Here is a 144,179-nt window from a genome sequence, read left to right as displayed (position 1 = left end):
ATGCAAGTTAGGAATTACAAGATGTATCTACTTTAGGAGGTGAACTACTTCAGAAGAATCAGGAGTCACTCTTGACTCACAGCAGATGTCATCGTTTTGGGACAACTCTTTTAGTGCCATTCATGTCACATTCTTTGTGTCAATTGTAATAAACAGAAGTGTTTTGTGTAATAAAGAAAAGATTTGTGCAGGGCTTTAAATGTTATGATTTGAAGATTGGTGTTGTACTCAGGCAGATGCTGCCTTCATTAACTTTGGGCATGAAGGTAACTTAGAAGCTGTCATGTGGAATAATTTGTCTCCAGGGAAGGAGGAAGATTACAGGTGAAACAAGACTGTAGGCAATCTGTAGTTCGCTCTGTGGGGGTGGAATTAAAAGAAATGATATTTTATATTTTAGTTATATTATTATTTTGTTTATTATTTTTATTTAGTTTTTTTATATTATTTGGTCCCTTATATGGTTGTTTATTGTCCACCTTATTTTAATTTCCCCACTTACACATCTGACTTTACTTTACAGGAGAATTCCAAATTCGAGGGAACTTCTTAATTATTTATAATTCCCCTCGGACAGGCTGAGTGTTCAAGAATGACAAACAACACACACATTAATATATAACATAACAGTTTATTTACACTTATATACACAATATAAAAATTATCACCCTCAAGCACATATTATTATTTCCCAAATTTGTCTATGTGTTTAAACAATTATATATGGCAATTAAATACAGTGGTTTTACTCTAAACAAGGTTATCCACTTCAATACAACTCAGTCAATATCATTACATAAACTTATTTTAGTTTCTTCCTTCTCCACACTTGAACAATAATTACTTAAGAGGTTTAGTTCACACTCTTTCTCTTATGTAAATCTTATTCTTACCTTATAAATTGATTTAGGAAAATTCACTCTTAATTTCTAATTTAATTATTGCCCCATATTGTCTTGGGGAATATAACTTCTTAACCTTCTCTAATCAAGACAGATAGTACATTTGACATCAATTTCTGGACTAATGCTGGTCCCAAGGGTTAGCTACATTCATAAGACTAATTCTTTCTCTGTATTTCTCTACCCTTCCCTTCCAAAATATATCATACCTATATGTTAAACAATAACTAATAACAAATATCAAATTTCTCTCCTTTCCCTTTCTACATATGTCTAATTATACATTAATCAAAACCCAAAACTATCATCTGACTTATCTCTATATTTATGTATATATTTATATCTTTGTATATCCTTCCCTTAACATCTTTCTAAACATTATACTAATCTGATATTAGAGTTCCAACAGTCCTTTATTTGTGAATGAGAATACTATATATATATCTAGTCACTTACTTAATTTTACGAATCAGATTTCTCCATTTTGGGGCCTTCAGCTCCTTGTCTGGGAATGGCATCATCGTTTACCAACTGCATTCATCTCAGAACTTCAAGTTTCTCCACGGGCTGTAGTCTACGTCTGGACAGGGCATCATTGTGTCTTTTAGGAAATTTATGGGCTCGTCTTTGATACTGCTACTTAACCTTCAGTTCAGCTATTCTGGCGGACTAAGAATTACAACTTTATCTTCTCAGCTCACTTATCTGCGCCTTGCCTTTATCACTGCCTTCAGATGATGGACTAGGGTTATTTCTCTCCATACACTTCACTTATTTGCATGCTGGCCACTTTCACTACCTTCCGATTATGGACTAGGCTTATCTTCTCCTTTACCAAGGCTCCTACTTCCAGCTTCACAAGGCTGCTTCTTTCGGTTTACCAAGGTTCCTCCTTTCACTTATTTTCACTCTGGCCACTTTCACTTCCTTCCGATGACGGACTAAGCTATTTCTTTCTACTATATTTCTTCTATGACCAACTACTCGACTGTTCTCTTTTATCATGAAACTCATCTAACCCTTCTTAACCTACTGACTGTACTTAAACTTATCTTACTACTCCATCTTAACTTTGTCAGAATATTCTCAACTGGCTGGCAGGACAGGACAGGACAGGATAGGATAGGATTTATCTAGCCCTACACAACTTATTACTCATTTCCCACTAACATTGTCAAAATTCAACTGTCTTTCCTAACTCATTTCCACATACCCCCACATACTCAACCCGGGGTTCTCACTGTTCCTAACTCATCTTCATAACCGCCCACATAAAGCTCAACTGAGGGAACTGTGTGTCTTTCCCCCTGCTCACTCACTTTTTTTCATCTCAATCACGTACCGCCTCCTTATGTCGGGTCTGCCTATTTTCTCAGAGTAGCCAATCTTCTCATTTTGTTCAACTTTCATTATTTCCTATTCGTCCTTTAAAATTTCCCAAGCTGTATATTCAGAGCTCATTTTAATAAATTTCCAAATTTTTCCAGGCAATCCGCTGCTTTGAAGTTCGCCGTCACCTTCGCCACCCCTCGTTAAACTTCGCCGATTTATTTTACATTACTCTAACAACTTTGCCATCGCCGACAGTCAGACGCAAATAGATTGCTAGCCGGAGTAATTTGACCATATTTACTACCTGGCTACCTGGCCGACAAAGGGATGTCCCACAATGTTCAGACTACAGCCCTTTTGTTCCTCAGAGCCATAGATATTCGCACCTGGTTACCATTAGTGCTGTCACCATTCCCGTTGTTATTGTTTATTCTTTGCCACGGTGGGAACTGAAATGTATCCCTAATTGCTAATAGCTTACCGCTCCCTTCTCTAATTCAACCTTGTCTAATTTTTAATCCTTGTGAGTGACCTAGAATAATATTTGTGACTGTTGTTGTTGTTGTTATTTGGTTTTTAGGAGCATTAGCAACTAAGGCCATATTGCTCCGGGATATGCGGTGGTCATTCCCTGAATGACCTTTCCGCATCCTCCGTATTTGGTGGTGACGGGCTCGAACCCCGGTCTAATCAAGAAGCGTGTGCTACGCACTGCTGCTCCTTCCCACCTGGCTACGGAGGCGCCTATTTGTGACTGAAAATGTTTACTGTCCTATTTTGCTATTTCCTAACCTTTATTTTAAATAAAGCTCACTCATTTCTAAAATATTAACATGTAAGATTTTACATCTTACAGCTCAAGATATATATATATATATTTATATATTCTGGGATTTAGTTATATTTATTTCTGGAAAATTGAAGGGTAATAGTAATTTCATTGATGTGTAATGTAAACATGTAATTGGAATAGATAATTTTGATTAATGTGAAGTGTTCTATAGGAGTATAGTATCTATGGAAATGTATTAAGTTTATTTTGAGACATATTAGGAATATTGATTTTGAGATTTTGTATAACTTCTGTATGCTTTTATCATTTATGTATGTAATGACTAAAAGAACTTGTACTAATACTTGTTTCTCTTTTTGTTCCATGGATTGTGCATTATACGAACTGGAAGACAGTGAAAGAGAGATGTATTTGTGTTGAAGAAACATTGATCCAGATAAAAAAAAAACACTGTATCCAAAGGAGTACAAACCCCAAAAGGTATTGAAGAATACCAGAACTGCAGTAAACAAGCCAAATAATAAGTGTGAGAAAAGTGGAAGAAAATTGGACCAATGAAAACAGTGCAAGCAAATGAAAAAAAAAAAAAAAAGACAGTTTATCTTTGTGTCATGATTATGCATTATATGATTAATACTTTTTATATGTGATGGTGATGAGAATAATGATGATTATTTCTGTGCTATTGTAGTATTTTAATAGTATTGTATGGAACATTAATCTCTCTTCTCCTTTAACATTATTATTTGCATTTTTATGATGTTTTAATATTTATAGTTCTGTCGTAATTTTAGTCGTATTAAGGTTATTTGACTGTAAAGGAAGAAATTATTGTAGTATGATACACCTTTCTATTTTCATTGCATGGGAGAAGAAAGGAAGAGGACTTCCCCTCGTCTTTCTTCTACCCGGTGCATTGAGGAGTGTCGTAATGGAGTTTTCATTTATTCCCATTTTAATTGTTTCTAAAACTCCCCCCCCCCCCACCCGTTTTACATATTTCTTATTACAAAGTTAACCTTCTTTTAGTACTTCCCTATTCCTTTGTTAAGCCCACTTACTAAGGATTTCTACACAATCTTTTACTTGTAATATTCAATTATCAACTCCATTATAACGAGACGTAGAAGTACACAAAACTCTCACAAAGTTCTACTGAGCTGTTTCTTAAAATAACCTACATTATTAACAGAGAAGCCTTACGCTACTAGATTGGACATAAGTCACATGCCTTTAGTGATATTCACGCGTATGGGTATCAGCAGTTTTGCCAAATATGGTAATGCACTTGGTACTTAGGGTAGTCACAGGGCCGGACACATATTGAGTAAGATGGTGGGACATTGTGATCATTCCTTTTCCATCACATGCCATCCAGGTGCATGAGAAGAGTACTGGAGAGTCCAATCAGATCTTAGATTTATGTAAACTCTGGAGGATTTTCTCCCTTTAAAAACTGGGTTCTGGGAGACCCAAGGTGAAAGAAAGTAAAAGTGAAAGAGTTCAATAGAGCCGGGAGTGGGATGGAAAGAAGTGTTGGGAGGTGTCATTGAAGCAGTTTTGACCATAGTGCGCGAAAAATGTCATGATAGCATTTCTTTGTGGTATGGTGTCTGTGTCATCGCCAAAAAGAAGGCCACCGCTGCCCAGTTCCTCTGGATGAAGCTGCTCATGAGAGGACAGCAAGAGAGGAGAATGGGGCAAATGAGAATCACTTTTCATAAGAGTGAAAGGACTGTGAGGAAATGATAACTGAACAGAAAATATTCATGTTAATTCTTACCCATAATGAACAATGATTTGTTCCTATATTTCTTCTTAATGTTACGCCTAGTATATCTTGTGTTTCTTAGTATTCTGATAACTTAATAGATATGGCTAATGAATCGATATTTCCAATAACGCGTTTTCTATGAAAAGCAATGACAATGGCTATTTAAATGAAATTACTATGATATGGGCTCAAACGAGTGACCAATATACTAATTATTATGTTAACTTGCTCTCATAAATGTAGCATATTTTATATTAGAATGCTCACGTCTTTAATCTTTTAATCTTCTTGGATGGATGGTGTGATGTATGATTGTTCATTAATTTGTTATATTAAATGTTTTGTTTGAAATAATTGTCTCTCTCTGCTAACTCTCCATTTACACCAGAGAAAAACCAGTTGTAGAATCAAGAAAGGTTTTTGTGGTGTTAGAGATTTTAAGCTAATTAGCATAACTGAAATCTCAGTGGGGTGATTCTCCCCTTTTACTGTAACACAGCACTAATCCAAATCGCGATATTTTATTGGTGGAATGATTCCCCCATTTTAAATTATTCAGGATATACGAGATAATTGTCCTATTTTACCACTAGACGGTTGTACATTTTGTGTAAGTCGAGTATTACATAAGTTGGGAAGTTCCTGTATATAAAATACACATCCCTGATGTTTTTAGCAGTTTAGCATAAATAGTATGCTTGGTGTGTACCTTTAGTCCAATCGTGAGATGTAAAACCAGCAATGCTTAAGTGTATTTAGTTCGTTAGTGAAACAGGGTTATTGTTATCTTATTATAGAGAAATGTTCAGAACTTAAGTGCACTGATAGTGAAAAATATTAGGAGCACCTGAGCTCCCTATCTTCATTTAGCACCACATAGGGGCTCAAGAATACCCTCCATCACTGGGCACGTGACAAAGCGCCAGTAACACAGGGCCGTAGCCACGCTAACACTGGACGTATCCCTTCCCCCAACAGTTGCAACGCTGAATCTCGTGATCACCATGGACATGATTTAGTAGACTTATCTTCTTTCTAGCAGACTTATACCGAATTTGTAATAGAATCTTGAATCTAATTAACTACAACCAATGCAGGTAGGTTTATTAATTCTTGCTGCTCATGTGTCGGAAAATTCATGCAGACAGAATCGTCAAACATTGACCAGTTTATTGTTTTAAGTGAAAATCTAATTAGTTCCGGAATTCGATCCTGTACATTCTGGAATGGCTGTACACTATCAATGTAGAAAAAAATAGCACGGTGATCACTAGAAGTCCAGTCCCAAAATACCCGCAGTCGTACAAATAGTTGCGTAATCCAGCTGTTGTAATAGTTTTAGATATTATATTCTTCCATTGCTCCACTAAACGTTGTTAGCTGATTGGGTTTATTTATCACATATAAATTATGACCAGAAATAAGATCTTCCAACATCAAACTCCTCGTATCAGTTATTGAATTATGCCAAAAGCTAGATTTGGCATTAGCATCAGTTGTTACATTTTTACTTATAATTACATTATGTGGTCGTAATATTACTAAAGCATGCTCCAAGTAGTCTAGAAAATTATTGCAGTCCATGGAAGAAGTACAATACGCATATATATGAGATAAAACCGGATTGACACCGAAGCAATCATTACACAAGTAGCATATGAATTACGTAAACCATGTACTATCACTACATCCAATTCTCTATTAAAGATTACAATACCCGTCTTAGAGTCTTCTAGCACGGACTGTGTTACTCTTGAATATAAGGGATATCCTAATATTCTAGATTTCTGATCAGGTTGAATTATAGCCCAATACGGTTCTTGTATTTATACCACATCCACTTGCTTTTCTTTAGCTATTTGTCTAATCTCATCTGCTACCAATTTTGAATGTTGGCCATTTATTTGCAATATCCTTATTTGAGTATTGTTTACATTACTAATTTGCATAAAATCATCTAACACATACAACTCATCGTGACTTAGATTAACATCAGTATTGTTATCAGCCATTCTAATCATATAATGTCCTAGCCAGTATTAGTTTGAGTGCTCGCAAATACTCAGGACATCTGACATCCATGACCGAACGATTTGAATCTCTTTCTTTCTATGACAGTTAATACAGTAAGGGACCTGGTCTTTATTTGGACATTCTGCTGCAACATGTCATCCTTTATCACGATAACCACATGACGGTGATTTTTACGAACAGAATTTGGTTGTGACCATATCCTAGGCATAAAAAAAAAACATTTTGACACTATCGTAAATGGGGTACGCCGGTGAGAGCTTACTGACAGAAAAAAATCTGTCCAGTGTTGAAATGCATTTATATAATTTAGGGGATAATCTAATTACCCAATGAACTGTTATAAAATTTCTTGATCTAACTGTAAACCTGAAAACTAAATCCCTTTTAACCTGTTCCAAAGAGATATCATACTCCTCAAGGTTATTACTTTGTAATTCTTCTAAAAATCATCTTGACTCAATTCCTTAGGAATATCATAGATTATTGTAGATGGATTCCCCTTCTTTGGAACTTCTGGAGCTATTCCAGCAGACGCAAGGAATTCTGACGCCGAAACAGCTTTTGTAGCTGTCTTAAGAACTCCCTTATGGCGCACTATTCGCAATGATTTAACTTTTATTGCATTAAACTCAGTTTTTAAGGTGTTTGCCACAGTATTCCTCACATCCATACTAGATTCCTAATCACTTTTATCCGTGGCTCTAAGTATCATAACATTTTCCCCGGCACTATAACTCTGCCAGTAGACTGAGATCTACACTTACCAAATCAGCATATGATTTCTTTACTGCTTGCCTTGGCTGATACAAAGTATCATGCTCATAACTAACTTTTGCTACCTCAGGTCTAACAGATATTTGCTTTTTAATCTCATCTGTCCCAGCTGGGAGAAAAGAAAAGGTTTGCACCACTTGCTCTAAAAGCTGAGAACGTTTGATGACCTCATCATTTATAGCCTTATATAGCCTTATAGTCTTTCATTGTCAATCAGCAAGGCTGTTGCAACAGTTTCCAAGTTAGTTCATTTATGCATAATGATATCACCAGCTTTCTTATTAACTTTATTAGTATCCCCAAAAAGAAAACCCATGATATCCGTGGCATTTTTGAAATTCCCTCGTACATTGATGACACATCTAGGACGTCTTCCAATTCATCAGTCATTGTAGCAACTTCATTTTAGGTAGCAACAGTATTATCTTCATTTACAGGACTACTTCCAATAACATCAACCCCAGTTGATGTTACTGCAATAGGTGATATGAGACCACTATGTGGTCCTAATTGACCCTGATTAATTGAACTTGAATAAACAAACTCAGCATATTTCTAACTTCTGTTTGTCTCTAAGGGATTTTAGGTGGAAGTAACGGTGATCCATTATTCTCTCCATGAACTCCAGACGTTATATCCTTAGAGTTCATATTTTTCCTCCATTTTAGAAATTACTTCAAGTTTAAACAGTTATACTAATTCCAGTTCAGGTTAATTTATATTGATCAAAACACAGGTTAGTAGAAATTAAATTTAATCTTGATTTCATGCTAATCCTTCGGGTATCTAACGTCACTGTGATGACATCAAATTTCACCATGCATTTGGTGCAGGAGTGCTTTCATTTAATAAAAAAATAATAATAATAAATAAAATAAAATTATCATATTAGGCCACCCGAATATTATTATTCATCTTCCATGCATTGTGTATTACGTCCGTAAATTGCATGTGTTCTTTGGTCGATTTGCATGTTTTTCGCTGAGCGAAAAAAACCAGAGTTGCCGGAGAAAAACCTAGTTATCTACGCCAAAGACCGACTAACTCAGCCACAGAGTGGAAAAAACCATAAAAGTTCCTCGCGTCAGTGATTGGATTCGAACCCGGGCCTTTTCTAGCTGGTATGGGGAAAACGGTGGCAATACCACTGTGCTACCCTCGCAGACAGGAGTACCTTCATCTATCGTCATCCGGTGCATATGATTGTCTCAATCTACCCCGCCAGTGGTAATCCTGTCATTACTGGTGGCCTCAAATTTCCCACTCGCTGAAAGACCCACTCCTTGTGGTCTATTTCATTCCCCTAGTACAATTAGGGGTTACCCCGTGACCTTAAGAATAATTTGCATTAGTATTAGCATTAGTATTAGTATTAGCATTAACTTAGTAGAGGCATATGATGCAAGAAAGTAAGCTTATATAGCAGCAGCCGAAAAAAAAAAAATCTTCCCATTTCCCCCATCTATTCACTCAAAACGTTTGTCTACTCAGTCGTGAATTTATTTAAGCTGTCACCACAACGACGGATGGAACTTTTTTCAACAATCATCCACCCGCTGGCTAAAGGCAAAGTTCCTCACATATATTCTAAAACTGTCTTTCCTCAATTTCAATTAATCTCCCGTCGGGTGCGAAATCTCACAAGAGGAAGAATCACATCAGCATTGAGCTTGCTCAAAACATTCAAAATCATATACAACTCAATCAGATAGCCTCAGGTGTCTAGTCTCCAGGAACTGAAATTTTCAGAACTTAAGCCTTTCTTAGTAACAGTAACACTTTCTTCCACTCACTAATCTCGTTGCCCTTCTCTGTACTCGTTCTAGAAGCTCTACATCTTTCCTAAAATGAGGCCTCTAGACTTGAATGCAGTTCTCAAGGTGTTGCCTGACTATTTGCTTATACAAGGGGATAATCACCTCCTTATCCCTGCCAGCAAAATTCCTACATATCATTGAAAAGACCCCGTGAGCTACTCTTGTTGTCTGTCTGCACTGCTCAGAAAACTTCATATCTGACTGCTCAATTACCCACAGGTCTTTTTCATTGTCCACCATTCTACCGGACAGTTCCTATGTTACTTGGTTACTGCTAACCATATGCAGTACTTTGCATTTTTCAATGTTAAACTTCAGTTGCCACCTCTAAGCCCATCTGCTCAACTTTTCTAGATACTGTTGCAGTAGGTAGCGTTCATTAACAACCCTACGAACCTTCACATCGTCTGCAAACTTGGACATTAAGCCTGATATACCTTCTTCAATATCATTGATAAATACAGAAAACAACAATGGGCCCAACACAGAGGGTATTCCGCTAATAACATTATCAACGAAGACCAGTGTCCACTGATTACCACTGTCTGTCTTCTTCCACTCACCATCATTTTATCCATTGAAGCAACTTGCCCTTAATGCTATACTGCTCCGACTTGTACAGTCGTCTTCCATGTGCAACAGTATAAAAAGCCTTCTAAGATCCAAGTATATGATATCAAAGTTATTTTGCATCTAGTTCCTTTGCTACCACATCATAGTATCCAATTAAAATTGTCAGACAAAACTCACCCTTAACAAACTCATGTTCTTCCTGTGCTATAACTGCAGTCTTGTCTAGATGATCCTGCAGTGCTTCTTTAACCAATGGCTCCATTATTATCGCTGGAACAGAAGTTAAACTAAGAGAACTGTAATTACTCGTGTCGCCGTTTGATCCCCCCCCCCTTTGCGAATCGGGGATACATATGCACATTTCTAGTCCGTGGGGACCTCCACTGAATCCAAGGATGCCCTCATAATCAGGACTAAGGACCTGCTTACTTCCTTTGCTGTCTCTTTTAATATAATTGAATAGATCCCATTCACCCCAGGTGCCTTTCTCATGTTCAACTTCAACAATTTTATCTCCACTTTGCTTTGCTCTTAGTTATTACAAAATCATTTAACTTCCTGTTAGAGTTTGATCATCTTCTGGCCTCCAGTTTCCTATAGAATTCCTCATGTGTGAATGTAGATGCAAATACTCATTCAGTTTATCAGATACCTCAACAGGATCATCAACAGTTGAACCATCAATATGAAGTGGACCAATCTGATTGATCGCCTTCCCTCTAGAGTTTACCTAAGTAAAGAAGTCTTTTTTTTTAACATCCTTTGGCAAAGATTTCTCTTGGCCTATGTTTGCTTGCCCAATCTCCTTTTTGACTTCATTATAGACTATCTTATTCTACTATAGGCATCTCTGTCTCCTGATAATTTATATGCATCTAATACATTTTTCTTCTCTTCCAATAGTCTACCAATCGATGAAGACAGGGCTTCATCCCATACTAAATACCTATGGGATTAAATGGAACATCGAGTGATGGCCAGACCAACGTGTCCCACATTGTTAGCTAAATTGGTCACTGCTCTAAAGGAGAAATGGAGTACTGTCTTAAACAAAACGTCTTAAACTTTAACTCACCGAAGTTCATAGTTCGTTGATGAAAAGCCTGCTTCGGAGGGTGTGTCATGGCGGCCGAAGGGGGCACCTGCACGATATTGAAGAGAATGGCAGGAACGTCAATATATCTGGATACTTTTGTGGAGTGTATCTGGATACTTTTGTCAAATGTATCTTGATACTTTTGTGGTATCTGGATAATTTTGTGGAGGATATTGAATACATAATTTGATGCATTAAAACCCCATCTATAATATTGTAAATAAATGCTGCCCTGTCAATTTCAAATACTTGTTTAGTATGCAGAAAAGTCGGTAGATGGAGCTACCTATCTTCTGCAACTTCATCCTTTATAAAATGTAATTATGTTAATGAAATTGCGAGTAGCAGTGTGTTTAACGAAATATTATAGACAACTACAAAGCTATGCACAAGCTACTTTATAGTCATAAAAACAAATGGATTAATAAAAACAATTCAGTTCCAAAAAGCAGAAAGTGAATATGAGTATTTAAATTTTTAATCCCAATGACTATGTGGACCCAGAAACTCCTCTCACCAATAGCTAGTGAGTGATGTTTATTTCTAGATCGACTGTCCAACAGGAAATAATATTTTATAATATTTTCTCTATAATGCATCAGATGACCAGTGTTCGCAAATAGTGAACTTTAATCAAGGTCACAGCTAATAGGAATAAATGCCAATTTACTAATCCCTGCACCATAGGGGAGGGGAATGCCACACCAGGCTTATGTTACAAAAGCGTAAATCATCCGCTATAAACGCTTTAATTAATGTGACTCCTTTACAGAAAGGGGTTATCCTTGCTGAATTAGCTCAAAAGTATCTATAGGCGTATGCACTCAACGCACTTCTCCTGATGTACGTTTACGCGGGTGCCGTAAATTCAGCTTGTTTCTCTGTATAAAATATTTTTAGCCCTCCCTGTCGTGACGCGTCTACAGCGGAACAGCACTTCAGGAACACGTGTATCACCTAAAAGGCGATGATTTCCGGTTCCAGTCGTCTGACGTCATGTGATGAATGCAAGTACAATGTATCTATGGTACTGATCTGTTCTGATGAATGTAGAAGGAATCTATGCCGATTGCAGAGGAGTGGCAGATTTAAAACGCCTTTCCTCTATTAGGAGAGCCCGATGGGGGTGTGTGTGCGTTGTAGAAAAGCTACCAGTGGAACCAGATTATGATATTAGGGTCCCCAGTAAATGGTTACATCTACCTATATATTTATTTTGTCTGTAAATTGTGTGTTCTCTGATCGAATTGCCTGTTTGCTGGAGGAAAACTCCCAGTTTCTGGGGGGGAGGGACCTTGCTATCTACGCCTTAGACCGACTAACTCAGACACAGAATGAAAAAGCCCATCAAAGTTCCTCGCGTCATTAACGGGATTCGAATCCGAGCCTTTTCCACTAGGTGTGGGGAGGACAGTGACGATGCCACTGTGCTACCGCGCAGACTGGAACTGGACATACACAAATGCCTCGCTGCTGCGATAGGCAACCCTTGGAAAGTGTGGAGACTTGCGAGGTGGAATTGGGCTCGAACTCCTAAAACGCTGGATTGTCTCAATCTCTAATTATGCACCCTCTAGGACAGTTGCTGTTTCAGAACGGTCTAGAAGTTGGTGGACACCGACACTCAACGAGAGCTTTAAATTTAAACTTTAACAGGTGGAAAAATACGGGCCTAGTGACAGAGAGGTAACATACTCTAGAGCCAGAGCTTCAATCGCCTTAAATCAAAAGCAGTTAAACAGCATATGGACGCTACACTTGCAAAGGAATTCTACCCCATTCTCAGTACAATGAGTTTCCAGACCAGATGGATTCTGAGGTGTGGATGAACTTTATCAAGAGGTTTGACGGAAATGGCTTAGATCATGATGCAGTGCTTCGTATCCGTGATGATAGAGTACAAAGGGACAGGCTCTTTCCACTTGCTATTGTAATCAACAAAATGCCAGCGACGAACGCTCTGGGGGCGTTCAAAAATCCATCAGTTTATGATTATGTGTTTGAGCACGTTCATTATCAATCCACTACTCTCAATATTTAATGTCCTACTGCGGAGAGAATTCTTCCAATCTGTGAGGGACGCCTACACTATAAGGCCGCTGCCAAAGATCAATACTCCCACCACAGCCAAGTACTTAAGACCAATCGCCCAGTCCTCATGCCTCCTCAAACTGCTAGAGAAGAAAATGTTCACAACAATGACTACTCACATTCTACCCCAGAAACCTTACAGATACATTATGCACTGCCTGACAAATCAACGATCAGTAACCTCCAAATGAGAGAGAGAGAGAGAGAGAGAGAGAGAGAGAGAGAGAGAGAGAGAGAGAGAGAGAGAGAGAGAGAATCTTTAATGCGCTTCACGGCCAAAAAGCCAGGGGTTTACATTTTTACAGCCTCCCGAAACTTCCGGGAAAATCGAACAATTAATTTACAAAAACAGGTAATTTTACAAAGGAAAACATATTTTGATACAAAGGAGAGAACTTCTTACGAGAGTTAGGTCTGATTGAGGTGGCTTAACATCGAGATAAGAGCACCAGCTCAATCAGACAGGAACAGTTGCAAGGTACACACGTCATTGCTGATTAGTCCTACTAGTCATCATTTTTTTCTTATAAGTCCGGTCAACAGCGAATTTGTTCAGGTCGGCGTCAAGTGCCTGGGTTTGCTTGAACATCTGATGAGGGAGGAACCTGTCCGAGAGATGGAGTCGCGCTGAATGCGAGTAGAGCTCGGGATTGGCCCTAAGGGCAGCAGGGGGAATCCTCCAGCCACAGGTATCCCAGAATGAAGGTGTTGCGATTATGCCTGTTATCATCTTGACTGTTGCTAGGAGGCGTTGGTCGTCGACTAAGGTGGGAAGCCGTGGAATCCCGAGAGAGTTGGCAAGCTGCGTGGTAAGAATCAGAGCTGGAAGGTTGTGCTGTGCTTCCTGTTGGCCCACTTTAGGAGCCAGAATTCTGTGGCAAAGAGTGGTTTCTTTATTGACGGTGCCGCTGACGCCCAAATTTCAGCAGCATAGAGTAAAGTAATAATAATAATAATAATAATAAAGGTGGAAAGATAATTGTTCTTAAGTACCTCACGGTTGTCTTTTTATCTGTGATATGAAGGAGATGCTGTTTTGCTATCACCGGAGTCTTGAAGCACGTGTGAGGAGCATGTCTATGTGGGCGTTGAATCGAAGTTTGGAGTCGAATACAACGCCCAGATCACGATGGCTGCATACAATTGGGATGAGGGTGATGCCGACAGAAGGCTGGAGAGAAGAAGGAGTTTGCTTCAATGAATACACCGTGAATTTTGACTTAGCAGGATTGATCTTGAGCCCGAACTGGCAGAGGTAAGATGTGACTGCAGTGAGAGTGTTGTTAATTTCCGTTTTTACCAGATCAAGGTCTTGACCAGGGATGATGGGAGTCAGTATCTTGATATCATCTGCATAGCTCAGTAGACATCGAGAATGTGCAACCAGTGGAAAGATAATAGATGAGAACAGAAGGCCAGAAAGGACCTTTCCTTGTGGGACTCCTGCGGTGACGGATCTAGTAAGGGTGCGATCTCCTATATGAAGCTTTTTAACTCTGTTATTCAGAAGAGAGGAGAGAAAGCATAATATGTTCCCTGTGATCTGGAAGTGGCATTCCAGGAGAGTGAGTAATTGGTTTACTTGGACGGCATCAAATGCAGCCTCAATGTCTAAGTAAGTAACAGCTAGTTCGTGCCTTCTCTCGAATGCTGACAAGATAGTATTCGTGGTGGCTAGCAGATTTGTGATCGTTGATCTGTTTGGAAGGGAATAGTGAATTTGGGCTGGATTACTGGGCAAAATCTGCTTGGTGAGGATGGGGAGTAAGGTCTCCTCCAGGAGCTTCAGCAGGCTGGAGGAGTTGGAGATGGGTCGGAAGTGTTTAGGTTTCGATGGCGACTGAACTTTGGCTAAAGGTTTGATGAGATAGTTTTCCCATTGCTGTGGGAAAATCTGATTCGAGAGTAATTGGTTGAAGATAATTAAAAGTTGCTGGATAATGTACGGACTTAGGTATTTGAGCATGAATTGGAGAATTCCATCATCACCAGTAGTTGACGAGGCAGGTAGAGAATTGATGGCGACGATCAGCTGTTGTTTTGTGATCTGAATGGTGTTCAACACTTCTTGCTGGGTGGGCTCTGTTATTAGAGCCAGATCTGAGTTTGGCAAAGGATTACGATTAAATCTTGTGACGAAATCGAGCCACAATTCAGGATCAAGTTGCAAAGGAAAATGAAAGTTCACTTACTTGTATGGAATTTTTCCTTTAGCCAGATCTCGGTTAACGTATAATTTGATTGCCTCAGATTTCAGGCGATTAAATTGAGCCCGTGCCCTTGAATAAACGATGCGATCATTGACATTTTGCGACTGTTTCCATGTGCGATGGAGCTGTTGCTTCAGCTGGAAACTCATTTTGAGTTCTGAATTCCACCAAAGTCTTGTATATGTACTTATTGTGATTTTTTTTTTTTTTAGAGGCAGCATATTTGGTGGCTCGTCCGTAGCCAGGTGGGCAGGAGCAGCAGTGCGTAGCACACGCTTCTGGATTAGACCGGGGTTCGAGTCCGTCACCACCAAATACGGAGGATGCGGAAAGGTCAGGGAATGACCACCGCATATCCAGGAGCAATATGGCCTTAGTTGCTAATGCTCCTAGAAACCAAAACAACAACAACAACAACAGCATATTTGGTAACCGTGTTGATCCAGTTTGTGAGAATGTTCAATTCTCTGCTCTGGGTCACAAGTCTTTAAGGTCACCCAGGGAATGAGCGAGGCGGCTCTGATGCACTTTTCTACATCAAGTAAGTTGGGACTAGTGATATCAACCTTTTTTGTTGTCCTTCTGGCTTCTAATTTGGATGGCTGGCAGATATGCAGTCACATGTATTGGGACATGATCAGAGTCAAATGACGTTTCTGCAATGTAATCAAGGGCGCAAGGGATAGAGGCTAGAACTAGATCTAAGCGGTTATTCCCCCTGGTTGGAGCTTCATTAATAAGTTGCAGATCAGTACATTTCAAGTGTGCCAGAAGATCTTTTTTTCAGATTAGATAGCTGAGAAGGTAAATTGAAATCACCACAAACTAAGTGAGAAGCTGTGAGATGCAGCTGATTGATTGTTGGAAACTTTAAGGATGATTTGCTGGGAAGGCGTTGGAGGTATGTACACCACACAGATGTCAAACGTCACGAAGTTGTATATTAACGTAACGAGATTGCTTCAAATTTAGGGGAGTTACTGGATTTATTATCCAATAGCTTGAAAACGGATTTCTTGTAAAATATTGCGACGCCTCCACCCTTGCGTGCAATCCGAGATGTGAATACGACCCCATAATCAGCTGGGGCAGCTGCTGTTAGGAATTCTTCATCGTCATTGAGTCAGGTTTCGGTGATGGCGAGCAGGTCAAAATATCCGGGGAGCAGAATTTGCTCCATAGTGTCAAGCTTGTTCCTAAGACTACGCACATTCTGATAAAAGATGGTGCAGGCAGGTACTCTAGGTACTTTGATACGAAAGGGTGATCTCTGACATGGCACTACTCGATTCAGCGGGGTGTGTCCAGGACTGATGAGCACAGGGATCGGCATATTGGTGTTCCGTGTCTGTGGTTCTGATTGCGGTAACGAGATCTGGGATTGCTATGAATCAGGGTACCATTGGTGGGAGTCCTTTCCATTACTTCTATATCGCTGCCCTTTATGCCCGAGATATGGCATAACAAGAGCTCCAGCAGGCCAGATTTCAGGATTGAAGAGTGCTTCAAAATCTGCATCAGTTACATCGATCTTAAAGGAGGCGTAGGTGGGATATTTTGTTGATAGCTTGGTGACTTTACCATTCATTTTGATTGCAGCAAGAAGGTTTTCCACATCATATCAACCAACCATATCATCGCTGCATTCGAAGAAAGATCTGAAGTAGTGGTACTGTACATTTGGAAACGGCGTTTGAGAGTGTAAGCATTTCAGTACTCCTAAAATATCTCCAATCCTTCTACAATATTGAAGGCGAACTGCTCAAGTTCCTGACGTCTCTACTGACCAACAGGACAATTACTCTAACTGTGGACAGCCAGACAGATAAAAGAAACGTCAATACAGGAGTACCGCAAGGGAACATTTTATCAGGCCTCCTGTTTACTGCCATCATTGCCCCTCTACTAAACACTAGAACCAACGTGATATCATATGCGGATGATTTAAAGATGTTAACCACAATAAAGCCTTCGGATAACGTTCAAGATATAGAATATGCAATTAACAGTAGCTTTACACAATTAGGAAATTATCTCAAATTCTTTGGTCTAAAAATTAATCCAGATATGTCCCCTTGCGTGGTCTTTTCATTGAAGCCCTATCCGACAGTCAATTCACCCTATGCATGAGGTGGAAACCATCAAAAGTCTGTGTGATCTCTGTGTGATCTTCGACCCAAAGTTATGCTTAAACTTCCATCTTAAACATCTGAGACTTCAAATGAGCTCAAATCGCTGGATGAATAAACAGCACCTTCTGTAAAAAATCCCAGATTTTACAACGAGGTACATCGAGACCGTAATTTTCCAACGCATCCTCTACGGAGCAGAAATTTAGGGTTCTGCGACCAAAACTACGGAGTTTTGTTTACTCAAAAGAGCCACATGGAAGTCTCAGTTATCTCCACAGCAGCGAACTACAGCAATGGCCACGCGTCTCGGTCTGGAACGCTTGTCAAAGAAGATGTAACAGTGACGCCTAACGTTCACTGTGAAAATGCTCACGGGAAAGATCTCCGCCCCAAACATCTGGGACGTCTTCTGCTGGAGAGTTCCTCCTTCTGCGCTGAGAGCAAAGCCACAGCTGAGTTCGACCCATGTGAGACTGCACATATATGAAATATTTCTTTCTACACAAAATGTTGTCGATTATACAGTCGTTGGACGTTGATCTGTAGCGGTTTGCCTGCGACAAGCAATACAGGAGAAAGAACTTAACAAAAGCATATTATCTGGTCCCCACCCAGTAGGTGGGGGAGAATTTTAACTGTAAAAAACTCGATGTGTGTCACTCTATTCTGTGAACTACGAACTCCTGTAATCTACGAGTAGATAAATTGTGGGATCCCATCAAATCCAGCACATGATGTCGGTGGGATACTATTGATGGCCTCGATGGGCTCTCCTTTCGTAATGATGCTATCTTGTTTTTGAGTATGTTATCCTGTCTACTGGGTCTGATGTGGCTTTCCATTTTGCATGACGCCTTTGTTTATCCTGAAATTCGAGGCTGAGCTGTTGGTTCCACCATGCTTTCCTCCAGCGAGAAATTGACAAGGTTTCTGACGCTGCAGGTCGAGCAATGGAATTCAGCCATCAGGTAAGAAAGATGGATGCTGTAAAACAACATTTCTGTGGATCGAGGAGTGAAGGACTAATCACAGTTTTCTTAACCAGTATCTGATGTTGCCTTGGTGACTTGGAAGCAATTGGGAGACAGGGGCTACTGGTAAGTGGTCTGACATGAAGGCTGTTTCAGGCTGGATGTCTAAGGTGAGGGAGTCTGTTGCAAAGATTAGGTCTAACTGGCTCGTGCCTCTAGTGGGGGAAAAGTTCTGGAGGGTCAGTCCTACTGCAGCCAGATTAAAGGACAACAATCTGTGAAGACTCTGTTGGTCTGAGCTAATATTGAAGTCTCCACGGACAAGTAAAGTTGCTTTTTGGTGGCATTGATTAATGATCCAGTTAGAGAGCTCTTGTATAGTGTTCTTAACTGAAGGTGGGTGGATATAGACTGTGTACACGTCAAGTCTCTTGGACACTGTCTTGTCTTGGACACTGTGTCTTGTCTTGGACGGACACTGAATAAGACTCTTGCAGTTTCAAACAGTTCTGTCTTTAAAGTGGCTGAACTAGTCAGTAAGAATTTTTGTCTGTTGAAGGGAATCCCTACACCGCCTCCTGTCCTCCGCTCTCTTGAGGCAAAAATGCCAGAGAAACATGCAGGTTGAGAGAAGGCGAAGTCCTCTTCATTAGGGAAGAGCCAAGTCTCTGTAATGCAAATCACGTCATACCACCTTGATAGGAGAAGAATTTCCATTGTCTGAAGCTTATTTCTCACACTTCTAGCGTTTTGATAGAAATTATTGCACATCATAGGAGTTTTGATATATGTCCTTGTTGGAACTCTGGTGGCCTTAGAATATTGCTTTGATTCGTTCTGGATGTAATCATCACTTTAATTTTCATTTGTTCCCTCAGCAGTTGGTGGCAACCGTTCTTGTCGCTGACTTGCTTCTATGAGGCTGTTTGGACCTTTGGAGAGGTTCGGAACAGTATAACTTGAATGCTTCTCCCTTTTCTTAGTCTTAATGGTGGGTCTGAGTCAGCTCTTCCTTTCCTTCGTCATAGTTTCATATCGTTCAGGAAACTGCATCCCGGTAGAGAGATGTTTCGAAGGATAGAAATGATGCAAGGCTGATTAGTTTGTAGTTAGATTCCGCAGAAGTGATTTTGAATGATGCGTAGTATGGTTGTTTGGTGGTAAGCCTAGTAACTTCTGCATCTATACCTATATCTTCATTCAGATATCATCTCATCTGTTCAACTGTTATCTGTGAGGAAAGCTATGTGACAAATATTGATTTTTTACGTGTCGAGATTTTAAGCGGAATCGCATGAATTTTCGTGGGGTTAGCAGTACCGACCGTGGGTTTAATATGGTAGTTTGGCTTTTCTGGTTTGGTTTCTGTGCTTTTTGTCCGTTTCTGCTTACATTCGAAAAACATCATCTCTTTAGGATATTTTGGCTGGGTTGTTACTTCGATGCGGCGGTCAGATCGATGATTTCGGGATGTTTTTCTTTGGGGAGGGTACTTGTAGATCCGATTTGGTTGTACTTGTAGATCCGGGAATTAGTCGCATCTCCTCATCCCCCAGGGCGTGCGGCCGGATATGTAGCCTTGAGGCGTTCTTCCTAGGTGTCTGAATGGTTGAATGATTGGATTTGAGGACATCTGTATATGTATCACATCGGTTTAACTCTGCATCTTGGACGGATAAGTTTTGTTTCTGAGATGAACGAAGATGGGTAGTTCTGTCCTGCTGTGATTGATGTGATGAGGGATGAGAGGTCAGAAGTTCGGTCAGAGTTTCTGGGGAGAAAGGACATCTATCATTGCGTTGACTATCTTGACTGGTGATTCGTATTATTCCTGAGTGGGGGAGTGGCATCCCTTTCTTTCGAACCTATTAACATATATTAATTTTTGATCTTCACAGCCAGCCATAATTAAGGCCATAATGAAATACACCTAGCAACTTCAAAAGGACAGGGGTACATAATAAATATCATACTAGGGCGAGCTGGAATATTCATTCATCTGTCCAAGTTTATTATGTTCTACAATTGCATGTGTTCTCCGGTGTGGAAAAGACGGTGATAATTCCATTGTGCTATCCGCGCAGACGAGGACAGAGGTCAGGGGGGCAGGCTAAAATCTTAGTTTCAAGATCTTGTGTCACTAAGTGCACAACTGTGGAACTAGTGGAAAACCCCCATTATCATACCCTTAATTTGAAAGAAATTACCATCCTCGAATACTGCAGTGGTACCAGCCATATAAACTTGAAAGCTCGCACGTATAACATCAACCGATGACTTATTTTTTTCCATCAAGGGTAGAGCCACTCTCTAAGGCATTTGTGGCAGTGATACAACATCGACTGATACCATCGCGTCAGCTTCAGGAATACAAGCCACGTTTGAAATTAATAAATTCGTTGCTAGGCCTCACTAAATGTTCATATGAAGTGAAAGGTTTCAGAGGCTACCAAGGTACTTTAGAAGATTGTAAATCGGAAAGCCAATTAGTAAAACAATAGATCTTTGCGCACTCAGGTTGTGGATTTTGGGCAAACTATAAAAGACAGGGAGGAGGCAACTCGAGATATACATGTGGCTATATTGCTCAGTTTTGCATCTTATCTTGATTCAACTATATTTATAAAACTCAGTCGAGCTAATTTCTATGACCTTTAGCGGGTTCCGAAATACTAACTTGTAGACCTACACTGTGCTCCACTTTATTAGGTACACCCCCTGCTGTGCACACAAATGATTTGTCCTACAACGTTACAAGTCACATGACCACAGTTGTGGATATAAATGCAGCAGAACAACCTTTCCAGTATCAGTTAAGCGTACAAACCGTAGCAAGAATGGAGAAAAACGCACTTCGAACGTGGCATGGTAGTAGCAGCAAGACGTACTGGAAAAAGCATCTCTGAAACGGCAGTTTTCCTGAACTTTTCACGCACCACAGTTTCATGGGTGCATCCAGAATGGTGAAACGTACAGAAAACATCCTCTCAGCGACACTCCTGTGGAAGAAAATCGCTTGCTGATGAGAGAGGTCAGAGGAGGATGGCCCGAACTGTGCAAGCAAACAGACGGGTCACAATGTCCCACATCACGTCAGAATACAACCTTGGTGCGCATAACAAAATATCGCAACGGACCACTAGTCGCACTTTATCGCGAATGGGCTACAACAGCCGACGGTCACATCGCGTACCTTTGTTATCAATGAAGAGCAAGAAAGCACGCCTCCTGTGGGCACAGCAACACCAACACTGGAATATCGAAGATTAGAAAACAGTTGGTCGGTCTGACGAGTCGAAGTTCCTGGTGCATCATGTTGATGGAAGTGTCAGAATTTGGCGAAAACAACATGAATTCATCGACCCGTCATGTCTGACGACTACTGTGCAAGGTGGTGGTGGCAGTGTTATGGTATGGGGAATGTTTTATTTGCACACATTGGGTCCATCGATACCCATAGATTCACGTCTGAATGCCACGTATCTAAACATCGTTGCTGACCAAGTGCATCCGTCATGTTGACAATTTATCTTCAGTCAGGTGGTTACTTCCAGCAGGATAATGCGCCGGTGCACAAAGCCCGAATCACTATGGAACGGTTCCAGGAACACGAATATGATTTTTTCTTTGCTGCAGTGGTCCGCTCAGTCTCTGGATCTCAATCCCTATTGAACATCTTTCGGATGAGCTGGAAAGGGCTGTTCGCTGCAGGCTACGCCTCCGTCGAATCTCAAGGGACTGCGTGACACACTCAAGTCCGCATGGTACTCCATTCCTCACAACATTTTCAGCATCGTGTTTAATCCATGCCTAGACGAATTCAGGCTGTTTTGAATGCTAAAGGAGGCTCAACACGCTACTAGGTAGGTGTACCTAATAAAAAGTAGCAGTTCAATGTACATATCCCGCTATAAATTTAATGCTTCTCGCGGTAATAACAGTGATCCAGCACTACAGTGCTTCTACCCGTATCGGCAGGCAAGTTTACCAAACTCCTATCTGCCTTGATTTGCCGTAAGGTAAGACTATCTTGCCTAGAAAGGTTCTATGGCGCACGTCGAGCATTATAAAAAATGACAAACGTTTTTGGATTATTCTTTCTGCCACATTAGAGGGTAAACAACGGAGAGCCGATTCAAGAAGGATAAAGAGATGAGAGGCGAGAAAGAGTGGTATTCAATGGACATTGCTCTCCGTGAACGAACGTTATTAGTGGAGTTCCCAAAGTTTCGGTGCTGGGCCATTGTTGTTTTGTGTATTCATCAATGATATTGATAAAGGGATATCAGGCTCAATGTCTAAGTTTGCAGATGATACAAAGGTTGGCAGGGTTGTTAACGACAGTAAAGACAGTATGCTACTGCAATTGGATCTAGATAAGTTTGGGAAATGGGCTGAGAAGTGGCAACTTAAGTTTAACATTGACAAATGAAAAATGCTGCATATGTGTAGCAATAACCCAAAAGAAACGTACCAACTGTGTGGTACTACACTCAGGAAAGTGGAAAGTGAAAAAGACCTGGGGATAATTGTGCAGTCAGATATGAAGTCCGCTGACAGTGCAGACGGGCTGGCAGGGCAGGTGATGGAGTCTTATCAATGATATATAGGAATTTTGCTAACAGGGACAGGGAGTTGATCATCCCGTTGTACAAAGCAATGGTCAGGCCACACCTTGAGTATTATTATTATTATTATTATTGCTCTTATATTATATCTCCCTGATTGGGGGATTCCATTCCGTGACGGGTACTTTTAACAAGTACACAAAGTGGTTGTAATGTCTGGTGTTACTGTTGGTTGACGAAATCTCTGACTGTCCTACAGGTGTTCAGGATTGCGACTTTCTGGAGTTTCTTGTAGGTGTTCTCTGGGAGACCTATTGCTGCTATGCTGCTATGTAGAGTCTTTGGCACCATACCGGTGGTTGACACGATAATCGGGATGGTCGATACTTTCTCGCAGTTGTGGGTGTTCCCCATAGACAGTTTTACTGCTTCTTCTCGAATCTCCCACTCTTTCATCTCTTGTATGTTCTTCGTTTTCTTCCGTTCTACTTCTATCCAGGGGGCTAGGCTGTTATGTCTTACTTCACTGCTCCAGATATTTCCCCAAAACTCCTCGATCGTCTTCTTCTCGAGTGGTCCGTTTCCTGCTTTCTCATCTTCATCCAGTTTCCTGTAGAAGGCTCATTGGTCGTCATCGAAGATTCGGTTCTTTATTCTCCTCTGCGAACTTTCTTTGTATCTGCGTAGTCTCTTGCTGAGTGCGAGGACATTCTGCTTCATTGTGTTCAAGTATTCTCCTATTCTCTGTATCTGGTCTCATATTTGCTGTGGCCGCTGTCTCCATTGAGGATGCTCTTCACCTTTCCAATCAATTTCTTACTTCTATTACCCTGTTGGTACTGGGTCAACTGACCTATCTTAACTCTTAATTCTTCTATCTTCTTCTGAACCGAAAACAGAAGGAACCGCCAAGCTGGTGGTTCCTTCTCTTTTCGGTTCTTCTGCTGCTGGTCTCTCCTTTCTTTTCCATTAATTGTAGTAGCTGCTATGGCAGCACAGTATACGGTTGTGTGGATCGCCTCCAGCGTTCCACCATTGTTGTCATGGTAATGTGGCATTATTTGCCGATTGAGGTGGTCTGTTACTCTCCACAGGATTTTATTTGGCCTTTGCTTAGGTATCACGTGGGTTCTTGTGGGGTCCATTCCTTCGAATTCTGTTAAGGCCTTCTTCCACTCGTCTTTTATTCTGGATATCATAACTTTGTCTCTTTCCACTTCAGCTACTCTTGGTTGTATTTCTTCCTGCTATTCCTCCTCTTGTTCCACGGAATGCTGTTCCTCCTCTGGTTCCCTATTGACTATATTTTCTATTGACTATAGTTTAGATTGGACTGCAGGAAGTTTTATTTTAGCCAGCGAGTTATAAATTACTGGAATAAGTTGCCTTCGTGGGTGGTAGAGGCCGACAGTTTGGGAAAATTCAAAGGTCATCTGGATAGTACTTTCGGGTAAGGGAAGCGCATAGGATGATAGGTTTAATTTCCTTTTTATTTATTTTTTTATTTTATTTTATTTTATTTTATTTTTATTTATTAATTATTATTATTTAGTTATTTATTTATTTTATTTATTTATTTATTTATTGTTTTTATCATTGTTTTGTTCGGATTTTTTTTTTTTTTTTTGGCTGGTGCAGCATAAGCCATAGGCTTTCTTGTACTATGCGGCCGTTACTAATACTAATACTAATATTCTTTGTGCTTTGTAGTTGATCGCTGAGATCCTGCTTAATTTTTTTCCAAGATAGGAGGAGCTATTAAGTTCTTCGTGACGATGGTCCTTCTTTGGTCTGCTAATCGCTGTTCGGTGACCTGAATATCCAGGTATCGTTCCAACCACTTCGTATTTAGTCGCGACCTGTACATTGTCATATCAGTCTCTAGCCTGGTTATTTCATAGTATGCTCGCATGATGTACGTATTCATTTCAATGCTCCACTTCATGCGTTGGCGTTTTCTTCCTTCCTGAGTGGTCACTAGCGCAGTTGCACAGGAAACACTTCCAGTTGGTGAGGCTGGTTGGTCTTGCCCTTCTCTTGTGGTAGCCTTACGGGGGACAGCGCCACTTGCTACACTGCCTTGCTTGAGAGACTGTCTCCGACTTTCAGAACTGACCCCTGTGACTAAGACCTCAACGCGAATGACTTTATCCTGCGCCACACTCGATGCAGTATGAATAATATTTCTCTGCGACATCATCCATCTAAGGAGATGGATTTGTTTAGCTTTGGCTTATGTCCAGTGGTTTATTTAATTAATTATTTTTAGTTCTTGCGAGTGACACCAGATTGCGCTACTATCTGCCTCAGCCGTCACTCTCACCTTGGAGAAGGTAAGTCAATGCGATGTTTTTTTTTTATTTTATCAACATTATTATTATTATTATTATTATTATTATTATTATTATTAAATCCGTTTATTAAAGTAGCAAGTGTTTGCTTTCACCCTTTATACACAGCCGACCGGCTAGAAGGGTGTACAAAAAAAAGCAAGAATTACAATTATTTACAATGTATGAAGGGAGTACAAAAATGCACGATTAAAATTATTTACGATATTTACACAAGTGCGTATATTTACAATATAGTGTACAAAATTCAATTATTGACAAGATTATAGTTGAAGTAAGCTGTGTGCTTAAAATGACATTCAATGAGGCTCTTCACTCTGTACTGCTCGCTTTCGAAGTATCTCACAGGGTCTATTGCTAATGAATTAAAAAGGTTGGCTGAGTTGTTTGGGAAGAAATTATTCAGACACCACACAAGAAATCATTCAGACACTCAACCCATTCAAGTACTCTTCCTGTTGCTCAGATTAAGAACATGAGGGGGCATAGATTCAAATTGAGGAAAGACAGTTGTAGAATAGATGTGCGGAAAATCGCCTTTACCCAGTGGGTAGTTGATTGGTGGAACAGACTTCCATCTCTTGCTGTGGAAGTTGATAGCCTAAATAAATTTAAGAGTGAGCTGGACAGCCATTTGGAATGAATGGAGGGGTGAAATGGAATTTTTTTTTGCCTGATACTGCATTGCTTTCTTTCTTGCATCGTATGCCTATACTGCTAATGCTAAAGTGCCATGACTGCTGATGTTACTGAAGGTGCCTTCCTTAGGTATGTTTGGAAATTGTAGGTCCTTGGTTAATGCCCTTCTGAAATACAGTCAAATTCTTGGAAATCAAATTAAACGGAATTTCATCCAGGTTTCTGTCCTGAGTAAGTGCTAGCCGGGTCCGTCTTCGTTGCAATCTTTTTTTCCTTGTGGCAGTGGCAAATTCTTGTTTTTTTTTTTTTTTTTTTTTTTTGATGCCACTACCTTTAGAATATACACTGTTTTCTAGTCGGCTTTTCGAAAAATTAAAAAAAAAATCGAGTAGACTGTTTGCACACAACAATTTTATACTAAAATTAATCCAGGTCCTTTCTCCGCACGGAGGGAGGGGGTAACTTTGTGCAGACCTCCAACAACGTTGCTGGCCTGGCAGCGCAGTTGATAGAATCGCCGTTCTCCCCACACCCGGTGAAAAAGACCTAGTTCGAATCCCGTCGATGACGTCAAGAATATTTTTATGGAATTTTTTTCACAACGTGACTTAGTTAGTCGGTTTCAGATAAGGAGAGCATGGTTTTTTGTCCAGCCAAACAGGCATATCGAACACAGAACGCATGCAATAGACGTCTGAATAATGTACGCAAAGTAACATGGGCTAAATTTCTGATGCGTCACAGCATTCTTCCGTTGGCCTCTCCCTCTTCAATTTCTTTATCAACGACTTAACAAAGCAGACAAGAGCGAAGTTAAAATCTTGATTACTCAGACGTCGCCAATGTTTTCAGGTCTGAAAACAAAATTTCAGACGATGGTGCTAATTGCTTCAAAAATTAATAAATTCCCTTACTTTCTGGGCCACCGATAATGACCTCACAGCAAAATAAAGAAAATGTTGTTCCCTTTGATTCGCCTGCGAATTACGATGGACAGATGACTTCGTCTTCGAGTATTTTGTTATTATTATTATTATTATTATTATTATTATTATTATAATTATAATATTAGGGTTACCTGTAATTTAATACATTAACCCGCATTTGTGTCTGTATTTTACAATTTTCCTGTTTTGCTCGACAAAAAAACCCAGTTTATAGGAGGGAAAACCTCGCTATCTACTTGAGACCGACTAACTAAGTCACGGAGTGAAAAAAGCCCACTAAAGTTCCTCGCGTCATCGACGGGATTCGAACCCGGGCTTTTTCCATCCGGGGTGGGGGAGGATGGTGGCGATACAACCGTCTTCGAGTATACGATTGACAACTCAGACGTTGCTGTTATTTTAGAGGTCAGAAATCTCGGGGTTTTATTTTTAAGAAACTATATTTTTGGTCGCCACATCAGCAATATCTTTCTCCAAACAAGTAACAAATGTATTACTGAATTACCTATCAGTATTAGGTAATTCTATCAGTGATAGATGTTTAAGTAATATAATACGTACATTACTGAATCAGCAATTTCTGAATTTGTCTCACCGCTCTACAGTGCCTAAATTATTCACTTGATATGCCAATCAAAACAAGTTCAAAGACATTTCGTCAATGACCTCAACAAAAAGGGATTTATTCAAGATTCAAGGGATTTATTCAAGGGATTCTGTTCTTCTGGCTCGCAGCAGTTTTTTTATGAAAATAATTCATGGTAAATAGCGTTAATATCTCTTTCATAATGATACAATTGCCCTCTTTAGTATCATTGCATTCTGAACCACAATTTTAATGTATTTTTAATCTTATATACTATTAACTGAATGTTATCTTCTTTGCTGCTTTCAGAAAATGGGTTTCCGGTTGTGTACCATCATTGTCATCATTGGCCATTTTAAATTCACAGCAGGATGAAGGCCTCTCCAGCAACTTTCCAGCAACTTCTGTTTTGTGCAATGAATATCCATTTACTACCCACAAACTCGTGAATTTCATCTATCCCTCTCCGTCGTTGTCTTCCAGGTTTTCTTCTAATTTGGGTACCATTCTGTTATTTTCTTAGTCCATCTGTCATCATGTCTTCAAGCTATGTGCCCTGCCCAAGACCATTTTAGTTCTTTAATTTTGATAAGAATGTCTTATACCTGAGTTTGCTTCCTAATCCATGTGTTTCCCTTCGTATATAACAGTCTGATTCCTAATATATTTTTTTCCATTCTTCGCTGTGTAATTTTCAGCTTCTCTTCCATTCTTTTGATGAGTGCCCAAGATTCACTTCCATAAGTCATGGTGAGGAGTATACACTGATTCATTACTTTACGTTTCAGACAAATTTGAATATTGCTTCTCAATCTGTGACTATATTTCCTAAATGCAATCCATCCAAAATTTATACTTCTCTTGACTTATAGCCCTAAATAAGATGAATACACCTTTTGTCCGAGATAAGATGAATCCACCTTTTGTCCGAGATAAGATGAATCCACCTTTTGTCCGAGATAAGATGAATCCACCTTTTCAATTACTGCTCCTTCAATTATTATATCTCTTTCTGTGGCACACTTGTTAATCATTACTTTTGTTTTAGCCATATTTATCTTTAGTCTGAAATCCTTACTAACTCCGCACAACCGATTAAGATTTTCCTCTAATTCTTTGGGATCGTGGCTTATGATCACAAAGTCCTCTGCAAATCGTAAATGGTTTAAGTACTCTCCATTCCCATTGACTCCTTTCTGCGACCAGTCTAATCTTCTGAAAGCTTCCCCAATAAACAACGTTGGAAATATTGTGTCTCCATGCCATGTCCTTTCTCAATTTTAAAATTTCTACTATCTTTGTCTAGTCTAATAAAGGAGGTAGCATTCTCATATATTTTCTTCAAAATCATAATATGTGGGGTATCTATGCCTTGTCTTTCCAGTGCCCGAAACATTGCCTTATGCTGCACGGAGTTAAACGCCTTTTCATAATCCACAAACGCCAGGCATAATGGTGTTTTATATTTATTTATTTGCTTCCTCCGTTAGATGTGATATTACATAAAGGTGGTCCATAGTTTCGAACCCTGTCCTAAAGCCAGCTTGTTCTTTGGCTGATTTTGTGGCCCATAGTTGAGAATCCTGTCCTAAAGTTAGCTTGTTCGTTTGGTTGATTCTTATCAAATATTCTTTCTAATCTCTTAGTAATGACCCTTGTGAACAACTTGTAGATGTGAGACAACAAGCTAATTGCTCTATAATTTCCAATTTCTCTTTTATCTCCTTTCTTATGCAGCAAAACTAAATTTATTATTTCACTCCTTAGGCGTCACGCCTTTTTTACGCATTTTGTGAAGAGTCTTCCAGTTTCTGTGTCATATCTCTTCCTCCCAATTTTAACAACTCTACAGTAACTTCTTTCCCCTGGAATTTTTCATTCTTCATTTTCTTCAACGCATGTTCTACCTCATCAGGAAGGATATCTGGTATGTTGTATGTGTTACTAATTTGCGATCTATCTTCCCCAATGCTGGCATCATTCCCCTGCTCCTTGTATAATTCTCTGTAGTAGTCTTCTGCTATTTGAATTATGCCTTCTCTGCTATTTATAAGTACACCGTAGCTATTCTTCAGTTTCAGTATTATTTGATTTTCTGTATTTCTGCTCATAGCTGCTGATTTAAGTCCTTTGTTTTCCCTTAATGCTTGTTCTACTTTTCTCGTGTTAATTCTTCTTATGTCTCTTTGAGTCTCTTTCTAATGGTTTTGCATAACTCAGTATACTCAGTTTGATCCTTGTCAGTGTTTATCTTGCTCTTCATTTGTCGTCTTCTGTTCATCATGACAAGTGTTTCTTGACTATTTTTTTCTTCATTGGATTTCTTTTTACCTATAGATTTATTGCGCTTTATCACTTTCAGAAAGTTGTATTATTCCTCGTCGATTCTTGGTGTTGAACAGTCTGCAGAAGCTCAAACTTGTTCTTAAGTTGCAGTACATGCTGATTTTTCCCCTCTTCTGTTTTCTCAAAGACCTTTGTATTATTTACTTGAGTCAATTTTTTCCTTTCTTTTCTTACATTCATATCAAGTGTGCATCTTACCATTCTGTCCAGTTGTGTATATGAGTACTTATGCCGTTCGGAAATAAAATAAAATATAAGAAGGCAACTAGGCTATCCTTACCGTTGTAATTTTATTGCAATCTCCCATTTTGGAACAGAACAGTAGCCACTGGAATTATAACTACGGAACAATTAGACTGGACACTATGGATTGAATTTTCCTTTCATTTAACATCATATCGTATAATCAATTTAAATATTGTTGTTGTTTTTATAGGTGCATAAGTGACATAAACCATATTGCGTATTATGTCTGTAAATTGCGTGTTCTGCGGCAGATTTCTTTTTTTTTTTCGGATGAAAAACCGAAGCTTCTGGAAAGAAACAGTATGTTATTATCGCCTGAGACCAACTAATTGAGCAACGTTTTGAAAGAGTCCGATAAAAATTCCTTTCATCAATGAAGGAGATTTGCACTGAGGCTTTTTTCCCACCCGGTGGGGAGGAGGACGGTGATTATACAAAATGTGCTACCAGCGAAACAATCAATTTTAAGAGAAAAGGCGCACAAAGTTAAGTGTATCAGTAACAGCAAATTCAGTTTTAGTGAGATAACACAGCTTATTAGATTGAAGCAATATGTCTTTTACCTGTGTAGTTCTTTATAAAACCCCCTTTATCCGAAAGTCTGGTTTGTCCTTCGGCAAAACTGACCAACCGATTGACGTCGATGGCCACTTTTTTTGCCAATATACTTATATATAGTTCACAGATAAGACACACTAGACTCGTATCCCATGTTTCCACAAATTGTAAACAACCTAGTAATGAAGGAAAACAACCAGTAACTAGTAAAGATGTTGACCGGTCTGATCACGTCTACTTCATTCTAGGATCTCTGTGGCTGGAGGATTCCACCTGTCCAGCTCAGAGCCACCACAACTATTTGCCCTCTTCATTCATGCCTCCACTTATTAGATCGTTTCCTACCATACCAAATGCTCTCAAACCAGGGGCTTTTATGGGCTGATACTGTGAGTAGCGAGTGCAATTTGAGATAGCCAACTGCTTGTTCGGAATTGATTGTTTCTAATTTATTTTTCTTGTTAGCTGCCCTACTTCCCCGTAGTTTGGGGCGAGCGAGCAGGGAGATTCCCTGCTCGGCGAAACGGGAACTTATCATAAATTGGGTTTTGAGGAAATTTTGTTAAAGCATTTCCGTGCCCTTTGGGACAATTACCCCTGTGGCCATGATCCGTTTAACTTGGGTCGCGGAGTTTTTAACGACCAGTCTGGCGTTTTTAATGTTCCATTCTAAATTGAGTTGTCAGGATTGACGGCTCCTTGCTCTTTGAATTAATTGAATTGTATATATTGTAAATAGTTACTAACTGCCATTTTTGACTTTTGGTTTTTAATTTGTAAATATAAATTTTTTATAATGTATAATGTCAAGTTCTAGTAATCTTGACCCTACTTGTGAGCAAATTTGGCTGCAACTTCTGAGGTGACTGAATATGAAAGGGAAGAAATTGCCCTAGGAATCCTCATACTGGCTCATGAGTGGACTGAACTTGAAGTGTTTTCAGGTCGAGCTTTAGCTAGAACACCAGTGAAGGACAGATCGTTGTCACTCCTTGGTCCCTCACAAACAACTGATGATACACTGGCAATTCAAGCATCAGTGCAAAAGAAACAGAAAAGATCCAAAGGTGAGGAGTCTGATACAAGTGTTAAGAAAACTCTTAGTAGGAAAAAGCAAAGAAAAGATGAGGAAGAAACTATTCAATCCGAGTATGACGGTTTTCAACAGATTAAGAAGATTCGAGAAAGACTGAGAACATTTATGTGGGACGCCAATAGCAAGATACCTCCTGCCTCCATAAGGATAATTCTCGATATGTGGGATCAATTAGAAACTAAGGCTCAAGTTTTGTATACAGAAAACATCCTTTTAAAAGATCGATTGAAGCGTAAAGAAGAGTGATCAAAAAAAGGATACCTACTCGAGTATTACTAAGAAAAGTATTCAAAGCGAGGAAAAAATGTCCATAGTTATTATATTGAAGGCAACCAAAAAGAACTTTAAGACTAGTGATGAAGTTAAGGAGGGGATTGAAGGAAATTCGTCCTATTTTAAGTGATAGAAAAGTTAAGAATATCAGATCCATCAGGGATCGCGGAGTTGTTGTGGAGGCGGCGACTGACGACGATCTTAATAAGATCAAGGGTTGCTCGAAGCTAAAGGAGTTTGGCTTAAATTGTACAATGCCTAAGTCAATACATCCCAAGATTATGCTCTTTGATGTTGAAAAAGGTTTTAAACGAGAAGAAATGCCTAAAGAATTAGTAGTAGTAGTAGTAGTAGTAGTAGTAGTAGTAGTAGTGGTACATGATGCAAGAAAGCAAGTGTAGGAGCTTATGCAGCATCAGCCAAAAAAAAAAAAAAAAAAAAAAAAAATCACACCATTCCCTCCAAATGCCTGTCCAGTTCCTCCTTAAATTTATTTAACCTATCAACTTCCACAACGACAGATGGAAGTTTGTTCCAGCAATCAACCACCCGCTGGCTAAAGGCAAATTTCCGCACATCTATTCTACATCTGTCCTTTCTTAATTTGAACTTATGTCCCCGTAGGTTGGTAATCTGAACAAGTGGAAGGATCCCATCAGAATTCAGCGTGCTCAACCCATTCAAGGCCTTATAGACCTCAATCAGATCACCGCGCAGGTGCCTAGTCTCCAGCCACTGGAATTTGCAGAACGTAAGCCTCTCTTGCTAAGAGAATCCCTTCATTCCCCTCACCAATCCTGTTGCTCTTCTCTGTACACGCTCAAGCAAATCTACATCCTTCCTAAAATGAGGCCTCCAGACCTGTACGCAGTACTCAAGGCGTGGCCTGACCATTGCCTTATACAGAGGGACAATCACCTCCTTTTCCCTGCTAGCAAAATTCCTATATATCATTGACAAAACCCCATGACCCGCCCTAGCAGCCTGTCTGCACTGTCAGAAAACTTCATATCTGACTGCACAATTACTCCCAGGTCTTTTTCATTTTCTACCACCTTAAGTGTAGTACCACACAGTTGGTACGTTTCTCTGGGGTTACTTCTACCCATATGCAGTACTTTGCATTTGTCAAGGTTGAACTTCAGTTGCCACTTCTTAGCCCATCTGCCCAAATCATCTAGATCCTGTTGCAGTAGCACACTGCCATTACTGTCATTAACAACCCTGCCAACCTTTGTGTCATCTGCAAACTTCGACATTAAGCCTGATATACCTTCATCAATATCATTGATAAATACACAAAACAACAGTGGACCCAACACCGAACCCTGTGGGACTCCACTAATAACATTAGTCCACGAAGAGCAGCACCCATTGATTACCACTCTCTGTCTTCTCCCACTTAACCATCCTTTTATCCATTGTAGCAACTTACCCTTAATACCATTCTGCTCCAATTTGTACAGTAGTCTTCCATGCGCAACAGTGTCAAAAGCTTTCCTGAAATCCAAGTATATGATATCAAAATTATTTTTTGCATCCAGTTCCTTTGTGACCACATCATAATAGCCAATCAAATTTGTCAGACAAGACTTTCCCTTAACAAACCAATGCTGTGTTTGAATTATTGCTGCAGTCTTGTCTAGATGATCCTGCAATGCATCTTTAACCAGCGACTCCATTATTTTACCCGGAACAGAAGTTAAACTAACTGGTCTGTAATTACTCGTGTCACCCTTCGATCCACCTTTGTGAATTGGGGACACATTTGCACATCTCCAGTCCGTGGGAACCTCCCCTGAGTCCAAGGATGCTCTCATAATTATGGCTAAGGGTTTGCTTAGTTGCTTTGCCGCCTCCTTTAAAATAACTGGATAGATCCCATCCACCCCAGGTGCCTTTCTTATGTTTAACTTCAACAATTTCTCCTCCACTTTGCTCTCAGTTATTACAAAATCATTAAGCACACTGCTACAATTTGATAACCTTCTTCCATTTTCAAATTGTAATAATTCCTCACGTGTGAATGTAGATGCAAAATACTCATTCAGTTTGTTTGCTATCTGAGCAGGATCATCAACAGTCCAACCATCGATGTCAAGTGGACCAATCATATTCATCCCCTTCCTTTTAGAGGTTATATAAGTAAAGAAATCCTTGCTGTTTTTCTTAGCATCTTTTGCCAAAGATTTCTCGTAATCCGCCTTCGCCTGCCGAACCTCCTTTGTGACCTGATTACAGACTAGCTTATATCTTATATGCATCCCATGCATTTTTCTTCTCTGTCACGAGTCTCATTAGTTCATTTGATAACCATTTAGGCCTAAACCTTGAACGATATTTCTTAATCGGTATATAAAGTCTAGTAGCTTCCACGATTAATTCCTTGAATGCTTCCCACTTATAATTTACTGTTTGTAACATCGTCAGTTGATCCCACTGTACAGAATTTAAAAACTGTCTGAGACCACTGTACTCCCCTTTACGGAAGCAAAAACCCTTTCCTTTACCCCTGACGGTAGTTACCTCTTTGAGTAAATCCCACTTCAGCACACTGTGATCACTGCCACCTAGTGGTTCCTTTATCTGCAAATTCTTAATACACGAATGATCACTGCTGATAACCAGATCAAGAGTGTTACTTTCTCTGGTTGCCTCTCGAACATGCTGCTGCAGAAAACAATCATCCAATAAATCCACAAAAGTCTGACTAGTGTGTGAGTGACCAACCCACAAGTTCCAGTCAATATCTGGGAAGTTAAAATCCCCCATTATAAGACATTCTGATTTACTGGCCCACTCTATTTCTCTGTACAATTGTTCATTGTACTCATTCAAGTCATTAGGCCTAATTGTGGATCAAGAACTTTAAAGAACTGGGTGTGAATGAGAAAAAAGGAAGTGAAGGTATTGAAGTCTTGGCAGTAAACAGGACTAGGGACACAAACACTGAGAATTGGATACTCCAATTCTTTCCCAAGATTTGGAAAAGAATAAAGAATTGTAACAGGTTACTAGTAGGCTGGTCTGCTTGTAGATATATGGAAATTTTTAATGCCACTGAGTGCTATAAATGTTTGCTGTTTGGACACATGGCCAAGTACTGCAAATAAGAGGTACAGTGTGGTCACTGTGGAGATGTCGGACACTCCTTTAAAACTTGTTCTGAGAAAAATAATCAGCTTAAATGTTGCAATTGTAAGCGAAATAAGTTGGAAGCGGGCCATGTTGCAGTAAGTAAAGAATGTCCTGAGTATAGGAAGGCGCTTGAGATTTATAAAAGAAAAATTAATTATGGGTAGAAGCATAAAACTTTTACAGCTAAATGCCCAACGCGCAAAAAGTGTAGCCTTGCAAATAAACAGTAGAATGGAGAAAGATGATATTGACATTGTCCTACTCCAAGAGCCGTACTCTGTATGTGGACAACTGAGATGCTATCCACAATGGTATAGGGTGTTGTTGAAAGGGGACTCTCCAAATGCTGCCATCGTTGCAAAAACGAGAGATCTAGTTATAACAAATGTGATGTGAAGTGATTGGTGGCTTTGTTAGGGTCTATCTGATAACTCAATATTGTCTACATGCAGAATCTATTATTCCTGATGTGGAATATTTTAGAAAAAGCTAATGAAATGATTGTTTCTTGTGAGCTGGTCATATCTCTAGATTCTAACTCTAATTCGCCCTTTTGGGGTGGTGAAAGCACTGATGATATAGGTTATGTTCTTGAAGAGTTTATACCTGCTTCTAGAGTGGAGGTAATTAATGCAAAGTGCACCCTCCGACATTCTCAACTGTGAATGGCCAGTCCTATATTGACCTTACTCTTGCAACTGGAGCTGCTAAGAACAAAATTAAAAATTGGAAGGTAGTGGAAGACTATACCACAAGTTACCACAATGCTATATTGTTTTCAATTGAAAATATCAATGAGGTTCGGTGTCTCTATGACACTGAACGTTTTTGTGTTAAAAATGCAACTTGGCCTAGATTCAATGTAATGTATATGAATCTATTTGCAAATGTAAACTGGCAAAACCTAGAAATAGACGAATATGTTTGTGAACTGAGTGACATATTAATTAGATCTTATAACGCGAACATTAAGAAAAGATGTATAAAGAGCAGGCCAGTTTTCTGGTGGTGTGATCAACTAACCGTGCTACGTAAGCAAACTAATAGATTAAGAAGGCAATATCAAAGGCACAGGAGATTTGACGATATTGATTTGTTGAATAGGTGTTTAACTAATTATAGAAATGAAAGAAAAGAATATTGCAGTGCAATAAATGAATGTAAAAGATCTCATTGTGAGATTTATATCAGACAGCATGGATCCAGAAATCCTTGTGGAATTTTTAAAATTATAACTAACAAAAAAGGAATGATGAATATACCTAGTACAATCGGCTTTGAAAATAATCATACCATGAACTGGGATGATTCTGTGAACAGGATATTGGACGATCTTTTTCCAGAAATTGATGAAAGTCATACTACGCCATTATAGGCTCATATGAAGGAACAAAATGAGCAGTGTAATTGTTAAATTGATGAGCAGTATTATTCTGAAATTGATGAGCAGTATAATTCTGAAATTGATGAGCAGGAATTTTCCTTGGATGAAGTCAGGTTGGTGGTGGACCGAGCAAGGGATGGTAAGTCACCGGGTCCAGATAAGATAGAGGTAAGAGTAATGAAACAGGCTTTCATTCTAAGTCCTGAAATATTTCTAAATCTGTATAAGAAATGTTTGATGCAGGGTGCTTTCTCTAGGGGTTGGAAGGGGGCCCATATGTGGTTGATCATAAAAGGTACGGATCAATTGCTCACTGAAACTTGTGCGTATCGACTCATCGCTCTTCTATCAGTTATGGGTAAAGTTTATGTAAGGTTAGTCATAGACCGACTTATGATTAGGTATGAAAATAAATCTGTGTTCCTTAAACCAGTATGAGTTTTAAGAAAGGAAAAAGCGCAGAGGATGCCGCATATAGATTTATACAGGCTGTGGAATTGAGCGATGCGAGATATGTACTAGCAATCTTCGTAGACTTTAAGGGTGCCTTCGATCGACTCTGGTGGGAAAGTGTGCTGGCTAGGTTCAGAACAGCTGAATGTCCTAATGATTAATATCATGTATTTAGAGATTACTTTTCTGACAGAGTGATAAAAGTCAGAACGAAATATTGTGAAGTTATTAGAAATATAAGTCGTGAGTGTCTTCAGAGTTCGGTGGTGGGCCCCTTTGCTTGGAACATTGTCATGGATGAATTCCTGGAAGATAACTTGAAAGGAGTACAGTGTATCGCCGACGGTATTGACCTGGTATTATTGGTGCATGGTAGTTCTCTCTTGCAGCTGGAGAATAGAGCAGAAAATGCTTTAACCTCGCTGCAGGATTGGAGTAACTATAATAGATTAAAAATATCCATTGTGAAGAGGTACAAATGCTGCTGAGTAAGCTTAGTGCGAATCGCCATCCCACTGTACGGCTGTCTGAAGGGACGGTTCGATATGCTAGAGTGGTAAAATACTTAGGGCTATTATTAGAGGAAAGTTTGTTCATTACCGAGCACATTAAATATCTTAAAAATAAAGTAAGATTGTTGTATTCCAAGCTTCGGAGAGTTATAAGGTGTGACTGGAGCGTTGAGGGATGCTCACTGAACTTACTGTATAATTGTGTTTTTGTCCCGATTATAACTTATGCCTCCAGAGCTTGGGTTCATCGAGTAGAGAACTCAATAATGCAAAAGTACCGTATTCAAGCCCAGAGATTTGTACTGTTATGTATCACTCGTGCGTGTCGGGCTGTCTTCTGATGCCTTGCAGATGGTTGCCGGTAGGTTGCCTGCTAAGCATAATATTCAGAAAACAATTCTTGGGATTACCTCTTGCCCAATAAACAACTATGTATATTCTCGAAATGATTTAAAATCAGAAAAGAAGAGAATGATTCTGGGGATGATAAACTTATGGCAAGAGCAGTGGCAAAGGTCTGATAAGGGTAGACAGACGTATCTGTTTTATTTGTTTTTCCCATCTGTTGAGATTGTAAATCTCAAGATTAAACCATGGTTGCAGTTTGGAGTTAAGGCTATGTTCCTTTTGAGAGGTCACGGCTTGGCATATAAGATGTTTAAACTGGGGCTCAGGAATTCTGACCTCTGTTCATGTGGTGGCATAGAGACTTCTGAACACATTATATTACAATGTTCTCAGTATTTAGATTTGAGAAATTGTTTAGACGGTTCTATAAGGGAGGTGATGGAGAGAGATCGCCTATGTGTCCTGTTTGCTAATAAAATAAAAGTTTACCTATTTTAATGAATTTGTTGATGCAGTGTTCCGAAGATGACAAAGAATTTTTGATAGTAGAGGTCCGCCTCCTAGAGGCAGAGACGGAAACCGTACTCATTAAGATATGTTAGAGAAATTCGAGGCATATCATTCCTAAAAACAGGCTAAGTGGCTAATTTTGATTTGGATTGTTTCTTTTAAATTGTGTTGTTTTATTCATTAACAAAATTCAAAAATGAACTCAGATGCCTTTATATTAAGAACCAAGCCACTGATGTGCGCTTGCACCAGGAGTGGTTGGCTCATGGCATTTTGAATGGAATGGAATACCAAATACTCGAAGGTATCCAAGACATCGATGCCGACCTACAGAAATTTGCTGTCAACCGACGATATAGACGTCGGATACTTGACCCCACACACCCCACAGACAGTGAACAGTCAGCTGCATCTGCAAATCACCAAACTGCTTAACTAAAACTGAGATTGACTACCCTTGGAAACGTGGCGCCACCATTCCTTTGACAGGGCGTTGCAACCAATCGCAACCGTCTAGACAGAAATAAAACTGCCCAGTTTCCCTCAGAAAGGAATACTCTTCTTTGGTCCAGACAGTGTGCACAAAGAAAAGTCTTCTTTGGTCCAGACAGTGTGCACAAAGAAAAGTCTTCTTTCTTTACATCCAAAAACAGCATACCCTTCATCACACTTGGAGAACCCTATCAATTAACTAATGAACATAATGGGGAAATGAGTCTGGCACTGCTCTCTCTCTCATGAACTGTGAGAACAATAGTATATATAAATTGTATATGTATCAGTTGTCATTTGGTCATTTAAGTTTAATGTTCTAAATCTCATGGAAAGATTTAGTAATTTCTGTAATATAATTTAGTTCGTAATGTAATTTATTTAATGCCAGTTGTCTCTATTTATACTGGTTCTAAAAATAAAGAGACTGAATTCTTCATTTCATATATACATTTTGAACTATACATTTAAAAGTTTCAACGTAAATGCATTTCTTCATTAGATAATAACGAGTGTGTGCGTGTGTGTTTGTGTGTGTGTGCACGTGCTTGATGTAACAAAAAGAACAAAAGCTCGTTTTAATGTACTGGAACTTTATTAATTAATGCCATAATAATTGTTTTAAAAACTGTATTACAATATTAACCAATACGACTTCTACAGAAAAAAAGTTTATATTATTTATTTATACAATAACTAAATATCAAACAAGAACGTATTCAAGGGAAACTATCAAGAAGTCGCTCATAATTTTTAATTTGGTTGTAGTGCATCTTATTTATAAAAGTTGAACGTAAATATATGAAATTAATATTATGATATTTTAGTATCAGCAATCATCGAAAGTTGTTCAACGCTACTGGCTTCAGAAATAATAAGATCAGTTGTAATATGTTAGGTGCCTGGCTAAGAGTTCACCAGTTCACATGAATTCGATTATTCAGTGATACTGGTAGGTAAAATAGTAGCAGGAAGATAAGCAGTAATTTCGTCAGCAATGAAAGCTTCTGAGCTTCGGTGATAGTTGCTTCAGTGGTATTTTATGCTTCGGTGGTAGTGACGTCAGTGGGATTATAAGGTTCAGTAGATGAAGGTTATATATTGTAATAAGAGGAAAACTAGATGTGAATTTTGTTTTGACAGGCGTTTCATTAGCTGTGGGTTCAGTAATAATGAAAAGTACAGTATTAGTACCAGTTTCAATTGTATATTCGTTGCCAGAGGTTGATTCAGGATTTCACTCTGTATTACCATTCATTCATTCAGTTTTACCTAGATTTCAAGGATGATTCCGTATTAGTGGATGGTACTACCTTTGTTTCCGTGCTTGTTTCAAAACTGGGAATAGTTTGAGTGATTGGTGGTTACGTGGTTCGTTTTGCACCAGGAATAGTTTCAATGGTTGGGAGTTCAGGAACAGTAGTTTCAGGGAATGGTGGTTCTCTGCTTGGTTTTGCACCAGGAGTAGTTTCAGTAGATAGTGGTTCTGTGCTTGGTAGTTTCAGTGGAGAGCAGTTCATAGCACCGTTTCAATGATGGGTTCTCCAACGAGAGTAGTTTCAGCGTTCTACGACTCGGCGGTGGATTCTTCCTCACCGGGAGTGGTTCCAGCGTTCGGCGACTCGGTGGTGGATTCTTCCTCACCGGGAGTGGTTCCAGCGTTCGGCGACTCGGTGGTGGATTCTTCCTCACCGGGAGTGGTTCCAGCGTTCGGCGACTCGGTGGTGGATTCTTCCTCACCGGGAGTGGTTCCAGCGTTCGGCGACTCGGTGGTGGATTCTTCCTCACCGGGAGTGGTTCCAGCGTTCGGCGACTCGGTGGTGGATTCTTCCTCACCGGGAGTGGTTCCAGCGTTCGGCGACTCGGTGGTGGATTCTTCCTCACCGGGAGTGGTTCCAGCGTTCGGCGACTCGGTGGTGGATCCTTCCTCACCGGGAGTAGTTTCAGCGTTCGGCGACTCAGTGGTGGATTCTTCCTCACCGGGAGTAGTTTCAGTGTTCTGCGACTCAGTGGTAGATTCTTCCTCACCGGGAGTAGTTTCAGTGTTCTGCGACTCAGTGGTAGATTCTTCTTCACCGGGAGTAGTTTCAGTGTTCTGCGACTCAGTGGTAGATTCTTCTTCACCGGGAGTAGTTTCAGTGTTCTGCGACTCAGTGGTAGATTCTCCAACAGGAGTAGTGATGGTAATAGTTGTAGGACTCTGAGTTGTTGTCACTGTGGTTATTGGCTGCTCTGTTGTTGTCTAGGAAAGAAACACACTTGACTTAATTGAGATTATATTATACAGTATGACTCTGCAGTCGTACTTAATTGCTGCGATTATCCAACCAATAATAAAACAGTTTAAAAGCCTTCATGTGAATTAAAAGTATCTAAGGAGAGTACCCTAACTGTTTCTCACCAAAATACTAGACAAAATTCAGGACTGGGAATGTCGCAAACTGCGTTGTGAAGCTTGCGCCGCAAGGCTGGCAGACACTCACTCATCATACAAGCGCTTCTATAAATTGGGGCTCACACCGTTTTAGGGAACAAGTGGCTGTCACCATGTGTTTCAAGTGTTGCAGCTTCGGCCACACAACGCACATATGTACACAGGCGGAGAAGACCTCTGGCCACTATGCGACAAAGGATCATAGCTATGATACACGTCCTAATAAAACCAGTGACTCAATCTGTGCAAACTGCCGAAGCATAAAATTACAACACACCCACTCAATCCGTGACAACAAATGCCCTGTATATGTTTAGGCAAATTGCACACAGCAACAAAGAACTGAATATGGGGACAATGCCTAGACACTATAATAATACCAGGCTGAATTTTTTTCAAATTAACTCACAGCGAACTAAAGCAGTAGCTGGCCAAATCAGACAGAAGATTGAAGAAGAAAATAGAGATATTTTCCTGATCCAGGAACCCTATGCCATTGCCAATGAACCGGAGAACACTCAAACTCCTGTATAACGCTATATTCCACCTTGTTATTACATACGGATCCGGGATTTGGTACCATAGAGCAATAATTGTTCGCAATAAATGCAAACTGGAAACAATTCAGCGAAGTATACTGCTTGCCATTACCAGGGCATGTTGCACAGTAAGTTCTCCGGCCCTACAGGTTCTTGCAGGTGTCCTCCCCCTTGACTTGGAGGTTATCCGTCGAGGATTGCACTACTGCCTGTCGCGGGGAATCCCAGCTACCATCTTTGGACATACCATCGACACCCGCACTTACTCAAGCAAGAAAAGAAAAAACTAGCTGCCATGCTACTACAAATCTGGCAGACAAGATGGGAGGAGACGGACAAGGGCCTGATAAATAAGAAATTCATCCCGGATGTCAAACTAGTTTATCCAAAGTCGCCGCCTTGGTTCTCTCCTGGCCTCTACTGTACATATATTATAACTGGACACGGTTCTATAAATCATAAGTTGACTACCTTGGGAATCATCAATAACCCCTACTGTACATGTGGAGAAATTGAAGATTGGGACCATCTTCTTTATAACTGCCCAATGTATAACGATCTTCGAGGAACACTGTACACCAGGCTACAACACATACCTCAAGGACAGGAGCACCTGCTAATTTCTGAAGAACAATATTATAAATCATTAACTGATTACGCACAGAACCTCTTTTCTAGGCGCAGGACTCTACAACCAACTCAAGTCAGGGATAGAAACCTGTAAAGGACTTACTCAAACTTGAAATAAAAAATCTGTACTTGACTGTTTTACTAGCATCGACTTGCTAACCCTGGAACATCCAAAGTAGGATTACCTGCTAACTTTCCATAAGGTTTGGTAGGCTCCAGTGGTCTTGACCACTCCACCACAAAATATAAGTCACACTCAGCACTCTCGCTGAGTGGTTTTTCTACCATTCTGGAGTTATCCCCTCCCCCTTTTCTCCTGGTGGGGCATATGCTCCACCGTCAATTTACGGGATGCCTTTACCTACATCCCCTTACTCTTGCTTTCATCCCCCATCTTCTTCCATACACCCTGTATTGCCGCACTCTACCTTATTTTTTATTTATTTTTATTATTTATTTACTTATTTTATTTATTTTATTTTATTTTATTTTATTATATTATTATTTTTTTATTATTTTATTTATTTATTTTTTTTTATTTATTTTTTTTATTATTTTATTTTATTTTTTTATTTTATTTAATTTTTTTAATTTTATTTATTTATTTTTTTTTTTATTTATTTATTATTTTATTTTATTTTTTTATTTAATTTAATTTTTTTAATTTTATTTATTTATTATTTTTTTTATTATTATTATTATTTTAATTGGTCTCTGTTCAGAAAGCTCAGGCGACCCTGACGGAGACCTGCCAGAGAATAATGGGCAGCCTGGCTACCTCCTAGTGGTGTGTGCGGGCAATGTGGGGTTCCACCAGGAGCCCTGCGGCCAAATGCCAGAACACACAACAGAACCCAACACAAAACTACACATTCAACACACTACACTTTTTCTGGCATTTACAGTGTTCTGTATTTCTTCACAGTGTACATATGGCGCAGATGTGGGAAACCACAGGTGGCGCCCGACCCTAACACTATGCACACTATATGCCAATGGAATACACCGTGAAAGACCCACGCATCCAAATTTAAATTAGCACCAAAATTATTGCCCGCCCCATTAGGCCTCTAGAACTTGTCATTTTAGCGTACAACCCCATGGTAATTTCGGGGAACAAACCCCACAGACTATCTCGTAATAGCGATTTTGCAATTATGCCACCGCGATTATCTTTTTTTTTATTTTTTTTTTATAGGACTCTGCCGCTGAAATCCCAGGAAATTAAGCGGCGGGACAGAGTATAATAAATTTCAAGGTACACCTGGCCAGCCTCCTCGTTGGCATAGTACGGACAACGTCGGGTCCCATCAGTGGCTCGACGGCCAATAGGCCAGAAGAACAATGGGGACAACATACTACACAACACATGATCCACCCACTTTTAAATCTCTGGTCTTGACAGAGTACTGTCCCTCGATACAGCGAACACTCGCGGAGATGGGAGAAATTCCTGGTGCCGTTTGACCCTCAACATACTTTGTACTTTGTACTTTGCCAATGGAATAAGGAGGAGCTATGCCAAGGTTTTTCAATGTGTGGTTGCATGTTTTCAGGCTCCTGTTCAATGAATAGTTTAAAAGATTATGCTCAACATCTTGTCGAGTTTCTGATATCCAGCGAATCAGTTTCTGGTGTGCTTTTTTCCTGAGGCAAGTTATACTCACTAAATGATCAGCTAAACAACTTTATTCTCAATTTAAAAACTGAATACCTATCTTATTTTGTTCAGCCAAGCATTATAGCCAGCGGAATGCTTTCCAGCACAAGGTCACGTTGACCAGCATTTTAGAGATCACCTAAATCAGGTCAACCGGCAGGCGGTCTGTACACGTTATCTCACTGCAGTGGAAATCGGCTACCCGCTGGGGCACTTAAAGAAGGGAAAATCGTGCTAATGCTAAATATAACTGAACACAAACACTCCTCATATAGTAGGAAGTGCTCTTATTGCCTAGCAGTTGAACACTTTAAAAATAAGGAACTTGAGAAACTAAATAGAATTGGCAGTAATTTTTCTAATAAATAAAAAAAATAAATAAAAATAATAAAAATTGCAGAAGCCTTCTACCCCAACTGTAGTGCTACTTTAAACATTTGTGCTTTGCCAATTTCTCCCTCCTTTTAAAAATCATTATGCCTGATCGCGCAAGCCAACAAACTTGTGATTGCTGCGGAAAAAATATTAAAGTCTTTTTGATCTGTAATGGCCCCTGCAAAAGAACCCTGGAGGAGTGCTGTTCTGGAAGATCTACGATTCCAAAGATAAGTTCCACGGCTCGAGCTAAATACTACTGCAGCCAGTGCAAAAGCAGTATTTCAAGTGCTGGAAAAAAACAACGCAGAGAGAGACAGCACAACAACTGACCAAATCTCTCCCACTCCTGAGGACTTATCTGTCGAGGAGCTACAATTCGGCGAAATCTACTGCCCAGAAAAGTGAAAGAGAAGTAGTTGTGAACCCAAGGATTCACAACAATTGACTCGCTCGCACCCGGACGTGACTGAAGAGACCAGCAAAGAGGTGAACAAATATGCAAATAAAGAAACAAACGAAGTGCCAGAACCAGCTGCAAAGCCGAACCCCACTCTACTCCCTCTAACTGGAACCCCAGTTGACCAAATTATGGCTATCAGAGGGACGCTTGAGGAGTATGTGGGAAAATCAAACAAAATTACTGCTGCTATCCGCACTGACCTCATTACCATATTCAGTATGATGGAGACGGTGATTTTAAACCTCTACGTCGAATACGAAAAACTGCAAGCGAAATGGGAGGTTCGCCCTCAGAAAGGGGGAAAACAAATGCAACAACGCCCCCTACCTTCACGGAGGCGTTGCGGAATGGTGCTAAAGTCGCATCCCATAAACCAGATGGACCCCAAACCAAAACTCTAACAAGAAAGACAGAATCACATATAATCCTGATTAAGCAGACAGAAGACGCGCAGCTTAACACAAGTGAGCTGTAAAGAAGACCTTAACAAAAAATCTAAAAGACAAAATGAAGACGATCCAGATCAAAAGTATGCGGAAGACTAGATACCCAGGCGTGGTAATTGAAACCAACTCCAGAGAAGAGGCACAAACAATCTTAAGTAATGAAAATATGACCAAGTACAGTTTAAAGGCAGAGGCTCCCAAGAAAAAAGGACCCTCAATTGTCTTATTTGACATACAGCAAGGTGTAACCCCAGAAGGACTCAAAGAGGAAATTTACCACAAAAACCTAAGTCTGCATCTACCTGAGGACACTATGAAAGAAGACGTTAGCCCAAAATACAGTACTGAATCTAAAACACATCCAAATGTCGATTGGGTAATCTAGCTCTCCACGCGAGCATGGCAAATCTTACAAACACAGAGTCGCATTTTCATAGGCTGGGGAAGCTATAGGTTTAAGGAGCATATTTCAATTACGAAATGTTGCAAGTGCCTTCGCTTTGGCTACACATCACACACATTGCAACCACCGTGATTCGACATGTGGCCACTGTGCCCAAAAAGGGCACAAGTACAGAGACTGCCCAGCAAAAGACCAGCTCCCAGTCTGTGCAAACTGCAAAGCAGTGAAAGCTCCTCATCAACACTCAATCAGGGATGGGAACTGTGTGGTACACCTGAAAGCCAAAAGCCAATACCAAATGAGAATCAACTATGGATAGAGGCGCCTCTACAAACTGCCACCATGAAATAGTTCAACTAAACGCACAAAGAGCGAGGTTGCTAGCTGACCAACTAAAAGTGAAAATAGAAGAAAACCAAATTGATGTGGCCTTATTACAGGAACCGTATGTTCCTATAAAATGGTCTACTTTAAAACCGAAACCCCATGGGCAGCAATAATTATCAGAAACCCAGAAATCAGCACAACAAAGATTACACCACCCTGCACTGCAAACAGTGCCTGTGCACAAATCATAACTCAGTTAGGGTCTTTGTTCCTGTTAACAATATATACTCACCCTCGTGAAGACATCACCCCAGCGATCTCAACCATTCAGACGGCTCTGAGACTCTCGCGTGGGGACGACTATTAATAGCCATGGATGCAAACCGCAGATCTCTGCTCTGGCACAGGCGCACTCCTGACAGATCTGCACAAAGAAATGGTTCAAAACTAGAAGAATTCTTCCTAGCCACTGGCCTCCAAGTAATAAACCGACCAGATCAACTTTCAACTTACAGCGGCCCCCTTTGGGAGAGCACCAGAGATGTTACAGCAGCCACCCCAGACATTTCCAACAAACTAGCCAAATGGACTGGACAAGAAGCCTGGACCACGTCGGACCACAGAGCGATATCATTTTCTCTGGTTCGTTCAGTGGAACGGATCCCTCCCATCCCACGAGTTGTGATTCGGTACAATTCAGAAAAGGCAGACTGGCAACGCTTTCGGACTGAGCTAACAAGAAGACTCCCTGAAGACATTCCACTCACTGAAGCACTCCCTTCAGACGATTGCGTACGGATTATTACCACTGCCATAAGACCTGCATGTGATCTCTCCATCCCACGCCGAAGACCCTACCGGTATGCAGTTCCCTGGTGGAATCTCCAACTACAGGATCTTAGAAGAAGAGTCCACCATGCAAGAAAAATGTTCCAGCAGGCTCGATCAAGGCTACCTCCCCATGAGGTAGATGCGGCCGGGGAGGCTTACCGCATTGTCAGATATGAATACACAAAGCTAATACGTAAAAGTAAATAGGAAACGTGGCAAACCCTGGTATCCACTTCTGGGAATAAGGATCCCTGGGGCATCGTTTTCAAGATCGTAACAAACAAGCTGCCGCGAGGAGAGGTACGCGATACGACACTAAATATGGATGGCTCCTCTACTTACACCTGGAAGGATAGCATTAACAATACTCTAGACACCATTTATCCCATTGAAGCTGCAGCAATGACTAAACAACAAGAATACATAGTACAGGAAAATCACAGCTATCATCCTGCCTCTGTGGAATCCCCCTTCACTAACATTAAGATGGACTTGGCAATAAACAAAATGAAAGTAGGAAAAACACCTAGTGCGGATCTGCTGGAAGTGGATGTGCTTAAAAAATTTGCAGCATACTATTCTGTTATTCTCCTAAGCTTTCTAAATAGGTGCCTGACAGAAGGCACCTTTCCAACATCCTGGAAAACGACAACACTGAAATTTATATTGAAAAATCAAGACAAGCTACCACAAATTCCAAGCTCCTACCGCCCGATTGCCTTCCTCTCTGTAATGGCCAAGTTACAAGAACGCCTGTTCCTATTTCGCTTAACCGCCAGATATGAAGAACAAAAACTTCCAAGTGACAAGCAATTTGGATTCAAAGCAGATAGCAGCACAGAAGATGCCATTAACAGATTAATCACTCAAGCAACTCACACAGCCTTTAAGTACTCCCTTGCAATCATGGTAGACTTCGCTGGGGCCTTTGATCGATTATGCTGGCCCAGTGTTCTTCGGAGGCTGGATAAAAAAAAATGTTTCCAACAACCTATACAACAGTTTAACGTCATATTTAACTGGTAAAAAAGTCCATGTTACCAAACGATTCCAGACAGTGGCTAGGCACATCGATCGAGGCTCTCCACAGGGCTCTGTGCTTGGCCCTTTCCTCTGGTCTATTGTCCTGGATGAGTTCCTGGGCATGGACCTGGGAGGTGTTGAGCCCTTGGCCTTCGCGGATGATCTTGTCCTTTTGGTATGTGCTAACACCAGGACGAACCTGGAGAAAATGGCAAATGGAGCACTGGTAAAACTTTAGAACTGGGTAGCCCTGCACAACCTTACCATTTCGGGAAAGAAAACAAAATCCATACTCCTTAAAGGCAGGCTACAAATCACAAGACCACCTACAATAAAATTAAACTTTACACCCATACCGCTGCACATTGAAGTCAATCTCCTAGGTATCTTCTTAGACTCGGGGCATACCTTCCACCACCACCTAAAGTATCTAGCCAACAAAATTCAAAGGTACAGTGCTATGATAAGGCAGGTCAGCAGGGCAGACTGGGGGCTGAAGCACAAGGCTCTTACTCTCATATACCAAGCGGTATACTGCCAATTGTGTGTTATGGTGCCTCCATCTTGTACCGAAAAGCCGTCCTAGCAAGAAATAAACGTAAGCTGGATTCAATCCAGAGGTTCACTCTCCTTTCAATTTGCAGGGCGTGCCGCACCGTCAGCACTCTTGCTCTGTAGGTATTAACTGAATGTCAGCCACTATACTTAAAAGTGGTTAAAACAGGGCTTTATCATTTCAGGAAGGGAGTTCCAACCCGACTGCTTGACACCAGAAACGGCACCAGACAGGAAAGACAACGGATAACCCATTATCTACAAGAGATATGGCAACATTAGCATTAGTAGAGGCATTTGATGCAAGAAAGCAAGCTTATGCAGCATCAGCCAAAAAAAAAAATAAATAAAAAATAAATAAAAAAATAACCACTTCCACTTCACCCCTCATGTTCGTTCGAAATACCTGTCCAGCTGAGCCTTAAACTTATTTAGGCTATCAACGTCCACGACAAGGGATGGAAGTCTATTCCACCAACCAACCACATGATTGGGACACTACAACAAAAGGGTCCATCACAGAACGATTCCTTCCATCTATAAGTTCAACTCACCCAGAACCTCCACCCTGGTTTTCGCCTGGCCTCCATGTAACCTTTATCATCACCGGCCATTGATCCTTCCAACAAAAACTGACCGCCATGGGAATCGAGAATGATCTACGTTGCCACTGCGGCGAAGAGGAGTCCTGGGGGGCACCTCATGTATGAGTGCCCCAGCTACGACAACATTAGGCTTAAATTCCTCACCACAATACAGAGTAACCCTCGCAATCAAGAATTCACTCTGCTAGTCGAGGAAGATACCTATAAGGGATTAACCACCTACGCCCAGGAAACATTTGCACTTAGGCGAACTAAGATTGCAGAACTCAAAGCCCAAGAACTAAACCAGACCGGCGTGGGATGACTCTCCATCCCCCTCCAGACCAACACAGACATGACCATGCTAACCTGGGTTCGAATCCCGTCGATGACCCGAGGAACTTTAATGGGCTTTTTTCACTCCGTGGCTGAGTTAGTTGGTCTCAGGCGTAGATAGCAAGGTTTTTCTCCCCAGCAACTGGGGTTTTTTCGTCCAGCAAAACAGGCAAATCAACAATAGAACATACGCAATTTACAGACACAAATACGGGTTAATGTATTTAATTACGGGCAACCCTAAAATAATAATAATAATAATAATAATAATAATAATAATAATGACCATGATAACCCGAATAGGGTAGGATTTATTGCAGGCACCATCCAAGGTGCAGAATGCTGGCACTCCTCGGACTGCGGGATTTAAAGTCATTGCAAACCGGAAATGGGTAGGATATACTGCTGGCACCGATCTAGGTGCGGGATTGCTGGTACTGACCACAGTGCGGGATAATTATGTGGAAGCTACTAGCTGTTTACCAAGAAACCCTGCCTATGTACCAACAAATATGAGACCTAAGTGAAACTGACAAATATACTGAATGAAGATAGAGAACCAAAAACAAAGACATTCAACTTGGACGTGAAACTGTCCCACGAGTGACTCTACTACCGGAATTATGACTACACTACGAATGATGCAGCCTCACTGCCATGTAGCTAAATGGCGATCTCTACCAGCTCCCTTGCCTGGTACCTTTTTTCCTATCCCTGGCAGGGGGGGAGGAGATGGTCTTCTTGTTTCCTCCCTCCCCTACCACCCCATATATTTCGCCTGGTGAGGCATGGGCATGCCTTACTGACCATCTGGGGTTGCCTTCCCTATCGACCCCATACTTCTGTCTTTCCCCCCAGTCTTCAATCTCTTCCCCCTACTCTGACTAATACGCCAGCGTAAACCCCACATAACTAATCAAAATTAACGATTTCTAAACTGAAAACTGTACCATATTAACCTCTCCTGGCTTTTTTAAACTTAAGTGTCCCCGTTTTTTTTTTTTTTTTTTTTTTTTTTTTAATGTCCTTGCCTCCGCAATCTCAGGAAATTAGCTGGCAGGACCTGCCAGAGTGCATATAAGCTACTGGGTTCCTAGTCTGCCTCCACGGGGCGTAAGTGGGGCAACGTTGGGCCCCAATTGGGGTTTAGCGGCTAAACGACCAGAAGAACAACGGTACATGACACTAAACGATCCGAGACCCACACACTTTTAAATCTCTGGCATTTGCAGCGTACTGTAACACACCACAATGTAAACTATGCAGAGATGGGGGAAACCCCTGGTGCCACTTGACCCTAAACACACTTACACTTAGTGCGGGATATACAGTCACTAAGCCATTGGAAATTACACAGGGGACAGGCCTAAACTATGGTGGATTTATTCTCCCCTGTCAACCCACCCAAATTCATTCTCCCTCTAATCCTCTCTTCTTCTATGCCCCCCCCCCCCTCTCTCTCTCTCTCTCTTTTTTCATTTGGTCTCCGTCAGGAAGCTCAGGCAACACTGGCGGAGGCCAGCCAGAGTATAATGGGCAGCCTGGCTCACCTCCCAGTGGTGGTGGCGGGCAACGTGGGGTACCCTTAGGGGGCCTTGCGGCTAAGTAGCCAGAGACAGAACAACAGAACACAGCACTACTCTGTCACAAACCAGACACCACAATTTTTCTGGCTTTTACAGAGATTCTGTAATTCTTCACAAGGTACCATGGCGCAGATGTGGGAAACCACCGGTGGCACCTTCCACAAAACACTATGCCTCTACCCCAATGGAATAAAAGGCTATCCTCTATCCTGCAAGGTGGTCCAGGTGGAAGGAGAGATGCCATGGACAGCCATAGTCGTGCGAAACCGCAACCTCACGGTCTCAAAGATTTCCCATCTCTGCTCGGCCTGGGCCGTGTACGCCCACATAGTTACAACGCTAAGGGATTTCTACGCAGTTTCCCTATACTGTCGGCGAGGAGAGAATATCCTGCCAGCTTAAGAGTACCTTCAATACCTTCTCACTGAGCTAGAAGCATTTTTTTCCATTTATTTGTACACACAATTCTTTACATTTTATATACAAGAACTTACAGAGAAGATATATATACAATTTTATATACATTAGCATTATCATTATACCTATATATATACTATATTATATATGAACACGTGTGTGCGTGTGTGTGTAAGCTACTATCAATTCAAAGGACAATGCTTCTGGCACTAAACAATGCCCCTCGTACAGTATCAAACAATGCCCTCCAAATTCTTGGAGGAGAACTGCCTTTAGATTTGTTTATCTTATACCGTGGCATGATTTATAAACATAAGAAAGGACTGCAGGTATCCATTATGGGAATTACAACCGACCCAGTTAGTAACTTAAAGACAGAACGGAAAAGATTATGGAGTGAAATGATTAGTACTTGGCAAAGTAGATGGAATGCGTCTGTGCACGGCGAAGTCACAAAGAAGTATATTGAAAATGTTGAGTTTGCTTCTACTCAACCTTCTGTTTCGTGGTTTGCACCAAGCATGTTTACAACGTACTTATTAACAGGCCATGGATCTCTGCGGGCCAAACTTTTCGACAGAGGTTTGGAGCCGGATCCTTTTTGCACTTGTGTGAGCTAGAAGCAGCAAAAATTCTAATCTGTGCGGACATAAATTGTCGCTCTCCGCCATGGCGCAGCGAAACTTCGGAACGCAGGTGGGAAAGAAATGGCCAGCATCTAGAAGACTTCATAATAAACAGAAACTTGGTCGTTCATAATCGTCCTAATAATCTGCCAACCTTTTCTAGCACCCTCTGGGAAGCCACCGTAGATGTAACTTTATCAACCAGACCCTTTTCAGGCTACATCACCGATTGGACTGTGCGGGAGGAGTGGACCACTTCCGAACATCGTGTCATTACTTTCAACATGAACAGAACAATTACCCGTATCTTGGTCACAGGACAGAGACTCCAACGCTACGCTACAGACAAGGCAAATTGGAACCTATTTAAGGAGATGCTAACCCAAAAAGAGCAACATTTACTGGATAAGAACCCCCCAAGACCAAGACCCTGACTGGCACCAACGGGCAGTAACGGATGCAATCGTGAGTGCAGCTAATGAAGCCATCAGAAAAAGTAATCCCCTTCCAGAAGCTGTCCCCTCGTGGTCCAGAGAACTTCACACACTGAGGCAAGAGGTAAATCGGGAACGACGTTGCTTCCAGAGGGCAAGGAAGACCTGGCCACCTGCAGAAGTTGAATACCTGCGGAAACAATACCGTGAGACCAGGAATGATTACACAGCAATGATCAGTCAACACAAAAAGCAGTCTTGGAAGCACCTCTGAAAAATAGGAAACACTGACTCCTGGAGAGTTGTTTATAAAGTGACTACAAACCAGCTCCCCAGAGGTGAGGTAACACAGTCAATGAGAACCCCACAAGGTCTAATGATCACCATCTGGAGTGACTCAGTAACAACCTCAACACCTTATTCAAACAACTAGACGAACAAAATACTCCTGAATAAATAAACTGACCTCCATCTCAGAGTCAACAAGATAAGAAACAGAAAAACCCCCGGACTTGAACTGATAGAACCGGAAATCGCGAAAAACGTAGCAGAATACACCCCACACACCTCCTTCTATACCTCTATAACCACTGCCTATGATGGGTGTGGTTCCCATCAGACTGGCGGACGGCACTTATTCGCCTAATTCGGAAGAATCCTTCTAAAGCTCAAGAACTTCCTGACTCGTATAGGCCCATCGCCCTACTCTGCTGAGTAGGGTGTTTGAACATTTACTCCATCAAAAAATAGACAACCACTACAGTGCTGCACAGATGCCTGCTCCGAACCAAAATGGCTTCAAGCAAGGAAGATCAACTGTCGATGCATTGGAAAATCTCATGCAGCCAACAACTGTGACAAAAAATACCTCCTAGTTATCTCAGTCGACTTTGCTAGGGCGTTCGACAACCTTTGGTGGCCGAGCGTCCTCTGCCGACTGCGACAAGCGCAACTCCCTAACAAACCGAAGTGTATTAGTCCAGGCACCTTATTGCCAAGCGAAGAGGAAAACCTACCGAGGTTGTCACCAGGGCTCGGTTCTTTGCCCACTGCTCTGCTCTGCACCTTTGTCCTGGATGAGTTCCTGGGTATGGACCTTGGGTAGGTCTGCACTCAGGCATATGCAGTTGATCTCTCACTAATATTGGCTGCTGACTCAAGGGTTCAACTTGAAACCTATGCAAATCGCGCCCTCACCACTCTTAAGGACTAGGTACGATTCCACCACCTCACAATATCACCCACAAAATCTCAATCCACCTTACTAAAAGGCTCCCTAGCGCCAACAAGTCCACCATAGATCAAGATCCATGGCATTACAGTCACACTTGTCACTGAACAAAAGCACTTAAGAATAATAATAGATAAAAACCTATACTTCCTCCCACACCTGAACTATATACAACGAAAGATCAGGACGACAATGGCGGCCAGCATGACCTGCTGAGACTGGTGGTTGAAAGAACGCACGCCGGCTCTCTTTTATAAAGCCGTATTCATTCCCGCAATCACTTATGCCTCTGGGTCGTGGTTTCACAAGGCTTCCACCATAGTCAATAAGAGAAAATTGGAGTCCATTCACAGGCCAATTCTTCTTAACATGACCAGGGCGTGTAACACGGTTAGCACACACGCACTGCAGGTACTGGCAGGGGTGCTACCCCTCGACCTTGAGGTCACACGTGTTGGAATTCTCTACCAACTCAGTAGGAACAAACCCGCTACCTATATCGACCATATAATAGATCCACTAATCAACAGATCCAGCAAGAAAAGAAGACTTCTGACCTACCTACAGCAGGGAAAGGTGGACAACCTCCACCAAAGGAGAAATAACTCGAAAATTTATAACGGACATGGCGCCATCCGCAGCAAACTCGCCATGCTAGGCATCGAAAACAACCCCCTATGTGCATGTGGCTCCCAAGAAACCTGGGACCACTTGATGTTCGACTGCCATCTGTACGAAGATCTCCGAGCCCTTCTCATCACTCAGCTCCAGTACAATCCCAGGAACCAGAAACATTGCCTACTTGATGACGAAGAGAACTGCAAACCATTCACAAAGTTTGCTCAAGACTTGTTCACAAGGCGCAGAACCCTACCGCAACCAAGAAATTTGGCAACCACATAGCATGACCAGAACAACCTCATCACTACGAACCTGCAGTGAACCTCAGCCTGAGCAGCCCTGACTAGACACATTGTGAAAACCAAGACTTTGAATGAAGCTAAGCTGCCACCTTGCCAGTTGGCGATCTGGGTAGGGCACCTAGCCTCACCCACTTTCTTTCCCTATCCTGGTGGGGGAGGGGAGGGGACGATCTGTTGCCTCCTTCCTTCCCTGCCACCACCCACTTCCTCCTGGTGGGGCATGGGCAAGCCCCACTGGAAATCATTGGAGTCGTCTTTTCTTTCGTCTCCATACTTCTGACTTTTGCCCCCAGCCTTAAGTTTCTCTCCTCTACTCTGCCTGTACACTAGCGCACGTCCCACATGTCCAAATTTAAATTTGACAAAATTAAACCGCAATCACCAGGCTTTTCCAATTGAAGCGTTATCTCCCATTTTTTTTTTTTTTTTTTTTAGGCCTTAGCCACTGAAATCTCAGGAAATTAGATGGCAGGGCCTGCCAGAGTAAAAGAAATTACTTATGTACCTGGTCTGCCTCCACGGGGCTTAGTGTGGGCAACGTTGGGACCCACCAGGGTCCCAGCGGCTAAATGGCCAGAAGAACAACGGTACACGACACTACGCACCACAATATCTACACACTTTTAAATTTCTGGCCTTTACAGTGTACTGTGCCACACGACAATGTAAACTACGCGGAGATGGGGGAAATCTCTGGTGCCGTTAGACCTTAAACACCTTATACACTCCAACTGTTCACCTTTCATTAGATTTTATTCAATATGACATCTTCAAAAGAACTCCTACTTATAAGCTCAGTAGCGTTATTTCAATTCTTCGTGATTTTCTTTAAAATTATACATTTTTATATATATCGTTGTAACTGGTTTTATAGATCTTTTCATCACCTCACTTAATACACACTTGTATAGTCACTGCCTAAGAAGGCGATAATTACAAACATTTTTATGAAAACCGCAAGAGTCAGTAAGATGTTGTTTCGTAACATAAAAATGTACGGTTAATCAAACTGGTTTAATCCTTATTCCCGCTCAGAAGTTTTGTCATAAGTTTGTTATCTTTTTTCTCAATAAGTTTCTTGACGTGCTGAATACACTTTTCCTATCTGCTTGTGAATTCAAGTTTCGTGACGAATAGGTCATATACATTTTTTTTCTCTCCTGTCTTTCGTCGTAGAATTTTTACAAGTCTAATTTTAGAACTTTTAAAATTTTCCATAATAGGTAAACCAACCTCCCATGCCACGCCCTAATAGAAGAACTTGACCATTATCCTGAGAATACTGGCCTATCCGTAAATCCGACCAAGTCAGCACAAATGTCTTTCACCGACCAGAAGAAGAAGATGAACAATGATATCTACATCAATGGTATTATGGTCCAAAAGGTCTCTCATCACACTGATCTAGGACTCACCTGGGAGGGATGAAGGCCTGACCTTCCAAGACCACTTCGCCAACACTAAAGCAAAATCTCTGTCAGCAATGTGGGCAATAAGACAGGAACTTACTGGAGTAAACAGCCAAAAACTTACCACTCACACAGTGACAGTATACTGTTTCACGTAGAAAAAGATGGTAAGTTTGTATGACATTTATTTAAAAGAGGATGCATTCCCTGAATTTTTAAAGCAGGCATTGTTAAAAATGTTTCTAAGGATCTCGATAAATCTATTTATGATTTCTCTCTCTCTTGTAGGTCTCTTCGCACACCTTCATGTTTCCTGTCACAAGGAAGATATTTGAAAGATCAGTTTAAAAAAGGCTATAGTAATGAAGATGTACTTGTGAAGGTATTGAATGAAATAAGTAATTCTTGATTACAAAAGCGTTTTTCGCTTTGTTTTTTTTGCGATTTATTTTCAGGAAGCGTTTGGCATATGGTGGCGCAGTATTTTATTTCAAAACCTTTCTGAAAGCGTTTGTTAAGTTCCGTTTAATTATTTCTTCAAAAGCTCTACGATATTAAAGGTCACTTGCGAGGAAATTACTGAGGTTAACTATAATGGCCACAGGGATCGGCCGCTTGACTAATTGCATCCTAAACGACGTTCTTCTTCAACAAACAGATGATTTGATACAGGTGGTATATGCCTATGATTCGGCTGTTTTAGAATTAACTAGTTGGAGATAAAGCACTGAGATTGTTAGGTGTTTATCAAATTGGTGAAAACTACATAAACTGGAAATTTTCCCAGTCAGATATATTTTGATATTCATGAAAATAAATTTTAAGCTGTAATAGATATATTTAATTAAACTATATAAAGAAAGTGGTCATATTTCACGAAAAACATTATTTATCGTTCATTTAAATATTTAAATGACGAAGATAAATGAATATGCTTTAAAATAAGGTGTATTATTATAATTAACTGGCGATTAAGAGATTATGCATTAAATTTAATCAACAACTGTGTGTGTCTCTAATTAATGTGGCTTATGGTGCTCCAGCTATTGAGAAAACAGTGGAGGCAGTAATGATGGTCTGTTATTATTTTATCACTACTAAAACTTCAGTCTCCTCTGAAAACGACGAGCATGTAGTCTCCAAGAGATTTTATACAATAACCAAGGTTATTGCTCCAGTGAAAATCAGAAACTAGTTGCCATTATATGAATTTCTCTTTTGTATAAAATGGCAACATAAATTTGTGGGAAATCTAAACGTGCATGCTGTATATAAAAGAAAACTTGTTCAAAACATTATGATATGTTTGAGTTAAAATATTTAAGTAAATATAAGTAAGCTTCTGCTCCGAAAGCTACTTACTTTAGTCAATGTAAAATATAAATGTAGTACGTTGCTGTTTAGGTGCAACATCTATACGGACAAACCTGTCCGCAAGAACAATGTAATGCATTCTCCATATGAAGGAGTCCTCCGGAGACTTGCATGCCATACATGTAAACTGTCTATACACGACTACCAGATCGTTTGACATAACGAAAAAAAAGAAGCATTCTAGAAGAAAATCCGACCTTCCTGGTGGAAAAAAAAAATGCTACCCTCTACCCCTTCTGGTTAACTGGACGACATTATTAAACAAAAAAACCATTAAAGCTGTCTGAGCCATTGACAGCATTCAAACTTGGGCCTTTTCCATGATAGACGGTTGTAAACTTCTGATAGTACACGACAAAGACGGAAAGTTACTGAACAAAAAAAAAAAGGTAAAGATTCAAGGACAGAGACTTTTGAAACCCCAAATAAGCCTGAAGAAGTAATATTAGCAGCGGTTACTGTTAAACAAAGCACTATTGAATCATGGAAATGCCACAAAACACAGAAAAAATATATAAATTTAAAAACACAACAAGTAAATTCCTATTTGTATTTATTACTGATTTATATTTACTTTTATTAATGATTTTTGTTTATTTTGTATTTATAACCAACCAGCGATACCATAAATGAACATTCCTTGATCAAGTGGTATTTTCTTGCTAGCTTCTGGTGTACACTTCTACGAGTGTACTCAGTGTGATTGATCCTCTTGCATCCCGCTGGGTTCTATCATTTCTGAGGCCAGGTGGCATCGTCGACATGAGTCATTTAACACTCTGGGCTCCTTGGCAGTGTGTTTTCTATAGTTTCTGGTGTTGATTACCTTGTCTTGGATGGCAAGCATGAATCCTTCATTCTCTGGGAAGCATTTGTCTAGGATTTACTGTTATTTATTTATTATTATTTTTAATATCTTAGCACAGTTAAAATCACCAAACCCGCTACTGAATACTGGTGCATATGGTGTAGGGAGCTGAATAGCATTGGATGTACGGAAGAACAGCTGCACGCAAAGGAAATATCGTAGCACAGGATGCATAGTGCGATTTTCCTTGATTATAGTCTATTGTAATTGGATGCTACATGATTTTGCGATTTGATGACTATTTTGTGGTCTGTTGGAAGTAAGGAAAACGATATTTCGCAAAATGTCATTCCCGTTTTGAAGGTTGTTGAATTAACGATTCCTGGAACAATGAAAGTAATGCAGTATATTAATTACAGACAATTCCGCTCTTTGTCAGAAAATGCTTCAGAGTCTGCTGAAGACACATTGCGAAATTAACTTCAATGGTGAGTCCACGCTTCATTAAATATTGTATCAATAAATACCACTGGTTTACCTTCGAAATGTAGTTTAAATTTTGTTGGCAGAAAATAACCAATGTTTTAAAAAGGATTTATTTAGGTTCTCCCATAAAATGTAATTAATTTTTTGTAATCCTCCAATCCGACATGCTGGTGATTGCGACAGTTGGTGATTGATAGTTGCCGAAATATTTTCTATTCAATTGAACTCCGGTGATGCGCCAACCACACTAGACACAATTTCGTGATTTGTAAACCAATTTATAACGATGTTTTTTTTTTGTTTTTGAGGGTCTTCGGGTTAAACATACAATATGAACCTTTTTTTTTTTTGATTAAGGATGACAGGACGTTCTTCATGATATCAAATAACCAGTTGAATTATGGTAGTCTTTGTAGAATAGAACTGCACCTGGGCTAACCCGCGTAAAGCAACCCAACACATTCATTTAGCTTCAACTGACTTGGAGACGGTTTTTGGAACTGAATAAAGAATCTTCCTCACATTCAATTTGTTCATTGTAAAAAGGTTTCGCTTTATTTTTCTGTTAAAGCTAAAATACAACTTTCTTCAAATTACCTATGGCCTCAGTTCTGCGTTCCAATCTTGATTTTCTCCATGTAGAGGGGTCGTTTGAATTTCCCTGATTCCGAAACGGGTACTTGTCTACAAATTGAATTTCATGTGTGCTTTGATAAAAGGTGATCAGCTGTTGATAGTAAGCATATTCAAATTTTCTGCCAACATTCTTGAGCCAACGGAGGACAGTTTGTTGTGCTCAATATACAAGACGGCGATGGTCGTCGAGTTTTCTCAATGCCTGATTACCAAAAATTCACAGTCTTTGACTTTTTTTGGCGATATTTTGTATTGGAACCCTTTATTCAGTGCACAACCAACTATTACCTTGAACTTCAATTTTCCAAATTGTTAAGAAAGTAATGATTTCGACATGAATTTCATAACAAACTGTTTTCTCACCAAAGACACTATTTTTGAATAAAGGAGAACTGGTTATAGGAGAGATGTCTAGAGTTAATGTGATCACAGCCACCCGCAAGTTGACAAAATTTCTAGAGATTTTTCTAAGAATTCTACGGGGGTTATGAGCGTTTCCTCTTCTCTCAACGAACTGCTATGTCAAGAAGTTATTGCTTTTTTTTCGTAACTGCATACGTGAGAACATTGATATTATACATAATTAAGTAAAAATAAACTAACTGATGTAGACAATCTCACCATACTTCCAACGTTATCATCCTTCGTGGTTGGACAATTGGTACAATCACCGTCCTCCCCACACCAGGCGGTAAAGACCTAAGTTCGAGTCCCTTCAATGGTGCAAAGAACTTTTATGGGGCTTTTCACAACGTGGCTGAGTGAGTCGGTCTTAGGAGTGGGTAGAATGACTTTTCCTCCTTAAACTCGGGTTTTTCGTCTAGAAACCCAGAAAAACGATACCCAATTTGCAAACATAATATATATGGCCCACTATGGCCTAGGTTGCTGATCCGCCTTAAATCCAAAAACAACAATCCAACATTATTAAAAATTGTCTTTTAATTTTCTTCCTTTAACTTAGTACTTAAGTATAGAACAATGATTCGATAAATTCGTTTCTTAATACGCACTATCTTACCAAAAGTCATGGCATTTTAATTTACGAGCAAAACGCAAATTATTCAAAGAAATGAATAAGCTGTTGGCCCATCTTTAGTTTAATTAAGCTTCATCGAAAACCTTCCACTAATTTTTGAAGGAAGTTGTGGACATGCGAATATGTAAAGGGCGGCTCCTAGAACGTTAGTTCAACTTCGCCTCGTATTTCTGTAAACAGTACCACTTGAGAAGGGCCAGATGTGGGAATGTACGTTTGTGCGTATTTTGTGTGTTCTGTTCTGTTCTGGCCTTTTGGCTACCCAGAAGCATCAATCACCTGGAGAAATCATTCTGGTACTCGTCCACACCACGGTGGACCAGTTCCAGTAGTGCTCGTACTGTCCCAATTCGAGACACTGACCCACCGGATGTAGTAGTAGTAGTAGTAGTAGTAGTAGTGGCACATGATGCAAGAAAGCAAGTGTAGGAGCTTATGCAGCATCAGCCAAAAAAAAAAAAAAAAAAAATCACACCATTCCCTCCAAATGTAGCCAAAAGGTGGGACAGATCCCTCTGGAGGCCCACTCCAGAGGGGGAGAAAAACTTTTTTTTTTTTTTGTTCAGTTATACATTACACAGGGTGTCTCAAAAATACACGGCATAACTTCAGGAATGAGTTCCTCATATGTAGACAATAAAAATATTTTATATCAACATAGTTTCGGAAATGCTTGGTTCCCGACTTATTAACTGGAATGTCTTATCTCCCGCAGATGATTTCCTTCATCACAAGGTACTGACAGAATCTGGTGGTTTTCCATTCCGACCATGTGCTCAAATCAGGAGCAAGTGGATATACACTTTATGTACAGTTTGGCTGACGGAAATGCTCTCGAGGCTCGTCGTTTGTACCACGAAAGGTTCCCAGAACGAAGATGTCCAGACAGGAAAACATTTGAAGGTATCCATCGCCGCCTTTGTGAACATGGGATTTGGTGATAAGTTAATTGGGCCCCATGTTCTTCCAAACAAACTCACAGGGTAGGCGTACAGAAACTTTCGGGAAAATAACATGCCTGATTTCTTGGACAACATGCCACTGATCGAGCATCGAGTATTACGAGTATCAGAGAAGATCTCTCAAAAAATATTGTGTTCTACAGCCTGGTCAGAAATTTTTGCTTATCCAGAATGCTGAGGATTTTCTGGCATTTCGAACTTTTGCCAGAGAAGTTTTTGAGAAAAGACGGCAGCTGTTATCTACAGTTTCATCTTCAGCAGGAGATCACTACCTCATAATTGTTCTCACGGTTTTGAAATGGGACCTCAATTAAGACTTAATTTTATACTGATTTATACCGTCAGCAAGCAGCCTTCATGCACGATGGCGCTCCCGCACATTTCAGCCACCTAGCCCGCAATTACCTGAATCGAAGGTTTCCTGGTCAGTGGACAGGTAGAGATGGGCCAACTGCCTGGTCTTCTGGCTCACTGATTTAAACCCATTAGATTTCTTCTTGTGGGGCTATTTAAAGTCATTGGTGTATTCGACTCCGGTAGCTGATGTAGAAACTCTCCGCAATCGAATTGTGGCAGGTTGTGAGACAACATGCCAGGGATTTGGCATCGTCTTCGCGAGTCCATAAGACGTCGATGTGAGGCCAGTATTCAGGAAGAAGATGGATATTTTTAACAATTACTATAAGGTGATGTGAACAGTTAAGTGTCATAGACAGACCGTTAAAACTCGGAAACCAAGCATTTCCGGAACTATGTTGATATAAAATATTTTTATTGTCAACATATGAGGAACTCATTCCTGAAGTAATGCCGTGTATTTTTGAGACACCTTGTATACAAAATTAAGTAAAATGAGGTTAAAATCAGTATAAAATTAAATCTTAATTGAGGTCTCATTTCCAAACCATGAGAACAATTATGAGGCAGTGATCCCGATCCCTGCTGAAGATGAAACTGGAGATAACAGCTGCCGTCTTTTCTCAAAAACTACTCTGACAAAAGTTTGAAATGCCCGAAAATTCTCAGCATTCTGGATAAGCAAAGATTCTTGGCCACGCTATAGAACACAATATTTTTTTGAGAGATCTTCTCTGATAATCGTACTACATGAATATAATACGTGATCCCAACTCTGTCTCACTGCAAAGACAAATTTGTAGTAGCCAACTTGAACCTAAGGAGTCGCTGATTTAATGATCCGTGTCCTGTGGTCAAGTAAGACAAGCCACGACTGTAATTTTTTTTTTTTTTTTTTTTATCGTGAAGAAAAGTCACTTCCTGGAAGAAGCATCATGTCACCAATCCCAAACAGGTTGTGTCCCAGCGGATCTACCACTCATTCAACAATTCAAAATTCCAGCTAAGACTTGTAAGGCAGGGGTTGACACTGTACGACATGCTCTAACTATGGATAATAAAATTGTTCTCTGCAAAGAATATAACTTGTTTCTAATTTTAACAATTAACGCTCTGTGAAACCAGGCGCTGGCGCCGTAGGTGGCCATTGGGATAAATACTGCATTATAATACATTTTTAAAGCCCTTCTGGAGAGCCCCCACTTAGCTCTTGAAATTCTTGTAATTCTTGTTCTTGATTTTAACTGTCAAGTTATTAACATGTGTCATAAAATTTAGCTTTCGGTCTATTATTATTCCAAGGATTTTAGTTTCTGTGACAAAAGGAAGACGAACATTGAATTTGATTGAGGAGGACGAGGTAGCATTGTGTTTCTTTTCTGTTTTAAATATTGACACCGTTAAAGTATTCAATATTCGTGAACTCCATAAACAATGAGGACTAGCCATAATTCTGCATTCTTGGACTACCCATAATTCTGCATTCAGGTTTATTCGAAACATGTTCATTTGTGTCGAGGACTGTGGTCGGTGATGGTCGCTGCAATTATCCGATGCTACTGTTTTCAAACAGTAAACATGTTCCTGTTTTACTGTTTGTACGGTTTCCTTTCTAGAAACCGTACAACACTCTCCTGAGACTCCACCAAGTTGTGAAAAAAACCTGTAAAAATCAGGGCATCATTGATGGGATTTGAACTTAGGCGTTTCCCACCAAATGTGGGAGGGCGGTGAATCTGAGGTCTCATTATGTGAACATATTTCAAGCGAAATATAGATTAAGGTTAACCTCTAATCGCCTCTCAAAGGACCATGCCCAAATGACAAACTTTGAACATTTCGTAGTACATACAATCCTACAATCCTGAGAGTAGACTGTCATATGAAGGCCGCGTGAGAACCAATTCATTTGTCCGTGTGTAACACGTTCATAAACAGCCTGCATTTCTAGTCTGTCTGCCTATTTTTCTGGATGAAAAACTCACGTTTCCGGGGAGAAAACGCTTGTTATCCACTCATGCGGCTGACTAACTTAGGAACAGAGATGAAAAAAGATCTGATAAACGTTGCTCGCCTGATTGACGGGATTCGAACTCGACTTTTTCCACCCGGTGAGAAGAAGACGGTGATTAGTATCACTGTGCTTCGTGCACGGACTTCCAGCATTCATGTGGGGTCCGAGACTTTGATAAGATAGCGCAGTTTTGTAAACTATAAAGTGTTGTTTATTTTAAGTTCAATACTGAGACAACATGCTGTTTTTTTATTATTTTTTTTTTTTCACTTAAATTTTCAAGTTTAAAAACCAGTATTTATATTGGTGTTGCGAACCTCTTAATTGTATATCTGCTACCCTCGATTGAATAGTGAAAATAGATTTGCTGACCCTATTTCCAGTAAGTCAGAGGAGAAATTGCTTAAGTAGTAATGAAATGTGTAACAATAGAATCTTCCTACGAACAAATTATACTAATTTATAATTAAGGGTGAAAAAATCGTAATGGGTTTTTTTATTGACTAGCGGAGATCAACTCATGTTTTAAAAAGATTCTACTTACTGTTGGACAAGTCACATAATACTCTCTCCTGTTTACTGGTAGTATGAAGAAGTTTATTGTTATTGTTACTCGATGCCGTCCCTGCAAAACAACAAAATATTAGTGTACACTTTCACAAAAATTCAGGGATATATCAATCATGAATGTAAATTTTTTTTTTTATACAATACGTTGGGGAAAAAATTTGCTTACAGAACAAGTGGATGGTATTTCACGCGTGAGTGTAAGACTGCAATCACACCTCTGCAGTAGAGGGCACCTCGTCAGGTCTGAATTGAACAATCCTTCCACATTTATTCTTGTGGATGTTATTGAACTAAAGATCTCTGGATCTAATATATATAAAAAGGAAATCAATTTAGTGTTTTCGGTATGCGATCGGTATAAAAAAATGTAAATTTCAAAGACCATTATATAAATAAATAAATAAATAAATCTTTATTTGTCCTACCAAATATATATATTTTACACATTTAAGAGTTTTATATTGAAAACATTGAATGTACCAATTTGAATATTCTTAGAAATTGAAAAACACCTATCGTAACTCAACAGATCATTTCTTAATTTATCCCAGCGATCACTTCATTAATACCAATTTTAAATTCTGAAATAATTGTAGTTTAGTCGCGTTCAGAAGATTCTCTTGAGTTATCCTTATAGGAAGAGGTCAGGTGTTATCAGATAAGGGAAGGTTCGCGATCATAGCACATCCCCACAAGAAGAACTTAGCCTGAATGCAATTTTCTCTTAAAAAATGCTCGCTCTTACTATATGAGATGTTGCTCCATCATGTCGGTTGTCACTGAATTATTCACATGAGACGTTCATTCATTCATTTACACACACAATTTTATGTACGTTTTCAAGATTTATACATTATTTATAAACAAGATTTATACACAATTTAAAATATACAGTCTCATAGGGGAACATCTGTATGTGTGTGTGTATTTTCGTTTCCGAGTGGCTCCTAGACTAAAAGCCAATCTCTACCTTGTCTTCTGTTTTGGTAAAGGAACCCTGTATAGCGGGCCGGGAAAAGTGTAAATGTTTGGGTGTGAGATGTTAGTGTGTGTTCTGGTTTGAGTCAGGACACTTTTCCACCAGGGAGCAGCCAATAGCCGGGCAGCTGCTGCCTGGTGTCCAACTCTGGCACTGGAATCCAGGCCAGGGTCTATTATTACCTGTGATGTGCGAAAAGCACTAAATCCCGCACCCATTGGAGACAGGAGCGGATTAAGGTCGGTTGAGGCCCCGGGCGCAGAAGAAAATATTGGGCCCCTTAAAAAAAAGAGAGAGACAGGAAAAATAAAAATACATGTTAACCATTTTTTTTAAATTAGTAAAAAATATTATGTACTATTAATGTTTTATTTCCAATAAAATTTGAATATAATATATGTATAATATAATCAATAATAGCATAATAATAATCACAAAGTTTTGAACTAATAGTTGAACATATTAGTTTAACTATTAGTTGAACTAATATGTTCAACTAATTTGTTGGGGTTTTGCGTGGGCCCTTCAGAAGTCGGGGCCCAGGGCGCGCGCCTGGTGCGCCCGCCGTTAAATCCGCCTCTGACTGGAGGGGATCGCCAACATGGCCGTCTTACCGTGCGGACGTGTTTTAGTCAACTCCGTAATTTTTGATTTTAAATGTGTTTTAAGCGTTATTTAACCCAAGAAAAGTGTGTAAACAAGATTAAAAAGAACAGAGGATCACGCTGGTGAGAAAGTTTTGTCATTTACTTGGGAACAACGTCTGATTATTTATTTGTATCCTTTGTTGCCAGACCGCATGGTCACCATGTGGCTGGGGGCAGGGCTATAGAGAGGCTGCCGATATAATGCGGCGACCACGTCTCAACCTGACACCTTGATTAGGGAGGTGCTATAGCGATTGTAACTTTGGACAGTGACTGGATCCCAACTTTTCAACAAACTGAGTGATTTTATAAAGAAAACTATGGGATATCGTGTATCCATCCCCTGCCATAAACTTTCCATGGTAAGGCGCGAACTATCTTCTCGACCACTCTACTATATTTTGAATGCCACCACTGTGCTCGCCGCCCCTTAGAAATCCCCTAGAGAAGTAGTTCCACTCTTCTAGGGGGTATTTTTGCATTCGGCTGTTGTCTCCCCCTCCAAAGTGAAATGGGGGAGAGACCATATCTTTGAAAACTGTTTGTGCAGCAACAGATAAACCTACGAACTTGTGCTGGGTAACAACTAACATCTTTTTAAAAGAGCTACCAGAATATACTGAAGCATTCCCGATTATCAGAACTCTCCCGATTATTCGGAATACGTAAAAATGGAAGGGAGACACGAAAAAATTAAGGATTCCCGGATGCAGAAACAAAGCGACGAACTGACCATAATAGATCAACCAGACGAGATGGAGGAGGCCCGTTCCGGGGCCACCTTAAGAAAGAGGAAAAACCTAAAGGAAGTAGACCCTAAATTCGAAAGGGAGACCCGCTCGCAGGCCGAAACAAGAGAACAACCTGAACCAACAATGAAAGACAGCAGGAGCCACACATGCACCATACACTGCTGGAGCGCAGTGCAGTACCAGAAACTTACGAGAGAGGTGCACAGAGGATGCATGCAGGGGTCGGTTCTGGGGCCACTCCTGTGGAACATGGTCCTCGATGAGTTCTTGGAAATGGACCTGAGACCCGTGAGAGCGCATGCGTTTGCAGATGACCTTACCTTGACAGTGCAGGCGGACTCCTGGGCTCAACTGGAGGCGTTGGCAAACCGGGCACTACAGCGGCTACAACAATGGGCTTCCAAACACCAATTAAAAATTTCACCAGACAAGACCTCATCAATCCTCCTCAAAGGGAAACTACAATTGCGGGGCCCTCCCACAAATAAAAATTGAAAATGTCACCATAAAATTCGCAAGCGAGCTAAAGTACTTAGGCGTAATCCTGGATAATAACTTGTCTTTCCAGCAGCACCTGAAATACATCCGGAGAAAAATCAGGGGCTACTCTGGGATGGTAGCCTGGATCACAAAGGACTGGGGTCTCAAAAATAGAACCCTGTCAATATACTACAAAACCACTTTCCTACCAGCAATCACCTATGCAGCAGCGGTGTGGTTTCCCAAAGCGGCACTGGTTGTGAACAGAACACTTGAAACGATCCAAAGGACCATATTACTCACAACAACGCGAGCTTGCATCACAGTAACCACCCCAGCACGCACTGCAGGTGCTTGCTGGAGTGCTCTCCATGGATCTGGAGGTTATCCAGGCAGGGTTGCTGTTCCTGCTATCCAGAGGAGTAGCTATCACCCACCAGGTCTACACAACTGATCCGGTGAACAGCCTAAAGAATGAAAAAGTCAAATTACAGACCCACCTCCTAAACCATTGGCAGAGAAGGTGGACTGAGACTACTAAGGGAGAAGTGGTAAAAAACTTCCTACAGGACATCCGCAAGATATATCCAAAACAATTGGTGTGGTACTTCCCAGGGTACTATATGACAACGCTGTTAACAGGACATGGCCCCTACAATGAAAGGTTTTTCGAGCTGGGACTCACCAACGATCCCAGCTGTACATGCGGGAAGAGCGAAAGTTGGAGCCACATAGCTTATGAATGTCCACAATATGAGAACCTCAGAGGGATTCTCATAACAAGAATCAGATACCTTCTGAAGCGATTGGAGTGCCACTTCCTGGACTCAGAGGAAGAATACAGGGCGCTCTCCCTCTTTGCGCAGGATCTATTCGCCAGGAGGAAAATGCTAATTGCAATCTACAGCAATCAGCACAGAGACTGACAAGAAACGCTACCAGATGAAACAGAAAATCGAAATTCGTGGGACACCAGACTCGACCAAATGGAACTCTGACAACTGGAAGAGACGTTAGGAGGGGGATTACTCCATGAGTAACATTGAAAACAGAGAAGAGATAAAAAGCAGCATAACTGCCAACAGACTGACGGCGACCTGAAGAGGGCATCCTAGCCCCTTCACCTTTTATTCCCACATTCTTGGGGAGGGGGAGGAGACGACCTTCGTTCCTTCCCCTCCTCGGCACCCTACACTTCTACTCTGGTGGGGCATGGGCATTCCTCACTGAAAACTGGGGCTCACTATCCCATTGGTCCTATATTTCTGTCTCTCACCCCCAAGTCTTCTGTCTCCCCCACCTCTATCTTTACGCTAACGAAAACCCCGTACAACAAAAATTAACGTGCCAAAAATCCTTTCGGCCCATAATTCGGCATAACAACCTTAGCGATCATACCCCCACGCCAACGCATATATGTATGTAATTGTTCATGTGTATGTATATACTGGAAAAAAAAAATGAGAGAAAGAAGTTGAGGAGATCACTTAATTACATCTTCTGAGAGCCAGGGATTTTAGTTGAAGACACTTCTTGAAAACATTTGTAGCAAAATAATGAAGGCTTTAAAGTTACTGGTACACTCAACAAGAATACTGACGTTTTCTTCTGATAACTCTGGAACAAGACCAACTAAAGTCTGTCTAAATTGTTCATATTCCGGGAAAAATATGAGAACATGTATCCAAGTTTCGAGGTCATTACATAAACAGTATGGATCAGGTTCGAATCCACGTTCAAAGAGCTTAGCCCGTAAAGAACCGTGTCCCGTGAGCAGATAGGAAGTGTACATATTTGATGTAAACTATGAGTTGATAGCTGGGGATGTTAGGTAGTCAGCCTTTTGTATATATTTCCTAGTGATGAGACCAAATTGACTTTCATCCTATCTGCATTGTCAAATTCCAGTTAATTCACTCCAAATTCTAGCCTTTTTTTTTGCTTTATGTTATTTGTGGGGTCGGTTGTTATTCCGTACGCTGTGATCGAAAGTCCCTTTTTGAGATTGTACAATATTCCTCGATAAATGATGTAGAGGTCAAGTAGTATTACTCCTCCCAAAATCTGCAAGGCATTGCTAGAAGTATTTCTTGGAATGCGGTGAATGGTTAATAAGCCGGATCTTTGTTTTTATCTTGACTTTGGAAACATTTTGATGCTAAAAGATAAGAAACTACAGGCAAAAAGATCGTCTTATAATACAATGATAATGTCTTCCTAGTAAGATCGCATTCTTTCCTAGAGATCCTAACCACTGAGGCAGTAAAATTTCAAATTTTGTTCTTCAATTTTGAAACATGCGACTGAAAACTTAATCTATCATCTAATATAACTCCTAAATATTTAGTCTCCGAGACATATGGTATCTGTATGTTATTAAGAAGGATCCTAGGAGGTCTGCTATAGTTGAAGTGATTGCCAAAAGTCATAAAAGTCGTCTTACTTGGTGAAATTTTTTATTTATTTGTATTCACCCATGTTACCAAATCGTCAATAATTCGTTGCATACACTCCTCAAGCACCTTTCTGGATCTCCCCTCGATGGCCACCACTAGGTCATGGCATATGCAATCTTAAGCACACCTTGATGATCTCTCAAAAGCCATTTGTCTAGGACTGCATTCCAGAGAAGAGCCCCAACTCCGATCCTTGAGGGCATCCTCTTGATATAGGGGAACTATATGTCAGGTGCTTTGCAATTACCTTTATCATACTAATTGTGATGATTATACCTACAAGGTCTTAAGATCTTATTTCAGTGACCGCATGATAAAGGTAATTGCAAAGCACCTGACATATAGGCGCCTCCGTAGCCAGGTGGGAAGGAGCAGCAGTGCATAGCACATGCTTCTTGATTAGACCGGGGTTCGAGCCCGTCACTACCAAATACGAAGGATGCGGAAAGGTCAGGGAATGATCACCGCATATCCCGGAGCAATATGGCCTTAGTCGCTAATGCTCCTAAAAAAAAAAAAAAAAAAAAAAAAAATCAACCTTACATATAGTTCCTCTATATCCAGAGGATGCCCTCAAGGATCGGAGTTGGGGGCCTCTTCTCTGGAATGCAGTCCTATACAAATGGCTTTTGAGAGATCATTAAGGTGTGCTTAAGATTGCATATGCCATGACCTTAAGATTGCATATGCCATGACCTTAAGATTGCATATGCCATGACCTTCGAAGTCCACAAACACAGCCAAAACATACTTTCACGTAGAATTTCGAGCATAAGTAGTTAGAGCAGGTATGGCCTCCTCCGTAGATTTCCCTTTTTTGAAGCCAAATTTTAATTGAGAAACAAAGTTGTTTCTCACTTAACATCTTATGGAGTCTCGGGGCTAAAAGTCTTTCAAAGAGTTTTCCAAGATTCGCAAGCAATGAAATTGGTCTGTAAGCACAAGGATCGGATGTTGGTGTCCGTGGCTTGTGAAGAATTTCAGCAAAGCCACTTTCCATTGCCTTGGAAAAATACCCTCAAGGAGACATTTGTTCATAAGGTTTAACAGAATTAATAAAACAAGCCTACGTGCTCTGGATTCATAATGCGAAAATTTATTTTTATTTTGTTACACAGAGCATTAAAAACTACGATAAATAAATTAGCTTTCGGCTGGGTGGCAGCCTTCATCAGATTAAAATACTTTGAATGGCAGTTGGAATAGAGATGCACTGCCAGGATGGTGCGTGAGGCACGTGGTTAATTGTTTGTTGATGTTTGTGACTGTGACGTGGCCAGCGTTTGTCTATGGACAGAATTACTGCTTCTGTGATGGGGTTAAGTTGACAACCACTGTTCCTGTTCAACGAGGTATCCGAGCATTTTATATTTAACGATTCCAACCAGGTGCGCCTTAGGTAATGGTGGGACCTGTCCACAACCACGACATCGCGGTGTGGGTCGATGTCGTGGTGGGTTGTCCAGACATGCTCGGCAATAGCTGAGTGTTCTACATCCGCCAAACGGATCGCCCTTTTATGTTCTGAGAGGCGTTTCTCGAGTCGACGTCCAGTCTCTCCAAAGTTGCAGCTCGTGCAGTCACGGCAAGAGATGCGATAGACCAAACCACTCTGTAGAAGGGTGGGGACAGGTGTTTTTATGTTGGAAAGGAGAGAACGCAGTTTCTTGCCTGGGAGTTGGATGCACTTTATCCCATGCGATCTTAGGATTCTACCGATCTGCTGTGACAGGTTGGGGTAGTATGGGATGAATGCCCTCGTGGATGACTCGTCACTGTTGGCGTTGCTGTTGGTCGTCACGTTGTCGCGTGCTTGTAGATCACACCTGTTAAGGACGTCGATGGGATAGCCACACCTCGTAAGGTCTACTTTGACTCTGGTGATCTCTTTGCGCCTTTCATCTGCAGAGCTGGAGTGTGTCCAGGCGCGAGTTAGCAAGGTTCGGGCGGTTGAGAGGAGGTGGCTCCGTGCGTGTGCTGACTGGAAGTTGGTAAATTGGCCAGCACACATAGGCTTACGATAAACTGTCGTCTTCAAGCATGTGTCTTCGCGCCGGACAAGTGTATCTAGGTATGGTATAGAGTTGTTCGACTCCAGCTCAATCGTGAATTTTATGAAGGGCGACAGTGAGTTGAGGTGGGTTAGGAGTCGCTGACCTGAGTCTCTAGGGATCACTACGAACACATCGTCTACATAGCGTTGCTGTTGGTCGACAACGTGACGACCAACAGCAACGCCAACAGTGACGAGTCATCCACGAGGGCATTCATCCCATACTACCCCAACCTGTCACAGCAGATCGGTAGAATCCTAAGATCGCATGGGATAAAGTGCATCCAACTCCCAGGCAAGAAACTGCGTTCTCTCCTTTCCAACATAAAAACGCCTGTCCCCACCCTTCTACAGAGTGGTTTGGTCTATCGCATCTCTTGCCGTGACTGCACGAGCTGCTACTTTGGAGAGACTGGACGTCGACTCGAGAAACGCCTCTCAGCACATAAAAGGGCGATCCGTTTGGCGGATGTAGAACACGCAACTATTGCCGAGCATGTCTGGACAACCCACCACGACATCGACCCACACCGCGATGTCGTGGTTGTGGACAGGTCCCACCATTACCTAAGGCGCACCTGGTTGGAATCGTTAAATATAAAATGCTCGGATACCTCGTTGAACAGGAACAGTGGTTGTCAACTTAATCCCATCACAGAAGCAGTAATTCTGTCCATAGACAAACGCTGGCCACGTCACCACCATACGTCACAGCCACAAACATCAACAAACAATTAACCACGTTCCTCACGCACCATCCTGGCAGTGCATCTCTATTCCAACTGCCATTCAAAGTATTTTAATCTGATGAAGGCTGCCATCCAGCCGAAAGCTAATTTATTTATCGTAGTTTTTAATACTCTGTGTAACAAAATAAAAATACATTTTCGCATTTAACAGAATTTATGGAAACAGGTTAAAACATTTAACAATAACACCGTTCTCAATAAGGCCAATCCTAGGACATTTTTTACTGTGTAGTTTACTAACAGCACCCACCAGATCTAAGAGGGTAAAGGAGACGATTTCCGTAGGGCCACTATAAATTTCATTACTGTGTCTTATCTTCTGTTGCTCTTGTGTATCAAATTCAGGGGAATCCAAAGGGAAAAGATTGGACACAATAGACCTTATTGTGGAAATCCAGTCACTTGTTTCCTGTCCTTGCTCCTTAACAGAATTATACACGTCTCCTGCAATCATTTTATTTTTGTAATGCGGTAAATTAAACACCACGGTTCTGTGTTCCCTATTTATTTAACTAAGTTTTGCCATCAACTGCTCTTGGAATTGATAATCTCCCTCTGGTTTCTTTTCCTGAAACTGACATAAATTTCCTGGTAAGTCTGCACATCCACAGAGATGTCTGTTTCTCTAAAGGTTCCTCCGCGCTTGAAGGACTTGTGTTCGTAAGTGTGACAGTTCATGTGCCCACCACGGGACAAAAGGCTTCTTGGGCTGTTTTCTTTTGCTGGCGTATTGCATAGCAAGGAAAAGATGAGTCTGGATAAAGTTGACATATTCGAGTGCTGTCATTGAGTTTAAGGCGTTTTGAATATCCCATATAAGGATTGCGTTTAAGTACTCCTTAAATTTGTTCCATTTTGTCAACTTCACAGAAAATTGTCGAAGATCTTTAGGTTGTTCATCAACGCAATTGTGTCTAGATGAGATCCCGAAAATAATAGCCTGGTGGTCACTGTTAATAAGTCCTGGAATTACATCCCAGTCCACAATCAAACCATCCATTTTAGCAGATGTTAAGGTTACGTCGATATTAGATTGTTCTTTGGACGTGGAGAAGGTGGGAGGTTTTTTGGATAAGTTTTGGACTCAAAGATAAAAATATACGATAAAGTCCTCTAAGGCCAAGTCTCTGGGGTCAATAATTCTGCTATGCCAAAAATTGGATTTTGCATTCATATCAGCCGCTATAATTAAGTTTTTAGACGAAACTTTTTAGCATATACTGTCAAGGCGATGAAGCCACAGTTCGAATTCCTCAGATGGTGGACAGTACACCGATGCTAGATAGAAAGCAGTTGATGTCGTATAAATAATCACACAAATTACAGCGTCAGAACAATCTCCTGAAATCGTAGTTACAACTAAATCCTTAATCAAGATAACAATAGCTGCCCTAGGAGGATCATCCAATGAGTGTACTCATCTGACTGACTAAGGAAAACCCATGATCTTATTAACTGCTCCACCAACCTGTCTAGAATAAAATGGTTCTTGCGAGCAGATGATATCAATTTTATGCTCTATTCCTGTAGCTCTGATCTCGTCCATCGCAACTCTAGATCTCTGTCCATTTATTTGCAGGATTTTGATTCCGGCACAGTGAAAAAATTCTACCTGAGAAAAATGGCACAGTGAGAAATTCTACCAGCTGGGTAGTTAAGATTTCCACTGCAATCTGGAGAACAATAAGTCAACAAAATAGTGTTCATAAATTGGGGCAGTCACCACTTCAAGGAGCTTGTCGCTGTCCCGAAATGCTACAAGTCTTATCGTTCTGGGCACACAATACACATGTGTACCCAAGCTCAACCCACATGTGGACACTGTGCTGAGAGAGGCCACGATTTTAACTCGTGCCCTAAAAAAGAAGACCCACCCACTTGCGCAAACTGCAAATCAATGAAAATGCAGGCAGCTCATTCCATCCGGGAAAATAAATGCCCGGTCTACACAAAAGCTAAGAGCGCATGCCAACTAAGGCTCGATTATGGGGAATTACCTTAAATCATTTAATACTATCGCTGTAAAATTTGCACAAATTAATGCCCAGCGAGCTAAAGCAATTTCAGCGCAGTTGAGGAAAAAGCAGATGAGGCGAACCTCGAAAACCTCTTTCTTCAAGAGCCATACTCGCAAAGTAAAGCAGTCAGAGGGTATCCGTTGACTTATAAGATCGTTCAAGTGGACGGAGAGACCCCATGGTCGGCTATTCTGGTCAGGAACCCTGATCTCACTGTCATCAAAATACCACATTATTTGCTTCCCTGGGCAGCCTGTGCCCATAGCATCACCTTCCTAAAAACAACGAACAGCACATTCTCGAAAGAGAAGAAGACTATGTCGCCTTTACGCGCTAAGCACAAGACGTATTGGCACGATGGAAGACCCTACCATGGATATAGTCACAAAAGGGATCATCATCAAAACCAAGAGAAGACAACCATCTATATTTTGGGAATCAATGCAGAGGCCTACCAGCAAACGAGACTTCACCACCACCAAATCTGAGAAGATCCAGTATAGAACAACCACAGCTGCATTCCTATTTATATTGCTACTGACTTAGATACAAATCAGCGGAGAGGACTGGACATCACCGCTGAAATTGACATGAAGACCGGACCTGGATGAGAAGATCAAGAAGATTGTGCTAAAAGGTGATCACGCTTGTGCTCTCTTGCACGGCAACTTTTCTCCCACTCCCATCCCCTACTTCCGCCTACTTTTGCCTGATGGATGTATTCCATTGTACCTGGGGAATGCCTTCTTCTTCAACCCCCATATTTCTACCTGTCCCCCTTTTCTTGACTTTAAAGCCCACCCGCTCTAACTCTCTTTTTTTTTCTTTTTTCTTTACATTGGTCTCTGTCAGGAAGCTTAGGCGACCCTGCAGAGACTAGCCAGAAAATAATGGTCAGCCTGACTACCTTCTAGCAGTGTGTGCGGGCAACGTGAGGTTCCACCAGGGGCCTTGTGGTCAAATGCCAGCACACCTAACAGAACCCAACACAATATTATGTATTCAACACAGAATAATTTTCTGGCATTTACAATAGTTCTGTATTACTTCACAGTGTACATATGGTGCAGATGTGGGAAACCACAGGTGGCGCCTGACCCTAATACTATGCACCCTATGTATTCCTTTGGGGGATTTTACGCAGTTTCCTTTAATTCTCGTCAGGGGGAGGATATTCTCCTGATTATTAGATCAAAGCATCTCGCTAGAATTCCCAAATGCGAAAATCATCGTTGCCGCCGACGTAAACTGCAGGTCACCAACGAGGTTCAGTGAAACTCAAGACAGACGAGGCAAAAACAACGGACAATGACTGGAAGAATACCTTGTAAACAGTTGTTTCTCAAGTCTCAACCAACCAGATAACCTACCGACCTTCTCTAGTACAATGTGGGAAGCCACAATTGATATCGCCCTGGCCACAAGATCCGTTGCACGACACCTTTCATCCTGGACAGGAAGAGAAAGCTGGTTTTTTCTCTAACTTTCTCCACCGTGTAATAACTTTCCAAATGCATCGATCAGTAAGCCGACAACCAATTATAAGGCAAACTCTCCATAGATTTGCAATTGACAAGGCAAACTGGCAGCAATTTAATGATTTACTGATCATGGCCGCCCACTCTCTCAGCACAGTTAGACTAGACCCGGACCAGCACCAAAAGACAATTGTAAGCCTAGTCATTGACACCTCAAATAACTGTATTAAAAGGAAGAAACCGTGTCTTGGAGCTGTACCCTGGTGGTGCCCAGAGCTCCACCAACTGCGACGGGAGGTTTACACCCGACGGAAAAATTTTCAACGCGCAAGACGGACATGGCCGGAAGCGGAATTAGAATATCTCAAGAAGCAGTACCGAATGTCAAGAAATGAATACACAACCCTGATTAAACAAAGGAAGAAGCGCTCCTGGGATCACCTAGTCTCTACAGTTGAAAATTCTGCTCCATGGGCGGTGATCTACAGAGTGTTCACAAACAAACTCCCTAGAGGAGAAGTCATCCCAGCCACCAAGACGCCACAAGGCACATATACAAAGACATGGACCGAATCTATAAATAACATCCTTGACGCCATGTTCCTTCAACACACGCCACCAAACACCTCAGAGCAAATACTATTATATGAGGAAAACAGCACATACACCACAGCCCAAGTGGAAGACCGCTTCACCAAGGAAGAACTGGATACCGCTGCAGCAAAAATTAAAAACAAGAAATCTCCAGGAGAAGATATTCTGGAGCCCGAGATCGTAAAGAAGGCTGTTGAAATCATCCCAAATGAGATCTTAAACCTCTTCAACCATTGCTTTGAAGCAGGCCATTTCCCAGCAGTATGGAGATCTGCAAAATTTAAGGCTTATTCTCAAGAATCAGACAAAACCCCAAGACCTTCCGGAGTCATACCGGCCCGTCACTCTTCTATCCATACTAAACAAACTCGTAAAACGTCTTCTACGCAATAGAATAGAAATTCATTACTCCAAGGCTGGCCTTCACTCTGAAAACTAATACGGCTTTAGGAGGGAATGCTCCACAGAAGACGACTTAGAGAATATCGTCAAAGCAGCTACCACTACCAATCATAAATATTTCCTTGTCATTTCAGTAGATTTTGTCGGGGCATTTGACTCCCTCTGGTGGCCAAGCGTCCTCGGCAGACTCCGGAAGGCAAAACTACCAGCAAATTTGTACAATTGTATAAAACTTATCTCGCAAACAGAACATAAAACCCAGGTTTTTAATGCAGAGGAAGCAACATTTTTGACGTTAGTTTAAGAGAGATAAAAAGTCAGGGTAATAACTATTAAAGATATGTAGCCTGAGTTTGGAAATCTGAGTCTCGTCGAAGATAAGAACAGGAGCAGAAGAAACCTCGTTTTGTGAAATATAACATAACTGAGTTTTAGAAGGATTTAAATCAACTAAGTTGAGATCAGCATTTAGGAGATTAGTAACAGCCAGTGCTCCATACTGCTCAGTCACAAGAACAGTCTATAGAAGATGCCCACAAGGCTCAGTACTTGGCCCACTTCTCTGGAACGTGGTGCTCGACAGTTTTCTAAACCGCGACCCCGGTGATGTGAGGTCACAGGCCTATGCTGATGACCTGATCCTGGCGGCAGACTCAAGAGCTCAACTGGAGATCTCTGCAAACAGTGCTATAAATATCCTACAAGACTGGGCCACCCAAAACCACTTAAAGATATCCCCAACAAAAACCTGCTCTATCCTTAAAGGTTCTCTTTAAGAGAACTTAAAGGTTCTCTCAATATCAGAAGGCCTCCCCAGATAAAGATTCACGAAACAACAATTAAGCTTTCCACCGAACTTAAATATCTTGGTATTCTGCTAGATTAAAATCTGTCATTCACACTCCATCCTTACTTACCTCCGAAGCAAAATCAAAAGATACTCCAGACTAATAGCTATAGTCACTCGCTGCGACTTGGGTTAAGAAGAAGACCTTAGTCCTCTTCTATTAGGCAGTCTTCTTACCAGCAATAACATACGCATCAGGAGTCTGGTTCCACAAGGCGGTAACAGCAGTAAACAAAAGGAAGCTAGAGACCATTCAACGTTCAGTCCTACTGACAATCTCGAGAGCCTGCTGAATGTAAACACCCTACGCCCTCCAGGTGCTATTGGGCGCTCTGCCCCTGGAGCTAGAGATCGTCCGTTGTGAGTTGCTTTATCAGCTATCCAAAGGCAGAGAAATCACCTGCCTAGACTACACAACTCACCCGGCGAACGATCGTAAACTTGACGAAAGAACGCAAACTTACGATCTTTTTACGATTGTAAAAAGATCGTAAACGCCTTTTCATCCACCTACAGCAGGTCTGGCAAATCCGCTGGATAACTTAGACAAAATGGAAAGTCACCCGACCATTCATACCAGATAATCAGTTAGTGATTCCCAATGTCCAAAGTGGTTTTCACCGGGCCTGTTGACACCTTATCTACTCACGGGACAGGGCGCTGTTGTTGTTGTTATTTGGTTTTTAGGAGCATTAGCAACTAAGGCCTTATTGCTCGGGGACATGCGGTGGTCATTCCCTGACCTTTTCGCATCCTCCGTATTTTGCGTATTTAGTATTAGTAACGGCCGCATGGTGCAAGAAAGCCTATGGCTTATGCTGCACCAGCCAAAAAAAAAAAAAAAAAAGATAAAACAAAAAATAAATAAATAAATAAATAAAATAAATAACTAAATAATAATAATTATTTAGTTATATATTTAGTTTAGTTATTTAGTTAAATAAAATAAAATAAAAAATAAATAAAAAGGAAATTAAACCTATCATCCTATGCACTTCCCTTACCCGAAAGTACTATCCAGATGACTTTTGAATTTCCCCAAACTGTCGGCCTCTACCACCCATGAAGGCAGCTTATTCCAGTAATTTATAACTCGTTGGAAAAAAAGCCAATTACACCCGGTATTTCCAGGTGGTCACCCTTCCAAGTATTGACCGGGCCTAACGATGCTTAACTTCAGTGATCAGATGAGAAGCGGTGAATTCAGCCTAGTATGATAGTTGGCTGTCATACTAGGCTGAATTTTGTGGTGACGGGCTCGAATCAAGAAGCATATGCTACGCACTGCTGCTCCTTCTCACCTGGCTACGGAAGCGCCAGGGACAGGGCGCAATAAAAGCAAAACTCTGCAGTTTCGATTTGAATGACACCCTTCTCTGCCACTGTGGACAGCCAGAGACGTGGAAGCACCTCATGCACCACTGCCAACTATGCAAAGACCTCCGCTGCCTCTTAATAATCAGAATACGTTTCTCGCCAATAAACCAAGAACAATATCTCTTTGAGAGCGAGGACAATTATAAAGCCTTAACGCAGTTTGCGCATGATTTTTTACTAGAAAAAGAACATATCCACAACCCTAGCAGGAATGTTCCTACAAACCATCCACTCGTCATCCGGAATAAAGATCCTTAGATGCCTCAACCAAACAAAAACCTAACAGCTACAATCTGAAGAACAACAAATCGTTAACTTCACCTGGATCTGACCACTGGCTTAAACTGGAGCCATTATGTGGACTTGACCATTCACACGGATGGGTCAACATGTCCCAGGAATGGCATAGGAAGATCCGACAAAGACATTGTGCAGTTTGCTGTCGAAACGTCATTAGGCGATGTGAAATGGTTACTCTGTACCCTCCCCCTGCCACCCCTATCTTCACCTGGTGAGGCATGGGCGTGCCCCACCGACTTTTGGGGTTATCTTCACTACTGACCCCATATTTCTGTCTTTCCCCCCCCTGTCTTCAGTCGCCCTTTCCTCTCTAGCCATCCCGCGACTAGCGTTTGACTCTTTTCAAAACTACACAAGCCCCACACCCAAAAAAAAAAAAAAAAAAAAATTTAACTCTACCCCGCATAACTTATATCTCTTTCGGCCTGTCCCAATTTCTAGTGTTTCTCCCCCCTCATTTTTTTTATAGGTTCTAGCCACTGAATCTCAGGAAATTAGGTGGCAGGACCTGCCAGAGTATATAGTAAATCTCTAAAATACTGGTGTACCTGGGCTGCCTCCACGAGGTATAGTGTGGGTAACGGTGGGGCTCATCAGGGATCCAACGGATAAAAGGACAGATGAACAACGGTACAAAACATTACACACCACAATATCCGTACAATTTTAAACCTCTGGCCTCTACAGTGTTCTGTATCACACCACAATGTATACTACGCGGAGATGTGAGAAACCCCTGGTGCCGTTAGAACCTAAACGCACTCTACACTATACCTAAATATCATTTCTGACCAGGTGCCCCCTTTCATGGCAAAGGTCTTCCTCTCTGGCGGTGGCGTCTTTCAGCAGGATAATGTGCCAGGCCACACAGCCCGGATTGTTCTAGACTGGTTCGCGGAACATGAGGAAGACTTCCAGGTATTGCCCTGGCCTCCAAATTCCCAAGGCATCAATCCCATCGAGCATCTGTGGTTTGTGTTGGAACAGCAACTCCGATCTGCGGCGTCTCAACCACGGACCTTACAGGAGTAAAGGATCTGCTGGTTACGTGTTGGTTCCTGATACCAGAATACACGTTTAGAGATCTTGTAGCGTCCATGCCTCGCCGGGTACGAGCCGTTTTGGCTGCACGTGGAGGACCAACATCATATTAGGTAGGTGGTCAAAAAGTTTTAGCCCATCAGTGTATACTGTATTTCCCGCACCACAAATCTTAGGATGTAGCTAACTGGGAAAATTAAAAGCTGCGTTTTGTTGTTCTATATTGTGGTGATAGCAGCACAACCGCATTTGACGATTGCTCTTTCTACAAAAATATTAGGGATGTTCATCAAAAGCAAGCATAGCATCACATACCTAAGAATATGGCATCCCTTTGCAGTTAAAGCCTGTTCCACATTACGAATACCTACCAAAAGCAGAGCATCCAAATTAATGGATAATGGAAACGACAGGGAATACAAAGAGGACTTTTTGTTCCCTACACTGCATGGGGTTAAGGTTGAGAAGATGAAAGAAAATAATTGTTGATTTTAGATTGAATAGCTAAAGACTGTAGGCTATAATTTTCGTAAAATACGTGAGAAGGAGGTAGAAACACAAAACGGAAGTTGAAAGAACAACAGAGAAAGAAGAAAAATTGGTTCTACGAGTTTGAAGTTGGAGAGTAAAAGATTGAAGACTGGTTGCAACACGTGTTCCAACTTGTTTGGAAGAGAGAAAGGAAGAGTCAATTCAGAAGAAGAATGCTCATAGTAGTATATCTATAGAAAAGGCATGCAGCAGAAAAAGAATGTCTATAAGATAGAGTGGAGAGACTTTGTAAGAGGTGGGTCATTAATTAACCTAACTGCCCTTTTGAATGATGTCTAGAAGCCTGAGAGAGGTTGTAGAGGCACTTCTCCAGATGCGCGAACAATATTCAATGCCAGGGCTGATTTTAGATTTATAAAGAATGAGTAGCTATTTAGAATGATAATAACGCCGAGAGCAAAACATAAAACCCAGTATTCTAGATGCGGAGAGATTAGAAGTCAGGGTAATAACTATTAAAGATATGTGGTCGGAGTTTAGAAATCTGAGTCTCATTGAAGATAAGAACAGGAGCAGAAGAAACCTCGTTTTGCGAAATATAAAACATAACTGAATTTTAGAAGGATTTAAATCAACTAAGTTGAGATCAGCATTTAGGGAATTAATAATAGATATTCGAGAAGTTGAAGCTGTTTGTGCAGGGCAAGGTTTCTCAAACTGGAAAGTGGAATGCATTGTGCTATCATCAGCAAAACTATGGATACGATTTCCAGCCAATGGAAGAAGATCATTAATGTACAAGAAGGAGAGAGAGTGTGTGTGTTGGATATTTATATTTTCTCTTTTCTAAAATTTAAGTTTTTCACACAGCAAACAGGCAATACTATAATATATGTAGTTAAACATATACAGTATAATGATGCCTCATGATTTTAAGCAGCCTTCTCGCAGGAACCGGCTAAAAAAGTTGTGGCGTCCTGTCCCAACTTTTCTTTGTCGCACTTGCCCCTTTTATACAAGTATAAACTGAAAAAGGATTTCGGTTCAAAAATAAAATATAGATTTTTTGATTATTTCGTTTAGATTATTTTATTAACATTTTAAAATAAAAAATATATATTTTTTAACTTAACTAGTATCATTAATAATTACATAGTCATTAAATTTTCTGCCTCAAAGATTAACTCTTCGGGCTTCAACTGTTACCCAAATCTAAATATTTGGCAACGGCATGTTTAATTGATAAGTTTGTCAATCTATCCAATCAACCTTGTGTCATCGTGGAACAGTAGATAGGTTTTCAGCACCACGAAAAAATTTTCCCATGACGTATTCAATTTTTTGAGCACACGGACTGCGAGATTTTCAGTAAAATTGACTGCCTTCTAAATGGTTTCGAATATATTTTAATTCTTCAGCTAGAGATCGATAATGTGTATAACTACCACACCACACAGAATTTCTAAATCCATATCGGAATTACCATGACTATGTTACCACCTGTACACGAATTTCTACGTCCATGCTGGAAATGAATGTTATGCTTTTGAACAAGTCAAACCTGTCTTTCACTGAGTGAATTGCTTTGAAAGTTTCTTTGAAACCTGTCTTGCAGTCACTGGAATGACCCGTCTAAAACGTCGAAATAGGGGATTCAACAATTTGCTTTCTCTATCATTCAATTCTTTTTGATGTTCATTATCAAAAACTATTTTTCGGCAGCGAATTCTTGTTAGCTCAAGTTTGGATTCAATTTACAATTCAACTGCCAATTTTTTTTGCATCGTCTAGACTCCAGACGGTATTTGAACTTAGCGTCTGTTCGGCAATATTAAAGGCATTCGCATAATTATGAAAGGTAGGGGAAAACCTTGTGATATATTCAAATTCCCCTCTTAGAGTTATTTGCTTGCGATGTTAATTTGGCACAAAATATCGTACCAAACAATTAGTTAGCAAATGAATTTGTTTTAGTAGTTATTTCCAATAGTCAAAAATTTTGACCTAATTATCTATATCGAATTCTTTTTTTTTTCTTAAACTGTTCACTTGTTTTTTTTTTTTTTTTTTTATTCTTTTTGATTGATACTGGCATTTTTCTTTTCTGTTGCTTTTTTGGCGCACATAGTTACTATCACGTTGGCTCACCCCTTAAGCTGGCCCTGCTTCGCGCAAAATCAATCAACTAGCAATCATAAAAAAAGATGGAAATCTCAGCCAAGCATTTTGAAAATTGTACATGATATTTATTTTTGGTTTTACACTACCCTTATTTATGAGCCTAATTATGCGCTCCCTACCTCTTTTCTCCAGGAAACACTTCGAAATTTCCAACTGCAGAAGCACGGTAGTGAAAATCGATATCTAAGAAGTAGTTTAGACATAATTCTTCTGTCAGTGTAAGCCAATTGTACCCAGTTTTCAAATCCCCATAAGTAACTTAGATAAAAATTTACAACATTTACAAATTCATTATCTTAAGGATGTAAGCTTGAAGACTATAAATTATGAGACAGTGGTTCAAGTTCTAATAATCAAAAATGGAAAACTGCAAATTCATAAATTATATTCTTCGCGTTCATATACTGTTGTTTATGTGGTTCCAGCTTCCTGTGCAACAGTTTTCAGAAACTTTTCCATAATACTAGAACAGTTTCTCAAAACAGAAACCAAAATGCAATGGCTTTACTTCGCACTCGTGAATAATTCTCTTGAACAGTTGATATAATCACGGTCCTCCCCACGACTAGTGGAAGGGATAGAAGTTCGAATTCCATCAAGTGATTCGTGAAATGAAGAATTTTTATGCCATTTTCACAATATGACTGAGTTAATTGGTCTGAAGCAAGAGTAATAAGAGTTTTGCTTCCGGAAACTTCCGGGAGCAAAACCCATTTGCTGGAAGTATAGTTTTACTTCCAGCAATCCGACTAAAGTAAACATGCAAATTAAAGACATTTAAACATGGCGTACTATGTCTTAAGTTGCTGATGCCCCTAAAACTTTACAATTTACTGCCCATTCTGATCAAGAGAGATCATGTTTTATTTTTCAGGTTTTACCGACTGAATAAAACTATTAGTATATATTAGAATTTTACAAAAAAAACAAACTTTTTTGCTACTTACATATGTTAACACAGAAAGAGGCTGTGCTGCCTGGCTGCAAAGTACAAGTACCGGAACTTAAATCGCAGTTATTCACAAAAGCACTCGTAATACCTACAATACAGAAATTCAAATATTAAACTAGAATGATTAGCATGAAAACGTAAGACATTAATATAATTAAAATAACATAATCAATCATTAACCAAATAAAAAGGGGAATTTTTCTGCTCAACACGGAATAACCACTCTTTATCCGCGTTGTCAAACGCAGGTTGGCTTTATTCGTGAATCAATCTGACGAGTATGATCAACATGATGAAGTAATATAATTAGTCTGTGTAAAAGGTTACGTTAAAGAAAAGTGTGCTAGCAGCAGATATCTGTCAAATAAAGAATGTGGGGCCTCGGTAGCCGAGTGGTCAGGATCAGGGGTGAAATAGCACACGAAGAGGATCCAAGCACCTGACTGCTAAATACGGTCGTTCTGTCAAGTCGCACTGGAACAGCGTGGCAGATTATGGTCCATTTCTCTCAACATGAATCGTTGAGGAGGATTCCATTCTGTAGTGGGTTAATAATGGCTGCAGTTTACTTTACCTTAAAGAATGCGGTTCGCTTAACAACTTTAGATTGTCAATCTCCTCCCTTACCCTTAAAAAAGTTACTATTCTTATCGGTATTTGAACCATAATGTCTCTTCGTGGTTATCGAGGAGATTAAGTTTCAGTATTTTCTCATATAACGTCACAGAAACTCAAAACTAAATTAAACTGGATAAAATCCTATACTTACGTGTGGGTGTACATTCATTAACAAGTAACAGCGTCAGGACCGCGGCAATCAAAACAGACTTCATAGCTGACGTGGCAGATGGAGAATTCGGATGGTGTAAACGTGAGGACGTGAATGTGAGATTCCCATTTTTATGGAAAAACTAGCGGTACAATTAACCAATGAAAATTTGACTTGTAGAATTTTAGATAACTTCCTCCTAATTCATAATTACTTCATTTCACACGCCAAACCAGCATGTTATTAGCATAATAATGAGATGATTCAACGTAGTTGGAAGGAAAAGGGAGGACAAGAATATGAGATCAATTTCCCAATCAAGTACATTTGACTGTACATTATGGATAGCTCTGATAAAACGTATTTCCCCTTTCTGTCTCTCCAAATTCCTACCCCCAAAATCTTTATCAAACTTTGAAAAATAATGTAAAAAAAAAAAAAAAACACCTCCCTCTCTGTTTCTTGTTTTGTGTAGTTTTATGTCCTTAAACAAGAGAATTTCAAAACGTAGTTTTCACTCTATCTTTTATGATTACAACTCTGATTATTATCACACTTTCTCCCAATTATATTCTAAAGTAATTCTCTTTAAGTGAATTCCTTATCTTTATATATAGTATGGTCTTAATGTAACTGAATGGAATCACTGACTCTCTCATTCTAAGATTGTTTTCGTTTATTTTCTTATTTTAATCATATTCTGAATTAAATTCGACGTTTTACAAATCTCATCCATCCATTATTTTATTTATTTATTTATTTATTAAATCTGTTTATTGCTCTGCCAAAGAGCCATATTTTCTCTTTAAATTTCGAAACAAACCAAAAAAATATAAGTTGAAAACCACGGCCACCGTGACCCAGTGATAAAACAAATTGAGGGCACATGTGGAGGCGCGTTTTAGTTGGCCATGGTTCGCCGCAGGACTGGTAAATAAGTTAGTGTTCTTTTATTCCCTGTCTTGTGAATTTTTCGGATTTTATTTGATAAATTAGTGCTCTAGCCAGCGTTCTGTCTTTCGAGACTGTCTTTCTCTCTGTTTAGAGCCTTTCTGTATCTGTAATATAACGATAAACTAAGCTGTGAAAAAAAAATCTTAAGAAGAAATATTATTTATTGTCAGGAAACACAGATATGCAATGGCAATTTCGCAAGAATATCGGATAGAAATAATATGTACTGGATACATATATTGTCACTATAGAGATGTCACTACTGCACAAACAGACCCGAATTCATTAGCATATTTTACGTTCAATACGACCCCTGTGATCTGTCGGGCGTGAAGCAGCGGACGAAAATTCATGGAAAAGATTGACAACATCCGCTGTGGAGGAATAATACTTATCATCAGAGAGAATTTGATCATTCTCGCACGTACATCAGCATGCTACAACTAGAGCATTTGTGATAAGATTGCACTCTGCAAAAGGCACCGATGTGTGGCCCAGATGTGTGTCTGACGTACTATCGTGTGTATTCTATGTTTATTATTTATTTATTTGGTTTTTAGGAGCATTAGCAACTAAGGCCATATTGCTCCGGGGATATGCGGTGGTCATTCCCTGACCTTTCCGCATCCTCCGTATTTGGTGGTGACGGGCTCGATGTATTCTATGTGTGTTCTGTTGTTATGTTCAGGCCTCTTGGCTACCCAGAAGCATTAGTCACCTGTACAGATGATTCTGGGTACTCGTCCACACCACGGGAAGGTGAGTCAGTCCCAGCAAAACACGTACTGTCTCAAAAGAGACTCATACCCACCTAGTGTTGCCTGAAGGTGGGACAAATTCCTCTGGGGGGGGGGGCCCATTCCAAAGGGAGGAGATAAAGAAAGAAGAGGGAAAAAAACTACAAAATAAAAAACCACCCGTGGGGCAGTTACGGAAAAAAATAAATAAAAAATAAAAAATAATGAATTAATAAAAAATTATATTAAATAATAATGATAAAAACAATAATAATAAAAAATAAAGAAATAATAATAAGAAGAAAAAATAATGAAATACATTGGCTGCAGTAGAGTGGGAACTCAAGGCAGAGCGCGTGAAAAAAAATACAAAAAAAAATAATAAAATAAAATAAGTAAAGAAATTGGCTGCGCTAGACTGGGAACTCAAGGAAGGAGCGCGTGAAAGACAAATTAAATAAATAAGAAAAATAATAATTTAATAAAAATAAAAATAAAGAAAATAAAATAAAATAAATAAATAAATGAAATGAAATTAAAATAAATGAATAAATAAACTGGCTGCACTAGAGTGGGAACTCTAGACATTACGTGGGGGGAAAAAAGAAAAACAAGAATAATTTCACTGACACGATCTAAGCATATGTTGACATCAGAAGTTTTGAAACAGTAATCCGATCAAGGAAAAGAAGAAAAGAAATCTCGCAGGTCATCCCATTTTGCATTCTTGTAATGCCAAACAATACGAGGTTGGGAATAGCCATGAGATAAAAGCTCCATTGGCGAAGAGACAATCACCAAGTTGTGATCTGTGGTGGCTAAAGGACCACTCACTTCAACCGTGTGCTCACAAACCACCCTTAGAATGAGAGAGAGAGAGAGAGAGAGAGAGAGAGAGAGAGAGAGAGAGAGAGAGAGAGAGAGAGATAATCTTTATTACCCTTCACGGCCATAAAGCCAGGGGCTTACAGTTTCCCAAACTTCCGGGAAAATTGAACAATTATTTACAAAAAGAAGGGTTGTTTGTGGTAAAAAGATCAGATGTGTTGGCTGTATGGTTAGGAGTGTCCGGTATTCTTGTAGGCAAATGAACAATCTGTGCAAGGTCATTAGTAATTGCAAAAGCCTCAGCATCTCGACCAGCTGGGTCGGTTCAACTAGGAAACGGAAACCAGCTGGAGTTACGAACATTAAAATCAGCAAGGAAAATTATCTCACCGTTAGGAAAGTTGGACTGGAGAGAGTCAAGTTGCAAAGAGAGGAAGTCAAAGAGCTCCAAGTGGTTAGTGGAGTTGGGAGAACCTTAGAGATAACAGATGAATTTGTCACAATGAGGTAGAGAGATTTTAAGCGAGAGAAGATCGAAAAGTGGAGATTCTAAATTACAAAGTCTCTGACAGGGAACATCGGAACGATCATATGCACAAGTACCACCTTTGAGGCGAAAGGATTCATACAGCGAATAACTTGGACAACTGAGATTAGCAGTAGTTGAATCAACCGATGACTGAGATTCTGTCAGAAAAAAGTACATGGGGTTTGGTACACTGCAAGTGGAAATGGACATCGTTGAGATTAGAATTGAGACCACGTATATTTGTGGAATGATTTATGAAGTGTTTGGGAGGTTTAGATCTTTTCGCAGATAAGCTTACTCTATTAGTTTCGCAGATAAGCTTACTCTGCTCCCACAACACACTTCAACAAGTTCCTCAGCCTGGAATACTGGCTCCTGCAATGGCTCAACTGGCGGACTGGCAACCAATACACCATTTCTAAGGCTCAGTTCTACATAAATCTGGAAGTCACCCCATGGAAACAACAGATTGTGGCAGCAAACCTTCTAACACTTGCCAGACTAATCACAAGACGGCTCGACGCCCCTGACATTACGGATTTAATAAAAACTCCACGCATTGCCGTAAGGAATCAAATGGACCCAAGGCTCCCACTCACAATCAGTTTGAACAACCTAAAAGGATTGAGACGCATGTTCCCAGGAAACACGGTAGATCTGATGAACAATTTAGCCATCGACCTGGATAGATTCTGCGACCAGCATTCATACAGACCTCAGAAGCTAAAGGACACATATGCAAACATACACTTATGAGACGCCACCAGAAGGAAAATGCCACCACAATACATCCCGTTAAAGAATGGCGAAAAGGAAAATAAAGTGAAGCCATCACTGGTCTTCTCGCTCTCTTAGAATCTACTACTCCAAAGACGCCTGGCTGCAATATTACGTTCAAGATTGAAGAATTGAAGAGATACCACGTGCAACAACCGGTGAAGGACTGCCTCATTTCTTTATATTTTGTATATTTCCCTCATGCTTATGTAATTTATAGCAATTTTGAGAAAATAATATCCTTTAATTTTTTCAGTTATGTAAAATAATAAACACAAAGTTCTGTACCTGTCGGGTTAAGCATACATGGGCCCCATGTAACCACCGGCACATGTCCCTGTCTTAACCTCTGTGTGTAAATATCACCCCCCTAGCTTTTTGCTGTCCAGGGGGTGGCTCTTTGGCAGAGCACTAAACAGATTTAATAAATAAATAAATAAATAGTTAGACAATTCATGGTGTATTCAATACTAAGGAAAACTGGGTGGGACATGCTGTATGAAGTAATGAAATTTTTGGATATGGCGCACACTTGGTAAGAATATACCCAGATCCTTGACATAACGTGACCTCGACAATGGCCCCCGCATACTCACTACTCAGACTCCCTGCAGTCACTATGCAGAGTAGAGGGAGCAAGATTATTCTAGCTGATCCGTAAGCTTTCTAAAGTGTTACCAATAGGTTCGGTCCAGTGTACTAACTAGCGGTCGGCCTGCGAACACCGTTTTAGAGCTGTACCCTCGAAATATTTCGAAGATTGGATCTCGCCACGGTGTTCATCGTAACCTCAAAAGTCATCAATCATACTGTATGATGGAAGATATAGGGAAGGGTTGATCAGGGCGTGGCGTTATCATCCCTAAACACGAACTAGGACCCAATGGCACCTCGGAACAGACGCAAATTGGGAAAGATTATCTGAGTACAGTAGCCTGCACCGGTTACAGTACCGCCTTTCAGTATCTGGAGTTGTGTACGTCCATCGAAGATAACGCCCACCCAGACGAGAACACCTCGACTGCCATATCGATCCCTTTCCGGTGATGTTTGCAGGGTGATACAGTGTGCCAATCTCTCGCCAGATCAGTTGAGGTCCAGAATGGCTGCTGAGACTGAATCTACTGTCATCAGTAAAGAGTACCTTAAATAAAGCCTTTTATGGTTGTAACCTTTAGAATAGAGTTGTTCCTTAAGTTTTGGACACCACTGTATTAGACAGATGTTTGCTACAAGCATAAGAACTTGCGACTCATCCGAGGATGTCGTCCCCACGTGACAGTATTCCTACTGCATACATTCCTTACAGTCCCGGCACGTCGGACTAGATTTCTAAGACCCTACGCGAGTACCGCATAAAATGAGTACAACTTCCTGGTATGAGGCTTACGTTTTCTGGTCTCGGACGTATAAACTCCCATCGCCCCTCTCTTACGTAGTGGAATAGTATACCGCGTAATTTGCATGATCGCGGAACATTTCTGGTCAACCCAACATGTGTTCCGGCACTACCGTTACCACCTTTCGCTAGAATCGGTAAGTATATCATGCTGTCCAAAAGCTTTAAATCGGTGCAAGGGTACAAGGTTACACCCCATCTTTGAATCTACAGTTTTGAAACTAGACAAACGCTGGCAGCAATCTCATACCGTTGTGCACCAAAAGTGAACACCAATCTAGTGAATGAATGTTTTCACAATTTCGCGACCATGTGAGCATCTGAGCACTCACAACTCATTTAGTATTTATTTTATTTTATTCTATAGAATAAAATAAAAATCGTGTGTATTTTCTTAGTATTCTGTATGCTTTTATTTCACTTGCTGAAGAAGGGGTTCGTTTACCCTGAAAGCTACGAATTAGTGTTATCTTACTTAGTATTAAAAATCTAGTTATTTTGTCCATTGGATGTACTGTATTATTCTCTTAAATCATAGAATCAAGTACCACAGCCCATTTTCCTTTATAATGTTTTTATGTTGTACGACTGTCGCACAAATAGAAAACGACAGTATTTTGTGAAATCTCTCTATAGACAAGCAAGCAGTTCGATTAAGATCGCAACAGTCATTTCAAGCAAAGCCATGGTACTTTCTTACACCCAAGACCTTGGACATACCATGTGTCTTTCCAACCAATGCAGAGAAACTGATGGGAATGTATTTCCATTGTGTAAATGGACGTTCTGTTGAAGTGGATGTTCTGACAGCGTCTGTAACACAAGAATCCTCGCTTGTATTCATCATTACTCCTTTATCCCGTTTATTCCATAATTTTGAGGGATCTCTTTTGGCCAGTTCTTCATTATGTTGAACAGGCCTAATTGCAAATGATGTTGGCATATTTGGTGTTGTGGACAAGTGTATATGTAAAGGGCGGCTCCTAGAACATTTATTCAACTCTGTCTCGTATCTCTGTGAGGAACAGTATCACTACAAATGGGCATACTCGGTGTTATTCTTGTTTCTTCTGATACTGATCCTGATACGTTTTGTCATGTAGTGTAGAAATAGCAATCGTCAATGCGGTTGCGCTGTTTTCGCTACACTGCAGAAATAGCAAAGTTCACACTTAATTCTTCCAGTTAGCCATACGTATTATGGGTAAACATAAAATCCTGTATAATAGAAAGTGCGAGTGATACGAAATTTTAACAAATATTACATGTACGTAAAAAAACTATTTATATATCACTGGAAGTGAAAACTATATTTAGCAGAGAATGTAAATTAATATGAACTGAAAATAATAATAATTCTTACAATGGATTTTCCAAAAATCTATCATTTTTATGAGCTCATAATGTATACACTCCATAATGTTTTATGTAATGTATACATAATTAATTCCATAAATAATAATAATAATAATTATTATTATTATTATTATTATTAAAATCAGTTTATTTTCCAAGAAACCTTGGGTCACCCCGGAACGGCTCTGTGCCAGAAGGACTATAATTATGATGTAAAGTATGGACTTAAAGATTACCTCCTACAATTGAGAAAAGTTCTTTCTGAAGCACAGGAAGTTGTGTTTCATATATTTGCATCCTGGAAATCAAGTGCATACGTTTCGCTTCACTTGCCTCGTAAATCTGACATACAGCTTTCCGCTTTTGCGTTTAACCGATACACGCGCAACGTCATTATCAACTAGGGATTTCCAGTAAACGTAGAATATTCCAATACCTATACTTGTTTTAGTACTCTGCGTTTCATAATCCCAATTTGTTACTTTATTTGTGGTGATTTTTATTCGAAAAACTCTCTGACTATCGTACAAGTGTTCAGGATGCGACTTTTTCGATTACTTGTCGGTGTTCTCTGGGAGACCTATTGCTGTTGGGCTGTTATGTAGTCCTTGGCACCATACTGGTGGTTGACACAGTGATCGGGATGGTCGTTATTTGTTGCATAAGTCACATTTCATTGATCTCCTGTCTTAAGTCCGTGCACTTCCTGATTTTTTCCTCGTGGGGGTCCTGGAGGCTGCCAGTGTTGGGCACCGCTATGTCAATCAAATACGTTGCCTTTTCTTTCTCGTCGAAGGCGTCAAAATAGCGTCACTTCCTGTTCTGGGACAAATGTGTATGTTAATATCTGTCCATGAAAATGATGATTATATTCACGGCCTTTCACAACGAGGAGGAAAAACCTGCATTCGAAACCAGTAATCCGCGAAAAGAACGTTTACGTTGTTTTTTTTTTTTTTTTTTTTTTTTTTTGCTGCGCGACCTTTTTTTTTTTTAATAATTTATAACTTTTTTCTTCTTTTTTTTAATCGATTGTTTTTTTAGAGGGGGGGTGGCGCTTCTTATTTTCATGAAGCACATTTTTTTAACGAAATATGGAAAAGCCGTTACACTCGAGGCAGAAATGCCAATTGTTTTGTTGAAGGAGAGAGAGAGAGAGAGAGAGAGAGTCGAGTCCGGACGTGGCGAATTGGGAACTATAAATTTATCGGTTTCGTTTCATTAGGTCAATTATGAATTATCTATTAATTATTAATTAGCAACTCATGTTATTAAATATGAAATATATGTCACACTGATACTAGTTGGAGGCCTCTGCCAATAGAGCGAACTCCACCCTGCAGGACTGGGAACGCACCACCATCTAGTAATCTCCCCTACCAAGACCCAATGAATCCTCCTGAAAGGCATCACGACTTGAAGAGACCATCACAAATCAAGATCCACGATAAAACAATCAAACTCGTAGTACAGCTAAAATACCTCGGCGTATACCTGGATAAAACTTCTCCTTTCAACCTCACCTGCTCTACATACAAAATTAGATGAAAAGTACCACCTCATTAGTCTCAAAAATAAAAAGAAGTGACGGGAGGTTAAAAAGGAGAACCATCTCCCTATTCTACAGAGCAGTATTTGTACTAACCGTCACCTACACTGCTGCCGTTTGGTACAGAAAAGCAACCACTACAGTCAACCACAGGAATATGGACACGATACAGCGTTCCACGCTGCTCACTACCAAACGCGCGTGCCGCACCGTCAGTACGCACGCCTTCCGGGTCCTTGTGGGTGCCCTCGCTCTGGACCTGGAGGTCGTCAGACAGGGCATGCTGGCAAACCTGTCCATTGGAAAGACAACTACTTTCATAGGCTATATCACAGACGTAGCCAACAACCGGCCGACGGAAGAAAGGCAGACCTCTGGAAAAGGGGAATAAAACCGAGGAATTTATACCGGATATAGGCAAATTCTTTCAGAAATCCCCAACCTGGCTGTCCCCGGGGCTGACGATCACCTACCTCTTAACGGGCCACGGTGCAATTAATGAAAAACGCCACACTGGGACTCACTGTCGACCCACACTGTTCATATGGACAACTGGAGGCATGGGATAATCTCGTGCACCACTGCCCGCTCTACGAGGATCTCCGATCTATTCTGAATATAGAATAAAATACATGTACTCAGCTTTTTCAAAATTTGACCAAATTCTCTTTGCAAGACGCTGGACTATCCCACCGAGAAAACAGCAACAACCAACCTAAAACCCAACTGTGTTGGGACTTTAGCATTGAAAAATACTGGACTGGACCATGAATGATAGTGCAGCTACGCTGCCCAACGGCTCTATTGGGGATCTGAACCGGACTCTCCTGCCTGGTTTCCCTTTCAACTCCCCTTCCTTCCCAGGAAGGAGAGTTGAAAGGGGAAGCAGGCAAGAGAGTCCGGGGAAGCCGTCTCCTCCCCCCGAGCGGGCCCTCCTTTCGCCTGGTGAGGCATGGGCCTGCCTCAATTCTACCGCTATCCCTACCGCGATCACTCCACGTACATGTGTTTTTGGCGTAAATACGTCTTTAAATTCAAAACAGTACTAGGAGGTACGGGATGAAAAGTTGAGTGTTACGAAATCATTTGATAAGGTTTGGCTTGATAATTTCTAAAGTATTAAAGTTAGCCAAACCAAACCGATAGCATTCTATAGTTGAAGGGATAAAGATTCGTCAGTGACCTTCAGATAGCACGCCGCGCCACATGTGTGGCAGTGGGGGATTCGCCATTTTCTGTACGATCTGCCGCGCTTTGGAAACTTCCACCCAGCATGACTTCGCTCTTGCTCGTGGTACGACGCTCGTTTTAATGGAAATCAACAGCTCTCGTCGATATCAATCGGTTTAATGCGAAATAATTAAATTTCAATACAGTGAATTTCAATACGGTGAAAAATTTTAGAAATTTCAAAATGTCCGCCTATACTCGCCGGAAAGCGAGCCAGAAATAGGTCGAACACATTCGAAGGGAAAGAGCAGCTCGTCAACTTTACAATAATTCCACAATGTCTGGATCGGAACGAATAAGGAAGTATCGGGAGCGAAAAACAAAAACCGGCGCAGCGCGCGGCTGAGAGCACCGGTACTTCGGAGGCGGCGCACGAACGCATGGATTAAATGACAATTATTAAACTTGTTTTCATTTATTCACACTTCCACCACATATATAATCCGTTGTCGTGACGTATACACGTAAAACCTCTCCGCCGTGTTCCGACACAGCCACACAATTTTTTTTTTCCCTTTGGTCCTAGTTAGGAACTGCCAGGGTGACTATCTTAAACTACTGGTGTACCTGGTATGCTTCTAAGAGGCGAAGTGAGGGCAGCATCTGGCCTCATCAGGGGTCTGGCGGCTAAAGGGCCAGAGGAAAAACGGTACGCAAAACCACACGTATACAATACCCATATACTTTTAAATCTCTGGCATTTACAGTGTTCTGTATCAAAAGACAATATATAGCACGCGGAGATAGTATAAACCCCTGGGGCTGTTTGACCCTAAACACACTTTACACCAATAGGAAAGTTATGATTTGAAAAGCCTAATGTTTATCTGATACCTGTGTAGTCTGCTTGTTAAATAAAACCTGAACAGCTATACAGGTGTAAAGTGTATTTAGTGTCTGATAGCTCCAAGGATTTTTCCCATCTCCGCGTTGCTTTAATTGTTCGGTGCACCAGTTCGCTGGGAGGGCCAGAGATTTAAAAGTGTATCGATTTTTCCATTTTTCCGCTAGACCCCTGCTGGGGCCCAACGTTGCCTACATTTGTTCCCGTGGAGGCAGACCAGGGACTCAGTAGTTTGAAATTTTTACTCTGGCAGGTCCTGCCACATAGTTTCCTGGGATTTCAGTGGCAGGTTTGGCATAGTGTTTGGGCAAGGTGCCACCGGTGGTTTCTCACATGTGCGCCATAATTGCTGTTGTCAAGAAATACAGTGCACTATATTCTTGTGAAGAAATACCTGTACCCTGTGCAGTACAGAACAGAGGGGGAGAAAGACAGAGATCATGGTTACAATTCTACAAAACGGTGTGCATAATATATTATCCGATAAATATAATACGCAATTCCTTGATGCTTTCTTATTCCATTCTAAATTTATCAGACATCTATTGGCAGATGATATCGCTCAGCAAAATACAATTTATTTAAATGGATGCCTCCACTAACTGAAATTTGGAAGAGATTAATGGTTCCATGAGTCATTGTAGTTGTCACAGACATTCTATCAGATATGGTAGACAAGCTGTACTTGCTAACTGGGGGTCTAAAACGCTGATGGAACTGATATTCGGGTGAAACTCAAGCCAAGTGGACCCAATTTCGGCGAAGTCCGGACGGTCTGTGACAGTCAAATCCTCTGCTTGCACCTCTATGATGGTGGGACTGTCAGTAATGCTGGCTATAACCTCCATGCACAAGTACATGGTGGGTGACCACCCAGGTGTGAACCAACGTAAGCAGGGGTAGAGGTGTGGCGCCCAAACCACATGGAGGAACGCCGCTCCTCTATGTTACCAGGCAGTACTAGGTGGTAGATGATCAACCGGTGAAATACCACAACTTTGCTTATTGGAGGCTTGAAGTGGTGGAACCCATGTTTTGTCTCTAGAGCTAAGTTCTGGTCAACACTTCCCTATCTCTTCCATCATGCAGTATGATTGATGACTTTTGAGGGTATGATGAACGTCGTGGCGAGATAAAATATTCCTTACATTTCGAGGGTACAGCTCTAAAACGGTGTTCGCAGGCAGGCCGCTAGTTAGTACATAGGACCGAACCTATTGGTAACTCTCTAGGAGGCTTCCGGATCAGCCAGTGTATAATCCTGTATAATCTTGCTACCTCTACTCTGCCAATAGTGACTGGAGGGAGTCCGAGTAGTGTGTATGCGGGGAGCATTGTCAAGGCCACGTTATGTCAAGGTTCTGGGGATATTCTTACCACGTGTAAGCCATATCCAAAAATTTCATTACTTCATACAGTATGTCCCACCCACTTTTTCTTACTATTGAATATACCATGAATTGTCAAACTAACAGAGCAAGCTTATCTGCGAAAAGATGTAATCCTCCCAAGCACTTCCTAATTCATTTCACAAATATACGTGGTCTCAATTCTAATCTCAACGATGTCCATTTCCACTTGCAGTCTGCCAAACCCCATGTAATTTTTCTGACAGAATCTCAGTTATAGGTTGATTTAACAACTGCTCATCTCAGATGCCCAAATTATTCGGTTTATGATTCCTTTCGCCTCAAAGGTGGTACTTGTGCATATGTCCGTTCTGATATTCCCTGTCAGAGACTTGGCAATTTGGAATCTGCTCCCTTTGATCTTCTCTGGCTCAAAATCTCTCTACCACATTGTGTCAAATTCATCTGTTGTCTCTACCATTCTCCCAACTCCACTAATCACTTGGAGCTCTTTGACTTCCTCTATTTGCAACTTGACTTTCTCCAGTCCAACTTTCCTAACAGTGACGTAATTTTCCTTGGTGATTTTAATGTTCACAACTCCAGCTGGCTTCCGTTTTCTAGTCACACCGAGCCAGCTGGTCGAGATGCCGAGGCAATTACTAATGACCTAGCACAGATTGTTCATTTACCTAGAAGAATACCGGACAATCCTAATCATACAGCAGATACGCTTGATCTTTTTCTCACAAACAACCCTTCTAAGTACACGGTCGAAGTGAGAGATCCTTTAGGCACTTCAGATCACAACTTGTGATTGTCTCTTCTCCAATGGAACATTTATCTCATGGCTATTCCCAACTCGTGGTGTTTGGCATTACAAGAATGCAAAATGGGATGACCTGCGATACTTCTTTTCTTCTTTTCCTTGGTCGGATTACTGTTTAAAAACTTCTGATGTCAATGTTTGCTCAGATCGTGTCAGTGAAATTATTCTTGCAAGAATGGAATCCTTTATACCACACTCCACTTTAAAATCTCGTCCCTTATCTTAACCTTGGTTTTCCAATAAATGTGCTAAGGCTGTTCAAGAGAAGAATGTAGCATATCGCAATTGGCTTGTTTCTAATTCTTCAGTTTCATTTTCTGCCTACACCAAAGTTCGTATCAATTGTAAAGCAGTTATTAATCAGTCGAAACTAGGGTTTGAACAGGCTAAGAGTAGAAAACTTGCTTCTTGCCCTAATGGTAGCCGAGCATTCTGGTCTCTTGCCAAAGCTATTGGTCGCAACTTTTGCCCATCTCTGCTCCCACCTCTGGATGAGATGGTTCTGTTGTCATTTTAGCCAAGTATAAAGCTAACCTTCTACCAGCCCATTTTTCTTCCAGCTCATGTATTAATGAAATGATCTTCGTAAAACACCTCCCACCATTACCAACACGATCCATTCAATGCCTCCTGTGGCCTTCCGTCAAAAGGATATCAGAAGGACTTTGATGAATCTTGATGCTAAGAAAGCTCCAGGCCCTGATGGTATTTCTCCACTTGTTTCTCAAAACTGCGCTCCTGAACTTACTCCTATTCTTTGCCGCCTTTTTTCACTTTCTTATTCCAAAGATGTTTTTCCTTCTGTTTGGAAATTAGCTCATATCCAACCAGTTTCTAACAAGGGCGACAAATCCCTCCCATCCAATTATCGCCCCATTGCAATTACTTTTACTCTTTCTAAAGTAATGGAGAAACCAATTAACCGCCAACTCTTAAACTGCCTAGAAACCTTCCATCTGATCAACGATCGCCAGTATGGATTCCGTCAGTGTGGATCTACTTGTGATATTCTGGCTTATGTTACCCATTTATGGACTAATTCTAAGGAAAGCTTCGGCGAAACACAAGTATTTGCTCTTGACATCTCAAAGGCTTTTGATTGTGTTTGGCATACAGGTCTTCTAAACAAGCTTCCATCTTATGGTTTGCCAACTGTTTTTAGTAATTGGTTAACCAGTTTTCTCTCTGATCGCTCACTGAATGTGATGGTAGATGGCTCTCTGTCTTCTGTCTTCTCCACTAATGCTGGTGTCCCCCAACGTTCAGTTGTTTCCCCCACCTTTTTCCTCTTGTATATTAATGACCTTCTTCCATTGACTGGAAATCCTATCCATAGTTTTGCCGATGATAGCACTGTGGGGGGGATGTAAAATGATTATATTTATATGTATATTATTTATCTATCCTTTGTATATCCTTTATTTAAACAACTCCCCTTTACAATATATATCCCCTTTTTAATAACTCCCCACTTGCGCTTCTGACTATTGCTTCTCAGAAAATTCTAAGTTCAAGGGGAAAGTCTCCTTAATGTGTTTAATTCCCTTTGGATAGGCTTGTACTCAGGACAACAAAAAACACACAAATGTTGTATATAAAAAAATCAGTTTATTAGACATATTTACATGAGCATAATTAAACCAAATAATAATTGAATTCATACATATGACAACATGATTTGGTCTCACCTACATGTGTATATATCATATTCATACCTTAGAAAAAATCATTTACAAGCTAATATCAATCCCATTCTATTCTATAAATACTTAATACTGCATCAATTAAATACCATTAACAAGATATATCAATTCCATTCCATTCCTTTCCACATATACTTAATACTGCCTCAATTAAATACCATCAACAAGAAATATCAATCCCATTCTATTCTAGAAATACGTAATACTGCATCAATTAAATACCATTAATAAAACAATATCAATTCCATTCTATCCCTTTCTACATATGTTTAATACTGCTTCAGTTAAACAAGAAATATCAATTCCATTCCATTCCTCTCTACATATACTTAGTACTGCACCAATTAAATACTATTAACAAGAAATATTAATTCCATTCTATCCCATCCTACATGTATAATACTGCATCAGTTAAACAAGAATTATCAATTCCATTCCCTTTTTCCCTACGTATACTTAATACTGCATCAATTAAATACTATTAACAAGAATTATCAATTCCATTTCCTTCCTCCCTACATATACTAAATACTGCATCAATTAAACAAGAAATATCAATTCCATTCCATTCCCTCCAACATATACTTAATACTGCATCAATTAAACAAGAAATATCAGTTCCATCCATTCCTTTTTAACATATACTTTCTACTGCTTCATTTAAATACCAGTAATAAGAAATATCAATTCCATCCATTCCTTTCTACATATACTTAATCCTGCTTCATTTAAATACCAATAATAACAATTAATGATTAACATCAATTCCATTCTATCCCTTTCTACGTTATCATATATCCAACATTCTAAATATCTTATATCTAATAAATCTCCCTCTTTTTAATGTTCTTCCTTCCTGATTCTTCCCTAAACTATCTTTACAATTAGGTATTTCTAAAGTCCTGCTGACCAATTTACTGGGTTTCTATAGTTCTTGGTGTGTGTGAAGGTACTACTGCAATCTAGCCACTTACTTGTAGAACTCGGCGGGGCGTCATCTTTCATCCTTCCTATCAGATACAGCTTATTGTTTTCTATCTGGGGCGACGTATTACTATTCTTGAAGAATTAGGCACTGGTAGTTGTGCTGCCAGGAGGTTTCGGCTTCATTTTATTCAGCCCGCTTGATGCACTTCTCCTGTTCCGGAATGGCTACTATCATGTCGGTCGGGGTTCCGATTCCATCCGATTCCAGCACTTTGCTTTCCAAGATGTCAGGAATCTTGGTCTTTAACGGCAGATTTAAGTCTACCCTTTCCTTGTGAGAGACTCGTTTTGTCTTCCACATATTTCTTCCCAACTCCTAGACGTCTCAAAGAGTCAACATTGACTATGTTCCACTCAAAAAAGAACTCTGACTTTCTCAATGACTAACCACTCTTACTAGCATCGACCAAAATCTAAACTATGTGTCTGACTAAACCATTCTTACTAGCTCCGACTAAAAAACCTCAACTATGTGCTTCCTAAACCATTTCCCTCACACAGACAAAATCACAACTTTGTGTTTCTAAACCATTTTAACTCACACCGCCAAAATCTCAACTTAGTGTGTTCTGCAACTCGTTCACTGCCTTTTTTTCTTCCCCTTACTGCCGATTTCGCCACGCCCATTTCCCAGTGACTTCTACCAATCTTACATTTACTTTCGGATTCTATTTCATTCCATTTGTTGGAAAATCCCTTATTCCGCCGGCCCAGTAGTACATGATCAATACTCCCCTTTTTTACAACCTGTTGGATCGGTGGCCAACCAGGTGCCGTTTGAAGGTGCCGATTGTCCAAAAACAACTTTACTCTTGACATATAACGCCTTGTCTCCATAGCGTTTTAAAACCACAAAAAGTGACATTAGTGATCACAGCATCTATATTTGGAAACTTGTGTGTGCGTTTAAGAACCGACTTCCGGTCTAGCGACTGAAGTAAATTGCCCCTACTATATTGACCTTGCATAAACATTAACTTGTTTGTTTCGCAAAATCACTTGCTGCTTTTGCCGTAGTATTCTCCGTCTATTCCCTGCTTTAACGGAAGTTAATGCTAGTGGCTCTGTTTTCATTTCTACTACACACTAATTTTATAATTCTTACTGAATAATTCTTGTTACTGAAACTGCGGACATTACCATTTTATCCTACTAACGGCAAGAATACAAAAAGAAAAACTAACTTCCGAAGTCTAAAAAAAATATTTTATTTTTGTAAGATTTTTAAATCTTACAGCACACTGCATTCCACTTTCCATTTTGAGAAACCTTGTCCTGCTCAATCAGCTTCTACTTCTCGAAAATCTGTTACTCCTTAAATGCCAATCTTCAGGTAATTCTCCAGTGGGGCAAAGACAACTTAATTGATTTCAACCCTTCTAAAACTCAGTCTTGTCTTATATCTCGCAAAAAGGATTCTTCTGCTCCTATGCTTATCTTTAGTGACACTCCGATTTCTAGGCAAAATGATATTTCTCTTTCGTGGATTACCCTGACTTCTAATCTCTCTCGGGACAAGTACATTACAAATATTGTTTCCACTACATCTAAAAACTTGGTTTTCTTTTTCGCTCTCGGCGTTACTTTTCTTCCAAACAGCTGCTCACTCTGTATAAATGGCAAATACGCCCTGCCATGGAATATTATTCACACATCTGGGGTGGTGCCCCCAAAACCTCTCTCATGCTTCTTGATTCCATTCAGAAGAGGACAGTTAGGTTAATTAATGATTCATCTCTAACAGAGTCTCTCCAATCGCTTTCTCATAGACGTATTGTTTCTACTGCTTGCCTCTTCTACAGATACTTCCATGGGCACTGTTCTTCTGAATTGGCTTCTGTAATTCCCGCTCTGTCTTTTAAAACAGTCCGAACACGTGCTGCCACCAGCCAACATCCATTTACTGTCCAACTTCAAACCCACAGAACCAACTTTTCATCTTCTTCATTTATTAATTCAACTGCCGTTTTCTGGAACAACCTTCCTCCATACGTATTTCCTGAAAATTACAATCTACAGAAGTTCAAGTTCAATGTCAACAAATATCTTTTTTCGTCTTCTCGACCTCCAACCCAAGCAACTCAATATCTCTCGTGTTTGGTGTTCACATAAAAAAAAAAGAAAGTACACCGTATTGTATTGCTTCACACATATAAGATAAAAATCGTCACTCTCCTATTGGACATAATCAGAAAAAAAATAAGAAACTCTGATAGAGTTTGTTGCCGCAAACGATCAATCAGATAATCTCTATCCTATGTTGTCAAAAGAAGATCAAAAGATTATTTTGATTCTTCAACAGGAGGGGGAGAAAGATAGAGATCGTGTTTACAATTCTACAGAACGGTGTGCATGATATATTATCCGATAAATATAATACGCAATTCCTTGATGCTTTCTTATTCCATTCTGAATTTATCAGACATCTATTCGTAGATGATATCGCTGGGCAAAATACAATTTCTTTAAATGGATGCCTCCACTAATTGAAATTTGGCTGAGAGTAATGGTTCCATGAGTCCTTTTTACGTTACCACTACTTTTGTGAAATTTTTAGCATAATTAATTTTTTTTTCAGTAAAAGAAATGAGTATTTCAGGGGCTAAAAATAACCTATACAAAATTTTTAATTATTATTAAATATTAAATAGGAAATTCTGGTGTAGGAGATGCTGCTTCTGTTATAAAAGGGCGGTACTGCTTCCGAGTTAATTGCAATCAGATTCTTTCTTTCCCTACGCAGCGGGGAGTGAAAGAATCTGATTGCTTGTAATCTATTGCTTGTAATACATGTCAAATATGCTATTTTTTATTGCGCGAGATGTGGTAGTAATGCTCTCGTGGTCGTAATGGAACGACTACACGATAGCGCAAGTATGTATCGAGAGATATAATCTCCCTGCTGCCAAGGTGCGCTACAGAATATAAATCGCATTGACTTTAAATGTAGTAGGAAGTAGTTTCTCCTCATTACAGTACATTATCATGCTGTTCTCTATACTTATAATGGTTTTTATTTAATATTTCTTAAAAACAAGCTTCAAGTGATACGGGTGGTTAACTTTGCTAAAAAAAACATTGACACAAGCTAAAATATAACATGCAGAGTGCATTATTTCAAAAAATATATATATTCAGCTGTTCGTCTACCACAAAATAAAGCAAAACAAAATACAGTACTCTGTTAATCCTAAAAAATCCATGAGTGGAATGCATCATCATTCCAACGTTTTCTCTACCCATCTACATGCAAGTTTACTAGTTTAACATTAAATCTAAAAGCAATTGAAATTAATCATTCACTGCTTTTCAATAGTATTATTGTTATGTTATGCAAAATTCTTAGTTTTGCTGCATAAGGAATGAGATAAATCAGAAATTAAAAATTATACACCAATTAGCTTGTTATCACAAGAAAACTAGAACAAACAATAAGGGAAAAGAAAGGACTTAAATCAGCAACCTTTGGCAGTAACACAGAAAAACAAATGATACTGAAAGTGAAGAATAGCGATGGTGTACTTATAAATAGAAGAGAAGGCATAATTCAAATAGCAGAACACTACAATAGAGAATTATACATGGAGCGAGGGAATGATGCCAGCAATGGGGAAGATGGATGTCAAATTAGTAACACATACAACATACCTGATATCCTTCCTGATGAGGTAGAACATGCGTTGAAGAAAATGAAGAATCAGAAATTCCAGGGGAAAGAAGTTACTGTAGAGTTGTTAAAATTGAGAGGAAGAGATATGACACAGAAACTGGCAAGACTCTTCACAAAATGCACTAGAAAAGGAGGGGTATAATGCAATCATAGTGTGCTGCATAAGAAAGGATATAAATCAGAAATTGGAAATTATAGAGCAATTAGCTTGTTATCCCACATTTACAAGTTATTCACAAGGGCTGTTACTAACAGATTCCACTCCTTTTCTGAATAGTCAAACCATGAATAGTCAAGCTAAGAGAGTAAGCTTATCTGCGAAAAGATCTAAACCACCGAAGCACTTTCTAATTAATTTCACAAATATACGTGGGCTCAATTCTAATCTCAACGATGTCCATTTCCACTTGCAGTCTGCCAAACGCCATGTACTTTTTCTGACAGAATCTCAGTTATCGGTTGATTGAACTACTGCTCATCTCAGATGCTGAAATTATTCGCTGTATGATTCCTTTCGCCTCAAATGTGGTACTTGTGCATATGTCCGTTCTAATATTCCCTGTCAGAGACTTGGAAATTTGGAATCTCCTCTCTTTGATCTTCTCTGGCTTAAAAGCTCTCTACCTTATTGTGTCAAATTCATCTGTTGTCTCTACCGTTCTCCCAACTCCACTAATCACTTGGAGCTCTTTGACTTCCTCTCTTTCAAACCTGACTTTCTCCAGCTAAACTTTCCTAACAGTGAGGTAATTTTTCTTGGTGATTTTAATGTTCACAACTAAAGCTGGATTCCGTTTTCTAGTCACACGGACCTACCGGGTCGAGATGCTGAGGCTTTTGCAATTACTAATAACCTTGCACAGATTGTTCATTTACCTACAAGAATACCGGACAATCCTAATCATACAGCCAATACGCTTGATCTTTTTCTCACAAACAACCCTTTTAAGAACACGGTCGATGTGAGAGGTCCTTTAGGCACTTCAGATCACAACTTGGTGAATGTCTCTTCTCCAATGGAACCTTTATCTCATGGCTATTCCCAACTCGTGGTGTTTTGCATTACAAGAATGCAAAATGGGATGACCTGCGATACTTCTTTTCTTCTTTTCCTTGGTCGGATTACTGTTTCAAAACTTCTGATGACAACTTTTGCTCAGACCGTGTCAGTGAAATTATTCTAGCAGGAATGGAATCCTTTACCCCACACTCCACTTTAAAATCTCGTCCTTTATCTAAACCTTGGTTTTCCAATAAATCTGCTCAGGCTGTTCAAGAGAAGAATGTAGCATATCGTAATTGGCTTGTTTCTAATTCTTGAGTTTCATTTTCTGCGTACAGAAAGCTCGAAAAAATTGTAAATGTTATTAATCAGTCCAAACTAGAGTTTGAACAGGCTAAGAGTAGAAAACTTGCTTCTTGCCCTAATGGTAGCCGAGCATTCTGGTCACTTGCCAAAGCTATTGCCCGCAACTTTTGCCCATCTCTGCTCCCTCCTCTGTCCAAACAAGATGGTTCTGTTGTTACTTCAGTCAAGGATAAAACTGACCTGCTAGCATCCCATTTTTCTTCCAACTCATGTATTAATGATATTGGTAAAACACCTCCCACCATTCCCAACACGCTCCATTCATTGTCCCCTGTGGTCTTCCGTCAAATGAATGTCAGAAGGATTTTGACGAATCTTGATACTAAGAAAGCTCCAGGTCCCGATTGTATTTCTCCATTTGTTCTCAAAACCGTGCTCCTGAACTTACTCCTATTCTTTGCCGCATTTTTTCACTTTCTTATTCCAAAGGTGTTTTTCCTTCCGATTAGAAATTTGCTCATATCCAGCCAGTTCCTAAAAAGGGGTAACAAATCCCTCCCATCGAATTATCGTCCCATTGCAATTACTTTTACTCTTTCTAATGTAATGGAGAAATCAATTAATCGCCAACTCTTAAACTGCCTAGAAACCTTCCGTCTCAACGATCGTCAGTATGGATTCCGTCAGTGTCGATCCACCGGTGATATTCTGGCTTATTTTACCCATTTACGGACTAATTCAATGGAACGGTTCGGTGAAACGCAAGCATTGCTCTTGAAGGCTTTCGAACCTGTTTGGCATAAAGGTCTCAAAGGCTTTCGAACCTGTTTGCATAAAGGTCTTCTAAACAAGCTTCCATCTTATGTTTTTCCAACTGTTTTTAGTAATTGGTTGTCCAGTTTTCGCTTTGATCGCTCACTGAGTGTGGTGGTAGAGGGCTCTCTGTCTTCTAATGGCTCCACTAATGCCGGTGTCTCCCAAGGTTCACTTCTTTCCCCCTGGCATCTTAATGACCTTCTTCCATTGACTGGAAATCATATCCGTTGTTTTGCCGATGATAACACATTGCATTCCACTTTCCATTTTGAGAAACCTTGTCCTGCTCAATCGGCTTCAACTTCTCGAAAATCTGCTACCAATTCCTTAAATGCCGATCTTCAGGTAATTCTCCAGTGGGGTAAAGACAACTTAGTTGATTTCAACCCTTGTAAAACTCAGTCGTGTCTTATATCTCGCAAAAAGGATTCTTCTGCTGCAATGCTTACCTTTAGTGACGCTCCGATTTCTAGGCAAAATGATATATCTCTTTTGGGGACTGCTCTGTCTTCTATTCTCTCTTGTCACAAGCACATTACAAATATTGCTTCTTCTGCATTTAAAAAACTTGGTTTTCTCTTTCGCTCCCGGCGTTACTTTTCTTCCAAACAGCTGCTCACTTTGTATAAATCGCAAATCCGCCCAGCCATGGAATATTGGTCCCATATCTGGGGTGACGCCCCCAAAACCTCTCTCAGGCTTCTTGATTCCGTTCAGAAGAGGGCAGTTAGGTTAATTAATGACTCATCTCTAACATAGTCTCTCTCTCTCTCTACTCTCTGTCTCACAGACGTACTGTTTCTGCTGCATGCCTCTTCTGCAGATGGGCACTGTTTTTCTGAACTGGCTTCTATAATTCCAGCTCTCTCTTTCAAAACAGTCCGAACACGTGCCGCCAGCAGCAAACATCTCTTTACTGTCCAACTTCCAACTCACAGAACCGTTTATTCATTCAACTGCCGTTTTCTGGAACAACCTTCCTTCGTACGTATTTCCTGAAAATTAGTCTACAGAAGTTCAAGTGTAATGTCAACAAATGTCTTCTTTTGTCTTCTCAACCTCCAACCCAAGCGCGGTACAAAGTACTATAAATTCTAATACCTTCCTTGTTTGGGGTTTACATGAAAAAAAAAAAAAAAAAAAAAAAAAAGAGAGAGATTAGAAACAATACTTGATGAGAATCAACCGAAAGAGCAAGCTGGCTTTAGGACAGGATTCCCAACTATGGATCACCTTCACGTAATATCACAGATAATGGAGAAGGCAAATGAATATAAAACACCATTATGGCTGGCATCTGTGGACTATGAAAAGGCATTTGACTCCATACAGCATAAGGCAATGTTTCGGGCACTGGAAAGACAAGGCATAGATACCCCATATATTATGATTTTGAAGAAAATATATGAGAGTGCTACCTCCTTTATGAGACGAGACCAGTGGTTTTCAACCTTTTTTTAATAACGGCACCCCTAATTAACTTATTTTATTTTGCGGCACCCCTACTCAATTTTATAATTGCATTTAATAATATGTATTGTGAAATGTAATTATAAAAATTACATTTCATAATACAAATTATATATACTAATATAATAATTTTATTCTTTATATAGAGGTACTAAATAAACATCAATTATAGATCACCACAAAATAAAAAGATACCGCATACCTTTTAATAATGAAATAAACATATAAATTAAAAAAATTATAATAAGTTTAAGTAACTTAAACTCAAATTACGTGGAACCCCTGGAATGTTATTGCGGCACCGTAAAGTGCCGCGGCACCCCGGTTGAAAACCGCTGGATTAGACAAACACAGTAGAAAATTTAAAATTGAGAAAGGGGTTCGACAAAATGGGACAACATCTCCGAAGTTGTTTACTGCTGTCCTTGAGGAAACTTTCAGAAGATTAGACTGGTTGCAGAAAGGAGTCAGTGTGAATGGAGAGTATCTAAGCCATTTACGATTTTCAGATGGCATTGTGGTCATAAGCCACGATCCCAAAGAATTATAGGAAAATTTTAATCAGTTATGCAGAATTAGTAAGGATTTTGGACTAAAGTTGAATATGGCTGAAACAAAAATAATGATGAACGAGTATGCCACAGAAAGGGACATAATGATTGAAGGAGCAGTAATTGAAAAGCTGGAGTCATATACTTATCTGGGACAAGTCATCAGCTGTAATAATGATAAATAGCTGGAAGACCAGAGACGAATAAATTTTGGATGTATAGCATTCAGGAATTATAGTCACATACTGAGGAGCAATATCCCAATTTGTCTAAAACATAAAATTATGAACCAATGTATACTCCACACCATGACTAATGAAAGTGTAACTTGGGCACTCACCAAAACAATGGAAGAGAAGCTGAGAACTACTCAGCGAAGAATGAAAGAGAAGCTGTGAGCTACACAGCGAAGAATGGAACCAATTATATTGGGAATCAGAGTGTTAGATAAGAAAGGAAACACATGTATTAGGCAGCAAACTCATGTAAAGGACATTCTTATCAAAACTAAAGAACTAAAATGTTCTTGGGCAGGACACATACATCGAAGGCATGATGGCAGATGGACTAAGAGAATAGCAGAATGGTACCCAAGAGGAGTTAGAAGAAAACCTGGAAGACAACGACGAAGATGGACAGATGAAATTCATGAGTTTGTTGGTAGTAAATGGATGGCCTTTGCACAAAACAGAAGGAACTGGAAAGTTGCTGGAAAGGCCTTCATCTTGCAGTGGATTTAAATAGCTGATGTTGATGCACAAATATGTTTTATGTTGGCCGGGTTCCCGGGGTTCCATTTCACTGAGTAAAGCAGCTCCTAGCCAAAAAAAAAAATCTGGCAAATCCGCCATACAAATAGAAATAATATAGTACAGTTTACAATTATTAACAATACAAATTTCACATCCACATTGCAAATCAACTATACTGTGGAATGATCATCCCCTCAGCCACAGCACAACAACCTGGCAACCTGCTCATCTGTTGATCACAAGCATCACATCCTACAGACTGCTCACCACAATGAGCTGAACAAGTAGACTACAACAGAAACCGATGAAGAGACACTTTCATAGATGAGCACATGCATTGAATCCTAATGACTGATCATCACCGGTATTCTCCAAAAGGTAATGTGTCAAAATAAAAAAAACAAAAACTATTATATTAGGCTACCTGAATATTTAAATTCATCTGCCATGCATTCTGTATTATGCCTGCAAATTGCGTGTGTTCTATGGTCGATTTGACTATTTTGCTGGACGAAACCCCTCCCCCGTTTCTGTGGGAAAATCTTGCTATCTACGCCTGAGAACGACTAACTCAGCCACTGAGTGAAAAAAGCCCATTAAAGTTCCTCTCGTCTCTGGCGGGATAAGAACACGGGTCTTTTCCACCCGGTGTGTGGAGGATTGTGATGATACGTCTGTGCCACCCACGCAGACAAAACGTAATGTGTCTTGATCTTGTTTTTTGCCCGCTAGGTGGCGGTGAACAGTGAGTTATTGAATTCAGTGCTCCGTTAAAATATTCAAATATCAAAGTAAACCTAAAAGGATTATATACGAATTACATATTGACAGAGAGCTTATGATGACCGGAATCTGGATATAGAGTCGGCTAAAGGAATCCTGGACAGGTAATATGTTAATATTTAATTTTTAGGCATGTGTGCTTCGGTGTTTTGTTGAAATGAACAGTCAGTCTGTAGTTGACTCAGCAGCGGAATGCAGCAATAGTCGCTTGTAAGACAATACGGTGCTTACAAGGTCAAGGACTACGTCACGTGGCGACAAAGTTAGGGATTAAACCCTCCCCACCCCGACTGAACTTTGCTTCTATTATTCTCATAGGCAATAAGTTGCTTTGCTGTGAGATATTTTAGGAATCTGTGGCCTTTTGTGTGCCTTAAGGGACAGACTTTAGCTGGAAGACATCTAAAGCGGATATAATTAAACTGCATTCAGTTCGTGTGTTTTCCTTAACCCACTTAAACCTACACATGGATGACAAACAACTTCCTAATACTGAGGAGTTTCTTCCGCCAGTATCTACGGCTGAAAGTTCTGGGTTATTAAATCCACAAGTTGCCCTCGAGGGATCGGATGATTCTGAGTCTTCGCAAGATGAAACTTTTCGTCGGAAATCTCTTTCCACTGAGCAGATGGAATTGGATGGCTCATTGCAGGACTCTGCAACGCAAAAAACACTGGCTAAAAATATACAGTCAGAGTTGGATAGTGATATCGCAAAGGGGGAGCCAACGAATTACAAGTTGGATACAGGCTCCGAAGATGAATTGAACTTACAAACAAAGCTAAATGAAATGGACGCACCTATCATTCTGGGTACCATATCGAAACTGCATAATGATTTTTCTGGGTTTCTCTCCCAAGAGGGAAACAAGATTACTAAAACAGCTGGTAACATCCTAAGAGAAAAGTGGCATAATTTGGAAACCGTGACAATGTCAATTTTCATTGAAAACGAAAAACTAAAGGCGCTTAATCAGGAGGTACAAAACAGAACAGATCTCCTTGATAGAATTATAAATACCTGCCCGGCATTCGTGATGAATTCAGATACGGCCAGACAAGAGAAATCAAAGGATCTGATGGGATCCGAGGTTATTGATTCTCAGCTGATAAGGGAGCCACACTTGTCATGTCCAGAACCTAATCATTCTGAGTTACTACCTGCTTCTCCTGTTCCTAGATCATATGCAGACACTGTTCGAATATCGGTACAAAAGACTGGACAACCGAAAGTTAAAACTGATAATGTTATTATTCATCGAGCTTCAGACACCAGTGCAGTGTTGCCATTTTAGCGGTTTTCCCGCTAGATTTAGCGGAATTGCTTCAGGTTTAGCGGATAAAAATATGAAATAGCGGATAGCGGATTTTTTAGCGGGAAGAGTATAAATGTTTAGCATTTTATGTATTTTGGCAATGTAACATTTAAATTAAGAAATATTCATTTAAGAAATATTAAATTAATTGTTCAATTAATTATTTAATTAACAATAAAAATAATTCATAATTGAAATAGTAGGGATAACATATTTCATAGTTTTTTTTTATAAAGCGAAGAATCGGTTTTATATTATTCTGGATTTCCCTGAGGAGAACCCCAACAATTTTACGTAGTTACGCTCACAGTCAAACGACCTGATCATTGGGTCATAGCTTTAAATTGTTGGATCAAATCTAAAAATGTGGGAAAAATTCTAATGACGCCTTTTTTTTGAAACCGCGAAGGAATGGCATTGGATAATTTTTCTTCGTCGTATTTGTTTGGCTTCCAAGAAATGCGATCCGAATTACCGACATCTCTTTCAACGTTTCTAATAACTACAGAGTAATAAGTAATAATTATTTCTAATAACCACAGTGTAATAATATCTTAGTATAGTCAGTCCTCGTATAGCACGATAGTTGTGTTCCTAGAAACCCTCGTGCAATAAAAACAACAGGCCCTATGGGAAAAATTGGGTTAGGTGCCGACCACCCAAGACTGAACACACATTTGTAACCAAAACATTACCAAACACAATAAATAATCGTAAAAAAATACTTACGTATTTTATTACGATTATTACGTATTTTTTTATTACGTAAAGGTCGTAATAAAATATTGCTAATGCTTTTGCTTTTATCGTAAGCAAACTTGTTTTTTGTTTGATTTTCTATCCAAACAGATAACAGCCATTCCATCTCTTCCAATTCTTTGTGTGTTAATGGATTTTAATTACACTGAGTTGTTCCCGCTATGAAAGTTGTTTTTATTTTCTCTGCATTCTTTGTAATTCTCGGCGTTCCCTCATTTAGGTCTGTAGCACGTGCAATATCACACGGTCTTTCATTTCGCTCAAAGCGTTTCACGATTTCATATTTTTTTCTCTATCGATAGAGGCGGACTGGCCATAAGCCTTACCTTACGGGATGGCGGACAAAAACAAAACGAAATATACCCAAAATTTTCGGAAGGAATGGTTAGCTTTTCCGCAATTCAAAGACTGGTTAGTAGAGATTCCAAAACATCCAACTGGAGCAAGATGTAAGTCTGATTTTACTGCTAAAATTTCGGACATTAAAAGTCATTTAAAAACTTTCAAACATATTAAGTCAGTAGAAGAACCATTTTCACCTAATAGATCAGGCAACCAATCTAAATTAAATTTTCCCACCAAGAATTTACAAACAGTGGAAGCTGAAGCAAAGTTAAGTTTGTTTGTTTGTGCTCACTCTTCAATACTGGCAATAGACCACCTTGGTGAATTATGTAAGAATGCATTCCAAGATCAAACAGCCAAAACTCATCGAACAAAATGCAGCGGCATTATCAAATATATCGTACACCCCCACTTTCAGAAAGATTTATTGAAGTCAGTGCTCGATGATTTTTCAAATTATAGTTTGTTACTACATGAATCAAACGATATTAGTGTGACAAAACTATTAGGTATTGCAATTGGGTATTACGATGAGCAATTCGATAAAAGACTTTCTACGTTCTTAGCTCTTGTAGAATTAGATCAATGTAACGCTGAAAATATTTCAAATTCAATTAAAATAACGCTGGAAAAATTTAAACTTTCTTTAAATAATCTTGTGGGCATTGGGACAGATAATGCTAGCGTTATGATTGGAGTTAATAACAGCGTTTATACACATTTGAAGTCCGATGTACCGAACTTGATATTAATTAAATGCGTATGTCATTCTTTGCAATTAGCAGTATCTCATGCAACACGCGAAACATTCCCTAGAAGTCTAGTTCATTCGTGTCAAACAAGGTGGTTATCCATTGAAGTTGCTATAACAAGAATTTTAGAACAGTATATTGAATTAAAAGCCCATTTTGAAATAACTCGTTTGACTGACAAATGTTATACTGCAGAACTTCTTTATTCAATGTTCAAAGATGAAAGTAATTATCTTTTATTTTTAAAACCTATCTTATCTGAAGTACAAAGAGTAAACAAATACTGCTGATCCTACATTATTACTACACGATTTAAACACGCTATTGTCGATGATTGCCAATAAAATGTTTTTACCAAATACACATATTGAAAGGATAGAAGAGGACATTAATAATTATTTAGAACCCAAGCCATATTTAGGTTACCAATTTGAAAGAAAAATAAATGAGTTAATAATGAATAAACTTATCAGATGAAATGGCAATAAGAGAGAGAGGTCGTAATTTCTTGATTGATTTGTATCTACAATTAAACCAACGCCTTCTGGACAACATAAAAGAATTAGAAAAAATATCATTAATCTCAGTTAACAATATATTAAAGCAACAAAAAGAACCACTGATAAATTTATTACAAAATTTAAAATTGTCTGAAGTAAAAATTGAAAAAAATTGAGCAACAGTATATAAACATTACTCTCGTTAAATGGAAAACATCTACAATACAATGAATTTTTGGTAAGAAGTTTCGAAATATCGAGATGCAAGCGGTGAAAATCCGTTTAAAGAAATTAGCCAATTTGCATTGGATATTTTAATTTTGCCATTATCCAATGCAGATGTAGAAAGAATATTCAGCAACTTAAATCTAGTAAAACACAAAACACACAAGCGTTGGCATGGTTAATGCAATCTTATCAGTACGATACGGGCTCAAAAGAGTTGAAAAGTGTTGTAAAAATTATGTTTTACCTGAAGAAGTGCTTCGCAAAATAAGTACACAAGAAGCATATGATGAGGAGGTATTGAATTTCGAAATTAATTTAGATTTTTAGATATTGATTTTATATTAAAAACAGAAAAATAAATAACTATTTGTATATACTATTTGTTTGTTTGTTTTTATTCACTACAAAGTACAAACAAATGAAAATTTAAAAAAATTTGGCGGGTCAAGTGCTAAAAATAGCGGATTTTGAGTATGCGGCTAGCGGGAAATATTATTAAGAGTTGGCAACACTGCACCAGTGGGTGCAAAACAAGTGGCGATGTTAAAAATCTCGTTACTAAGACCCTCAAGTCTGATCTTAAGACTGTTAAAATTAAGTCCCTACGCATGATACGAAATAAAGGAGTTATTGTAGAAACTGCTACCAAGACAGACTTAGAAAATTTATCTGCTTCTGAGTCTCTTACTTCGGCTGGCGTCTCTCTCGGTCGCCCTCGCATGGGAAACCTGTCTTTGCTTCTTTACGACATTCCAAAAGATTTAACTAAAGAAGATATAATCGAAAATCTTCATGTGAAAAACTTGGCTGACTATGGATTTTCCTTAGAGGAATGTAAACAGGAAATTGCTCTCAGATTTACTACACGTGCAAGATCACTTGTGAATTGGGTAATAAGCTTCCCGCCAAGAATGTACAAACACCTTCTGTCCCAAGAAAGGAATTTCTTATCTTGGAGTTCTCACAAATTCCGTCGGTTTACAATTGTAACCAAGTGTTACCTCTGCTTAGGATATGGGCACACTACACAGTTTTGTTCCCACGAATCCCCTTCGTGCGGTCACTGTGCCCGCAGTGGTCATGTTTTCTCTGAATGCCCTCATAAGGAAGAGGCGGCTTGCTGCGTAAACTGCAAGCGACGTAAACGGGAGTACAGCCATTCTGTAAAGGACAGTGAATGTCCTGAATATAAAAGAGCATTAGAAACCGCAAGAATAAGGACCGCTTATGAGTAATTTGACTCATTACTCTGTATATAATGTAGACAACACCACCTCTCTAAACGGTTCTACGCCAGTTTCGTCTGTGAGGGAGAAAGACCGTCTGAGGATTATGCAGATAAATGGGCAGCGATCTCGGGCAGTAGCTGACGAGATTAGGCTTTCTGCCGAGACAAATTGTATCGACATTGTCGCTATACAAGAGCCTTATTTTGCACGCGTCCAGTCTGGACCACAGTCTAAAATCCTGGGTTACTCGTTAAAAATGAGAATAATACAACCCGTTGCCCAGAATCCCAAATCTTGTATATTAATTCTTAATGACTCTTTAGACATCACGGTTCTTCATGGATTTTGCACTCAGTTCTCTACCTGCGTTCTTGTCACACACTCCGTAATGAATTTTTACTTAATTTCTCTCTACTGCCCTCCATCGGAGGACTTTAATCACTCTCTTGCTTACCTAGAGACTGTCATAAATACTTTGGGACCGAACAGCAATATGTTGATCTCATCGGACGTCAACGCAAAATCAAACTTTTGACACAGCTCTTCTACAGATGCACGTGGCCTTCTCTTGGAGGAGTTCATAATTAATCATTGTGTTTCAATTCACAACAAGCCTAATCACCCTCATACTTTCTCAAGTTATGCAGGAGAATCTAATATAGATATAACGATGACAAACTCTCACTTCGATTTGCGGCTTACTGACTGGACCGTGTATACGGACTGGTGCACCAGTGACCATAGAGTCATCTATTATATGCTTTCCCCTGATTCTACCGTTCCATCTTCACACACTTTCTCACAGCCAGAATTAATACGATTTTCCATCAGAAACATTGACTGGAATACTTTTGACTCTTCCATTCTTCTGGACCTTGACGAACAGAAACTTGCTTCTTTTGAAACCTCACCTATTTCTCATCAAGTGAACTATATTCAAAATGCTATAATAAAAGCGTCATATAAGTCTTCTAGGAAAAAGAAGGTTAACCAGAAGACGTGCTCATGGTGGACGCAGGAGTTATCGCAGTTAAGAAGGGAAGTTCATCGAGCCCGTAGGTACTACCAAAGGCATAGAGACTGGCCCCAAGCCGACGTTAATCGTTTTTACCAGCAGTATTCTTCTTTGCGGAAAAGCTACGTGAAGGCCATTGCCTCTCGAAAGCGTGAAACGTGGATGAATTTCGTTCACACCTCTGGAAATGCTAACCCTTGGGGTCTTCTATACAAGATTGTAAGAGGAAAAACCTCTAGTTCTAACATATTTGGCTCAATTGTGGCAGACTCCGTGGAAACACTGAACTGGTATGATTCTACAAATGCAATCTTAGATGCTCTTTTTCCGTTGGATCATCCTACCTCAGACTTACCTATTCACTCTAAAATCCGATCAGACAATGAATTTTATGTGTCCTCAACAACCACCGAACCTTTTACGCTGGATGAACTGCAGGCTGTCTCCCATAAAGTTAATGTTCAGAAGTGCCCAGGACTAGATCTTATAGAAAACATTTTTATCATCAGAGTCTTGAAATTAAAACCTTACGTTCTTCTAAACTTATTCAACAGATGCCTTCAGGAAGAAACTTTTCCGGAAATTTGGAAGGTCGCTCTAGTTAAGTTGATCAGAAAGCCGGATAAGCCTCCTGGAGCGGCTAGATCGTACAGGCCGATCGCTCTGCTGGCTAACTTGGGTAAATTGCTAGAGCGACTAATGGCCATTAGATTGAATACCCTACTGGTAGAACAGGATCTGCTTTCAACAAGTCAATATGGGTTCTGTCCCGGACGTTCCTGCGAGGATGCTCTTGTGGACTTTGTCTCTTCAGTTCAAAACTCGGTACATAAATATACCCTGGCCGTTTTCATCGACTTCGAGGGTGCCTTCGACTCCCTTTGGTGGGAGAGCGTCCTGGAGCGTCTGCGATCGGCTAGGTGCTCCAACCACCTTTACCTTTTAATCCGCAATTATTTTGCCAATAGAACCATAATAGTCAAGGCTAAACATAGCCAAGTATCAAGATCAGTATCTAGAGGGTGCCCACAAGGCTCTATATTGGGTCCTTTTACATGGAACATGGTGCTGCAGCAGTGGCTCTCCCGATCTTTCGGTAACTTCAAAATAATAGCGTATGCAGACGATCTCACTATCTTGGTAAATGGTAACTCTAGGGCCAATCTGGAAAATACCGCAAATTTTGTTCTCCGGGATCTCTACGATTGGACTATGGCCAAGCTTAAAATATTTGACAAGCTTAAAATCAGCTTGTCAAAAACAAAGATGATGATTCTTGGATCAAAGTTGGATATCACTCGTCCTCCGTTGGTCAAGATCAACAACATTCGTCTCCCCATAGTTAAAGAGTACAAGGTTCTAGGAGTGGTAATTGATTCCAGTCTCAATTTTATTCCTCATTTGACAAACTTATCATCTAAAATACGTAGATTTACTGGTGCAGTTTTTAAGGTGTCCCGTGTTGAATGGGGGCTCTCCAGAAAAACTTTAAGGATTTATTACAATGCAGTTTTCCTCCCTCTAATCACGTATGCTGCCGGTGCATGGTTTCACAGGGCACGGCTCAAACACTTCATTACAAAACTCGCCTCATTGCAGAGAACCATTTTGCGGTGTTTAGTTAAGGCATGTAGGACAGTCTCGACGCAAGCTCTGCAAGTACTAGCCGGAACATTACCTTTAGACTTGCAAGTTACTTATAGAGGCTTTTTATACAGACTGAAAAAGCAGATTGAGACCGAATTTCTTGGAATAACCATCAACCTTCAAGAAGATGCTAAAAGAGAAAGAAGGAGACTGTGGAACGAGTTAGTAAACATTTGGCAGTCTCGATGGGATACAGCTCCCGTTGGTGCAACAAAGAGAAAATTTATACCACAAGTTTCATTTCTCCTTGATAAACGTGTTCGATTGTGGTTCTGTATGGACATATTCACGTCGTACCTGTTGACAGGACATGGATCGATGAACCAGAGTCTTCTTAGGTTCAATTTATCACAAACAGACCTCTGTTCGTGTGGATCACCAGAGAGTTGGGATCACATCTTGTTTCATTGCTTCCTGTATGACGATCTCAGACTTCCTCTTCAAGCACTTACTAATTTTCAATCAGGACAGGAGTCGTCTCTGCTTCAAAGCTCGGAGTCATTTCAGATTCTTCAGGCTTTCGCTCAAGGCGTATTTCTTCGAAGGCGTTCAGTGTCGACAGATCTCAACAGGATGCAGCACAACGGTCCTGCTGATACATAGCTGGTTAGATCTCCTTTAATAATACATAAACTCAAATCCTCAAGAAATGAAATTTTCCTCGGCCTGCAGACAAAATTAAGTGCTTTCTTCCTTTTCTTTCTTTTTTTTTTTAAATTTTATTTATTATTTATTTTTATTTTTTAATTTTATTTATTTTATTATTTAGTTACATAAATGTTTTATTTTAATAATTTTGGTTCCAAATCCAGCACCACGGGTGATCCTTTTTTTTTTTTTTCCCCTCTGGAATGGGCCCCTAGAGGATCCTGCCCTACCTTCTGACAACATTAGGTGGGTCAGAGTCTCTCTTGAGACAGTACGTGCTTTACATGGACTGGCCCACCTTCCCGTGGTGTGGACGAGTACCCAGAATCATCTGTCCAGGTGACTGATGCTTCTGGGTAGCCAAGCGGCCAGAACAGAACAACAAAACACACACATAATACACACAAACCGACGTCACGCACATATCTGGCCCATTTGTAGTGCTACTGTTCTTCATAGAGATACGAGGCGGAGTTGAACAAACGTTCTAGGAGCCGCCCTTTACATATACACATGTCCACATGTCCACATGTCTTGATCTTGTGGAGAATCTTGTTATCGTCAAGTTTTTCAACTTATACCCACATTTACTGCTAAATCCCTTGAACAAATGCCTCCTGGAAGGATACTTCCCAAATCAGTGGAAATTGGCATTGCTCAAGTTTCTTCACAAGACAGGGAAAAACACATCCGATCCCCGTGCTTAAAGGTCAATTTCCTTACTTGCTAATCTGGGAAAGTTATTCGAACATTTTCTGGCTCCCAGAGTACTAAAGAAATTTGAGGAAAACCAATTATGCTCAAGCTGTCAGTTTGGCTTCAAAAAAGGGAAGTCCACTGACGATGTCATTCTTACATTGACAAACATTATCCATAATTCATCTTCTAAATATATTTTGGCAATTTTTGTGGACTTTGAGGGCGCTTTTGACTCCCTCTGGTGGGAGAGTGCCCTCAGGTTTTTAAGGCTGGCTAAAAGTGATAATTATGTGTACAGGGTACTGAGATCATACTTTAATGGGAGATACATCATGGTCAAGGCAAAGCAACTTATAAGGCCTTATAAGGCCCAGGTTTGGAGAGGATGCCCCCAGGGGTCGGTGTTGGGGCCTCTCCTCTGAAATGCCGTATTAGGTCAGTGGCTCACGAGAACATACGACGATTCGTATGTTCTTAACGACTTCCTAATTCATTTCACAAATATACGTGGTCTCAATTCTAATCTCAACGATGTCCATTTCCACTTGCAGTCTGCCAAACCCCATGTACTTTTTCTGGCAGAATCTCAGTTATCGGTTGATTCAACTACTGCTCATCTCAGATGCCCAAATTATTCGCTGTATGATTCCTTTGGCCTCAAAGGTGGTACTTGTGCATATGTCCGTTCTGATATTCCCTGTCAGAGACTTGGAAATTTGGAATCTCCTCTCTTTGATCTTCTCTGGCTTAAAATCTCTCTACCTCATTGTGTCAAATTCATCTGTTGTCTCTACCGTTCTCCCAACTCCACCAATCACTTGGAGCTCTTTGACTTCCTCTCTTTCAAACTTGACTTTCTCCAGTCCAACTTTCCTAACAGTGAGGTAATTTTTCATGGCGATTTTAATATTCACAACTCCAGCTGGATTCCGTTTTCTAGTCACACCGACCCACCGGGTCGAAATGCTGAGGCTTTTGCAATTACTAATGACCTTGCACAGATTGCTCATTTACCTACAAGAATACCGGACAATCCTAATCATACAGCCAATACGCTTGATCTTTTTCTCACAAAAAAACCCTTTAAAGAACACGGTCGATGTGAGAGGTCCTTTAGGCACTTCAGATCACAACTTGGTGATTGTCTCTTCTCCAATGGAACCTTTATCTCATGGCTATTCCCAACTCGTGGGGTTTTGCATTACAAGAATGCAAAATGGGATGAACTGCGATACTTCTTTTCTTCTTTTCCTTGATCGGATTACTGTTTCAAAACTTCTGATGACAACTTTTGCTCAGACCGTGTCAGTGAAATTATTCTAGCAGGAATGGAATCCTTTATCCCACACTCCACTTTAAAATCTCGTCCTTTATCTAAATCTTGGTTTTCCAATAAACGTGCTAAGGCTGTTCAAGAGAGGAATGTTGGATATCGTGATTGGCTTGTTTCTAATTCTTCAGTTTCATTTTCTGCCTACACCAAAGCTCGCAACAATTGTAAAGCAGTTATTAATCAGTCCAAACTAGAGTTTGAACAGGCTAAGAGTAGAAAACTTGCTTCTTGCCCTAATGGTAGCCGAGCATTCTGGTCTCTTGCCAAAGCTATTGGCCGCAACTTTTGCCCATCTCTGCTCCCATCTCTGTCCAAACAAAATGGTTCTGTTGTCACTTCAGCCAAGGATAAAGCTGACCTGCTAGCATCCCATTTTTCTTCCAACTCATGTATTAATGATCTAGGTAAAACACCTCCCACCATTCCCAACACGCTCCATTCAATGCCTCCTTTGGACTCCCGTCAAAAGGATATCAGAAGGATTTTGATGAATCTTGATAATAAGAAAGCTCCAGGTCCTGATGCTATTTCTCCACTTGCTTCTCAAAACCTGCGCTCCTGAACTTACTCCTATTCTTTGCCACCTTTTTTCACTTTCTAATTCCAAAGGTGTTTTTCCTTCTGCTTGGAAATTTGCTCATATCCAGCCAGTTCCTAAAAAGGGTGACAAATCCCTCCCATCCAATTATCGTCCCATTGCAATTACTTCTACTCTTTCTAATGTAATGGAGAAATCAATTAACCGCAAACTCTTAAACTACCTAGAAACCATCCGTCTGATCAACGATCGCCAGTATGGATTCCGTCAGTGTCGATCCACTGGTGATATTCTGGCTTATGTTACCCATTTATGGACTAATTCAATGGAAAGGTTCGGTGAAACACAAGTAGTTGGTCTTGACATCTCAAAGGCTTTTGATCGTGTTTAGCATAAAGGTCTTTTAAACAAGCTTCCATCTTATGGTTTGCCAACTGTGTTTAGTAATTGGTTATCCAGTTTTCTCTCTGATCGCTCACTGGGGGTGATGGTAGATGGCTCTCTGTCTTCTAACTTCTCCACTAATGCCGGTGTCCCCCCAAGGTTCAGTTCTTTCCCCACCCTTTTCCTCTTGTATATTAATGACCTTCTTCCATTGACTGGAAATCCTATCCATATCTTTTCCGATGATAGCACATTGCATTACACTTTCCATTTTGAGAAACCTTGTCCTGCTCAATGAGTTTCAACTTCTCGAAAATCTGCTACCAATTCCTTAAATCCGATTTTCAGGTAACTCTCTAGTGGGGCAAAGACAACTTAGTTGATTCCAACCCTTCTAAAACTCAGTCTTGTCTTATATCTCGCAGAAAAGGATTCTTCTGCTCCTATGCTTATCTTTAGTGACACTCCGATTTCTAGGCAAAATGATATATCTCTTTTGGGGATTACCCTGACTTCTAATCTCTCTTGGCACAAGCACATTACAAATATTGCTTCCTCTGCATCTAAAAAACTTGATTTTCTCTTTCGCTCTCGGCGTTACTTTTCTTCGAAACAGCTGCTCATTCTGTATAAATCGCAACTCCGCCCTGCCATGGAATATTGTTCCCACATCTGGGGTGGTGCCCCCAAAACCTCTCTCAGGCTTCTTGATTCCATTGAGAAGAGGGCCCTTTTGTTAATTAATGATTCATCTCTAACAGAGCGTCTCCACTTGCTTTCTCATAGACGTACTGTTTCTGCTGCATGCCTCTTCTACAGATACTTCCATGGGCACTGTTCTTCTGAATTGGCTTCTATACTTCCAGCTCTCTCTTTAAAAACAGTCCGAACACGTGCCGCCATCAGCCAACATCCATATACTGTCCAACGTCGATCCCACAGAACCAACACTTCATCTTCCTCATTTATTCATTCAACTGCCGTTTTCTGGAACAACCTTCATTCATATGTATTTCCTGAAAATTACAATCTACAGAAGTTCAAGTCCAATGTCAACAAATATCTTCTTTTGTCTTCTCAACCTCCAACCCAATCACGGTACTAAGTACTATAGGTTCTAATACCTCTCGTGTTTGGGATTCACGTAAAAACAAAAAAAAAAAAATTCTCTAATTGTGGACTACGCCGATGATCTCCTGATTAACATAGAAGTAAGGTCACTTAAGGTATTAGAGAACAAAATTCAACCCATCTAAGATGATTTGGTGGCATGTGCTGAAATCCACAAGCTCAAGATATCTCCGAGTAAAACAAATTTCATGACATTTAAAAACCACTTTAATTATGGAAGACCACCAAGAATTCAACTGAATGGTTTACAGATACCTTATGCTCCTCAAAACAAATATCTTGGCATAATTCTGGATGATAAATTAACCTTTCCCCCTCATGTCACCAAACTGAAGGAAAAAATTAGAAATTTTACTGCTTCGGTCATAAGAATCTCCAAAAGAAACTGGGGTTTGAATAAAGAGACCATGAAACTATATTATAATGCAATATTTCTGCCTATAGTTTCGTAAGGTGAAAATCAAAAATAAGTTACTATCAAATCAAGGGACAGTGCTTCTGGCACTAAATAATGGCCCTCGAACAGTATCAAACAATGCCCTCTAAATCCATGGAGCAGAACTGCCTATAGATTTATTTATCTTATACCGTGGCATGAGAAGGTTAGCACTCCCCTTGATAAGGAGTAGGCCGCCGTAGCCTAGTGGTCAGGCGCGTGGGTGCATAAGTACACGTGCCTTGAGTGACCGGGGTTCAAGCCCGTGACTACTGAATACGGTGCTGTTTCTGGTATTCTGTCTATCTTGTGAACTCCTCTGACCGTTTGGTCGTCCCGGAGTATAAACAGAAAATTTATTTTTTTATAAGAAAGGACTGCAGGTATCTTTTATGGGAATTACAACAGACCCAATTAGTAACTTGAAAACAGAACGGAAAAGAATAGGGAGAGAAATGGTTAGTATTTGGCAAAGTTGATGGAATGAGTCTGTGCTTGGTGAAGTCACAAAGAAGTATATTGAAAATATTGAGTTTGCTTCTACTCAACCTTCTGTTTCATGGTTTGCACCAAGCATGTTTACAACGTATTTATTAACAGGCCATGGATCTTTGAGGGCCAAACTTTTCTACAGAGATTTGGAGCCAGATCCTTTTTGCACCTCTGGTCAAATGGAAGACTGGATCCATGTCTCACTGTTTTGTCCGCAATATATAGACCATCGAGCATTTCTACTTAATCAGGTTCCAGGTCTAGCTGAGGACAATATAAAAATACTAGGTGAGAACAAAACAAACTTTGAGACTTTCCAGACCTTTGCAGAATCGGTCTTTAAGAAAAGACTTGAACTAAGAACTCAAATCCAAAATCGAATATAAATCTGACAGCTGAGAAGTTAATATATATGTTTGTATCCCATTAAATATAAATAGAATGACTTGTTGTAAGATATGTAAATTTCATTGTATTGCTAGGATTTAGAGTTAAAATTCTACTATCTTGTTCAAATGTAAATAAGTTTATTCGCTAAGCTTATTGGAGTTTTCCAAATTGATTTGTATCTGCTTCTGCTGAGGCTTGGATATTCTTCCCTCTTTTTTTTTTTTTTTTGTTGCTGGTTTCCAGGTTTGGGCAACCTTGGGACGGGATTGCTGGCACCCACCGGTATTGCACTATCTCCGGTGGGTGCGGGATTTGTGCACAAGGCACTAAAGGTGACAGTAGACCCAGGTTTGGCTGCTTGTGCCTGGGGGCGGGCAGCGGCTGCCTAGGTTTTGGCTGCTCCCTGGTGGCAAGATGGACATACGCAAGCGATAAAAATCTTTGCAGAGTTTCTGCACCAACAAAGACGTGCAAGGTGGAGATGGGCTTAGGCCTAGGAGCCACCCTTGATACAGGTAAAACACACACACACACAACACACGTGTTCATATATAATGTAGTATTTTATATATGTATAATGAGAATGCTAATGAATATAAACCTGTATATATATCTTCTTTGTAAGTTTTGTATATAATTTTTAAATAACTCTGTGTACAAATAAATGGAAATGGATGGAAATGTCATGTAGACATGTACAAATATAGTATCAATATAGTATAATCAATATAGTACAAATATAGTATAATCAATATAGTACAAATATAGTATAATCAATATAGTACAAATATAGTATAATATAGTACAAATACAAATATATAGTAAGTTTGTATAGTATCTTATGTACGGCGGCTCCAAAATGCTAGTTCAACTCCGCTGTGGTTCACTGTGATGTTACAAGAACTCTGCAGGAAGGCCAGAAATGTGTGTAATGCTAGGTTTGTACCGTGTATGTGTTTGTTATGTTATTTAGTTGTTTCTTGCAGCTTTGCTATCAGGAAGCAACAAGCATCAGGGTGGTGTGTCCTGATACCCGTCTACGCCGCGAGGAGGCGGGCCACAACTGAGCGCGAACCGCAACAAACCTCGAGTGTCACGTACTGAATGTCGAAATCGTTCAAAATATGAGCAAATAAAATTAAATTTAACAGTAAATTAATAAAAATCAGAAAAAATAAAGATAAAAATAAGTAAATAAAATAAAATAAAAATAAAATTCATAAAAATAAAATTCAGTAAAAATAAAGATAAAAATAAGTTAATAAAATGGAAAAAAAATAATAAAATAAAATAAATAAATAAAAAAAAGAAAAAAGAAAATAAAAGAAAAAAGAAAAAGAAAATGAAAAAAATCACCCCACACCAGTGCAAGGTGAAACCAGCAGATGACCCCGCCTCAGAACCAGCCTGAAGTTAGCAGGGAAAAGAAGACAAGAAACACAGTGATGTCACTCGGCGTTATACAAGTTTGTTAACGAACTGTCCAAGTCGAAGATGGTACTTGAGCTAAAAAAATGGTGGTAGTGACGATGTTGGAGGTAGATCTGGAATAGGAGTAGTTCCTGAAATTGGGGCACTACTGATGATTTTTATGTGCAAAATCTTTTCAGGTTTTTAATATCACTCCGATGATTTTTTTTTTTTTTATGAAAACCCCAAACACGAAAGGTTTCAAAACCTATAGTACTTAGTACCGTGCAGGGGTTGAAGGAGAAGTATGGGGGGAGGGGGATGCCGGGAACTTTGCTCTAGGGACTAAACTTGGGTTTCACCACTTCAAACCTCCAATATGCAAAGTGGTGGTATTACACCGGTTGATGAAAGTCATCTACCACCTACTTGCACTCACTCAGTATTTATACGAAGGGAAACACTGTTACATCTTCGATAATAATAATAATAATAATAATAATAATAATAATAATAATAATAATTATTATTATTATTATTATTATTATTAAAGGGCAGTATTATTTATTATTATAATATTAATAAATAATGAAAGGGCGCGATGGCCCAGCGGTTAAGATACTGGACTACCAGCCTGATGGACCTGGGTTCGAATTCCTGCCTGGGTGGAAGCAAACGTGGCTCTATTACGCTGGGATACTGATATAATAATAATTTTAAATGATAAAAAAAAATCGTGAAAGTTGCTCCATTGTACTTACGTTCCCCAAGGTCGGAATGACGACTGAGGCAGCTAGTAGCGTCATCTGGTATCAATCACAAGAACAAAAATTTAAAAAAAATAATAATAAAAAAACACTGAACATAAGCAGATGTTAAACAAATCCTCCTCCATTGATGGATGGTGTTGCAGGGAAATATTAATCATACTGCATTGAGTGTCGCGCAGGACAAACTCACTCGCGTTCAGGTCTTAGTCCATAAAGTCAGAGATAGTCTCCCGAGCAAGACAGTGGCGCTGTCCCCCGAAAGGCTACAGAAGAGAAGGGCAAGACCATCCAGCTCACCAACTGGAAGTGCTTCTTGCGCAACTGCGCGAGTGATCACCCAGGAAGGAAGGAAGAAGACGCCAGCGCATGGTGCAGCATCGAAATGAATGCGTACCTCATGCTAGCATACTATGAAATAACCAAACTGGAGACCGATATGACAATGTACAGGTCGCGATTACATACCAAGTGGTTGGAATGATTCCCAGATATTCAGGTCACCTTACAGCGATCAATCGTCACGAAGAACCTCATAGCTCCTGGAATCTTGGAAAAAATCAAGCAAGATATGAGCGATCAACTACAAACCACAAAGAATAAGGTCAATATGCAACCAGAGGAAGAACAGGATACCACGGAACCAGAGAAGGAAGAGCAAGAAGAAATACAACCCACTGTAGTTGAAGTGGACAACAATGGAGCAACGCTGGAGGCCATCCACACAGCCGTATACTGTGCTGCCATAGCAGCCTCTAGGATTAATGGGAAAGAAACGAGAGACCAGAAGCAGAAAAACCGAAAACAGAAGGAACTGCAAGCTTCGGAAAGAAGACTTCAGCAGAAGATAGAATAATTAAGAGTCCAGATAGGCAAATGACCAAGTAACATCAGGGTAATAGAAGTTAGAAATTGATTGGAAAGGTGAAGAGCATCCTCAATGGAGACAGCGGCCACAGCAAATATCAGACCAGATATCAAAGAATAAGAGAATACATGGACATATTGAAGTAGAACCTTCTCACACTCAGCAAGAGACTACGCCGATACAAAGAGAGATCCCGGAGGAAAATAAACTACCGAAACTTCGATGAGGACCAAAGAGCCTTCTACAGGAAACTGAGTGAAGATGAGAAAGAAGGAAAGTGACCACCCGAGAAGAAGGCGATCGAGCAGTTCTGGGGAAATATCTGGAGCAGTAAAGTAAGACATAACAGCAGGTCCCCCTGGATTGAAGTAGAATGGAAGAAAACCTAGAATATACAAGAGATGATAGAGTAGGAGATTCAAGAAGAAGAATAAGTAAAACAGTAGATCAGGAACACCCAATACTGGCGAACCACCCCAGGAATTAACAACGTCCACAACTACTAGTACAAGAAGCTCACCTGCACACAGAAGCACCTAGCAGAGCAGTTCACTCGAATGATAACGTACCCGGAGACAATTTCGAGGTTTCTCCCTGAAGAAGTCACATATCTGAAGCCTAAAGGAGAAGATACAATAAACCCGGCGAAATACAGGCCAATCACCTGCCTTCCAATGATGTCCAAGGTCCTGACCAGCTGCATAACCAAGAAGATATCAGACCACTTAGAGAGTCAGAACATAATGGCCGAATAGCAGAAAGGATGCAAGCGGAGAAATAAAGGATGCAAGGAGCAATTAACCATAGATGTAACAGTTATGGAGCAAGCCTGCAAGAAGCACCTCACCCTATAAACAGCCTACATCGATTACCGCTAGGCCTTCGACTCCGTAACTCATAACGGGCTAATAGAACTTGGGTAGACCCTTCAGATTTAGAAGATCAATCCGATAGTGACAAACTTCCTAGCAGCAACAATGGCTAAATCCAGTACCACCATTAATGTCGAGAACGTCACAACCAGGCCAATCCACATCAGAAGTAGAGGAATCTTTCAGAGAGATGATCTGATCCCACTGTGCACTCGATCCGCTATCCACCATGCTTCACAGCAGCAAGTATGGATATAACCTCCAAGAAAGAAAAAAGATCCTGTACACCCTCACTCACACACACACATCATGTATATGGATGACATTAAGCTCTACGCTGCAATCGAGAAGCAACTCCACTAACTACTCCGGATCACCGAAGAATTCAGCAAGGACATCAGAATGGAATTTGGTCTAGACAAATGAACGACCCACACACTCCACCAGGGAAAATTATTTGGCCAAAACTACCAGCTGCTGACCTAGGGATGTGCAGACCCAGCAGTTAGAGCACAAGAAGTGCCTGACCGACAAATATCATCAGAGTCTGCTGAAAACAAAATTGAACGGAGGTAACATAGTTAAAGCCATAAACACCTATTCAGCTCCAGTACTAACATACACCTTCGGGGTCATATATTGCACTAACACCGAGGTAGAAGATATCATGCGAATGACAAGGACAATGATTACCAAGAGCCGCCAACATCATTCGAATTCAGCAGTGGAGAGACTAACAATAGCTCGGAAATAGAGAGGAAGGGGCCCAATAGACCTGATAGGGCAACAGAAAACAGCGGTAGTAACCAGAAGGATTACTTCGAGAACAACAGAGCACCACTCCACCATAAGGAAGATAGACAAGTGTTACACCCTACTCAACCTAAGTGAGGAACCCCTTCCCATGCAGACGGCAGAAGAAACGAATGTGGAAAAATGGGCAAAGAAGAGACTCCGTGACAGACACTACAATGACCTCCATGAAGATCACATCGATTACATTGCTTCCAGTGCATGGCTCACAATTAGGTATTAGGTATTAGGTATGTTCGGGGTCTGACGGCACCTGGGATTTCTCCCATCTCCGCGTATGTTCTCTGTATCGGACAAGCCAGAGATTTAAAAGTGTGTGGGATATGTACTGTGTAGTTTGTTGTGCCCATTGTTCATCCGGCCTGTTAGCCGCCGGGCCCCTATGAGACCCGACGTTACCAATACCCGCCACGGGGAGGCCGGCCGGGTGTTACCAATATTTGTACTCTGGCTGGTCTTGCCACTTACTTTCCTGGGATTTCAGTGGCTAGGACCAAAAAAAAAAAAAATAAAAAAAAAATAAAAATAAATAAATAAATAAAAAAAAAATAAAAATAAAAAAAAAAATAAATAATAATAATAAATAAATCGAGGTTGATATTAGTGATACTTAGCAAGTTAGTATTAATAGTATGCGACGTGGGGCTGTGCGGTGAAAGTGAGTTTTAAAAACGAAATAGGTTCGGGCAAGAATTTTGATGTTCTCTTTTGATTTTGACATGTAGGGCTAAACGCTGTGCAAGACAAAAGTTTGGGGGGAGGATGAAGACAGGGGGGGAAGAAATTGGAAATAAGGGGCCGACAGAGTAGATGGCCCCTGTAGGTGGTGAGGCATGCCCGTGCCCCACCAGAGTGAGAAAATTGGGGAGGCAAGCCTCTCCTTCCCAGGAGTTTGAAAAAAAAAAAAAAAAAAAAAAGATCCGCTCAAGAGAGCGCGGATTTGGGTCGCCAATAGGCTGTTCCGGCGGGAGAGTGCCACCGGTGTCGTCTCCATCAGTTTGCAGGCCCTAAAAAGCTGGCCATTGAGTCTCATCTAGGTGGGACACTAATAGGGGGTTAAATCTGAGATGTCATCCTTCCAGACTGCATGTGGTTTGGGGCCTATTTTCTGGTCATTATCTTGGGGTCATAATCAAGTCTACTGGTTGTCATTATGGGGTTTTATCCCTTCCGTGATGTTTGCTAGTCCTTACACTACCTTTTGTCATTTTGTAATGGGTCTAAGCTGCAAGGTCTTGGGGCACTTTGTTCTGATGTCACGACTATTTAAAGGTTTTTTCGCTTCCATTGGCGGTAATCATGACTCTTGTAGTTAGACAATCTATTATCACTTGTCTTTCCCAGTGCATTTTGTAGTCAGTCCAAGGTCTTTATAGTTGGCTCCTCTATGTCGTCTCGCTGCTATTTGCAGGTTTGCCGTTAAGGTCTTCTGTATATGGCGGTTAGTGTTTGGCGCCTGGTAAATAATCCCTGGGCAAAATCAGTTAAGGCTAAATATTCTTCTTGCGTATCTAGTAGATGTGACTCGAGATCCCTCGGTAGATAGTGAACTCTAGTTATTAGTCTGCATCTAAGGTCTTCGTATTGGACACACTCAAACATAATGTGCACCCAGCTTTCTTGTTCCCCCCAAGTACAACGTGGATCCTCCACTATTCCCAATGCTGTAAGCTTTGCATTGAAAGCCCCGTGACCCGTAAGGAGGTAGGTCGTGTAAAGTCCGGGTTGCAGCCAGATTGGAAGAATGGGGTATACTCTGTCTACGTCCGGGATGAACTTTTTGGTGATATTCCCTTTTGTTGTGTTTGTCCAGCGGTCTTGCCAGGTTTCTTTTAGGTATGTCTGCAGCCTGTTCTTTTCAGCCTTGTGGGTTGCATTGTTATCCACTGTGTAGTCTTGGTGGGTGCAAGGCATTCCTTTGGTTATATAATAGGCTATTCCAGTACGTATGATGTCCAGATCAAGGGGAAGGGCTCCGGCCAAGACCTGTAGGGCAACAGTGCTAGTGGTGCTGCAGGCTCTGGTAATGGTTAACAGGATAGTTCTATGGATTGAGTCGAAAAGCGGGATGCTCTTCCCTGAGACTGATGGATTCATGCTGGTCTCCAAGACTAAGTAAGCAACACCATAAACTATAGAAAATACATCGCAAAGGAGCCCCGAATGCAGACGACACATGTCGACGATGCCACCTGGCCTCTGAAACGATCCAACACATCACCGCGGCGTGCAAGGTGATCACCCAGACTAAGTGTACTCATAGGTACGACAAGGTAGCCAGGATAATACATCAGAAGCTAGAGAGGAAATATCAGTTTACCAAAGAAAGTGTACCATACTACAAGTATGACCCCAGGCTGTACTAGGGACTCGAACCAACAAGCTGTATTAGGACCGCACCACAGATAAGGCCATCCAGGACAACAGACCGGACATAACATTTGTGGATAAGATGGAAAAGGCTACCTACCTGATTGACATAGCGGTGCCCAACACTAGCATGTCCAGAAAACCCATGAGGAAAAAATTAGGAAGCACACAAACCTGAGACATGAGGTCAAGGAGATGTGGCATATGCAAGAAATAACGACCATCCCGATCATCGTGTCATGTGGACATGTGTGGACATGTGTTTTTGTAAAGGGCGGCTCCTAGAACGTGAGTTCAACTCCACCTCGTATCTCTGTGAAGAACAGTATCACTACAAATGGGCCAGATGTGTGTGACGTCGGTTTGTGTGTATTGTGTGTGTGTGTTCTGTTGTTCTGTTCTGGCCTCTTGGCTACCCAGAAGCATCAGTTACCTGGATAGATGATTCTGGGTACTCGTCCACACCACGGGAAGGTCATCGTGTCAACTACCCTACCGGTATGGTATCAAAGACCTGTCAGCCGCCGGGTCCCTAGTGGGGCCCGACGTTACCATACCCAGCGACGTGAACGCCGGCCAGGTCTACCAATAAGAATAATTGTACTCTGGCAGGTCCTGCTACTTACTTTCTGAGATTTCAGTAAATAGGACCTTAAAAAATATATATATATATTCGCCTTTTGCTTAATAATACAATAACCTAAAACGATGCCACCTTAAAAATTTTCTGTTTATTCAGAAATGGCTGTGTATTATGATGCTAAGCACTTTATATACATAGTCTAAATTTGTTCGCAGCTTGAGGCTCTAGCCCTAAATGCGCCTTAGTCTAATACAATTTGTTTAAACATAGAGTGAGGTCTTCGCTGAATGAGTTTCTCTAGGGGTCTAATAGTTTGGGTAGTAATTTTGGTGTATTATATTTGGACCTGTGGGGTAATACGCTGTATAGGAAAAGTTTTGGGAGGGAAGGCAGAAGACTGGGGCGGGTAGAAGTAGAAGAAAGGGACTGACAGGGAAGGCAGTCCCTCGTTTGTCAGTGGGCATGTCCATGCTGCACTTTGAGTAGACCGGGGTTTAAGCCCCTGACTGCTGAATACGGTCGATCTGCCAACCCGCACTGGACCAGCGTGGCAGATTATGGTCCATTTCCCTCAGCATGAATTGTTGAGGAGGCTTCCACCCTGCAGTGGGTTGATAATGGTTGCACTTTACTTTACTTTTTTACTTTATGTCCATGCTGCACCAGAAGGAAAAGTAGGGTGGCAGGAGGGGAGTAGACAGCAAAAGTGTCGCCACCCATCGCCCGGGAAAGGTGGAAAAAGCAGGGTGGAACTGATATCCAGCCCCGTTTGTCAGATGGCCTTCCTCGGCTTTCAGGGCAACCGTCCAAGGTTCAGATAATGTCCGTTCCAGTCCTTGTATTTAGGTAGTCCTTTCAGGGTCCACACACCACCGGAGCAATCAGTGGTGCACGGGGAAAGAGACCGTTTGCCGTTTCCATTTAATCATTGCGGTTTTCTCGTTTTGTCTAGCCCAGTTTTCTGGTTGTTGTCTTGTCTGGTTTCACCTTGGGAGGGTTTGTGAGAACGCAGGCATTTTGTTGCGTTGTTCTGTATCACCATTTTTATGTCACTCTGTGTAAGGCGATGAGTGTTCTTCGCCTGGTGAAGAGCAGCTGAGCAAAGTTTGTTAGTGCTCCATATACTTCACTCGAGTCCAGCAAGTGTGATCCTATATTTTTTGGGAAGTACTTCATTGTAGTCATTAACTTACGTCGCAGGTCTTTATAGTTTGGGCAGTAACCTGGTATTGTCTTTTCCTCTTTGGCAATGTATGTTCGATCTGGCATTTTTCTTCCAATACAGAACAGTCTCGTCAACGTTAAATTTTGCGCTGAATAGCCGCCTTCATCAATAATTTTTCCAACGCATCACAAAATTTCTCTGCAGCTGCAGAATCGCACTGGCGACTTCACCGCATACTTTAACGTTGTGGAAACCAGCGCGATGCTTGAACCTATTAAACCACCAGTTGCTTGCCACGAACTTGGGTTGGTGTTCGCCGTATTTATCCTTAATATCTTCATAAATACTTCTTGCTTTTACTTGAATGGTAATTTGATATCGGGGCACTCGCTTCTGAATCTGATTTTTCATCCATATTATTAACAGCTTTTCCATCTTCGATATATCACCTGAACGCTGTTTGTGATCACTGTTGAACTTAAGTGAGTTGATCCTTTGACATCTTCTTTTATTCGCTCACTGGCCTTTAAAATAGTATTACTGCTGAAGCAGCGAGCGAGACCTAATTCCATTGCAATAGATGGCAAACTTCGTCTTGCTTCTTAATTAATCATCTTTTCTAAATAAGTTTTGTTTCCTTTCCTGGCCCTACCAACATTTGCACTTTCCTCTGGTCGCTTTCCCTTAACCATTGTAATGAGCACAGTAAATAGGAAAGAAGAGAAGTTCCTGAAAATTTATTTATGTTTTTTTTTTTTTTTTTTTTAGGATTGAAGATTTCAGTGAAGGGGGAACACATTTCACCCTAACAACGTAAAAACCCACACAAATGTAGTTATCGGTATTATCAAAAATGCAATAAGATCGAATTTACTACCCGTTTATAATTAGATGCACTAACAGAAAAGGCCAATAAACCGGAAAGTGCAAGTTAATAAATAAATAAATAAATATTCATTTATTGCAAATACAGCAAGCCCATCACAGCACATGGCTAGGGGCAGGTAAAAATACAAAGGGAATGATATAAAAGTACATGTACATAGTAGATTTTATATAGATATTAACAAGCTAGGAATTTTAGTTATGATTTAAAAAAAATTGCAGAACAGTTATGAATTTAAAAACATTGCAGAAAAGGACATTTGGCTTTCAGTTGCAATTACTGGGTTGGATTATTTTTCTTCATTTTATCGGAGATCTGACTCCTGTAGGCTTTAGAGTTGATTAACCTGTTGCAATCAATGTTGTGATGATTTATGAGGTGAAGAGATGCATTGGGGAACATTCTGTCCATTTGTTTGAGCCTGGAGAGGTTGGATTTGAATTGCTGGTTTCTTGAATTTTCTCTGTTGGAGACAGCTATTATATTGGCTAAGTTTGGTGAATCGCATGCAGATGTGATTAACTTTGCAAGAAGCATGACTCCAGACTCGTTGATCATCTGTTGCAGAGGCTTTGTTTTTAGGTTTTTATAAAGCTGTTGCCTGTATATTGTATGGGGAAAACGAAGCTTACTATTGAGCCATCTAAGAACCCAATATTCTAGGGCAAGGAATTTGTTGACGGTTACTTGAGGAACACAAGACCAGATTTCGGAAGCATAGGACAGAATGGGAAAGATGCATCTTTGAACATGCTTAATGACTGTTTTTCTGTCTTGAATCGCTGCTGTTTCTTGTTTGATTAACCATTTTGCTTTTTGAATTTTTTGAGCAACATATAAATAGTGGGCATTAAAGGCGAGATTTTTTTATCAAAAACAACTCCAAGGTCTTTGTGAGCGTAAACATTTGGGACTGGGACATCTGCAATTTTTATTTCTACGTGGTTGGGTTGTTTCTGAAGGGAATAAGTAATTTGAGCAGATTTGCTCGCATTTATATTCAGATTGAGATCTTTCAGGTACTCGATGATTTCACAAATCTGTGAATTCGCATCATTGATAACTTTGCGAATATCATCAGTGGCTTTGGAGATTATAAATAACTTTAAATCATTGGCATATGCCAGTAGATTTGGATTTTCTTGTAGAAGTGGTTGAAGAGATGCTGAAAATATAGTACTGGAGAGAACGGCTCCTTGGGGAATGCCTGTTGAGGTTGTGACGAGAATATTGTCAGTACTAGTGGGGAAGAGGAGAAGTCTGCGATTTAGGCTGTATTGAAGATAGGAAATAATCATTGTGTCAACGGGAAAATGATTTTTTAGTATTTCAAAAGCTTTTTTGAGATCTATGTTGTCGAAAGCACCTTTGATGTCAAAATAAAATATATCGCATTGTGCCTTATCTTGAAACGCAGTTTGAATGCGTACAATGGTGTCAGCTAGGCTTGTTGTTGTGGAGCGCCCTCTAGGACCAAAATGCATATTCACAGGCGCATTAGCGAAGATTGCATGTTGAAGATATGGGAGCATGATTTTTTCAATAATTTTAGTAATTATTGACGAAACAGCAATTGGCCGATGGCCGGGATGGTTATTTCTGCAAGCTTTTTTAGGAATCAGCGTAATCCTGAAAGTTTTCCACTGTCTTGGAAGGAATGGCTGGCAGATGCACCTGGAAATGATATGCACTAACGAATCAATGATGTATACGCTGGACAATCTAATAATAAAACCAGGGATGCCGTCAGGACCTTCACTACTATCAGGGCGTATTTGGTTAACTGCACGCTGAACTGTATTCTTGTTCACAAGTTGGTTAATTAGCAGGGCTTGATCCGGAGACACATCATGTTGCACTTTGTCTGCTTGTTCATACGAATTAAATGCTACAAATCTGTTTTGTATACCTTCAGTGAAAATGTCAGATCTGCTTGTTTCCATATTGCATCTTATCCATTCAGAAACTAGATCGTGCTGTAGGGTAGCTGTTGTTTTTGTAGAAAGTGCTCTTGTATTGTGCTTTAGCGTGGACATAACATAATTTTTGTACGACTGAATTTTTTTGAGTTGAAACAAAGCTCTGCTCTTTTTATATTTTATGTGTGCTGATGAAGTGCCGTATTTCTTCCACTGTCTGTGGTATTTTTGCTTACTTTTAAAATAAGGTTTCAGGTGGGATTTGAACCAAGGTTTGGAGTGAGAAGATATTTTAACAAGTTTGGATGCCGACTCTGTTTTCAGTTGATTCAGCCATTTTATAAGAAGAAAGGTGGCGTCCTGTGTAGGAATATTTTTGAGAGAATCCCATGGATAATATTTTAAGAGCTGCAAAAACTTTTCTTTCTAAAGGAATTTAATTGATGATGTTCTTTTAATAATTTCCCCGCAGCAAATTGTTGCTTGCAGTTCTATACTTTTGTGGTCAGATTTAAATGTAATGTTCGTACTAAGTTTTTCATGCAGTGGAAAGTTAGAGTATACAAGATCAAGCGCTTGATTACCTCTTGTAACAGGGACGTTGATTTTTTTAGCTCCTAGAACTAAAAACGAGTCGGACAGCAGCTTCATTTGTAGATTATATTTCGGCAGGGGAAGGTTAAAGTCGCCCATTATAATGATGTTAGTTTGAGGCTTAAGAACAGTAGTGATCCAGTTTATTACTTCATTAATGATGTCATCAGTAGGTCCAGGCGGAATATAAATATTATAAATTTGAAGCAGAGAATTCTTAACTTGGATTAGTACGGAAATTCCTTCAAAGTCGAAAGTATTAGAGTTGTATGTGTTCAAAACTTTAAAATTATTGTTTTTATTGTTTTTTGTTCTTGACCTCCAGAAACCTGCTTTATAAAAATATCTCTAAGGCGTTGAAAATTGATTCTTATAAGGGGAACGTATGATAACGATGAAAGGGTAGTGCAATTTCCATTATAAAAATTATCTTTTAGAGAGATAAATAGCTAAGTAATATAGCGAAATTTTCAACTTCCAAGGACTTGGAAAGAATTACAAAAAAAAAAAAAAAAAAAACACAAAACAAGCAATGTTATTGGGTTCACATTACGATATTTTCACGATACCCCCATTTTGTAAGAACTATTCTTACACTTAATTTTTTTGAATTATAAATTATCAAATTTTAATAATAATGTAAGTTAAACGCAGTCTAGCTCTCAATAGAATTGTTTGTGCTGTTTACTTACTGTAAACTGAGAGATTAGCTTACCAGCAGGAGGGGCGCTTACCAAACGGTAAACACAATGGGTAGGCCAGTTGATGCAGTTCGTGCCTACAGAGAAACAAGGGCTGGGCCAACAGAAGATAGCAGGGGGACAAAAGAACGCCCACACCCCTAAAGTGGTTCCATCTTCATCCAAAAGGAAGACCCAGATCAGTAAACAAACCCAGATCAGTAAACAGACTCGAGATGTAAACAAAGTACAAACAGGCCGACATGAGAAGCACTCAATGATTTCACAGGCGATGTCTTGTAAGGAAGCGTGACAGAAGAGGTAAGTGAAATGGTCATTCCAGGATAATTTCTAGAGATTGGTTAGAGCCCGGATGTTGTGAATACAAAGAAAGGAGTTGTACCTATCAGACGCGGGTCCAGGCGAGGAGAAAAGAAAATTAAGCGAATGAAATTCAAGATGAAGAGAGAGAGAAAAATATGATTGGATGGAAAATAAGGGAGAGTGGGACACAAAACTTGGACGCAAAAAAAGAAGACAGAACAGAGCCCGAGAGTCAGAGTCCCGAAGCCTGGAAGGGAAAGATCCGGAGGAGAATCCCGGAGGTGCGAAAGAGTGGCGGAAAGATATTTTGGAGTGCGGGGAAACGCGTACGGAAAGTTAGATCATGATAGTTTAGTGGGTGCAGATAATAGCGAAAGGCAGAATGACCTGGAGGAAGTCCTGAGTGTGGGAAAGTCAACGTGGAGACAGAAAAGAGCCGTAAGCCCAGCTGATCAGGGAAGAAATCGCAGGAAGGCCTAAAGGATCGAAAAACTCATCCAGGGGGTAGAAAAGGAAAGCAAGTAAGTTTATGTAGAATAATTATTAACGGAAACGGTGTTAGAAATAAATAAACGAAAGACAAAGTAATGGACAGGACATTTTGTAAAGAACTGAGACCAGGGGAACAGAATATATTGTAAGTGATAGGAAGTAGAGTCAATAACTTGGGAGAAAGAGAGAAAGAAAGTGTGTGTTACTCATCTGTGATTAGAAGTGTCTGAGAACAAGGAAAGTTGTTAAGCCTGAAAAGGCTCAAATGATTGTGTTAACCTCAAATGATTGTATTGGTTAGTTATTAGCATTCTGAATAGTAGATGAGGAAGTTACAATTATGGTTAGAAGAACAAAGATGAGTGTAGACATCATAACATGTGTAGTAATAGTTGATTGTTGTAAAATTTCGATATTATGAATTATAAAGTGTGTATAAATAATTGTACAAATGGTAAATAAATCTAGTTTGTTGTTTTATCATGAGCTTTATGTGTGATATTGACACCAAGCATTAATTGTAAGTCACGGGAACTATTCTAGCACGGGGAGCTAATAACACAAATAAGAGAAAATTAGTATTTCCTCCAACTTGGATCTTCTGATAAAATTAATGGATAATATATATCATGCAGCAGGTAGCATGTGGGCCTTGGAAGGAAATTGAGGACCCCCCCTTGCTTCAAGAAAAGAAAATCAAATAAATTTCTTAAGCATCGGCCTAATGAAGGTTCCAAGGAGAGGGATGAATATATATATTGTGTATAAATTAATAACTAGATATATATAAAAAGGGATAGATAAAAAAAAAAAAAACAAAGGTCTAAAATAATAATAAGAAAGAATAAAATAAAAAGTAAGGAATATCATCGTTAAAAATCCCCCCCCCCACAATTTATTGTTTTTATTGTTTTTTGTTCTTGACCTCCAGAAACCTGCTTTATAAAAATATCTCTAAGGCGTTGAAAATTGATTCTTATAAGGGGAACGTATGATAACGATGAAAGGGTAGTGCAATTTCCATTATAAAAATTATCTTTTAGAGAGATAAATAGCTAAGTAATATAGCGAAATTTTCAACTTCCAAGGACTTGGAAAGAATTACAAAAAAAAAAAAAAAAAAAAAAAACACAAAACAAGCAATGTTATTGGGTTCACATTACGATATTTTCACGATACCACCATTTATTCCTATGGGATGCAAAATACGTTTCCACGATTTTATGTAAGTCGAGTATTACGTAAGTCGTGGAGTTCCTGTAATAATAATTATAATAATAAATTGCATTGGATGCACGAATGAATATTGCATTCGATGCACGTTTAGAATATTAGCAAATTATTAATATCAATGCAGTTTATCGTTTTAAACTATAATATTAAACCGATTACAATTCAATATTATATATATATACAGTTTAATATTATATTATACTGATTACAGTATAATAGTTTTAAATAATAATATGAATATATGTAATAGTATAGTTTATGTTAAATTTTAAACTCTGATATAAACTAATGTAATAAATTTGCATAATCTCTGAATGGATCCCGGTCATTAAACAGAATGGGCAAAAATTTTTCATTAAGAACCCAAAATTAAATACTTTTATATAACCAAACCCACTAAGAAATATCTGGACTGTTAATTGAGAACATTTCCCATGCTGGGATGTGTTGGCAAGCAGCCAAGCCTTTGGGTATTCCCGAATGCAGCGAAGTTGTACATTGAGATGCACTCTGGGACCTGAACGTGGCGAAAGGGGGCGACACTGTTACCGTGTGATGTATGTAATCTCTGTTATGAATGATTGATGCCTTCCTTTCCTGCAACTTCTGGAAAAACCTTGCAGTTTATTTCCTCTGCATGACGTCACTCCAACGCTGGACAAATCCAAGAGTGCTACTCATGTACCAAATTTGGCACTATTCACCAACTTACAAGTCTCGAGATCTGCAAGCCATTAAAAAAAAACAAGTGCTTTGTCAGTTTTATACTATTATTATACACAGGATGTATGCACCTAACGGATGGAGTGTTTGAGGAAATCTAAAGCGCAAATACAAATAGGATATATATATATATTTTTTTTTTTATTTCAATACTATTGAGTTAGTTGGTCTCTGGAAAGGGTTGTATAATTTTACCCCCGGGAAAATTAATTTTTTGTGCTCCCCGTACTGCATCCAATTTTTTTTATTGATTATTTTCATGAAAATTACATTTCTTTGGACCTCGAGCCCCAAAACGTTTATCTATTATTTGATTTTCTTAAATGATCTAGCCAAAATCCCTGTTGAATTTAATGACCATTTCCACCTTTATCTGCAAAGAATTATCCCCAATTTTCCTAAACTAATTTTTTTAAGTTTTTAGAAAACCAATTTTCGATAAAAATTGCTGAAGATATTACTGAAATTTAAATAAGAAGTAATTCGTATTAATTATGAATTAATTAATATGAATCCCCTCCCCTTCCAGGTCAGGTTTGAATGGATAATAAGACAGACAGGCCAGCCAGCCAGCCAGCCAACCCGGAAGTAGGCGTTCCACTCTATGAACAAGTAGTTGCTTGAACATATTCAACTACTTCACTGAGACACGAGCACCCTGTTAGGTTCCTGTTTCACGCCCTCTTTCACGCCTTTCACATCCACTGCACTAACAGTTTTGCACCTCAACTGTGCGTAACGCATTACCCGAATTATGGCAAATAATTTTTTTTAACCCGGTGGTCTTCATCAGACCAATCACCTCCAAGTAGAGGGCAGTCACCGTCCAGTTCAGCGTTTCGCATTTTACACGCTGCAGTCACAATGAAATACTCCAGCAATATATAAAAACCCTTTTATGTTGGCTTGCTACAAGGCACCAGACGTGCACACATTGGTAAATAGAGCCACCCAATCGGAGCATTGAATAACGAAATGACCTGTGGAAGGTCTCCGAAGCTGCCCAGATGACTTGAAGTATTGAGGAACGCGTCAGTATGTTCAGCGCGCCATCACAGAGAAAGATCAGCTCTGGTCGGAAAACGCATGAGGGTGAACGGTAGCAAGGCTTCGGATTCATGATGAATTTGAAGTTTCTTTTTATTATATCTACACTATAACCATTTAAAAACGTTTTCAGGCCGGCTCTGTACTAATCCGAGTGCATCACACCCAGCAGCACGCCCTTCCCTAATTTATTCTGCGCGGCCGTAGTACAAAGCGATGATCTGGAAAGCTATTGGTGAAAAGATAAACTCGCAATTTGTTGGACTGTATTATAGTGGAAGGCGCATTTAAATTGTGTTATAAGTCATAATACAATTTATGTGCATTATTACGTAATTACAAAACTGCAGCGCAAAGAAAATAAATGGTGTCAGAGAAAATTAAATTTTTAATTAATGCTCATGTGATAACAATATAACAACAATTTATATAATAATAATAGATAAAATAATTTTAAAAAATGTAAAGTAGCAGGCTTATCACTATGTTTTAACTATTCCGAATTGTTACTCAGCAGTTTTCTTTTCTCGAGTTCATGCCGCATTCTACATGTAGGGATCGAGTGTTCCTGCTAAGGTTGCTAGAGGCGCTCAAACAGACAGTTGCCAATTTTGGTAATTAAGTAATTAGCGGCAGGCTTTTGTAGAGGCGGAAATATATTAGCGGCAACTGCTCAAAGACACATGCGTGGGCAATTTTGTTGTAATTTTATTGGTACGAATGGGGTGAATTTTATGAATGTCCCAGCATACAAACAGAACATATGCCTATTTTATTTCGGAATACAGTGTACAGTACTTTTGCTTTTGGACATGCCAATTTTTCATTGAGCTTAACGTGGTAATTATATTTTAGAAAATATCCAGATCAAATTTTTTATAACCGACATACTTCACAGACTTGTTTTTTCCCCGTTGAATGAAAATCAAACTGACTACTACAATATCTGTTAACCTTGCTTTAATGGATGAGTTTTAAATTCACATATCATGTATCGGAACCGAATCAAGCCATATTAATAATTTTTGAATAGAATATTTCAGTTATCCAGATTTGAGAAGCCAGGAACATGTACAGTTTAACCTTATATGTCCCTCTCGAAATCTGAAAATACATATTTAGTTTGTAATATTAAACACTGTATACTTATTTCCTACACAAATACGGCCATCCCCATGACATCCCCATCTGCTGGATATAAAAAGAGCTCACGAATTAAGTTATCCCATACATCTGAACAAATATGGTTTAAGGCAAACGTTCTCTGTTATGAGTACTGTATTAATGAAACTGAATCTTAAAATCAAAAATGCTAATTCATTTGATTGACTCAAAATTATATTTGGAAAGGACAGAGTCAGAGATGTTAACTACAAATTGCAATTTTACAATAAACTCCATACGCCAAAGAACGTAGAAATAACATGGATCTGTTTACTCATACATCCATGTTATTTCCGATTTCAAAGGGCAATTTCCATGTCAGTTATCCTACAATATCATATACAGAATTTGACCAAGATAATCACTAAAATATCCTACATGTTACCCTGCCGAAATTTTCGAATATGAGCGTCACCACAAGTAGAGTATGAGGATATTGAATAGTTCAATCGTCATTATAATTTAGACAGCTAATTAAAATGGGTCATAATATCCACCCTTTTTTAATTCTTCAGAATTAAATATTATAATTGTATTTTAAATCTTTAGTAGAAATAATAATAAAAATAACAGTAATAATTAATATACTAACCATGGACACGAGTTCTAATCCCGAATGGAAAAAAAATAAAATTAGCTACGAAAAATTTAAAAAAAGCAAAAATCGCTTCAATGGACCAATCACTCCCGAAGTTAAAGTATTGGCTGTGGCACAGTGGCGTCAAGCGTTTTAGCTCTCAATAATTACCATCCACCACGGATTTAAACGTCAAAGTTAAAGAATTCTACCTCCATAGCTGAATGAAGATGAAAATTGGAAACACACCACCGAACTGGAAGCAGATGAGGTCACAATATCCAAATTAGAAGAAAAGCGGAAGAAGGCCTTACCAGAATTCGTTCGGGCATAAACCAAACAAAATCCCACGCGATTCAGAACAGATATACAACAAAGTTGCTGTTGCAAGTCAAAAACCACGTCAATCAGAGAATAATACCGGAATACCTCAACAAAAAATGAAGAGAAAACAGAGATGGCCAGAAAACAAATAACGCCAACCTGGAAAACGAGGCTAAACATAATATAGAAGAACTACGACTAACGATTTGCTAACTTGCCCAGTACCGACAGGGTAACAGAAGTAAGAAGCTGATCAAAAAACTGAAGACCATCATCAAGGAAGCAAATATTTACAGCAAACATCAGAGGATCATAAAATACTGTGAAGCAGAACTTCCTTGTACTCAATAAGAGACTTTCTCGATATAAGGTACCCAAAAGAAAACAGAAAACCGAATATGTGATAAAAACTGGAGATAATTCTACATGGACAACAGGAGAAGGAAGGCAACGGATTCCCTGATAGATAAACGAGGAGTTATGGGGTAATCTCTGGAGCATCAGATTTAGCCATAACGGCCATGTCCCGCTGAATAGACCTAGAACATAAGAAAACCAAGGACTTACAAAAGATGACGGAATGGGAGATTCCGTCATCTTTTGTCAAGGCCCACCTGACCAATAAATACCATTAGATATTGGAAAGCTGAATGGGGAAACATTGTCACAATCATATCTCCTCACGCAGTCCCAAAAATAACGTACTCCTTCGGGATCATAGATTGAACCAATAACTAGGAGAGGTTAGGAGATCGACCAGAATAACTATGATCAAGGGCTACCAACACCAATTGGAGGCAGCCATCGAGAGAATGACAATAGCCCGGAAAGAAGGAGGGAGGAGACTGATTGGCCTCATTGAACAAAAGAAGGCGATGAATTAGAACCTGCGGGATTACTTCCAGGCAGAGCTGGCCCAAGCTACGAGCAACCTGTGCAAATGCTTTGGGGGCGCATGACATTGGGGTGTCGAAGGTTTGAAAATGCGCATATGCTTTGGGGAAGGAGGCAAAACGAAAGATTTGGGGAAAGATGTGGAGGCCGTTTCCCTGTCCCTTTCTTTCTCAATAGTTCAGTAAACCTTTCGAAAATACATCAACCACGTGGCATGCGTCCGATGCAATGGCCCTCCGCCTTTCAAAGATTTTAGTGAAAATGGATAGAGAACCCTGGAATACAAGATTAATCTAAAATTTTCTCTCACACCTCTGAGAGATGGACTGAGTTTGCGAAACAATGTCAGCTCCCTTGAAAGGAGCGCTTTTATTGCCTTATTCCAGGCTCTACTCTGAAAGAGGTATCAGGGTAGAGCCTGGTAAATATATATGTGTTGAGAAAAACATCTCCACCCTTTCATTTGTATCTCAACTTATTAGTAGCCACTAGGATTTATTTGTGATCATCAATGTTGCAGGCAAGATTAAATTTATTAGCAATACTATCAATCGAAAACGATGTGGCTGCAAATTTGGATTTTACGGATGACATTGACAAATTTTCTGCTGTAAAATCAAGGAAAGGAATGCATTAAAAGAATTTCGTTTGGCACGTGATAAAAATATGATATTTGGTGTTAATAACAAAAAATTCTTCTTAAATTTTTGTTTTGTATTTTTAAATAACTTTCATGTAACTTGTTGTAATGCAATGTAAAATCTATATTTATTCGGTATGCATCTACTATTAGGGATTAATAATCGGTCAAGTGTCAGCCTGTCTCATCCTTACACATCCAGATGGGATACCGATTTAAAATTTGTTATAAATATAGGTTCTTTGCTATAATTCTATGTGCATCCCACTTCTTTCACACGAGCGGTTGAAATTTAATTATGAAACTAGTATTATTATTATACAAATTAAAGGCAAGCTCAACTTCAACCTGCTGCTAGAATTTTGATAAATGTCCGTATAAAAACTGACTCATTTGTAAAATTTTTATTGCTCATATTTTAATTTTTTTAATTTTTTTTTTTATGTGAACCCCAAACACGAGAGGTATTAGAACCTATAGTACTTAGTACCGTGCTTGGGTTGGAGGTTCAGAAGACGAAAGAAGATATTTGTTGACATTGGACTTGAACTTCTGTAGATTGTAATTTTCAGGAAATAC

The 144,179-nt window shown here is 40.0% G+C and overlaps 1 protein-coding gene across 1 annotated transcript; it reads right to left on the bottom strand.

Moving 5' to 3' along the window:
* Window positions 1-39,522: 39,522 nt before the first annotated feature.
* LOC150077976 (uncharacterized) lies at window positions 39,523-85,094 on the bottom strand. The gene is made up of 5 exons (XM_090385098.1): window positions 84,992-85,094; window positions 84,218-84,310; window positions 64,591-64,730; window positions 64,399-64,479; window positions 39,523-41,188 (listed from the first exon to the last, which is right to left on the bottom strand). The coding sequence occupies exons 1-5, from the start codon at window positions 85,053-85,055 to the stop codon at window positions 40,514-40,516; spliced, it is 1,053 nt and encodes a 350-aa protein (XP_090241224.1). The 5' UTR covers window positions 85,056-85,094; the 3' UTR covers window positions 39,523-40,513.
* Window positions 85,095-144,179: the final 59,085 nt, after the last annotated feature.

The sequence above is a fragment of the Mastigoproctus giganteus genome, chromosome 11 (genome assembly GCF_048544385.1).
Source record: "Mastigoproctus giganteus isolate SK-2022 chromosome 11, ASM4854438v1, whole genome shotgun sequence".
Classification (NCBI taxonomy): Eukaryota; Metazoa; Arthropoda; class Arachnida; order Uropygi; family Thelyphonidae; genus Mastigoproctus; species Mastigoproctus giganteus.
Note: the sequence above shows the minus strand (reverse complement) of the source record. Positions and strands in the feature narration are given on the sequence as shown.

What these genes read in the sequence shown, in the direction of transcription:
- LOC150077976 (XM_090385098.1), bottom strand. Translation starts at nt 85,055, where the DNA reads ATGAAGTCTGTTTTGATTGCCGCGGTCCTGACGCTGTTACTTGTTAAT. An exon ending in AAATACCATCCACTTGTTCT is followed by an intron (nt 64,480 to 64,590) that starts GTAAGCAAATTT and finishes GTTGTTTTGCAG; the next exon opens with GGACGGCATCGAGTAACAAT. An exon ending in ATTATGTGACTTGTCCAACA is followed by an intron (nt 41,189 to 64,398) that starts GTAAGTAGAATC and finishes TTTCTTTCCTAG; the next exon opens with ACAACAACAGAGCAGCCAAT.